Source organism: Molossus molossus, unplaced genomic scaffold (genome assembly GCF_014108415.1).
Source record: "Molossus molossus isolate mMolMol1 unplaced genomic scaffold, mMolMol1.p scaffold_m16_p_8, whole genome shotgun sequence".
NCBI lineage: Eukaryota > Metazoa > Chordata > Mammalia > Chiroptera > Molossidae > Molossus > Molossus molossus.
Window position 1 is genome coordinate 93,875,437 of NW_023425402.1, and position 144,179 is coordinate 94,019,615.

A 144,179-nucleotide genomic window follows, 5' to 3' on the forward strand; every position below is an offset into this window, starting at 1 on the left:
AATCTGTATATTTCTTTGACCATAATAACTAGCACTTATTAAGAGAATTTGCTAACATTAATTACTCCTCGCAGCATTGTCATTACATGATATCAACAGCTGCATTTTGTCCTCATCGGCGGAGACACATAAAAAGGGAGTTAGGAGATGCTCGGATCTGGAAGGGAGCTGGAGGCAGCGCTCGTTCTAAATCTTGCATTTATAGCACATCATTAAGAGCTCCAGCTCTGAGAAAAGACAAACCCGGGCTCAAATTCCGGCTCTGTCTCTGTATATCTATGTGATCCTGGGCAAGGCGCTTACTAAGTCCCAGTTTCTCCATCTATGAAATGAGAACATATAATAGATTACAAAAATGGGTCCAATTGTTTACCATTCCCTTTATCAAGGGCCTTGTGCTATGCTCTCCCAAGAGCTCTCCCAAGGGATGGAGTGCATAATGCCACATCCTTAGACCTAGCTTTGACCGATAGGGTATTAACACACGTTGCGAGCAAAAGGTTAAAATGGATTTGCACAATCACGTTTGTGCAGAGTTTGCAATCTCAGTTGCCAGGAGCACATGCCCAGTCCAGTCTATTGGAGGATGAGAGACAAATGGAAGAGCTGAATCTCCCCATTCATCCGAACCAAGGCCAGGCTAGCTTAGTCTTCAGTAAGCCAAACCCCATGTATTATGAGCCAGTCTAGCCATAATTAGCAGATCTGTTGAGCCAATCATCCTAGAAGTACAAGAAATTAATAGTTTATTTTTGCATGCCACTGAGGTTTTTTTTTTGGGGGGGGGGGGTTGTTATGTAGCATTGCTGTGACAATAGATAACTGATACATGATGGTAGCACCTATCACACACGTATCAATGTCAGTGAGAAAATACATGTAAATCACTTAGCACAGTACCTGATGATGATGATAACAACCACACTGATAACATGTGCTGTTCTTTCAGACAAACAGTCAGAGAATATGCAAAGGTATTGGCAAGTCAATTCATCTGTGGATCCTGAACAAGACCTGTCTCACTGAAACTTTTTTGCAAAATCGGGCAATTTTATTTTTGGTTTTGGAAAGAACCAAGATGATCCAATTGTTTTTTTGTGTTTTTTTTTTAAGCTTGTAAGTATCCCGGGATCTGTCCTTATAAAGGAAATACCTCTTTCCTTTCTAGAAGATTTACTTTGTTAAAATTCAAAAACAAACCAAAAACCCACACACGGAGTAGAAAAAGACATTCAAATTCCCAAAGCACTGACAGAAGCCAAAGGCTAGCCCCGTGAACACACCCAGCGGAAGGGGTGGGGGGAACAACACTGGCCATCCCTTTTGTTCTTTTCCTATTTGGGTAATCTTCTTAAAATAGGTTTGTATAATGGTCAAAGAATGTGAGCTCTAGAGTCTAAATTCTGATTCTGCCCCTTACCAGCCCCAGCTACACTCTGTAAACCTCTGTAAGCTCACTTGGCTGGGGGGGGGGGGGGAGCGGGGGCGGGGGGGCACAGTAGCCTCCTGAGGTTGCTGCGTGGGTCACAGAATGTCTGCAGATCTTTACAGCTGCTCCTGGTGCCCAATAAACAGTAAGTATTAGCTACTACCAGTTAGCCTAAGCAATGAGTCCGTGCTGTCAGCTGCATTTCTAACGGGGCTAGGTTGTAGAGAACACCACTATCTATGTAAGGTGAACCTGACAGGTCTTGAATCAAAACAGCCCATTAGTATTGAACTACCTGCACCCACCCTAAGGATAGATAAAAACCGAATCTCAGGTTTTATACTCCGGTGTAAGGAAGAGCTACACCCATGAGAGAGAAGAAGAGACAGGGTTTGGGCACATATCTAGAGTTACGTTTCTCAGCTGCTTCCAAGCCCTCTTTTCTAGCCTCTTATGATAAAGAGAGTTCAAAGTGACTTCAACTTTGCCCTGTATTTCTGTCCATTAGAACAGAGACACATCAAATGCCCTTCACCTCAGCAACCAGCAGCATGAAGAGAGAAGGGACTCTCCCCACCTTAGACACCAACATTCTTCCTTTTGGGGCTATTTCTCTTATTGATCCAGTGAAATTAACCACCGGAGCCAATAGTCTACCCCGAGGGTTGCTGTCTTGCTCGGGCAAGGAGATCAGGAGAGAAGGAAAAACCAACCTTGCCTTCTCCTTCACTGAGCCGCTTCCTCTATGTCCTGTCTCACCCTCTCTTGTCCCTGGTGTCAAAGAGGTGGCTATTTGATCCCCTCGGGGCCTTTATAAATGGTTCTCCATTGTGGTTCCCAGAAGCCGTGGCAATAGGTCAGGACCTTCATTACATTAGCCCAGAGCTAGGCCCCAATTCTCTTTCTCACCTTGGATTGCTGTGCTATCCAACCAAGCAGAGTGAACAGTGAACACGAGGTGAAAACACGGCCCAGGTAATTTGCCTGCACGATATAATTCCCGATGTTACTGTCACCTTGTAAAAGTTAGCAATACAAACTTTCTCCCCTTATCCATTCAATCTGCTGCTCACCCAGAGAAATGTCAGTCTGCTGCCCTACACTAGTCCCTTTCACTAACTCGTTCCAGGCAGAAGAGATGGCACATGGGCTCAGGGGCAATGTGGATCCGTGGTCAGCAGCTGCGCCCTGGGCCATCTGCCAGCAGAGCTGGAGGGCAGCCTTAGCACCTCCAAAATTTGATTATTCCAACCCGTAGACACGCTTTCCTTCTTCTCTCAAGTACCTAAGGGGCGACAGAACACATGAGAACATCACAGCATCCGCCTTAATCCAGAAGCCCAAACAAATTCTCAGTAATTGTCTAAATATCGATTTCCGTCCAAGCAAAAGGTAGCATTTCCCAGAGCCCAACACAGTAAACTCCAAACACTATGGCTAGCACCAGCTGCAGACCATTGTGAAGATTTGGTGTCATCCAGGTCTGCAAGAAAACAAAAAAAAGGGGGAAGACCTCTTCCTCCAAAGGCCAGGACATTTTCACCAACTGCTAGAATCCAGGTCCTGGAAAGTCAAGTTCAAGGGGGAGAGAAATTGTACATCAGGACCTGAATCGTGTCACCGTGTGCTCCTTGCCATGTTTTGCATACATAACTGAGCTTAGGCACACAATTAAAATGGCAACTGAAAATAAAAAAGTGAAGGATGTTCTATTGCATCCATGGCCAACTCTGTTCTTGCCAAAGGTAATCAACAGTGAAAAGATAAAACCATCAGTGTTTGAATTTAAATGTTAAAATAATAATAAAACCTATGGTCTCCCTAAGGTTAGTTTATAATAAAAATAACTTCTTGATCCTGGAAAACTTATCTGGTTTCTCTCATTCTCCACTTAATGACTGAAGTTATTATTTCCATGGTGGTCTCCAAACCACATTCGGTTTCTATGTAGATTGGCATGTCACCTCCAACAATTTCACCAGCTGCCTTTTCCTCTCAAGAGAATATGATTAAACTATTAATGCAGCTTCTGGACTAGTCCAGCAAAAAGTTATATAAATCAGTCTCCACATAGCACAATATTTGCTCTTAAGTATGCGCCGTGTCCTCCCTTTTATGTGTTATGCCTGCCCAGGGAAGTCCCAGCTTCTAGCAAAGCAGATAGAAACATCTCACCTCTCTTTCTGACTTCTCAGTGGGAAATCGCATGGCCGAGTTCAAAACGTAGGTTTCTAAATGCGAAGAGATGAGCTGGAGGACGACCTGGGGTGTCTAAGGCGCCTGACCTCGGCTGCTTAGGGCTGTCTGGCAGCGATGGCCCTTCGCAAGCATGTGCGGAGACAGGCTCTGCTCGGTCAGCCGAGACAGTCAGGAGGGGTTGGTGCTAAGTCACCGTTGGTCCTGCCGACTGGAAACAGTCCAGAGCTCAAAGCCGTGGCTCAGCGGGCATTTACTGAAACTGCCCCTGGGCCTGGCAGTGGGCTAAGTCCTGGCTTTGGAGGAGCTTACAGTCAAATTACTATCATTAGAGACCAACTGAGTGTTAAACTACGTGACACTAAGCAAGTGTTGAAAGAAAACGATCGCTGTGGGCTGGAGTCGTTGGAAAACATTTCACGGAGGTTGCAGGACTTTGGGGGGAAGGGTGAGAGGCTTGAGGGTTCTGACGTTGATGACATGTGCTTAGGAAGACAGGGCGCTGCTGAGTGTGGAGCCCCGAGGAGGCTCACCGCGGAGGGCGCCTGCCGGTCCCCTTGTCACCCTCCAGCGCAGCCAGTCCCTAAGAACGTGGTCTTCCTCTCAGGTCAAGGAGAAATGAAACCTTCCCTGAAACTGCTCAGCATTTGAGTCAGGGTAGTGATATTGCCAATTGAAAGACCAAGCTGACACCTTTAAGGTACTCAGGCCTCCAGGGTGGCCATGTCCTGAGAAGAACATGACAGGCTGTCCACGCCGATACAGGCCAGGTGAAACACCCAAAACACCTTCCTGTGGAGTCAGGATCACAGGGGGGGGGGTCTTTTTCCAAAGGGCACCCCTAGCCGCAGAAGAACATCGGTGATATCTTCTAGGATTAGGAATAGAATGATCAGCAGAACTCGCTCCCATGAACTGAAAAGTCATACTGCAGTTTTCCGTCTAAGTAACTAATAAAAATTGCAATACTCTCTTTCATTATTTTCTGTTAATTATTAACTTTGTGTTCACCTGCATATTTTCATCGAACTGCATGCATTCCGGGACAAAAGTGTCTCTGGAGGAGCAATCGGTTTCTCCAGCTCTTCCCGTGGTTAATGACAGGACAGGTGGGCACAGGTGAAGACATTTTTCAGCATGACAAACATAATTTTCCACAGGAAAAACTCCCAAGGCCTGTTTTCTCCCTCATGTTTGGCTAAACTGCCGGCTGAGTCGCCTAATGTAGTTGGTTACTTCTGAACTCTTTAATTATTAGGTAAAACTGAAATGTACCTCTAGCTCCCTTCTGGGAGGATTTTTTTGTAATGGGGGAAGAACAATCTTATTTCATTCCAAGTATCATTTGTAGACCAGGTTTTTCATAAGGCGGTCAGGGGCCTTGCTAAAAATAGTGTTTCTGCACAGTTCTTCGACGCTGCAGCCTGGGACCCAACAGCAGGGCTTTCGGGGGCATGCTATTCACTCGGGGCTGCGCTGTAAGTAACCCTGTCCACTTCTCTCCGTTTAAGACTCTACTGTCCAGCCGGTGTGGCTCAGTGGTTGAGCATCGACCCACGCACCAAGAGGTCGCCGGTTCGATTCCTGGTCAGGGCACAAGCCCAGTTGTGGGCCCGATCCCCAGTGAGGGGCATGCAGGAGAAGGCCAGTCGATGTTCTCTCTCATCGATGTTTCTATGTCTCTCTCCCTCTCCCCTCCTCTCTCTCTAAAATCAATAAAGAAAAAAAGGATTTTTAAATAAAGACTCTATCGTGGCCCTGGAATCCACCACTCACTCCCACAATTCTCAGTTGTTCATGACCCTGTGGGAAGCTCCCAGCGAGGGTCGGCTGCAGGCTCAGAGAAAGCGCTTCTCGGCCACCGCCACCTGGAGATGGAGTTTGCTGTGCTGACCACAGGCCGAGGCCTCTCCAGCAGCTGCAGCAGACACGCACGGTGAAAGGTGTGTGCTTGTGTGGACACACACCCGTGGGCTGTGCACAGCCCCGAGTGCTGGCTCTGACCCCTTCTCCAACACAAGAAAGCTTGGCAGAATATTAGATGAGACAGTGTCGTAGGGAAAGATCGAATCTACTCTAAGATATGCTTTGAACAAAAAGAAATAATTCATAGATGTCAGCGCATTATTTTTTAAAAAGTGAAACATTTCAGAGTTGCAACACTGTGTTGAGAGCTGCTGCCTTTGACACCGAGCTGCCTGGGGCAGCCCCATCGTGTCACACAGATGGACCGCGACCGGGCAGCCTCGAGGGCTACCCCGCCTGGCTGCCTGCCAAGCAGGGCAGCTGCCATCAGCCTGCCCTTTCTCCTTGGAGAAGGGGCCACACAGCTGACTGTACGGAGGGACAGCCTGCCGCAATTCACATCCTCGCGTCACACGGTTTGCTCTTCGCTGGGGCTGTTCCCAAATATTGCGATTCTCCTTCTCCTGGGGTAGATGGTAGATTCTGTTCCCTGCCACCTTGAAGGTGGGCTATATGGCTTACTTTAATTCTCCGGTGGGCAGAAATGATGTGTCACTTCTGGACAAAAGCTAGTACCTGGCCCAGCAGTACAGAAATCGCCTGGAAGGTTACGAAAAATGCAGCATTTCTGGCCCCTCCCAGGCCTCCTGATTCACAAAGTGCATTTTAATCAGCTCCCCAGGCGATTCCGATGCAAATTCACACCCATGGGGAAGCTCTGCTCTAGACAGAGCCTAGTTCACCACTTCTCTTGCAGGGCCACCCTGACTGGTGATGATCCAGGAGCCAGAGTTCAGCTGACACCCTGGCCTGACGGGATGGACAGGACGTGAAGCCTGAGAGGACCTTTGTTCTAAGCCACTAAATCATGATGACTGTCACCTTGCAACAACCTAGCCAATTCTGACATGATCACTGAGCACTCTGTGACCCCGGGCAAGGGATGTAATCCCCAGTGCCTCAGTTTCCTTGATGTCAGGTGGAGATGGTAATAGTACGGAATCAAAGGCTTGCTCTGTGGATTAATGAGGTCACCTGCGACTAGAGCCTGGCACCCAGTGAGTTCTAAGTAAATAACGGCTTCTGTCATTGGTGCACTCCATCCCCACAGCCCTACATCCCGTCCGCTCACCTCAGTGACTGACGTGCCGCGACCTCTGACCCTGGCCATCCCCCACCCAAACCACATGTCCTCCAGGAAGAAGCATGAGATCACACATCAGAAAGAGGATGAAAAATCACTCCTTCTCAGAAAGAAAAAAATAATAACAACAACAAAATACCTAATACATGTTTATGTTTTGTTTTTTCTTCCAACTCAGTGTACGTGATTCTGGCAAAGCCTGTTGCAGAGAAAGTGGGGGAGATCTGGAGACGGGATGGTATGGAGATCAATTCTGCTTAAGTCCTGGTTTTTATTTTATTGATTTTTTTTTTTTTTTAGAGAGAGAGAGGAAGGGAGAGAGAGAAATATCGATGTGAGAGAGAAACATCGATCGGCTGCCCCCTGCCTCTTCCACTGGGGATGGAGCCAGCAACAGGGCCTGTGCCCTGGCAAGGAAGCCAACCGAGACCTCTCAGTCCATGGGACACGGCTCCGTCCACTGAACCACACCCTCCAGGCTAAGTCCTGGTGTTTAATAGTCCAATAGATTTTTGACATTATAGCCACTGTTTCTTAAAACTTATTACTACTTGATAATATTTTTAATATGATGATTATAAGTAAAATGTATTGTTTATTCTAAACCCACATAAAATGATGTCATCTTTTCTCCTTGCCACTCTTTTTTTTTTGCATTTATCTTCAGAGAGAGCAGGAGGGAGAGAGGGAGAGAGAGAAACATCGACATGAGAGACACATATAAACTGGTCACCACCCACACGACCCCAACCAGGGCCGGGGACTAACTGCAACCGAGGTACGTGCCCTTAGCGGGAACCGAACCCAGGACTCTCTGGTCCGAGGGCCAACCAGCCAGGGCTCCTTGCCGATCTCTTAAAGTGTACATAAGAAAACAAAATATTTTAAGATAGAATAAATATGTTAGTGTCTTGGATCTCTCTTTTGGATTTGTAACCTGACTTTAAAAAATCATGGTATGGCCCTGGCCGGTTTGGCTCAGCGGTTAGAGCGTCGGCCTGCGGTCCCGAGAGACCCGGGTTCGGTTCCCGCTAAGGGCACGTACCTCGGTTGCAGTTTGTCCCCGGCCTTGGTTGGTCGTGCGGGTGGCGGCCACTCGATGTGTCCCTTTCACATCGATGTTTCTCTCTCTCTCTCCCTCCCATTCTACCTGAACAAAAAATGGAAAAATGTCCTCGGGTGAGGATTAAAAAGATAAATAAATAAAAAATCATGGTATGAAGCGATTCACCACAGTTACACCACGAGCCGCTCAATTCAGCTCCCAAGTCCCAGACCTGAACCGGCACCTGAGAGATCCGGCCGCCCTCAGTTATCATCTCTGGGCCAGGGGGCAGCAACCCTCCCTTAAAGGGCCAGGCACAGAGTACTCTAGGCTTTGGGAGCCCAGGCAGGTCTCTGTCACAGCCGCTGGGCTCTGCGTTGCAGCCCAGAGGCAGCCTCGGACGACGGGAAACCAAATGGCAAGGCTGCGTTCCAAAAACACTGACCTCTACACTCTGAAATTTGAATTTCACTTAACATTCACAGGTCACTAAATTCTTTTGATTTTCTTCAACCATTTAAAAACGTAAAACCATTTTTAACTTGTGAGTGGCACCAAAATAGGTCACAGGCTGGGTCTGGCCCCCTGGCCATGCTTTGCCAACACCTGCTCTAGACTCCCAAGTTCACGCTTCTTCAACCACAACGTTCACGTAAAAATCAGGTAAGAAGTAACCCCATGAGCCTGTTCTTATTAGCTCCACTTGAAGAAAACAGATCCTAAGGATGTCCAACTTTCACCAGAATTATACCCATAGAAATAACGTCACCCGTCACCCTCTCCTCACCACACACAGTGAACAGTTACGGGGTAGAAAACAGCTGGCAGTTGTCTTCATGGATGAAGTCAAGGCAGCTTATTCCTTTGCCAAAAGGCAGGGGAACCAGGTCTTGGTGCCTCTTCTCCCGTTGATGCTGAATGACTGGGAAGGACAAGCTTTGGCTTCAACATGGATTTTTAACTGGGAACCTCACTACTTAAAAAATTTTTTTAATGATTTTTTTTTTTTAAAGAACCTTGGCTTCTGCTGTTTTTACTGACGCTCATGTTAAAACCAGCAGTGCTGGAAACATTTTAAGTCTAGATTTCTCAATGGAAACCCCAGAAAATTCCTGTTTTATGGCAAAATGACTACCTACCTATCATTATACAGCCTGTTGGATCACCACAGACCATCTGTGATACCAGAAACATCTTAGACCTATTTCCCCAAAACTCTATTTTATCAGATATAATAATTTAGTTGATATAATAGCGAGTTTTGCTGAGGAGATCAAGAGAGAAAGAACTTATTTCTGAGGCTTCTTTTTAATTTTTGACAAGACATCCTTCTTTAAAATAGTCCTTTTGGGAATTTTGTAAATTTTGGCAAACATAATAAAAGAGAAAGCATGCAATCAAACAGCTTAACAGTTGCTTTGCAATTTATATCAGTAATTTTCTTCCCTTCCTTTCCATCAATATCAATTACATTTTTAAAATGTAACTATTTCCCACTCCACTGTTTATTCATTACAAAGGAGAAAAACAACAACAACACAATCATTATATAATGTGGAATCAGAAAACATCTTCACCAGGTGAAGGAAGATGGCCTTGGGGTCCCTCCAGATATGATACTCTGAGAAAAGAACATCACCTAAAAGTCATAACCTGAATCTAATCATGAGAAAACACCATGGAGAAAAAAAAAGGGAAATACTGAAGGGGAGGGCAGAAGGACTGCATGATTTTTTTAATGTCATAAAAGACAAAGAGAGGCCATGGAAATGTTCTAGACTAAAACAAGCTAAAGATGCATGAGATGCATGATAATTAAATGTGATATCTGACCCTAGAATGGATCCGATAGTGCAGGGGGAGTGGGGGGTGGCATAGTAGATAAAAGTAATATATCAATGTTAAATTTACCATTGTCAATATGTCATGATGTATGATGCATGTAACTTTCTACCAAATGGTTCAGAAAAAAATGATTATACGTATATATAGAGAAAGAGAGAATAAAGAGAGCAAATAATTAAGCTAAAGGTGTAAAATGTTAACAGTAGGTTTGAAGAATAAGGGATACATAGGTATTTTTGCAACTTTTCTATAAGTATGAAATTATTTTCAGAAAAGTTCTTGCCTACATTGGATGTGTAATTTCTCTCCATGATATTCCAAATACAACACAGGAAAAGATGCTTGCACCAAGTAACAAGAAAGTACAAAGATATTTTAACATGATCTTTTACCAGTGAGTGAAGCCTGCCAAAGCATTACCTACCACCCATTCTCAGCAGAGTCCATTGCAAAAATCAGCAAACATTGGATACCCTAGCAACTTATATGCGATCACCTCCTAGTAATTTCTCTCAACAGGGTAGAGATTCTAAAACTTTTTTGCATGCCACAACTTACAGAATTATCTCACACACAAAGCAAGTCTCTCAGCCAGTCTTAGGTGGTCTCTCTCAGTATCGATCAATTGGAATCAACCTTTTGAACTGGAGCATCTTAATATTTTAAGCCATGTCTAAGTAACTGGAGAATGTGTTACTAAGAAAGCAGAACCACCCCATCCAATATCCATGACTCCTCACCACTATTTCGAAACTGCTGTCAGAATCCCACAGCCTTAATGTCTACGACTCCATAATGGTGCCAACCTCCAACCTGCAATACACCATCTAAACTGCTATCCCCCCAAGTAATGCAGGGAACGGTGCCTAAGACCAAAAATGTAGGAGACTTTTCTATAAGTCAATCACTGGATAATCAAAAAGGTCATAACCAAAATTAAAATTTTCAGCCCGGCCGGTGTGGCTCAGTGGTTGAGCATCGACCCATGAACCAAGAGGTCACTGCTTTGATTCCTGGTCAGGGCACATGCCCAGGTTGTGGGCCTGATTCCCAGTGGAGGGCATGCAGGAGGCAGCCAATCGGTGTTCTCTCTCATCAATATTTCTATCGTTCTCTCCCTCTCTAACATCAATAAACAAAAAAAATATATTTAAAAAATTTTTTTCAGCCGTGCTTAGAAATTAGGAAATAACTATTCTCCAAAATACAACAAGAACAGAACATATGTATATTAATTAGTAAGTCTTTTCTATCCTTCCCTGTTTACAGTTTTATTATTGTCTAAATCCTAGAGATAGTAGTGACTATGTCTGGGTTAAAATAGCCATATACTAATTTTGGTTTTGTTTTTTTACCCTAGATATTCTCCTTATTATTCATTTTCCCCCACATTTCAATCAATAATTTTACTAAGAACCTACTTGGCATAAGATGCTTAGCCAGACATATTGGGTGGTACTCTCTACAGGAAAGAGTCCAGTGTTTTTTGTCTACAAATAATCCTCCAGAAAAATAATATGAAGACAATAAGTGCAATAAAGTCTGCTTGCCGAAAAGCATGAGGAGCCAGAAATGAATTATGACTGACTGCAAATAGGAATAAACTAGCCAAAGCACTAAAATTTAATGAGGATGATTTTAAAGGCAGGTGAAATTGAAGAGAAGTTACATGTAACATTATTATAGATTTAAAATTATGCCTATTCTTCTCCATAAAACTCAAATGCAGTTAAAAACACACACGTACAAAATAGAGCAATTATAAATCCTCTGAAGCATGTAACTGTGATTAGCTGCTACTCTCAGCAATATAAAAATACTTTCACCACAATTACATTCCAGCCTGTAATGTAATTCAAAACAAACAAGTCAGAGACATCGCTCAAATGGCAGAATCAACAAATACAGATGCTTTGCATCAAGGAAATGAATCCACTGAAGAAATGCAACTGAGAAGGAGTTGTGGTCCAGGACCTGGAGTGGGGCTTCTGGTGGAACGCTGAGGCCCCCTTCTGGGCAGATGCTGTGCACTGCAGCACGGTTCTGCAAAGCCCCACTTCAACCAGCGCCAGGCTTAGTCCGTCAGTGGGCGCGCCTGCTGTGGATACTCTTTCCAGGGCTGTGTTCATACTTCACAATTTCAGATTTTAAATTCTAAATCTGAATTTTTATAGAAAGAAAGAACTGTATTCGATTTCAGATCAAACTAACCATTCTACTTAATTATGCAACCAGCATTCCCACCACCAATGGCATGTCCATTCTTTTTGCCATAATCCATATCACCCTCTAATGTGCTGTGTACTCTCTTCTGTTTATTATCTGTCTCCCCGATGAAATGTAACCTCCATGAGGGCAGGATCCTTTGTTTTGTTCACTGATTCCCAGTAGAGTTGCTCAATAACATTAAAGAAGGAATTGTCTCATTTATACTTTATCTTTTATTTTTCAGACTACCCATCTTCAAAAAAGGCACATATATGGTTTTATCTGAGCAACATGTTGCAATTTAAAATGACACTTGAGCACTCGTTTCAAAATATGCATTTTCTCTAAATGATTTATAAAGGCAAAAAAATCTGTTCAAAAGACCATATAATCATGGCCTACACGTATACAAGTCATATACAATTCCCAAGAAGTCACGGGCCCCCAACACCCAGGGAGAATACAGTGGCTGCACAGAATGCCGACTCCAAGTCTGCGACGCCAGGCGCCCAGCAGGTGCCGCGGTGGCACAGCCCGGCCAGACGCGCCAGGGAAGTGTGTCTGCCGCTCCCTCTGACCGCACCGGCCTGGACTGGGCACGATGGTTTCGGCAGGAAGTGCACCGTACTGCTTACTAACTTCTAAAACCTCACTCTTTCACTTTCTCTCTTCTTAAACTATTCTTTCAGCTTGTGGAAAAACTAATAGTTGATTACAACTGTCAAACTTTTTCGAAGTGTTCACTTGTTCCCTTAACAGAGGAAATGATGAGAGACCGTTTTCCCCGCGGGTTAAGGACAACATACACCATATACTGATGTCAGCAGCTCCCAGGCAAGAATTCCATCCGGGCGCATTAGTCCTGCATGAGAGCAAGTTCAGGATCTCTGACATTCCTTTTTCCGAACCTTTGACTTTGGTGCTGTGAAAAGGACAGAAAAGAAAGAGAAGATGAAGAGGCAGGCCCAGGTCGGCCCCTCTTCAGCTCACCCCGACTTGTTTGACGGGAGGTACGTCGTACAGAGGAGGGGAAACTGACCATTCGGGTTTTCTTGTTTGTAGAAGGTCTTTAACATTTCCACTGCTTCCTCAGCCCGATATCCTGGGATGCACTGATGAAACGCAGAAACCGAGAATGAACGTTGGCCTATAACGTGGGCTGTATCCCATAAAAAAGCAATCTATACATACTTATGTGAACAGTTTCCAGGTAATGTTAATACGCTTTGTGGATATTAGTAACACAGGAATTGTGTTTCCGAAAGAATAGCTGTATGGCTTGTCGCCATCAACCAATTATTATTTCTCAGTCGACTGCTATCGAGGTTATGAGCTATGTGACCTCGGGTTAGGTTCTTAAACTCTCTATGCCTCGGTTTCCTTGTATGTAAAATGTATGTAATTATAGAAATTAACTTAGAAGGATTTGTGAGGATTAAATGAGATTAAATAAAATAATGCCTGCTAAGTCCCTGGTACATCATAAGGGCTCATAAGGATTAATTATTTTTATCTGCTCTTATTTACTATGGCCCGTAAGTGTTTGATGCTACAGAGCTATAGCTGGCTCTCCAGAGCTAAAATTGGTTAACTACAAAGGGTTTTTATATTTTTTAAGGGTTGTTAAGAAAAAATAAGAATATGCGACAGAGACATAAATGGCTCACAAAGGCTAAAATATTTACTATCAGGCTCTTTACAGAAAAAGAATTGTCAGTCCTTACTTACTACAGAGGATGTTTTACGTGTTCGGTCTGTGCTCTTTGGTACTAACTGGGAGGAGAGAGCACATGTGGAAGAATAAAAACTACGCTAACCGCAGGGTCTGAAAGTTGAACTTGCCTTCCTGGAGGAGAAATTTAAAGAGGCTGAACAGAGCACATCAGGGAAATCAGCTGATGGGGCGGGGGATTATTAAGGGAGTATAAGGAAAGAAATTAAAGAGGTAAAACAAGGTCAACAAGGCTCATCACAGGAGTTTGGACCTGACACGTTGCACCCTTCTGAGGTGCAGGGAATGATACAGAGCAGACGTCAGGGAGGCCCGTCCGGAGCCAGCACCGGGCACTGGTGGGCGTGGTCCCTGCTCACAACGAATGGGCCTCCCTTCCTCCCTTCCTCCGGGGCCTACAAAGGCTCCATAAACCTTTCCCATCAAAACAAATAACCTTTCGAATTTAACACTGCAGATTCCACATAGAAATGAGATCATTCAGTATTTGTCCTTTTCTGTCTGACTTAGCATAATGCCCTAGCGATCCATCCATGTTGTCACAAATGGAAGGATTTCCTTCTTTTTTATGGCTGAATAATATTGTGTGTGTGTGTGTGTGTGTGTGTGTGTGCGTGTGCGTGTGTGTGTGCGTCATATTTTCTTTATAGAAGCAGAGAGTAGAATGGTGGTTGCCGGGGCAGAGGGGTGGTGAAAATGGGGAAACCCTGGCCAAAGATTACAGCCTTTCTGGTGTAAGAGTCCAGGTCCCAGGAATCTAAGATACAGCACGACCACCCCAGGTAACAGTGATATGCTGTACACCTGACAGTGGCCATGAGGGTAGAGCTTCAATGTTCCCACCACAACAATGGTAACTATGTGAAGTGGAGGATGTGTTAACTCGCCTTATTGTGGTAAACATGGCACAATATATACATGTATCAAACCATCATGTTTTACACCTTAAATTTACGCAACGCTACATGTCGACTATATCTCAATACAGCTGAGGGAAAGGCACCGAATGACCTTCCCTCTACCTGGCCCCCAGGTAGGCTGCTCCGCTGCTGCCCCGGGAATTCCCCGAATCACAGCCTTCACTTTGGGGCTGTTTTCTTCCTCGCGGGCTTGTGCTCCCAGGACTCCACTGAAACTACCCTCTGAGATATCAAGGGCAGGAAAAATAATAATAATAAAAATACAGGTATTGATTGCTACACACTAAAAATAGTATGGGGCAATCAAGCAAAATTATTGACTTTGTGCAAAAATACTGTTTACGGTAAATGGCATCTACCCGTCACTGCCAGAGGCCAAGCTTCACCAACGCGGTGTGGTGTGGAGCCGGGGACTTCAGGAGCGGCACTGCCAACAGTGTTCGTGTCTTCAAACGCGCTGAAGCCTGGGTGAGGAGGCTCGGGGCGGACCTGGGAGGCGGGGCCCTCCTTCAGCAGGCTCTGCACTCTGAGCCAGGCCCTCCCCGCCACTGCCTGCCTGTCATCTCACCCCGGCACCGAGGAACTCGCCCAGGAGGCCCCAGAGCCGGTCTCGCTCTGCGTGGCTTCTGGTAAACCCACCACATGCTTACTGTTCGCAAGCCCATGAGCACAGTAATCAGGGAGACAGAAAAAGCAAAGCCTGTTACCTGAAACGGTCTCCCAGTGTTTGGTAAATCAGCAGAGGCAATATTCAGAACAGAGCCACAACCACCGAAACGTTCATTCTGACAGCCATATACAACCAGCGGGATTTATGAGAGAGAATTAAGGTCCTACAGAGAATGTGCAGTTCCAGACAGAGCCAGGGTTTACAACAGCCGTCCTGGGGAGGAAAGCCACGCCACTCTTAAAAACAATTAAGCTGAGGCTTAGGCTTAAGAATCATACAATCCAGTTACACAAAAGAGGTTTAAAGGATTTAGAAATTAATATCTCACAACTGCAAATGGAATGAAAACTTAATATGCAGCTGGCAAAAGTTTACCTTCGGTGTTCTCTCTAGTTTTTCCTAAATCAGTTTTGTCGGAATCATCAGAGGACTGGAACCAAAAAAGAGGCAGGAATTTAATCCAGAGATTTGCACCTTTTAAAAATAACAGATTGTCCCCTCTTCTTTCCCCCAAATAAAATACAACCTGTGCCCCGTACATAACAGACGAAAGCTGAGCCCCTGTGGAAGGCAGGATGGGGGAGAATTCTGTTGACCGTAACTACCCCTCTGTAAAGTAGAGATTGTACGTTTTATCATACTCAGAACCCTCTGCATTATTTTAAAGTGATCAAATGATTCACACATACATAGTTAAATAAGTAGACAGAAATATGCAAGTGTGAAACTGAGTTTTTAAATTATTTAGTAATCCTTAAAAATCTTTAGGCACTACTTTGCAGTGCTCAGTTTTGTGCCAACTCCACGAAAGACACAATTCAAAGAGCTGTACATTTACCAATTTCCTCTTAATTTACAGTTACATCACAAATGATTGGTTCGTTTGTTACTTTGTATTGACTTCTGACTTGAAATTTTTCGTATACAGCAAAAATAAAAACATATAAAACAGTCCTGGCCGGTTTGGCTCAGCAGTAGAGAGAGCGTCGACCCGCGAACCAATGAGTTGCAGGTTCGATTCCAGCCAAGGGCACATACCTCGGTTATGGTTCGTCCCCGGCCCTGGTCAGGGTCGTGCGGGAGGCAACCACTTGATGTGTCTCTCCCACATTAATGTTTCTCTCTCTCTCCCTCCCACTTTTCTGAAAATAAACAGAAAAATATCCTCGGGTGAGGAGTAAAAATCAATCAATCAATCAATCAATAAATCATATAAACAGAGAGAGAAATTTTTTAAATTACCAACATCTGTTATGCAAAGGCAAGACTTAGGTGCATATGCTTCAGACCTTTCCTTACGCACAGTTTTATAATCTGCTTTAACTTAAATTATGACTATCCTTCCGTAACAGTTCACACTGCTGCCAAGCTTTTCTTTCTCTAGCTTACTTACTAGCTGTACGTTTATAGGTTTTTTTCTAAAAGAGGTCATTTTACCTCTTTTACCATGTGTCAAATATTTAAAAATTTTTGGTCAAGGGATATTACATTTTATAATGTTCACCTCTTAGAATTTGTTTCTTAAGTCTCCGCTTTCACGGATTCGGGACAGGTAATGTGTCTGGCCACCTTCAAGTTCCCAGGGAGGGCACAGACATGAAGGCAGGAAGCCAAAGGATACTCATCAGGCGGAGCGCGGCTGCACACATGATGCAGGGCTCCACGGTGACGTACAGCGCCGTGTGCTCAAACACCGAGGACGGGCTCCTGCCACTTCGCCGACACCAGTCCAGGGCCTGATCGATGGCCACCATCTCTGCGTGTCGAGTGGCCTGAAGAGAGAGACGCTCGCCTTGACATTGTCTGCTCCATGTGACAGTACTTTGCAAATACTCAAAAATAAATACTCAAAGAAATGGGCCTATTGTTTCTGCCAACATTTGGAAGAATGAAGGTTAGCAGTTGACACCCCGTTCCCCAGCTCAGCTACCATAACCTCACCAACAAACACATTTAATCTGAAATGCTTCACGGATTATGCTCTATTTGTTGTTAAACACCTAAGAAGTTGGGGACACTCTTTCGGTTAAAATGCCACAGCACAGGTGTGTCGAGAAGAAAGACGAGCCTAGCATTTCTGAATGTTTTAGGGAAGCTTGACATGTTCATGAGCATGTGCTCCAGTTTCAAATGTGTTTTCAAGGCTGCACTGACCTCGCTCTAAGCAGAGCCAGATCCACTTTATGGGAATGTCTCACTTATATTTTCTTTGGGGTGCAATTTTCTATACTAGCAAACTTTAAAGAGAAGCAGCTTTTTGGTACAGGTCTCAGATACGCCATGTGGGCAGTAGAATACAGGAGAAATCACACAGCATTTGGAATCAACCACATTTAAATCTTAATCCTGACCTTGGCATTACTAATTATGTGGCCTTGGGCAAGTTACATATCTTCTCTAAGCTTTGGTTCACCCATGTGTAAAATGGGGTGTAATGGTATCTATTCCTCTTAAAGCAATCAGAATTACAGAAAGCACAGCCATAGAATGCTGTATAAGTACTCTGCTATGTGACAATCATTTATAATACACATGATCATCACATTTATCAACAAACTTATACTGAGTGTTAACTGTGTGTAAGCCACTGTGCTAAATTGTGTGGAATAAAAAGTCTCTGTCCTTAATCAGTACGAAGTCTGGCAGGGTGAACAGAAAGGTGCTCACTCACCTCGACGTAGGGCTGTCACAGGGGCTGGCACTGTGGCCCACGTACCACGAAAGCCAGGATTATAAACTCAGAGCCACGGGGACTTTGGGGAAGAGGTTCCCAAACCTGGCCATATACCAGAACCAACAGTGCAGCTTGAAGAATTTTCCCCAACTCAAGTGCTTTCAAAAACCAGATTCAGAATCACCAAATCAAATCTCCCCATAGTTCTCAATAAGTAAATTGTTGAACTGAATCATTTCAGTCAACTTCCTCTTTTATGGCTGAGGACCAGACGCTAAGACAGGATGTATTAAAGACACACAATGGGTCCGGCTGGTGTGGCTCAGTGGTTGAGCACTGACCATGCACCAAGAGGTCGCTGGTTCGATTCCTGGTTGGGAGACTGCCCAGGTTGTGGGCCAAATCCCCAGTGGGGAGCATGCAGGAGGCGGCCAATCGATGTTCTCTCTCATTGATGTTTCTATCTCTCTCTCCCTCTCACTTCCTCTCTCTCTAAAATCAATAAAGGAAAAAAAAATTTTTTAATAAATAAATAAAGACACACAACGGGACAGGTGATGATGGTGGCAACAGGGGTGGTGGTGGTATCAAAGTCAAAAGTAAGACTCAGGTCTCCTCATTTGGGGTCAGGAGTCTTTCTGTAGTGTGATTACAGGATCATCTTCTATAGGACACAGAATACCAAAATAAATCCCGGTTAATTTCAAAGTAAGAAGAAACACGGGTCGTTGGGTGCTTAGATGGACATTGTTAAAGATATTGTACTAATCCACAAAATACAAATAGGGAAATATGACAATTACCTAAAATACAAATATAATATCCCACATATAAGTCTCTATATATTCACTAATTGCTGTATTATGTTTATTATTTATCTCAGGTATTTTGACGTCACATAACTGCTTTGTGAACCTGTGTTCCCACTGCACATGTGTTTTGATAAAGCTCAGTTTTGTTTTTGATTAATAGAATGGATGGACTTGAAAGTCCACATAGCACCAGTACCAACACCTGCTCCTTCCCTGGCTCCCAAGATCACACAAGGTCACAGTCTGTGTGGGTGGGCTTCTGCTCTCCCCGAGTCCACCTAGTACTTCTTAGCATCATAAAATCTGAGACTTCATCTCTACTTACTGTGACACACTGTTGTGATTCCATAGTCAAGAAGTGTTGCCCTAATTCGTGAACTTCTCTACCTAAGCACAGTAAGTTAAAAGTTCCACAACCTATTAAAGTGTACATGCTCCACACAGGAACAGAGACCACAGGTAGTGGGGACCTCACTCTGCTGAACTATCTGAAACAGAACAGCTTTCTCATACACCCTTTTACAGTACTAAAGAATGGGATATGAGTTAAAGGCATGTTTTGTAAAGTGGAACATTCATATATTAGATTTGCTTAAAATGGAAGCAGGCTCATTTCTTCCACACTGACACTAATGTAAAAAAAAAAAAATCACCTCTTAGGTTTCACTGAAGTGTTCAGATAAAGCTCCATGAAATAGAAAACTAGCTCTGAAGGTTTTACTGGCTTATTAAACTTTTCTGAATTCTCCAAATTTTAAAAAGTCAACATGTGTCACTTTTAGAAGGAGGGGGAAAAAAGGATTTCAAAAGAGAGATGTTTAGGGAAACTACCCTTCCACTGACTCCTACAGACTCTGAACAGACCCCTCCTCTCGCGACTGTGGTAACTGCCCTCCTCTCCGGCCACTCTGCCCGGGGTGTCAGCCACACCGCTGGACTCACATACGTTTTTGGTTTGATTAACTTCATTTCTTCCCTTCCCCACAACTTCATTGTTGTAGACCATAAGGCAGCCAACAGGAACTTCAATACTTTCTAGGGCTTCTTTGGCCTGAAAAACAAAGTGGAAAATCGAGGAGGTGATGTTCGAGGCTCGACAGGACTACAGGGAAGAAACAGGCAGCCGGGGCGGTGGACACATGTACAAATACTAGAACAAAGAAATGCGGCTGACCTTCCCTTTCCTCAAACACTGGTCGGCACTCAGTGCCTCGTCCTCTGGGGTCCACGTTAAGGGAGGCTCGGGAAGAAATCCCCTCCGTGGGTCCTGAGCCCCTAAAGTTTTTGTCCTCGTTGGAAGCAGAGGTGATCAAAAGACTGTTACTGACTCTTGTTCTTAACTGCCAGGGTCTGTGCACCTTTTCAGAGAGCGTATAATTTATTTGCAAAGGGGTAGAATGAATAACTGTTATAAATCCTTTCTTTATATTCTTTCCTTGTTGAAATTCTACTTGCTTAATTTTGTTTCTCAGAAAATACCCTCCAGAGTTCCAGTAAAAAAAGGGGGTTTCGGCTCTGAGACCAGAACACTGAGGAGCAATCAATCCAGTGGAAGGGGCACAACCACTTTGGGGAACATTTTGGAAGTTTCCTTAACAAGTGAGCACATTGCCTATGAACAAGTTCCACTCCTGAGTATTTATTTAAGAAAAAACACTGTGTATCTACCAAAAAAAAAACAAACAAACTTGTAAAAGAATGGTCATAGCCCGGCTGGTGTGGTTCTGTAGACTGAGCATCGTCCTCTGGACTGAGAGGTCCCAGTTCGATTCCTGGATTCCTGATCAGGGCACGTGGGGGGGGGGGGGGCTAAAAGGCTTGAGCCCCAGTAGGGGGTGTGCAGGAGGCAGCCAATCAATGTTTTTCTCTCTCACATCGATGTTTCTATCTCTCCCTCTCCCTTCCTCTCTCTCTCAAAAAAGAATGGTCATTATAGCTTGATTCATAATAGCCCAAATCCGGAAACAGCTCAGGTGTTCACCCACAAAAGAATGGATGAACCAACTGTGGTCTATGCACACAACAGCACACTACTCAGCAACAAAAAGGAACGAAGTGCTGATAAATGCAGAACATGCACGAATCTCAGACATGCAGGTAAAAGAAGTTCAACACAAGGCATACATGCTGTATGATGCCCTTCACGAGAAGTACTAGACTAGATAACACTAAACTACAATCAGAGAACATGGAATGGCGGTTGCTTCATGGAAGGGGATGTGTAGATTAAATGAACCCAATAACAGCTGTTCCTAGAAATGCATGACAGTTCTTATTTTGGCAGACCAAGAGACACTTTGGAAGGCTAGGTTCCCAAGCAGGGCATACCCACACCATAGCGCACATGTACTGCATAGTTACAGGCATTGCTGAAAACAGTGTTCTATCTCCTACGCTGGCCTCTTACTCCTGGCTACACAGTATTTATAGTAGCAATAACTTCCTATCATAATGTTAACATGGGCTCCTTAGCTACTTCAAGCATGCTCAACTGACACTTTTCATTTAGCTGAGAGAGGGGACAAGAGAGGCACATAGTGGTGGCAAACGGAACCTCTCCTTCCCCCGGGTGGGGTAGAGCTGGGGCACAGTGACTTGGAAGGTGGCAGTATCTACAGCAACAAGTCTGCTTCTTCAGAACTGTGTCGTGAACTACCCACAGGCTACGTCTGTCCCAGTTCTGTAAAAAGGGGGAAAGCATGCCCAGTTCATGCAAAGTTGGAAAGTCTGAAGAGTCCCAAGGTTTGTGAACACACACAAATAAATATTTCCAATGCACCATAGGCTACTACTGAAAGGAAAGCCAGGAGGTCAGACAGCAGGGGAGTTACAGCAGTTATCAAAGATGTGATTTTTTTTTTCTTTTTTTAGAGAGAGAGAGAGAAACATCAATTTGCTGTTCCACTTATTTATGATTCTTTTTTTTTTATCCTCACCCGAAGATATTTTTCCATTTTTTGTACAGATAGGGTGGGAGGGAGAGAGAGGAAGGGAGAGAGAGAGAAACATCGACGTGAAGGGACACATCGAGTGGCTGCCACCCGCACGACCAACCAGGGCCGGGGACAAACTGCAACTGAAGTACGTGCCCTTAGCAGGAACCGAACCCAGGTCTCTCAGGACCGCAGGCCGACGCTCTAACCGCTGAGCCAAACCGGCCAGGGCTATTTATGATTCTTATATGTGCCCTGAACCTGCAACCTTGGCATGTCAGAATGATGCTCTAGCCACGGAGATACCCAGCCAGGGCCAACATTGTAATTCAAAATAAGCTTAGAGCCCTGGCCGGTTTGGCTCAGCGGTTAGAGCGTCGGCCTGCGGTCCTGAGAGACCAGGGTTCGGTTCCCGCTAAGGGCGCGTACCTCGGTTGCAGTTTGTCCCCGGCCCTGGTCGGTGGTGCGGGTGGCAGCCACTCGATGTGTCCCTTTCACATCGATGTTTCCCTCTCTCTCTGTTCCTCTCTCTCCCTCCCACTCTACCTGAACAAAAAAATGGGAAAATGTCCTCGGGTGAGGATAAAAAAAATAATAATAATAAGCTTAGAATTACACATAACCCCTGGTACACATGAGAGACAAGTCATTTATTTGGTCAACAAATATCTGTTGAGGATCCTGAGAGAAGGACACTACCCTGGCGGCCCTAAGTGCAACCACAGGCGCCCTTACAAGGGAGGGGCAGAGAGAGCCCCGGAAGGCAGCATGCAGTGTGGCAATGGGGGCGGAGAGAAGGGCTGGGCGACGGTACCCTGTTGGCTTCGAAGATGGAGGAAGAGGCCCTGAGCTGAGCAAGGAATGTCCCTCTAGATTTAACTGCGGTTCTCAACCAGTGGGTCGCAACCCCTTTGGGGGTCGAACGACTCTTCCACGGGGGTCGCCTAAAACCATCGGAAAACACATATTTCCGATGGTCTTAGGAACCGAGACACGGCTCCTCTGTCCATCTCCAGGGGGGTCCGCCCACAGGCAGACACGCCCACAGGCAGACACGCCCACACGCAACATGAGGAGCTGTATTACAGGGTGGCGGCATTAGGAAGGTTGAGAACCACTGCCTGGAATAGTGATTTTCAACTGATATGCTGCGAGAATTGTTAAAACATGCAATACCTGACTATTCAGTACGCGGCACTGACCTCTTTTCCCTTAGATTGTCCAAAAAATAAAAACTGATAATAGCCAATACAATAGCCATCCGGTGTGAATGAATAAAAATTATACCTGCCCTGGCCGGTTTGGCTCGCGGTTAGAGCGTCGACCTGCAGTCCGGAGAGACCCGGGTTCGGTTCCCGCTAAGGGTGCGTACCTCGGTTGCAGTTTGTCCCCGGCCCTGGTCGGTCGTGCGGGTGGCAGCCACTCGATGTGTTCCTTTCACATTGATGTTTCTCTCTCTCTCTCTGTTCCTCTCTCTCCCTCCCACTCTACCTGAACAAAAAAATGGGAAAATAAAAAAAATTATACCTAATTTTTTGGTCCGCTTGGCCAGAAATGTAATATGCTTTTAGGTGTGCGCAGAATTTTAGCAATTAGCGCCACGAGATGAGAAATGTTGAAAAGCACTGCTCCAGTATCTGGAAAAGCCAAGAAAACATACCCTGTCGAGCCTCCAGAGGGCGCTCAGCCCTGCTGAAACCCCTTGTGGCCAGAGAAACTAACTCCTGACTCCTGGCCTGCAGAACAAAAAGAGAATAAACTTGTGTTGTTTCATGCCACCAAATTTGTGATAATTTGTTACCAAATCCATAGGAAACTAATACACCTCATTAAGAGTAAAAAAACAAAAAAAAACAAGACAAACTAAAACTGGAAGAAGATAATTGCAAACCACATACTGAACAAAGATATCTAGTGCGCAGACTACGTAAAGAACACTTGAAAATTCAACATGAAACTCCAAACAAGGCCATTAGAAAATGGGCAAAATATACTAACAGACATTTCACCAGAGAAGGCAAATGGCAAATAAGTACATGAAAAGATGTCTACATCATTAGCCATCAGGAAAATGCAAATTAAAACCACAATGAGATAGCACTACACACCTATCAGAATGGCTAAAATGGGCCCTGGCCAGTTTGGCTCAGTGGTTGGAATGTAGGCCCGTGGTCCAGTGAGACCCGGGTTCAGTTCCCACTAATGGCATATACCTTGCTTGCAGTTTGTCCCTGGCCCTGGTTGGGGTTGTGCGGGAGGCAGCCACTCAATGTGTCCCTTTCACATCAATGCCCCTCCCTCCAACTTCCTCCCACTCTGTCTGAACAAAAATGGACAATTGTCCTTAAGTGAGGATAAAACAAACAAACAAAGAAACAAAAAAGAATGGCTAAAATGAAAAGTAAAAAACCCAAATGCTGGCGAGGCTGTGGAGAAAGCTGTGGAGAAACAGGATCACTCACACACTGCTGTAGCAATGTAAATGGTAGCCACTCTGCAAAATAGTTTGGCAGTTTCTTAAAAATCCAAACATGTACTTAACGTATAACTCAGCAACTGCACTCTTGGACATATGAAATCTTAGGACCATAGGTTCACACAATACATAATTTTGTATAAAGACACAAATGTTCATAGAGTTTTATTCATAATAACCCAAAACTGAAAGGAAATGACCCAAATGTCCTTCTGTCAGGGAACGCTTAAATAAACTGTGGTACATCCATACCATGGAATACCACACAGCAATGAAAAGGAATGAACTACTGATTGATGCAACCACTTGGATGAATCTCAAGAAAATTATGCTACATGGGGAAAGAAACCAATCTCAAAAGGTTACATAGGTTACATATTCTTGTATATAACATTCCTGAATGCAGAATTAGAGATGTGGAGAACAGACTAGTGGCTGCTCCCGGGTTTGGGCTTTGGGAGGGGGTGGTGGCCATAAAAGGGCAGCATCAGGGAACCTGTGGTGATGGAGCAGTTCTGGTGGCAATTAAACAAAACCAAGTATGTGACAAAATTACACAAAACTACACATACACATGCACACTCACATGAGTACATATACAGCTGATGAAACCTGAATAAACTCGCAGACTACATCAAAGTCATTTTCCTGGTTCTGATATCGTACTGGTGTTACGTAACATGTCACATTGGAGGAAAGTAGGTGAAGGGTATATGGGCCTTCCCTTACACTGTTTTGCAGCTTCCTGTGAAACTATAATTATTTCTAAATGAAAAGTTTAAAAAGGTGGAGTGAATGAGAAGTATCTTGGCCTGCAGATTAATTGATGCCTAATGAGATAGGAGGTAAACCAGGAGTGTCTGGAGCCATGAAAGACCCGAGAGAAGAACGGGCCAAGAAAGAAGGGTCGGTGATGCGGAGGAGCAATCTGAGTAGAACGGTGGAAGCGAAACCAGTGGCTTGAAGTGACTCATCTACAGGTTAAATGCGCAGCTTCCACTCCAACACTGCTACGGCCACAGCCCCCAGTTCCGATTCTGAGCTTGCGAATAATAAGAGCTCACAATTTACCAAAATGTTTACTTTGATCCGGGACTATCTTAAGCACTTTATTAATATTAATGTATTGAGGTTAGAACCCTATGAGATAGGGTCAATGATCTTCCCCATTTTACAGATTAGGAACCTGAGACATGGGGAGGGCATGGAATTTGCCCATGTGAGAGGCTGGGACCAGAGCCCGAGCAATCTGGCTCCATTCGTCCATTTGTTCAACAAGTGTCTGTGGAGCACATACCAGGTGCCCGGTTCCTCGGCACCTGCCACGGCCCTGCCTCCAATTTCTACTCCAGGCACCGCTGGCAGCTACTTCCTCAGGGTCTGGTGCTGAAGAAGCTCCGGTTCCAGAGACGAAAGGAGAGGGAACACTTAGCAAGAGAGTGAGCCACAGAAAGTTTAAGAATAAAAAAAACTGCAAGAGAATAAACAAATGAGGAGGCCATGTGACAAAGGTTTTCTGTAAAACTGTGTATGGCCTTGGGGCCACTTCAAACATGCAGAAGAGAATCCAAGACCACGTGAAAAGGGAGCGTGTGGCAGGGGAGACGGGGGACCCGTAGTGCCCGATGGGGTTCCAGGTCCCGACTTGTCCACCTGGAAGACAAGGGGCGGGGCCCCCCGCAGAGGCCTGGCAGCCTCTCTCTACCTGTGCGCAGGGGTGACAGTCATGTCCAGGCTTGTGCCTGCCACGTTTCTTGTGAATTTTTCCTTTTTCCTGCCAGCAAAGTTATCTGCTGTTACTCTGTTTCCCACCTCTCATGTGTGGATTCCCAACCGCAGAGCTGACCCTTGAACACGTGGATTTGAAAAGCAACAACTAAAAAAAATCCTCCTATAGGTGGATCTGTGCAGTCCACACCCACGTTCTTCAAAGGTCAACTGTGTATGTGCATATATGCATATATAAAATATATAGATTTGCTTTACTGCCAAGCTCAAAATAGATTTAACTAGCTGGAAATAATTTCCTATCCACCCCATCTCCTCTGCCAAGTCCGATCCTTGCTTTATGAATGCAAGAACTCAGGCAAAACGGGTCGAACAGTGTGTGCAAAGGTTGTAACTATCTCATCTTTGGGGGAGAGGCCAAGGTAGTTATTGTTTAAAATGGCAACTTGGTCTTCCGTAACGCTTTCAAAATTGAAGAATAAAATCTCTCCTCTTCCCAGCCCAAACACTGGTCTCCACTGAGACTTTAAACGTCATTTCTTTTGCTCTAGTCAGGGCCTGCTGGTTACGGATAACAACAGCTCCAGAATGGAAGAGACTGTAGTTTGTCAAAAGCCATCACCCCTATAGACTACTTTCTGTGAGGTGGTAGGACAGTGAGGAGACTGGGGACAGCCTACAGTTTACACAGACTCTGGATGAGTTCCCAGATATAGTTCCTATGAAAGAAAAGAAAAATCCAAGGAAGAAACAATGTAACCAGAGCCACTCCTAGGTAGAAATAACATCCAAATGATCCCACCACAGCAGTTACTGCCAATGACGCTCTGAAGCTGTTTCCCTTTATCAACTTTAAATTCCTCAGCCTGGCACTGAGCCCCCCCCCCCCCCCGATACCCCCATCCTCCCGCCAGCCGACTGAAGAGTTCTTAACCTTTTCACAGCCCAAATCGCCTTTGAGAATCTGATGAAAGTTGTGGACTCTCTCACACCGATCAGGCAGGTACACATAAGGTTACATAGTTGCAGGGTCTGTAGGCCCTCTCTAACCTGGGCCCGAGGTGAGGGAGCCCTGCTCTGGACAGAGCTGGACCAACTCCTAACCAGCACAGTCCTCCGTGTCTTGACAGTTCCTCTGCTTTGATCAACCTTTCTTTCTCTTCCTTTCCATCAACCCACATCCCTTCTTCTCTTTTTAAAATTCCATAAGCATCCCAAATTGATCTCAAATGACTTGCTCAGGACTTTGTCACCTATTATTTGACAGTACTTTATACCAGTTTCTTATTTTGGACCCCGGACATATTACTTATTAACTTTTTCATTGGTGCATGGCTTAAGTTCACCTGTTAAACAGTATGTTCCTGGCAGGCACGCACTCGATCCAGGCACTAGCACGCCCGACACCTGACACCTGACTTGCTCACCTTGGCTGCCCTAGCACCCAGCATGAGGCCTATAATATGGTAAGCATTTAATTACACATTTGTTGAAATGAATAAGTTTCTGTGCTTGATTTCTTTTTTAATTTCCCTCAGGCCTAGCGCAACATTATACTAATACCAGACACCCAAAAAAAATGAATATTACAATAATATATAATAAATTTATTCTGGAATACTTGCTTTCTTTCGATAAATAGATATAGATCTAGATGATAGCTAGCTAGCTAGATAAAGCTAGATAGATACACACACACACACACACATTCAATCTTTCTTTTTTCCTAATTATAAAGTAAGATATGTTCAAGGTGAAAAATCTGGGGGTAAAAAATCCACACATTAAAAAATAAAACCACGTACTCAGTTATTATTCTATGACAGAAGATTCTTAAGTTTTCTTCTATACCTGCATATGTTTGTACTTTTGTAAAAAGTCAAATAGATTTATACTATACATACAGTTCAACAGTCCACCATCTTCACTTAGAAATATAAACGTAATATTTTTTCATCACGATTTTCTACAAGTTGCATAGTGTTCCTCTGTGTAAACAAATGATTCATTTAACTGGTCCCCTATTGTTTGACATTCACATTGTTTCAAATCTCCACTATTACAAACAAGTAAAGAACTTCCCTACATATCTCTATTACTTCCTTATCAATTATTTCTACAAATAGCTATAAAATATAGAAGGCTCCTACAATGTGATTTTTAAAAATAAAACTAATAATGCAATTGCTTAATGTATATGTCAAGGCAATTCCCAGTGAAAAAACATTCACATGTCTAACAGGATGTTGAATACACAGGTCAGGGAAATGGGACGGAAACGGCAGCCGGCCAGTCGAGTGTGCACTGGAGAGAAGTGGGAACCAAACACGGCGCAGTACGGGCCGTGGTGAAACAGATGGCTAGACACAGCTCATCCTTACCAGCTTCCAAACTGGGGTAATTATTTACGTCTCTGAACTTCCGTGTCCCCATCTGAACACGAGAACAGTAATAATACCCATCTCACTGGCTACTGTGGGGCTAACATAGTATGGCCCATATGAAACACTGTGCATAGCACTATCTACAACATAACGAGTGCAACACTGTTACTTATTCTTATTTTTTTCCAAGCCTATATCCTTAGAATTAGATGCTGTGATGATTAAAACAATAACCTTTATTATAAGCTTAGCTCTCCAAAAGAAAACTGGACATGAAAAATAGTGATTTTTAGAAAACAATAAGTAGATAACTTTATTTAAAGTTTGATAACTTTATCAAAGAATAACAACAAAAAAGTTACACAGATGTTACTTCTTGCCTATAACATTGTCAAATATTAAAAAGTGATCATTCCAGGGCTAATGGGAACAGGGTTAGGACAGAACGTCCTTATATACTGGTGATGGAATCGTGACCCTTCAGACCAGTGCCATCCAATAGAACCTTTTGTAGTAATGGAAATGTCCTTTGATCTACACTGTCCAATATGGTAGCCACTAGCCATGTGTGGCTACTTAGTACTTGAAATGTGGCTAATGCGACCGAGGGACTGAATATTTAATTTTATTTCATCTTAATTTAAATAGTCACACATGCTAGGGGCTGCTGTAGTGGGCAGCATGGTTCTAGAAGGCAATCAAAGAATATCTTTATGGTTTTAAAACACATACATCCTGGAGTACACTTCCCAGGGGACCACCAGCACCATTCCCTTCCCCCTTCTTCCCTCTAAGGACCCCAGGAGAATTGCAACCAGGGGAGCAAAGGGCAGTGGCATCTTGTCCCGGGCTAACCCCCTGAACCTGTCTCCAAGGCCCCTTTTCTCTGACTTCCCAGTGAGCCAGAGCAGCCCAGCCCAGCCCTCCTGTTGCTTCGTCTATGCCCTTCCTCATTTCACCGTCCTAAGTGTGTTTGCTGCGGCCAGTAAATTCTTTCTTACTTTGGAAAAGAAAGAAAGAAAAGAAAACACATACATCCCGTGTCCTACTTTTAGTAATCTATTCCATAGAAATAAAATTATCATGGGATGTGCGTGAGAACAAGATAAACCAAAATAAGAAATATTTAAGGCTGGGGGCAGGGGCAAAGTGTTCACAATCAAAGAGAGAATCTACAATTCCATTGATTTAAAAGTAGACATGTCAAAAACCAAAATTTTAAAAACCTACCACAGCCCTGTCCAGTTTGGCTCAGCCGTTAGAGCATCGGCCCTTGGACCGGAGAGTCCCGGGTTCAGTTCCCACTAAGGGCATGTACCTTGGTTGCAGTTCGTCCCCGGCCCCTGTTGGGGTCATGTGGGTGGCGGCCAGTCAAGGTGTCTCTCTGGCACCGATGTTTCTCTCTCTCTCTTCCCCCCTCTCTCCCTCCCACATCTATCTGGAGATAAATGCAAAAAATGTCCTCGGGTGAGGATAAAAAAAACCTAGCACAGAGTTTTAACATAAGAAAAAGTATATGTGCCTATTTACATATGGACAGAGATATGTGGAAAGAGGCTCCTAAAATGCTTATAATGGTATCTCTGATGATACAATTTTAGGTAATTATTCCTTAGTCCGTTAAATCTTTTTTATAGTTTGAATTTCTTACGACTAGGTGTTATAATCAGAAAAAGAAAACATTAAAATATTTTCATTTGGCCCTGGCCGCTTTGACTCAGCAGTTAAAGCATCGTAAAGGACCAAGGGGTCACAGGTTCAATTCCAGTCAAGGGCACGTACCTTGGTTTCAGTTTGGCCTGGCCCTGCTCAAGGTTGTGCGGGAGGCAATCAGTCAATGTGTCCCTCTCATGTGATGTTTCTCTCTCCCTCTCTCTCTCCCTCCCTCCCCATCTATCTGAAGATAAATGGAAAAATATTCTTGGGTGAGGATTAAAATATATATACATATATTTCCCCCCAAATTTGGAAAAAATTACTATAAACTGGTATTTTTGGCATTACTGGATCAAAGGACAAACCCAGGTTTAAGGCTTTTTCATATCTGCATAGCTAAACTGCCCTTTAGAAAGGCTGATCCAGTTTCAGCAACCAACCAGCCAATTCTTCATGTACACACCCTCACAAACAGCAAGTATCAAGCTTCACCTTTGTCAATTCAACAGGCGAAAAATCGTACCTCTTTTTAATTTGTATCTCTCTATGACTAGTTAAATTTCACATTTGATCACTTACTTGCTAGCTATTTGTATTTCATTTAGAAACACCATGTTCATTTCCTTGACTTTTTCAATATTAGGACGTACATCGTAAAGGTTCTTTATAAATGAAGGTTATCAAACCTGTCCTTTTATATATCTTGCAAATATTTTCCCTCTTTGTCATTTGCTTTGTTACTTTGTATCTTGTCATTTTAATATTAGATGCTTTCAGTATTTATGCAATTAAAACCTATCAAATTTTCTTTTAAGTTTTCTGCTTTTGGTGATATACTTTAAAGCAGAGGTGGGGAACCTTTTTCTCTGCTAAGGGCCACTTGGATATTTATAACATCATTCAAGGGCACATGAAATTATCAACTTAAAAATTAGCCTGTTATATTTGGTCAGGCTAATTTGGTGAGGTGTGTGATGTTAGCTGGTACTGATTCTCAGACCTTATATGGCCCACAGGCTGGATGTTCCCGACCTCGGCTTTGAAGAGTCCATCTTCATTCCAAGTCCCAATACATGCTAACATTTACTTACTACTGGTTCTTTTCTGATTTTACATTTTTGATTCTATCTCTTCAATAAGATTATTTATATTTTTACTACAACAATATATTGATACATTTCTTTAAAATGACCCATAATTTTACCATGTTAACGAATTATTTTGGTGTATTCTCCCCTAGTCCTTGTTCATTTGATAAAAACAGCTTCTGTTTATTGAGTGTATTTTGTCAGTGCTTTACAGACATTATATCTTTGAATCTATACAATCCTAAGAGATAGCTATACCCATTTTATAGATGGTACTGAGACTAACAGGTTAAGAATCTGTCAAAGTTGCCTGGCCGGTGAGGCTCAGTAGATTGAGCAGCATCCCATGCCATTTGATCCCCAGTCAGGGCACATGCCTGGGTTGGGGGCTCCATCCCCAGCAGGAGGCGTGCAGGAAGCAGCCAATAGATGTTTCTCTTTCACACCAATGTTTCTCTCTCTCCCTTCTTCTTTCTCTCTAAAAAACCAACAAAAACTTACTGAAAAAAAAGAAAAAAAGAATCTGTCAAAGTTATTTTGCTGTCAGTGGCCATTCTAGGGTTTGCACATAGGCTAGTCTAACCTCCAAAGCTGTACGTATAATGTAAAATAATTTGCATCTGCTTGCTTAATGTTTAATATCACATGTAATTGTGATATTTAACATTATGTTTTATATTTTAATAACAGCATATTATTTTAACACAGTAACATGCGAGGATTTAATTAACCATTTCCTTCTACTTAAAGTTTGAAATACTTCATTTTCTATTTCTGAAAATTTAATCTAAGCAAACTCCACATATAAATACTTTGAGGAGAGTTTCTGAAGCTATTGAACAGAAATGAAAGAGACCACAGATTCTGACTACCCAGCTTTCTGGTATCACCTTCGGGATACAAATGCAGCTTACTCTAAGACATTTCAGCCTTCGCAAGCATTTATTATCATCCTCACTATTTATTAAGAAGCTGCCTAGCACATATTATTGAAAAGATTTGGAAGAAAGAGAGTGAGATTTTGATATCTCATGAGAACTTCTTGTTTCCAATGCACAAAAGGAGTGCAGGACAAATACATTTATATTATAAATTACAAATTAATTTTTAAATGCTTATGTGAACATTATTTAAAATTTCAACTAGAAGGTTACGTGTCATGTAAGTTTAGTGGAGGAAATAAATTTTCAAGTGGGCTCAAGAAGAGGCCATGAAATCAAGTTAGTGGGTCATTGAACCTCAATAAAGAAATACCAGGAAAACAGCAAATAGGAATGTTAAGTATGGTTTTGAAAAACTTTTGTGTCAACTATAGCATGAGTGTTTACTGGGTTGTAATATAAAACAGATTTTTTTTACTGTGAGTCACTTTCAAAAAAGTGTAAGAAACAAGTTTAAAAGAATATTACGTTAGTATCAGAAACAAATGCATGGATGCGGTACAGTCTCATGCCTCGGAGAAAATACTTGGCTGTAATAGTGCTTGAGTGCAGGGAATAATACCAGAGCAGACACTGAAAACGGTTTCAGTGCTGAAGCCCTTCTGCCAAGCATAGTGCACTCAAGAAACTTCCGTGGAGTGAAGACATAATTATGAATTAATTAGCTATAGGAAAAGAATATAATACAGAAAGTGTTATGAAAAAGATTTCTTTTACAGTAGCTTTAGGGAAATGTAAAACTGAAGGGTATTTCATATATGTGTATATGTGTGTGTGCTGGTATTTACATACATACACATATATACACCGAACACACTTCATCCCTTTAAGAGTTCGCTGGCACACATAAGTATGGGTAGAGCTTGGATTAGACACAAATCTAATCAGAGCGAGGGTAAGAAATGAAAGAAGAGAAGGCAGTAGGATGGGTGGATGGATGGACGGACGGACGGACGGGAGAATCTAGCTGTAGAGGGACTTGGTTTTTTGTTTTTGTTTTTTTATCTACTCCCTACCAGACCCGTCCTCGGCTTCCCTCCTTCTACAATACAGGCTCCAGGGGCCACGAATACGAAATAACCTGACGGCGGCCCTGCGAGTGTTCACGGGAAAGAAGGGGACGCACGTACGTGCCAACAGCGGCGGGATCGGGATATCTGACGTAGACTTGATGCCCCTGAAAAAGGAATACTTTCTGTATTTCCGCCCTTCCTTCCCCAGAACCGCTGTGAGAGGGGCTCGAGCCCGCTGTTCACCCAGGGGACGTGGCGCCTGCGGGGCAGCGGTGGCGAGAACGCACCGGGACGTTTACGCAAATGATCGGGCAGGGAAGAGAGCCAGAGAAGTCCCCACCCCCGCGCGGCATCTGCTTCCAGGGCTCCTCACCATCTGCATGGCCTCCTCCATCCACTTTTCGATCTCCTCCGCTGACACCGAGCACCCGCCGCCGGGAGCCGGCGTGGGTGCCGCCTCCGCCTCCATGCCGCGCTCAGCGCTCAGCGCCGGCCCGGAACTCGGCGCGCGCGGGCCGCCGTTTCCGGGGGGCCGACCGGCGAGGCACCGGGAGCGAATTCTGGACGGACCTGGGTGCGTGTTGGTGGCGGCGCGGCGGCGCGGCGGCTGCACAAAGCGCAGCTGCTCTGCTGTCGTCCACGCCCCCTTCCCGCTCCGGCGACAGTCCCTGCGGAAAGTGGATTCTGGTGAGCCCCGAGCGGGACCGCGGCGGTCCTGCGGGTGGTCCGGGTCAGGTGACAGAGAAACGCTTTCCTAGTGCACCACCCCCTCTCCCCTAGGCAGCCCGCGCCCTCAGGCCTGAAGATGCTGAGATCTATGTGGAATTTTCTCAAACGTCACAAAAAGAAATGTATCTTCCTGGGCACGGCCCTCGGAGGTGGGTGACAGCCTTGTTGGAGCCGTGGGAGAAGTGGGTGGGGGAGAGGCTGCTGTCTTCCGAAACAGGCCGGGACCCTCGTCCGGCCCGTGTGCAGGGGGTGCGCTCAGCTGTCATGCGGGGCGCCGGCGACGAGCCGCGAGGTCCCGGGCATCTCCCCGATGGTGCAGGGTGTGCCCTTTGCCCTGACACTGCCCCGACTCTGTTTGTCGCCGGTCCTGTATCTCACGGGCCTTGGGAGAACCCACCACAATCGAGCTGCAGTTGCAAGGCACCGTTCTCTCGTAGACACGCATTGTTGTTGTTTTTAATGCTCTTCCATTGTTTTCCTGAGCTTCTTTGTTTCTTTTGGGCACTCCTGGTACTTTGCTTGGCTTTCACCCGCGGAAGTTTCGTGATTATATTCTAGGAGTTACCTAAAGTCCGCACCTCGAGTGTTGTTTAAAGTTAATTTTAATTTTTGAAAACAGCGCAATCGTACAGAAGGGCTGGAAGATAGGAACTAGGCAAAAAACCCTCAAATCAATATTTTAGTTCTGTTTCTGTTATTTTAGAATACAGACTGTGCAGTGAATTATGCAGTAAGGCAGTGGTTTCAGGGTGTGTCATCTTTCTCGGGATCTTCGAGGTTGGGATCAGTGCCCATCTAGCTGACATTACTGAGTTGCACAGGCTGAAAAGAGATTTAGAAACAGGTAACAATCATGAGAGCCTTTTTCCTCATACGGCAATCATGTCATAATGAGCAGGGATGTAAAGAAGAGAATAAAAAGCCTTGTGAGGTATAGGAGAAGAAAATGTAAGAATGTTAAGAAATTTTTAGAATTTGAGTTTTTTGAGAAACATTATCACTACGTGCTTTGATTACAGAAGTACTTAAAAAACAAGAACAGAAATTTCCCAAAGAATTTGGTAGCTTTTTTCTTACTGTTATTAGATTATTGTCCCCCAAACAATTTGAAATTAACAATACTCTTAGCATCACTGATTTAGATCTGTCTATTCTTGAAAATTTGAAACAGGCCTCTTACTGAGGCACGGAGAGAGTCTTTTCCTAGTCTCTGAGCTCTATCATAATTTAATAATAAGCATATGTACATTTTCATCAAATTAGATGTCAGCCACTGTTATCTAATGTATATTTAGATTATGCTAAGACTATTGAGTCCATTTTATTTGTAGAAGCTAAAGATATACGCGTGATGGAAGAAGTATAAAGTATTTTTGCTGCCACTGAAGGAAATGAAAGACTCTCTCTTTAGCAGCCTCAGAAAGATTAGCACACCCCTTAAAATTTATGGAACAATCTACTGGTAGATTAGGAGAATCAGAGGGGAAGCAAAAGATTATACTTAAGAGATAGGTACAGATTTTTTCCCCCAGAAATTTTATCCAGAGCTTTATAGTTACAGATTAAGAGGAATGAGAAAGAAAAAATGGTTCAGAGAGACAGAAAGCGGAAATAATGAGTAATTGCTTTAGATCAATTTGTACAATTTGAACAGTTTATGCAAAGACTAGAGCTTTGGTTCTCAAACTTTTTGTCTAGAGGTCTTCTTTACATTTTTAAATATTAAGGGCTCTAAAGAGCCTTTTAAAATGTGTATCTAATTAGTAGTTGCCATATTAGAAATTGCAACTAAGAAATGTTTAAAATATCAATACTGAACCCATAATATATTAACATAATTACTTTGCTAAATTAGTGAGAAGAGTGGCATTGTTTTAAATTTTTATAGATCTCTTTACTGTCTGGCTTAATTGAAGAAAGCTGGATTCTCATATCTTGTTTTGTATTTAGTTATTTGCAATGCCACAGATTATGTAGCTCCATTGTAAACTCATGAGAATACGAACGAAAAAGACAAATAATGATTTAGTATTATTACAAAAGTAGTTTTGATTCTAGATCCCCTGAAAGTGTACTGGATATCTCTAGTAGTGCCCAAGAGGAAATAATCCCAGTGCCCCTGGGAGAGACAGTGTTCTTGACTTAGAGGAACTCATGGTACATGCAGTCCAGAAAGAAGAAATGGAGATAAATGAAAGTAGTACAATGATAGTATCATAGTCCCATAGCAGCGTGCTATGAGGAAGCATAGAGGAGAGAGAAATATGAAGGTGTCTGGTAAGCTTCACTGAAGAATCTGATTAAGTTGTACAGCTAGCAAAGGAGAAGGGGGCACAGCAGGAAAAAGGAATGTCCAACAGATTCAGAAACATTACTTTTTTTTTTTATCCTCACCTGAAGACATTTTTCCATTTTTTGTTCAGGTAAAGTGGGAGGGAGAGAGAGGAACAAAGAGAGAGTGAGAAACATCGACGCAAAAGGGACACATCGAGTGGCTGCCACCCGCACGACCAACAGGGGCCGGGGACAAACTGCAACCAAGGTCCGCGCTCTTAGCGGGAACCAAACCCAGGTCTCTCAGGACCGTAGGCCAATGCTCTAACCACTGAGCAAAACTGGCCAGGACCAGAGATATCACTTTTGATGAGTCGAAGTGTATTTTACTCTGGCTAACTACAGAGAACAGATGAAGAATGGCAGGAGATGAGTCTGGAGAACTAGCCAGAGTACGTATTGTAAAGGGCCTTCCTTACTGTGCCAGTCCACAGAATTTGGATGTTATTCTGTGTATCAGAGATTCTCAGACTTCAGTATATATTTTTGTGTTTTTTGTTAATCCTCGCCCAAGGATATTTTTTCATTGATTTTTAGAGAGAGTGGAATGGAAGGGGAGGGAGACAGAGAGAGAGAGAGAAACATTGATGTGAGCGAGTCACATCTGTTGGTTGCCTCCCACACAGCCCAGACCGGTGCCAGGCCAAAGTTGCAATCCAAGTACATGCCCTTGACCAGGAATCAAACCCTCAACCCTTCAGTCTGTGGGCTGATGCTCTAACCACTGCGCACACCATCCAGTGTTTAGTGTATTTTTAATAAAATATAGAATCCTTTTTCCCGGGATCATTAATTCATTCAGCAACTCTTTATTGAGCTCTTATTGGAGATGTTTTCAAGGAACATCCTTAAAGGCTACACTTTTAACAAGTTCTTCAAGTAATTCTGATGTAAGTGGAACAGAAAATCCACATTAAGAAATGCTAGAGGTTGTTAAAGAATTCTAAACACAGGAATAATGTATCAGATTTAAGTTTTAGAAAAACACTTTGCATGTAAAAGATGGAATGTAAAGGTGTCAGACCAGGAACAGAAGAGGAGAGGTAGGAAGCTGTTAAGTGAGTGCATTAATATTCCAGGTCTGGAAGAGGACAGTGGGTAGAGGAGTTGGAGTCAAGTGGCAGAAGTTAGACAGTTTTCTGAAATAGAATCAGAAATTCTAGCAGGATTGGGTAGTCTGTTGAATTAGGAGCAATGTTAATAGATTATTTTCAAACTTTTATTGAAATTATTAACCTAGTAAAATAGTAGTACTGAAGAGATTTTCATCCAGGAAGAGGAGGCTAAGAAATGGTTTTTTAAAAGCAAATATATAATATGGAAATATTAGAAGATATTTTGCTTTACCAGTCATGTTCTGAAAGGAAACCTCAAAACATTTTACGTTTATTTTTTGAGGTATTTAGTGAATGATTTTATTCATAAATAAAGTCATAGCTACAGAGGAAAGTTCAACACTATATAATTCCATCCTTCCATTTTTATGGATGAAAAAATTTAGGTCCTAAGAGAGGAAGGAACTTGCTCAAAGTGACCACCTAGTTGGTGTTACAGCCATCAATACTGTCTTCCAGGCTACAATACAGGCACCCAGCCAGGATCAAGTGATCCCAAGCTCCATAATTTAGCTAACTAATTCTCTTCCTTCATTCTTATTTTCCCAGGGAAACAAATCTGACAAAATCAGAATTATGAAATTTGGGAATGAAAGCCTTGGTAAATTAGAATTTTGTAGGAACTAACTTCAGTTCTGATTCATGTATTAGTTTGCTAGGGCTGCCGTAACAAAGTAACAGAAACTGAGTGGTTTAAGCAACAGAAATTTATTGTCTCATAGTACTGGAGGCCAGAAGTATAAAATCGATGTGTAGGCATGATTTGTTCTTTCTAAGGGCTGTTAAGAGAAGAATCTGTGTCAGGCCCCTCCCCTTGGCTTAAAGATGGCCATCTTCTCCCTGTTGACATAAGAAATACTCAAATCTGTAGAGAATTTTTGCAAGAGTTCAGCCAAACTGGCGTCATGCCTGGAAGCAAGATCTCAGATGTTTCAGAGAATGACGGTTTTGCATTTTCTTTTATACATTTGCAATAAAGGAGGGATTGTAAGGAAGATCACATGAAAGTGGAAGAGAGCAAGGTGCAGAATATCTAACAAGATTATGTGCTCCCTCCAAGGAGGTTACTCCTTTGAGGTATTTATAAAAGAGGATTACTCTGGCATTTCAAAGGTGTGTTAACCTAGATGCACAAGAACAAGGACAGGGCTTGCTTAAGGCAAAGATAAACCTTTTTTTTTTAATGACATTACTTAGTCAAGATTTATTTCAAAACTTGAAATCATTCAGACCAATTAAAATGATACTACAATTTCTTATAATATATCAATACTTAAACTAAAACTTACAAACATCAGACAGTATTACCTAACTCCTAACCCACACACTGTATGATCTAAGTGATAGCAATTTCACAAAATGTAAGGTGACAAAATAATAAAGAACTTCCACACACTTACTGAGCAGCAATCTATTCAAACACAAATCTGTTTTTACACTTCCATGTTTGTTTTTAATTTTCTTCACTGATAATTGAGGTTTCTTTCAAGTGTAGAATTTCTAACATTAAATTACATTTCCTAAGCATTTTTATAAAGAAATGAATACATGCATACACCAAAAAGTAAAACACAATCCTAATGAACTTATCCATGCTTCCCCTTCTCCAACATTAACTTTAGATGTTATTCTAAATACCTTATAAATATGTTGGTTAAAATTAGTTCTCCATTTGTGCAGATTAGGGAGAATTTATTTATTTTTTTATTTTTTTTATCCTCACCCGAGGACATTTTTCCATTTTTTGTTCAGGTAGAGTGGGAGGGAGAGAGAGGAACAGAGAGAGAGAGAAACATTGATGTGAAGGGACACATCGAGTGGCCGCCACCCGCACAACCGACCAGGGCTGGGGACAAACTGCAACCGAGGTACGTGCCCTTAGCGGGAAGCGAACCCGGGTCTCTCAGGACCGGGTCTCTCCAACCTCTGAGCCAAACCGGCCAGGGCAAGGGAGAATTTATTTTTAATAAATTATCTTTAAAATTACATTCCATATACTTCTGTCTTCATCCCCCAACCAAATCTGATACCAAAGTTAATAATACAGTATACTGCTTTGGGGGCCTAAGAACCTATAATCTTAATTTCCTAAGTATCCAATGATTTCAACTTCCTGCCAATATAAACAAAAGTCCCCAGCATTCAAAAATCACTTCATAGTTGTTAGGAAGAAAAATGCATAGTATGAAGATTATTTAACTAAACCTTTATTATTTATACACCCCCTCCCCAAGCTATAAGCACTCTTATCATTAAATTACATTGTTCATAATACAACTACAACGGTTTGTTTGCTCAGGAACGTATAATCATGTTAAATATAAACAAACTTTCTATTTCATAGTTTAATTGGCCTTAAACAGTTTCCCTGGAGGGAAAAACAAGAACTGACTAGATTTACCAACACATTTGAAACTCAAAGAGGACAATTTCTTCCAGGTTCCTAAAAGCAAAATAATAAATGGCCACTGATGAACAATCATCTTACTTATTCACTCACTGTTTTCTAGTATTTTACTGCTCATAACTATGCAGTCTCATCTTGGTTATATTTTAAAAACCAAATATTTTCCTATAACTGTGAATTAGTTTAAACAGTACAGTGTAATTATCATATGCTTCATGTTCAGATAAGCCCATCATACTATAGTACTAAAAAGATAAACCTTTTTATAGGCTTGGTGTGTGACTACCTACCATGAACTGCCCAGTTGGGAATTTGTGATCCAGTCATCCTGTAAGGTTACTTTTGGTCACATTTATTATAGCACCCCCTTTTCATCCATTTCCCTGTATCGTCACATCATCTTCTTTCTACACGCACTTGTGTCTAAAGTTTCTCTTCTTGTAAGAACACCAGTCAAATTGGGTTAAGGGCCACCTTATGACTTCCCTTTACCTCTGTGTAGACCCTATTCCTAAATATGGTAACATTCTGAAGTCCTGGGGCTTCAACATGGGAATGTGGGAGGGCACACAGATCAACCCATAACAGTTTATTTTCTTCTTTTAGCTTTAGTTAGATTATACTACATTTATCAAATAAATATAGTAGTTTCTGAAGAATTTTTATCAGACATGTTGAGAATCTAATGAAAGCATGGACCTTCCCTTGAAAAACACATATACTAATCAAATTTAGTGTTAATCCAGAAAAATCTTAGCTATACAAAGGGCATTATTGTGGCATTTCACTTTACATTGTTGTTACTGCTTAAGAAATAATAATTTTACACATAACTTTTAGCAGTCTGTTGTATAAATAAAATATAAGCAATTCATTGAGTAGTTATGTAACAGTTGCCTATCAAAGGGTTACTTTGTGAAACATCAGTCAGTTTCTTTATTTTGTCGGTTTTCTGGCACTGTCATCAGTTTATTTAGGATGGATCAAAACGAAAGGTATCTATGAAGACACATAGGAAATTTTATTTTTTCTTTAAGCATGATTATAATGCCTTTATTTGCATACAAATATAACAACAGTCATACTTTATTTCTGCCTAATTATTGGTAGCACATGCCCTCTTAATAAACTGTTATTTTGAAGAATATATAACATGTTATCAATTCATCAATAATGCTTATTTTAGTGAAAATAATTCAGGATATGTGTTTGCTTTACACTTCTAAGAGGAATGCTTCCTCCCCATCTGTGACAAACAGACCAAATTCAATTATTTAGGTCATACACAATTCTTAGGTTCTTCTTGGTAGGTATTACGGGCCCCAGACAGGTGATAAGTGAAGATTAGTTAGGTGAAGATTAGTTACTCCCCTACAACCTTGTTGCCAGGTTACAATAAAGCAAATTCTGACACACATAAAAACATGTGTCAGCAGGCATATAAATAAAGCAGTATGATGAATTTGCTCTGTGAACTCAGTGACGTCCCAGTGTCCTTTTTGGTGCTACATTTTATCTTATATTTTTAAAAAGTGTTATATATTTATTGAAGAAAATATGGAAAATATAGAGGAAAAAAGAGAAAATATAGAGGAGCAAACAGAAGAAAAATAATCTGCTATTTCACTATTCAATAATGATTATTATTTATTATATGTTGGAGATTAAAACCCATCTGTTTTTCTATGTATCTGCTTACATTAAAAAGCAAAACTTCCAGGATCTTATTTTATCATCTAATAACATAACATGGATATTTCCTCTAGTCATTAACTATTTAGTAATGTGGTTTTTAATAGTTACATCAGATTCCATTGTATGGATAGACTGTACTTCATTAAGCAACCCCCTATTGCTGGTCATTTAGAATATCTCCAGTTTACTATTGAAGGCATTGCTAGACTTTGTAGACTTAAATCCTTTGCTTTTCAGACCTAGACCTTATGTAGCTGTCTATCTTTGGCTATTAAAACGACAACCTCCTTTTCTTCCTCTTTATTTTTTAATTTAGGTTTTTAAAAGTTGTAATTTTTAGCATTTTGTTAATAATAAGCCTTATATCTGAATAAAGCAGATTAAAATATTGTTTGGAATTTTTAATATACTAATTATTGGATTAATATTCTAGCTTGTTTTAAATATACGATTTTAGGAATATATCTCCTGGGGAAATATGGACAGAAGAAAATCAGAGAAATACAAGAAAAGGAGGCTGCAGAATACATTGCCCAAGCACGACGACAGTATCATTTTGAAAGTAACCAGAGGACTTGCAATATGACAGGTAAGGCCAAGAGACATATTTATACATGTGTAAAGTTATTTGGTGCCCTGGCCAGTTTAGCTCAGCCATTAGAGCATTGGCCTGAGGTCCAGAGAGACCCAGATTTGGTTCCTGCTAAGGGCGCATACCTCGGTTGCAGTTTGTCCCCGACCCTGGTTGGGTCGTGCGGGTGGCAGCCACTCAGTGTGTCCCTTTCACGTAGATGTCTCTCTCTCTCTCTCCTTCCTCCCTCCCTCCCATTCTATCTGAACAAAAAAATGTAAAAATGTCCTCTGGTGAGGATTAAATAAAAAAGTAAGTAAGTAAATAAATAAATAAATAAATAAATAAATAAATAACGTTATTTGGTGATTCATATTAATTTGTATGCCTCCAGGACCAAAGTTAGAAGAAAAAGCAAAGGAAGAATGATAAAATCTAGCAAGTATTTATTACAGGATTTAACTGAAAGACATCACTTAATGTGAACTTTAAAAATCAATATAAAGCAGTATACAACATACATGCTTATTCATTCAGCAAATAACTCGGGTACCCACCACTGGGCAAACAGAAGGTGAACAATTTAAAACAAAACAAAACAAAATATCCCTGACCTTCGGAGTTTATGTGCTAGTGAGAGAAAATATAATAACTAACAAATAGACAACTTTGGGCAGTGACGGCTGCTTTAAGGAGAATAAAGCTGTGGAAAGGGTGAGTTGCTCTTTAAGATAGGGCACTCTGGAGAGCTGGCCTCTTAGAGGAGAAACCAAATGATGCAGTGGAGGGAGCCATGCAAAATGCCTGAGGTGAGTTGCTCTTTAAGATAGGGCACTCTGGAGAGCTGGGCCTGTTAGAGGAGAAACCAAATGATGCAGTGGAGGGAGCCATGCAAAATGCCTGAGGTGAGTTGCTCTTTAAGATAGGGCACTCTGGAGAGCTGGGCCTGTTAGAGGAGAAACCAAATGATACAGTGGAGGGAGCCATGCAAAATGCCTGAGGTGGGAACAAGCGTGGCACATAGAGGGTATGTGCCAGCACAGAGGCTATGTAGCTAGAGCAATGAGCATGGTAGGAAAGAGTGGTAGGAAGTAGACTGCAGGTAGGCCTGATCCCATGGGCCTTATATTTCACAGTAAAGAGTCATAAGTTTGTTACATTTACAGTAGGCAACTACAGGCCTGTAAGTTTAACACAATAGAATATACTCAAGCAGTGTTAATTAATGATAATAATTAGCCTCCAGAGCTAGAAACGTACTGGAAGAATGCCATAACAAAATCATTCAAAAAGAACAAGGTGTTATGTTATAACTGGCATACCTCCTGAAAGAATTAGTCCTCAAATCCTTGTCAAACCTATTTTGGTTTTTGGGTTGTTTTTTGTTTTTTACTATTTATTTATTTATTATTTATCCTCACCCGAGGACTTTTTTTTTTTTTTTTTTTTGTATTTATCTTCAGATAGAGCAGAAGGGAGAGAAGGGGGAAGAGACAGAGAGAAACATCGACGTGAAAGAGACACACTGAGTGGTTGCTACCCATAGCACTCCAACTGGGGCAGGGACAAACCGCAACTGAGGTACATGCCCTTAGCAGGAACCAAACCCGGGACTCTCTGGTCCACAGGCTGATGCTCTAACCGCTGAGCCAAACCGGCCAGGGTTGTTTTTTACTATTTAAAACTTAAATCCTTCTCTAACATTTTTTTTCAAGAAAAATTAATGTAGAATGAATTTATAAAGGTAAATTCTCTTTGTTCAGTTTTAAAAGTAGAATTTTTTTCAAAGTAAGGACTTTCTTTTTTAGGTCAGTTTCATTTGACAGATAAAGAGACTGAGAGCTCTGGCCGGTTTGGCTCAGTGTTTGGAGCATCAGCCTGAGGACCAGAGAGTCCTGGGTTCAGTTCCCACCAGGGGCATGTACCAGAAAAAAAAAAAAAATAGAGAGAGAGAGAGACTGAGATAGGGAAGGTTAAAAGACACATCCATAGCTGGAGTATGATTTTTATATTTAAAATAATAATACTTAAGTAAATAGTAATCATAAATACTAGATAAGTCACAATGAATAAGAGCACAGTTCAAGGGCAAGGCAGATCTGATTTATTTCCCAGTTTGCCTTGTAGTGTCTGTGTGTCTTTGGGCAATCTAAATCTCAGATCTCTGCTCTATAAAATGATAATCGTAAAACCCACTTCATAAATGTTCTGTGGAAATGTGATGCGATAATACAAATAAAGTGCTTGGCATATAATACTTAGTAAATAATTTTTAAGTGGCATAATTCTTTAACTTATATAGTGATGCTACCAATGACATTTTAATGCATTTTGAGAGACTAAGAATAGTCTAGTTTTGCTTATTACTCAGATTTTCAGAAAATAGGAAAAGGTAGGTCCTGGAGTGTCAAAATACATCTTAGTTTGACATGGACCTTTCTGTTAGTTTGTGTCCTCTGGGAAGCAGATGCTAAAATGGCATTAGATGTGGGGGAGATTAATTGGGGATAGCACCTATGAAGACTAAAGGGGAGGGAGCAGACATAGGCAAGTCAATCCTTTAGACCACAATGTAGGCTTCACCTATGACTGGAAAGGGAGAAGAAAGGAAGATTGGATGAGAAGAGTCTCCATCTGCAGTGTAGTTCTAAGAAAGTCTTGGCAGGCCAGTGGGGAGTCCTTAAGCCAGAGATCCCTGGTGGATGTCCTGCAGGATGGGCCTGCTTCAGTATGCCTGCTGAGCACTCTCATTGGCTGGGAGCAGTGCAGACATGGTAATGGATCCAGACCAGTGGCAGCTGGGGCTGTCAGCTAACTGTGCTTCTTCTCCCAGCAGAAGATGTGGCACATTCTCATGACCATCCCAGCCCTCAGATGAATAAATAGCTGACTATAGGCAATTAAAAATAAAATATGGTCATCACTGGGAGCCAAAACAGGTTCACTGAAAAACTTTCCAAATTAGCTTTCTGGTATGCATTGATAATGGGGTTACAACTCATGATTAAATGCCTATCATTTTGAATAGGATGTAATGGATATACTATAACAAATTTAGTATTTTTAGGTAAATATAGTTAGTTTTTCTGACCAAGAAATGATCCCCAGCTTGAAAGATAGCATCTAATAAAATGCTTCTGTGCCTTGATCATTAGCTTTATCTTCTTCATGATTTTACTAAAGATTTAGAAGGAATGGTTATCAAATTTACTCATGACACGGTGCTTGGATGCATAGCTGACACCATAAATAGAGTTTCAGGATGGAACAGTCTTGTCTCATCTAAGTGCTAGATTGGGATAAGTGAATTGTCTGCATTATAAGTCAGCTGTACAGATAAGAATTATCTAAGCTTGCTTGGAAGCAGGATATATGAGTAAGGGTTGGGAATTCTAATTGAGTATAAACTTGTTATGAACAAATTGTATGTTGTTACTTCTAGGAATACTAATTTAATCTTAGACCTTAGTAATAGAGTCTGTGGTTCAGGTCAAAGGTAGTTACAGCCTGCTCTGCAATAGTCAGAGTACAGGTCCATTTCTGCCTTTCACATGTTAGGCAGATATAAACTGATGTATGTCAGAAGCAGCTAAATATAAGGATAATAATAAGCACTAATATTTACTGAGCATTTTCATGTGCAAAGAAACACTGTTCTAAATGCTTTGTATGTCTCAATCCTTACAACAATCGTGTAGGTGGAACCATTGTTATCCTAGTTTACAGATGAGTTTACTAAGGTACAGAGAGGTTAAGTAACTTGTTCAGGGTCATGCATAGTCTTGTCCAGTGAAGGGTTGTCTTGTGATTTGTGGTTGGACTGGAGATGTTTATCATGGAGACCAGATGACTAAAAAAGACATGAATGCCATATTCATCTAGATACAGAAACATATTTTTTCAGTGTTCATACAGATGGCTAGAAGAGAAGAATAGACTTGCCTTTGGTTCATTAGGCTGAAATGGAAAGTAAAAAGCTCTTACCTCTCAGGAGAATTATTGAAGAAACTCTTCTCAAATCATGTTGTTATACCACATAATCTTTAAACCACTTCCCTACTAACTCTGTTTGCTGAATGTAGGACTCTAGCCTTGCTTTTTCTGGGTAAGGTAACATACGTGTTTGGCCGAATATGGAAAGACAACAAGTACACAAAGAAGTAAGTCACCACTGGTAGCATCTGGGAATAATTCTTCTCATACTGTTTTCTATGTGTACTTGTTTACATTGCTGTAATCATAGCACGTAGAAAATTTTGTTCACTTAACATAAACAGATGAGTGATTTATTAGTATATAATCCAGTTTTATTATCATTAATAATTTGAAAACTCTAGTCCTTCCCTTTCTTCCCAACCCTTGCTAGTTGCTAGTCTTGTCATGTGGCCTAAGACTGTGCCCTTCTCAGTGAGGGCGGTCGTAGCGTTTGTCCATCTGTATTTTCTGTTTTGTGTTACAGTGCTGTCCATGCTTCCAACACTGAGAGAGGCCTTAATGCAGCAGCTCGATTCTGAGAGCCTCACAGCTCTGCTAAAAAACAGGTACATGCGAGCTACAGCATTTTATGTTTACTGCACTTAGAGTATTCGGTCGACTGGAATACTTTTCAGACATCTTTGTTTCCTTATTTTTTGTCTTCTAATTAAAGCTTATAATATATAGGCTTATTTAGAAAAAAATATTTACTAACTATATCACTGAATTCATATTTTATTTTGTCCATTTAGTTATGCTCTACCTTGATGCACAAAATATTTAGGTGAACACAAATGGATTTTATATAAATACATCTTCTATCACTTTGACACTACTCAGAAATATAATTATTGAGTGTTTATGGAATGTGTTTCTGAACTAGATATTGTGAAGCTAAGTTATGTTGAACCAGTGGACTTCTTAAAGAGATTACAATGTAATAAGTAAAGCATGTGAACATACATTTTAGATAAATAAGGTATATGAACTTACATTTTATATTATTAACAAATATGACATGAGCACACCGTAATGATAATTTACCTTACCGTGACAGTTTACTGGGTACACAGCACTTTCACACAGAGGACCGTGTATGTGGGCTGCTGTACCTGTTGGGGTGTTATAATCTAGTGTAGTGCCGTGTAAGTTTGAGAAGAGTTCCAGAAAGAAATGGCTTCTTATTTTAATGAACAACATGGAGGGAAATGGTTTCAATAAATAAATGTTAATCACTGTGGCCTTACACTTTCCTTGTAATCATTCTCCAAAACCCAGGGGAAGGAAGTGCTATTTCCAGACTCTCTCTGTGCCAGGCCCAGTGCTAGATACCTTATGTACACGCTCCCATTTAATTTTCACACTGAATTATTTTCTCTCTTGCTTCCATTTAATTTTCATAATATCTTTGTAAGACAGATATTATCATTTATTTTGCACATAGGAATTTACTGCTCAGATAGCCTCCATGGGAAACTGGACAATTTCTTTGAAACATTTTCTGTATTCAGAGAATACCTCCCAAAGTAACAATGGATTTGCATATTTGGAAATTTTTTTTATCTGATTAAAATGTAATGCTAGTGATAAGGGTTTTCCTTCTAAATTTCATCATTCCTAGAGGTTGACATAATTTCACCATTACTTATAGATGTAAGGTTCAATTTTTAAGCTAGTTCATATAATTATATGAAGAAGAAACATGAGATTATTCTCAAATAAATGCTTAATTATCACATGTATGTACATAAATAGGGGATAAATAAATATGTAAATAAGTAGGAAATAAAAAATGCATTTTAATTGTCTTAAGTTTTAGTCTTATTGGAGAGACAAGACAAATGAAATAAGTGACTAGTACCTTTATAAAAGCAACATAAAAACAGACACAGTAAACATAGTGGCATTCTTCCTTCTTGGTGACTCCGTTTCCTCCAAGGCCCTAGGTTTCCTTTGATAATTAACATAAGGTCTCTTTCACTTTAAGATATTGTCATCAAAGGAAGGAAGTAGATGAAATAAGTTGTAATTCAAGACATACTATGTAAGAAAAGATGTCATTCCTCTTTTCTCACTCAATACATAGACAGGAGAATCTCTTTAGTTCCTAAAGTTTAAGACAGGCAACAGTTCTCATTCACTGTTCCTCCTTCTATCTCAGTGTCATTTTTTCTTGCCTTTCTTTTTTTTTGTATCTTCGGATAGAGCAGGAGGAGGGAGAGAGGGAGGAAGGAGAGAGAGACAGATACATCGATGTGAAAGAGACACATCGAGCAGTTGCCACCCACACGACCTCAACCAGGGCCATGGACAAACTGCAACCCAGGTACGTGCCCTTAGCGGGAACCGAACCCCGGATTCTGTAACCGCTGAGCCAAACTGGCCAGGGCTCTTGCCTTTTTATTTGAAATTAGTGTTTGAGGTTTGGGTAAAAAAAAAATGTCCATTTGAAGGACATTTGCATAAAGAGGGGCTTGAGCCCTTAAAAAGTGTGATCAAATAAAGCCTTCAATCTAATGATTGCTTTTGTACTAGTTTGCAATCAACTAAAGTCTTATATAAGCCTGTCAAGCAAGTTAATTTTCTCTTTAAACTAATTATGATAACTAATCAGAAATAAATAAAAGATTTGGTAGTCTTATTTTGTCAGTTTTATAATAGCAAATAAACATGATTCACTGCTTTTAGTACTTGACATTTTATTGAAGATTGATAATGGCAATGATGTTTTAGTGACAAAAGAATTTTTTTTTAAATATGTTTTTATTGATTTTTTTAGAGAGGGGGGTAAGGGAGAGAGTGATAGAAACATCGATGTGAGAAACATTAATCCACTGCCTCCTGCACGCCCCCTGCTGGGAATCAGGCCTGCCACCCAGGCATGTGCCCTGACCAGGAATCAAACTGGGCTTCTCAGCCTGTAGGAGGATGCTCAGTCCACTGAGCCACACCAGCCAGGTGTGACAAAGAATCTTAAACATCTATCATAAGAGTGGCAGGGTACTTTGAAAGGATTAGTTTAATTCTTAAGCAGATATTTTAGTGACACTAAAGAATTAAGTATGAATTCATGATATTTTATTTCTTTGAATATAAATACATAAATAAACGTATATTTCCTAGCTTAGCCTATGAAAAGGCTTAGAAGTGCTGCCCAGTGGTGGTGAATATCTTTAATCGAAGGTTGCCATCTCAGACTACCATTCCTGCTACCAGGAGTAGGACTCATGGAGAAATGGCTGATTTCAGGTCTGCAGCAAGACATGAACAAGATAAACAACTTTTTGTAAGCAAGAAAACTATCAAAGACTAAATGGGGTCATATCAAAAGGATTCAGGAACCAACCTGAATAGTACACCCCTTGGTCAAAGATGGACAATTTGAACATCAATAAGAATAACTGCAGTGAGATAAAATATGTCAAATATATATTTAAAGTTATGTTTTGTAATGATACTTTAAAGCAAAAAAAAAAGTGCATCATTATCTTTGAATGATTATAGAACCTACTTCATTGAATGTAAAATGGTAAAAATGGAAAGAAATAAACATTTTTCCTCTTTCTGAGAAAAAAGACTGGAAGTATACCAGTGTACTAGTATAATGCACTATACTAGTGCAAATAGTTGTTATCATTGGTTACTGAAATTATAGTTATTTTTTTACTATATTTTGTGGTCTTTGATTTCTGCAGGTACCCTGTAATAAACTATAATTAAATACACAGCTATCAAATTCAAAGTTTTCTGTTAGATTATCTGATTATTATTTTCATATATTTTGATTTTTTTCTTTAGGCCTTCAAACAAGCTAGAAATATGGGAGGATCTGAAGATAATAAGTAAGCTTATGTGGTCTGTGACAGCACATCCTTAAAGTATTTCTGAAGGGAAATTTTTGTACTGTGTTATGTGCATGACTCTTCTTTACCTCATAGAATTGTCAGGATTAAATAGTTCTCATAAAACAAGTAGATCAATGTCTGGTGATAGAAAATAGTGAATATTAATGGTGTAGGTGGTATTATTGTTATTGTTATGATAATATGTAAGCCTGTCCAGATTGCATATGCCTATACTAGCTACTGATGTGTGCAATATTATACTGTAAAGAAGTTTTATTCCAACCCAGATAGTAACTTTATTTTGTATTATGTAAAAACTTTCATTAGTGATAAAAGTTTGAAGCAAAGAGCTGCCCTGGGGCGCATGTATAATATATATGTCTTATAACTTATACTATCAATTATTCCTGCATTTCCCCATCCAGTCAACTAATCTTTATCAACTGAATTATGCTTTAGCCTTCCTGTTTGAAAATAAATTAAACCTTCGTAGCACCCGGTATTTCCTTTCAGCTCTTATACATTCTCACACCTCAAGATAATAACAAAGAATTCTAGGGTTCCCTTCTCCTCACTCCTACTCACCCTTTGACACACTGCAGCCTGGCTTCCACTCCCATGTCGCCACCCAAGCAAATCTTGCAACATTAGTGGTAACTTTTATGTTGCTGAATCCACTGGATTTTTTTCTCCTGCTAGACCTCATGGCAACAATCAATACTTTTGCTGTCTCTTCTGTTTTGAACACTGTGTCCTATGCTACTGTGAAACCTCATCTCCAGGTATTTCCCTATGTCTCTACCTTTTCCTAGTCCTTTAATGGGCTCATCCTCTTTTGCCTGCTTTGAAGGCTGGAGTTCTTCCAGGCTTAGCCTTCTTTTATTCTGAACTAGCTCCCTGGACAAACCAGAGTTCTGAGGCTGCAACTCTTAGTGCTTCCCAGTCTTTCTTATTTTCCTTTTTAAAGCTAATAGTATAGCCCTGGCTGGTTTGGCTAAGCGGTTAGAGCATCGGCCTGCGGTCCAGAGAGACCCGCGTTCGGTTCCCGCTAAGGGCATGTACCTCGGTTGCAGTTTGTCCCCGGCCCTGGTTGGGTCGTGCAGGTGGCAGCCACTCAATGTGTCCCTTTCACATCGATGTTTCTCTGTCTCTGTCTCTGTCTCTCTCTCTCTCTCCCTCCCACTCTATCTGAACAGAAAATGGAAAGATGTCCTCGGGTGAGGATAATAAAAAAAACTAATAGTATATAACTCTTCACTCAATATATTGGTTATTGTTTTACTTTAGAGATCATACCTAATCTACATTGAGAAGTTGTTAAGGAGATATTTTTGTACTAGAAAGAGTTACAAATGTATTTTTAAGTGATCTTATGAAATAATAACCGTAGGGATGATTTGTGATTTTTACACATTTATTTGTGTTTTAATGATAGTAGCAAATGATTTTCTTTTTTTTATGAAGGTTTTACAAGAAGCATTGTAGCTGTATATAGTACCTGTATGCTGGTTGTTCTTTTGCGAGTCCAGTTAAACATTATTGGTGGATATATTTACCTGGATAATGCAGCAGTTGGCAAGAATGGCACTGTAAGTTTAATAGACTTAACTAGATATTGCCCTTTGTTTCAAGAGGTTCAAATTTTAACTGACTTTATATTACCTATTCCGATAATTTCTATAAACTAAAAATCTTTATATTTATGTGATAGTAAACTTCTAGCATTATTTTTTAATATTTTGAAACTAGACTTTTTTATTATGTTAAAGAATATTATTTTGCCTTTTAGTTCAGGTCCTGAAAATCTTAGCTCAAGTTACACTGGAACTGTTATTTATTTACTAATATTATTGGGTAATTTAACCTTTTTCTGTTTTATACAGACAGTCCTTGCTCCCCCAGATGTCCAACAGCAATATTTGTCAAGTATTCAGCACCTCCTTGGAGATGGTAAGATTCTTATTTGTGACCTGTAAACAAATTGTAATTCATTCCTTTGTGTTATTGAGGAATATGAAAAGTAAACAAGGCTTTTATGTTTGTTTTTCTAATAGGCCTGACAGAGTTGATCACTGTCATTAAACAAGGTGTACAGAAAATTTTAGGAAGGTGAGGCATTCTGCTTTATCTTTTCTGACTTCCTGAATGTAATGAATGGAAGAAAAATTATAACTGTTCTAGTGAAGCTAGTAACTTGGCAAATGGTTGTTCGTGAAATTCTTTGTAAGCTAATAAGAGACACAGCCCTTAGATATTTCATTGTGAAATTTGTTTTCTTCCTCACTATCAACCTTTTGATACTAAGGGGAAAGTCTTAATGTTTCAATGTTTATTGATTGATTTCCAAACCAGAAATATTTGGGTCGTGAGATAAAAACTGACTTTAAAATCTGCTTCTGAGGCTTTTATCTCCCACTTATACTGGTAACATCTGTAATTACAGTGGGAATTTTCTTGTGAAATCTGCAGCAAGATTTCTTTGGCTCTGTAACAATGCCATTAACTGATGGCTGGTTTTCTAATCTACTCTAGTGATTTCACAGTCAGCATTTTCAGGTTTGACTGGATGAAACAGGATCTCAGATAGTAATCTGTTAGGAAAAGAGTGTGTAGGATGTATCATATAGTTTCAATTAATCCAAATTTCCTTTTCTCTGTTTCTAGTGTTTCTCTTAAACATTCTTTGTCCCTTTTGGACTTGGAGCAAAAACTAAAAGAAATCAGAAATCTCGTTGAGCAGCATAAATCTTCTTGTATTAATAACGATGGATCCAAATCTTTGTTATGCCATTATATGATGCCAGATGAAGAAACTCCATTAGCAGTTCAGGTGCTTAATTCATAACCATTTAATCAAACCAGTGACTCTATATATTTAGTTTTTGTACTGTCTCTTAAAATTTAGATTTCTGAGCTTCTTAAAAAGGCAAACTATTGAAGAAAAAAAATTTCAATAATTAAATAAAACTTCAATTTAGAAAACAATGTTCATATATGACTGATATTTAGTTAGAAACATTTATAATTTTAGATATTCAGCAAATTTTTATTGAGTATTAGTTATACTATGATACATGATACAGATCCTGTAGACTTGTATGCCAAGATAAAGAATCTGAACTTACATTTATAGGCAAAGAAGGATAAATTTTAATCAGGCCAGTGCCACTATCACATTTACTATTTTAAAATAAATCAGTGATGGCAGTATCAAAATGCTCTGAAGGAAGTTGTCATCCATTTGAGAGACAAAGAAAGCCCATTCTAACAGTTATCCACATGGTGTTGCTACACACCTGTGTGTCCCGGGCAGTTGTGATTTAAGTTATTCATTGATTAAGAATAATAAAAAAGCCAGAGATTGCAGGTTATGTACCTTATTTTGAAATAATTATTGTTTTGTGTGTGCGTTTGTTTGTTTTTTCATATATAAGTGAATTGCACCCATGTTTTGCAGTTGAGAAAAGAATCTCACTTGACAACTGGAGAAGGCTTAGACCAGAAAGATCCCTATGCCCTACCTTAGCATTAGAATAAAGAAGGCCATAGTTTTCCTTGCCTACAGGTTTTCCCTCCCCCAACAAGCCCAAAGATAGACCTTTTGGATGCTGACACCCTGCATTCATGAGTAGGCCAAAAATAAATAAAAAGGCCCAACCCATTTAAGTCATCCCTGGAGGATTGATGGAAGCTAAAATGAACAAGCAAAACAGATGGGACAGAATTAATAAACAGGAGAAAATATACACATTAGAATCTCAAGGAGATGCAATAAAGTATTAAAGAAGCATTCTGGAATGATAAAACAGTTCCCAAATTTTAAAATTTTACAGTGGAACTAAAAAAAAAAAAAAAACAATTCAAAAGAACAGGTGAGAGGAGGAATAGTAAACCGCATCTTACTTGGATTGAGTAAAAACCTGAAGCTTCAGGTTGAAAGGACACACACAGCCCCAGCCTGGTGTGGATTGATCAAAAAGACACATATGTATCCTGATAAAATGTCTTTCCAATAAAAGAAAAAAAATCGCAGGCCTCTACAACCTCAAAGGCTATTTTGTTCTTTGTAAATGTATGCTAGAAATGTGTCTAAGACTGCCCAGATAAACAGAGATCTTACAAAGTATAATTTCAGTTGGACTCATCTTTTAAAAACACATGAACCTTTACAGTTCTTTTTTTAGTTTAACATTTTTCAATTGTTGGTAGAACATAGACTTTTAGATTTCGTCAACTCTCGAGTTTATTTATATGACTAGTTTCATTCATTATAACCCCATGCTAATATTTGAAACCTGAAATATGGCATTTTAATTTCATAGGCTTGTGGGCTTTCTCCTAGAGATGTTACCACTATTAAACTACTCAATGAAACTAGAGACATGTTAGAAAGGTATGTATACTGTATGTAACAGAAAACGTGTGTTTCTGTTTTGATTGTACTATAACCATTTTTCAGTTTTTCTTGAACAACATATTCAACATAATCTTTTGTTAAAATTAAATTTTGAATTTGTTGCCCTGCCATTAGGTAGGATTTCCTACCTAAACTAGTGGTTCTCTTAGGGTGGGGAGGGAAACAGATTTTTTTCCACGTACCTGTGCCTGGCCCTCTTATTTCCCTAGATTAGAGATTCTATATACTAGTTGAGGGTCTGGAAGATAGTGTTTATATTTTGTAAAAAGCTTTCCAGGATGATTCTGGTGTACCCAGTGTATACTACTAAATAGTAAATGTTTACAAACCAGCTCTGTAAAAACAAATAAACAAACTGAAATAGTAACCACAGGGGTTCTGATTAACAACTTGAAGCCACTCACTGCTGACGTGGGGCATTGGGAGAGATGCTCTTGTGAGCCAGAGCTAGGCTGCTTCAGCTAATCTTCATGCACACGCACACTCACACTCACACACACACTCACCCAATTTGAGAACTACTCCACCTAACCCTTTTTGGATAGAATATATTGTTCCTAAAACTTTGAATGATAAAAATTTCACATTTCCCTAAATTGAGTATTACTGTTTTAAATCACGAAGAGAGCCAGGTTGTTAAAAGTAGAAGGAGCACCTGGCTGTACATTAGAAGACCAGACCTAGACTCAAGATTGGCTTACCTATTTACTAGCTGTTCAACCTTGCTTGAGCCACTTAAACTCTTTCAGGCAGTTTGATCACTGTAAATCTGAGTAGTAATACCAGTCTTACCACTTTATCTTAAGTGACTAAAATATCAAAACTTCTTTTAAATTAAGGGTAATTTAATACCATTTCTCTAGTTCTGTTTTCTGAGGAAATTATATCCCCTGCTTATATTTTTTTCAAAATCTTGAAGAAAGCAGCAAATTTTTAGGTTAACTCAGCTACTGAATCTACTATCTGAGTTCATCGAGTTCTAGTCCCTGACTTGCACAGTAGCTATCTCCCCTGTGTGTCTTATTCATGTTTCCACCAAATCACTCTATGAAACTCTAGAGAGTCATCAGTGATCTTTTACCAAACACAGTCAAACCGTAATGTTCATCTTACTTGACCTTTCTCTGATGATTGACGTTGTTGATCAAGCCTTTCTTGAAATTCTTTTCTCATATGGCTTCCGTGACAAAATAATCTCAAATTTTCTTTCAATTCCCACATCATATTTTCTTAGGTTCCTCTATGTCTGTCTTTCCTTTAAACATTCGAGTTTCCCAGGTATTTATTCTTATTTCATCCTTAATTGCTCCAAGAAGATTCATGTACTCCCATTGCTTTAACTTCTGTTTGGATGCTAATAATTCCTAAATTTATAGCCCTACCCCTCCATTCCCATGAGTTGGTATGGATTGAGATTTCTGCATGTTGAAGTTAAAGCTAATTTGGTCCACTAGACATTTTTTACTTTCATAGCACACGTATATTGTTATTTTTTTAAATATGTTTTTATTGATTTTTTTTAGCAAGGAAAGGAGAGAGAGATAAAAACATCAATGTGAGAGAGAGACATCAATCGGCTGCCTCCTGCACACCCCCCACTAGGGATCAAGCCCACAACCCGGACATGTGCCCAGACCAGGAATCGAACTGGGACTCTCAGTCCATGGAACGGTGCTCAGCCACTGAGCCATACTGTCTGGGCACATATATTATTCTTTATATCAGATTTTTTGTGGAGTGCTAATATATCATAACAAAAAGATCTGGAACTTTAAGATAAAAAAGAGTTGGGTTCAAATTCTAGTTCCCCCATTTACTAATTATATGCCATCGGACAAATTTCTTTATCCCTCACCTATTTAGTTCCTCATCTGTACAGGATAAAAAAATTTTCTAAATTACTGATATTTCATGATGGAATATGTAAAGCAAACCAATAATCTATGGCTATAAGAGGATTTCTCTTCAAGAGTTTCTTCAAAAGAAGTAATACTATTTTGATACTTTAAAAATACATTATACAAAATGCTGACTAATGTAAGAAAATTTAAAGAAATGGATGAATATTCTCATTGTGTTATGCTAAATAATAAGTTCTCACTTTATGCTAATAGTTTAAAGACTGGCCCCTTGATATATTTTATAGAGTTTTAGGCTGTAAAACCTAGGTTGTGACTAGAAATGGTGGCTGTCAAAAGTAGCCACAAGTTACTAAATTTATTTCCTTTGCCATTGAGAATCCTAAAAATAATTTATCCTTCTTATTTTGTGTAGTCCAGATTTTAGTACAGTTTTGAATACCTGTTTAAACCGGGGTTTTAGTAGACTGCTAGACAATATGGCTGAGTTCTTTCGACCTACTGAACAGGACCTGCAGCATGGAAACTCCATGAATAGGTAAGATAACATGCAAAATGGTTACCAGTCTAATTAATGCTCTAATAAAATAGTGCTGTAGATCTATTTGTGTTTTTGTTTCAGGTAACAAAAAATCTTAGAGGGTAAATTTGAATGCTTATTTTTCAACAAATTAAACTTATTTAAACCAATTGCACCTTCATTAATAGAACTTCTGGAATCAATATTAAAACTTTAGTTTTTTCCCAAAATTTTCCCAATATAGGTAAGTACTTAAGTTGTGAAACTACCCTTCTATAAGCCATAGTCCAATCATTGTTTCTTTTTTTAACTCTTTAGAATGCAAAATTGAAAATATTTTACATTTTAATGCCTTCTCTAGTTTTATTCCAGTACTGCAAACCATAATTGACCTATATAATTCAGTATTTTGCTCATTGTAATAACCAGGCATTCCTATTGTAGACTTTCATTGGATGAGTTATCTTCTAGTTCTACAACTACATTAGTGTTTCCATTTTCAGCCCTTATTGGATTGAGAATATTTAGATAAGGCAATTATTAGTAATTTTTATTATAACTATTACTAAGTCATGGATTCATGCTGCCAAAGGTATTTTGTGGTTTTATTATATCCTTATCATCTTAGCATAAACACTTTCGTCACCTCTTTAAGAACTCTTTAAGAACCTCTGTCTTTTATATTAAACTGAGAAAATAATTGGTACTAAATCAACTGACTATAAACTCATTCATTAAAAGTAAGGCAAACAGTAACTGATATGCTGTATGTATGTTCAACATGCTAATTAACCCTTAAATATATAGGGCAAGAGGTTGATTATTTGCCCAGTTCTCTGAGACCTTTCTTTATTGTACAAAAAATAATAATTTGCAATTAACGTTGAAGATGTGGAATGCTTAGAACCAAGAAATTTATCTTCTGAAACAATTTAAATATTATCCTAAGATCTTTATAAGCGATTTTTAAAATTATACAAAAATAAATTTGAGCCCCTATATCCTCCCTAAATCAAGGTGCTCCCATTATAAAATTTTACTATAATCTCTACCTAGCAAGGTGTTAGTTGTTTCCTGAGTTTTGATAAAGGATTCTAATAGTTGTTTTAACATGAACCAAATATTTGATCTTATACACTGAAGAATTATAATATTTTTCTACAACTACAACAGCTATTGATTATCTTTATCTGAACTCCTATAGTACTCATCTATACTTTCATGTACATCCTATATATATTTACCTTGAACTATAGTCTAATCCTTAGTTACATTTTAAGCCTCCTTTCAAAGTCAGAGACTATCTTATGCCTTTCATATTTCATTATATAAAATAGGCACTTAGAAATTTCCTGTCTAGGTTTTTCTCTTTCATGTCAATAACCGACTTTATACTCCATGATTCAATGGTAGAAACATTCCCATTTTGCCTGCTGTTATACATATTGTTTAACATATGGAAGTTCTAGCCATTGCAATAAGTCAAGAAAAAAAATTTTAACTATGACAAAAAGACAAAATATCCTTAAGTAATTAAATTACAATTAATAATCCAGAACCCTTAAGAGAATCAACAGTGATGCAAACTAATAATAATTCACATTATGTAAATTGTGCATACTATTTGTGTGCATACACATATACATTATGTGTATATTTACTCGTATACTATATATTACATTCTTATATGTATATACACTAATATATGTATAATAAATATTTTAAAATAAAAAACTTTTCTATCACCAGTAATAACCAAAGATAATCTATAATGGATAAAGTTTGGACCTAACAGAAAAACTGTACCGACTTAAAGGATGAATATAGATATAAGAATCCTCAAGAGAATATAAGCCAGTGAAATCCAGCAACAATTATAGCAACAATTACAGCAATCAGTACTTCCTTTTCTGTGTGCAAACATAATGATAGTCATTTTTCAGAACATCATCTCACTGGATTTAAAAAATATCCTAGAGCCCTGGCTGGTTTGGCTCAGCGGTTAGAGCATTGGCCCATGGACCAGAGAGACCCAGGTTCGGTTCCCGCTAAGGGCATGTACGTTGGTTGCAGTTTGTCCCCAGCCCTGGTTGGGTCGTGTTGGTAGCAGCCACTCAATGTGTCCCTTTCACGTTGATATTTCTCTCTCTCTCTTCCTCTGTCTCTTACTATATCTGAACAACAAAAAAAGGAAAAATGTCCTCAGGTGAGGATTAAAAAAAAAAAAAAAAAAAAAACCCTAGAAACTAAGTTCTATCTTCCTCTTTGTACTGGTGAGAAAACTAAGAAAAAGTAAATAATTTGAGGTCAAACAGCCAGCAAGTAGTAAAGCCAGATGTTTAATCACTTCTGTCTCACATCAGATCCTGGATTTTCAATTATTTTTATCACTGTCTAATTAAGATATATCTTAATAATGCAAGGAGGGTTAAAACACCAAGAAAGCTATTACAGTACTCTATAACACGATAGGACAAAAACCAGCATCATCTTCAGTAGTGCTGGAAAGGCATTCAGTACTATTTTATCAATACATTTATTTTATTAATAATAATATTTATTGATAAAATGTATTTTAGAAATAAAAAATGTTTTTATATAATAAAAGAATATTTGAAATTAAAAGCAAAATTGTACTTAATGGTAAAACACTGGAATTATTTCCTTTTTTTAATTAATTAATTTTTTTCTTTATTGATTTTTTAAAGGGAGAGCGAAATATAAACATCGATGAAAGAGAACATTGATTGGCCGCCTCCTGCATGCCCCCCACTGGGGATTTGGCCTACAACCCAGCATGTGCCCTGACTGGGAATCGAACTGGGAACCTCTTGGTGCATGGGTTGATGCTCAACCACTGAGCCACACCAGCCAGTCTCTGGAATTATTTCCTTTAAAATCAGAAACAGGCCCTAGCCAGTTTGGCTCAGTGGTTGAGCGTGGCCTGTGGACCAGAGAGTCCCCAGTTCGGTTCCTGCTAGGGGCACGTACCATAAAATAAAAAAACAGAAACTGTATAAAGATGGTCACTACTCAGAAGACTAGACATTGGGTAGTGATTACACAATGCAATATTCACATAATGTATTATAAAATTGTACATGTGAAACTTATATAATGTTATTAACCAATGTTACCCAATAAATCTAATTTTTTAAAAAGTCTTTTTTAAATGATTGTCACTATTCACATATTTATTCAGCATCATTCTGATATTCTAACCAGTGTTGTAAGGCTAAGGAAAGACCAATTTTGAGAACCAAATATAGAAACACCATTAATTTTTATATATTAACTTGAAAATAGACAACTTTTGCTAAACATTTATTACTATATCATAAACTATTGGTTGACTCTTGATTTTCTCAGTAAATTCATATCTTCATGAAATGATGTATCAGTTTTGGAAAGGGAGGGAAAAAATTATTGTTATATGAAGGTAACCTGATTTTATACTTAGACGTCCAAGAGAATCAACTAAAATTTGTGAAGTTAACCTCCCAAAATTAATCTATAAATGTAGTCAAAGTACCATCAAAATCCCCTTAGGGATTAGAGAGTGGTTACTTTATTTTTGAACCTGAAAAATTGATAGTAAAGGTGATCAATGAATGTATTTTCCCTATGACAGTGGTTCTCAACCTTCCTAATGCCATGACCCTTTAATACAATTCCTCATGTTGTGGTGACCCCCAACCATAAAATCATTTTCATTGCTACTTCATAACTGTAATTTTGCTACTGTTATGTCTTAGGCGACCCCTGTGAAAGGGTCATTCGACCCTCAAAGGGATCGCAACCCACAGGTTGAGAACTGCTGCCCTATAGAAAATCCAAGGTAATGTTATTAGAATAATATGTTATTATTTTTAAATGAATAGATAACTCAATGGAGTAGGATATATCCAGAAATGGAGTCTAAAAATATAGGATATTGTTATATGATGATCATGAGTAAAGAGATATATTATGTAATAAATGATGATAAGACAAATAGTCATTTTACGATGGCTAATTGTAAAATTATAAAGTTAGAGCCCTTCTGTACCATACATATAGAAAAATATATATATCCAGGAGGTTTAAACAATAAAAACATAAGTGAACTGATAGAAAACAGGTAAATATTTGTTTGATCTCAAAATGGAGAAAAAATATTTCTCAGAATGAAGGAAAATAACTTTAGATAAATAAAACTATGTTTTACTGTAAAATTTCAAACTTATAGATCAAACAAGTTTATAATCCATATTAATATTTTTTAATCCTCACCTGAGGATTTTTTTTCCATTTATCTTCAGATAGAGTGGGAGGGAGACAGAGAGAGAAACGTCGATGTAAGAGAGACACGTGGACTGGTTGCCTCCCGCAGGACCCCGACCAGGGCTGGGGACAAACCGTAACTAAGATATGTGCCCTTGCAGGAATCAAACCCGCGACTCATTGGTCTGCTGGCCAGTGCTCTAACCACTGAGAAAAACTGGCCAGGTCAATAATCTATATTAAATGCAAATGATATGTTGGGGAAATTTTTGCAAACTAGTTATGTCACACAAAGAAGCTAATAGCATTATATACACACCAGTTAAGGAAGGAAACACCCAAAGAAAGAAGTGGTCATAGATACAAACATACTTTATAAAAGAGCAGAGAGAAATAATCATTTTGCTCATTCATCTAACATCTATTTCTTGAACACCTGCTATATATTAGGTACTGTACTAGGTCTCTGTCTTCATGGATTTTACAATCTAGTAGGAGAAATAGACAATAAACATAATTGTAAAACTATAATAAGTATTATGAAGGAAAAGAACATTAACATTTAACAGAAGTATTTGAACAAACCTGAAAATTCAAGCAGAGTTTCCCTGAGGAAATAATTTGAACTAAAAACTAAAAGATAAGCAACTATTGAATATAGCATTGGACTGTAATGAGGCAGTTGACATTCGAGGCAAAAGGCACAGGGCAACGACTTTGAAGACAGGTGGACCAAGGTTCAATTTGAGGACCTGGAAGAAGGCTGATGTGGCAGCTGAACAGATGGAACTAGGGAAAGAAGGGTATGAGACGCAGTTGGAGAATTCAGCACATGCAGGATATGGGCGTTGGCTTGAAATGCCGGGGAGCCACTAGAAAAGTGAAAGAGAGTGACATGATGCGGCTTACGCTGTGGAGAAGGAATTGGGAACGTGGAAGTTGGGGTGGGATATAGCAATGGATGAATGAAGACTCGTATTAGTCGAGTCAACAAGTATGTATTGAACACACACCATGCACCAGGCCCTTTACTACATGCTAGTATACTACATGCCAAGATAATACTAGTAATAATAATAGTAAAGTAGACATGGTACCTAAGCCCATGGACCTTGTGTGATAGTGGTGTCTTCAATTTCTGTTCAAGACTAATTCACAAATATATAAAAAAGAGACAAGTAAGCAAAAACATGACAGATTTTGGAAGATGCTACACAGGAACTATGAAGGAGAATAATGCCCAATTTCTTTAGGAGTACATAAATCCTCCCTATTTCTTTTTAAGCATTGCCTCAAATCTCAGCATAGCATACTGGTTAGACACCATAGCTTCAGCATTTTCATTATATTTAAAAGGAAGTTTCTAGCCCTGGCCGGTTTGGCTCAGTGGTTACAGCGTTGGCCTGCGGTCCGGAGAGACCCGAGTTCGGTTCCCGCTAAGGGCATGTACCTCGGTTGCAGTTTGTCCCCGGCCCTGGTCGGTCGTGTGGGTGGCAGCCACTCGATGTGTTCCTTTCATATCGATGTTTCTCTCTCTCTCTGTTCCTCTCTCTCCCTCCCACTCTACCTGAACAACAACAAAAAATAGAAAAATGTCCTCAGGTGAGGATAAAATAAATAAATAAATAAATAAATAAATGAATGAATGAATGAATGAATGAATGAATGAATGAATAAATAAATGGAAGTTTCTAGCCTAGCCTTAGTTTTAAATGTATAAAGTATGATATTTAATATAATAACATAAATCTATAACCCACACACAAAAATTCATTTTATCATTTAACAGTCCATTACATCATTTGTAATCACACATAACATTTATTCATCTCACAAATATTTATTGGACACTTACAAGTTAGAAGTTCATTGCTGTAGTCCAAACAGGAGATAATGCTTAACTTGGACTAAGTTTGGCAATGGGGAGAAGTAGACACATTTAAGAAATATTTAAGATTGTGGAGAGATTGGATATAGGCAGAAGGAAGTGCCAAGGATAATGCCCAGGTTTCCTGTTTACACAGATAGATAATGGTACAGTTCACTAGAGCAAAGGGAAGAAACATTCAACCTTGTTAGTCATTAAGGGAAAGATAGACCCAAACTGTGAGACACCATTTTCAGCTATCAGACATACAGAGATTAAAGAAAAAGACAATGCTTGACATGGAAGGCATGATGCACAGGTATTTTCACACACTGCTGGAGAAGCAGAGAGCATTTGGCAGTATACATTTTAAACCTTAAAAACATTCATACCCTTTGACCCAGTAGTTCATGTTAATACAAAGAGTGATTTATATCAAGACAAATTAGACATAAACTTAAGTGCCTAATTCTAGGGAGATGATAAATATAAATTGTCACAGCTAGTTGGATTACTACATAATCATTAAAAACAGACAAAAACTTTGGAAGAACTTCTAATAAAAACATGCTTATATGAATAAAAATTCAGAACAGTGCCCTGGCCGGTTTGGCTCAGAGGTTAGAGCATTGGCCTGCGGTCCAGAGAGACCTGGGTTCGGTTTCCGCTAAGAGCACGTACCTTGGTTGCAGTTTGTCCCTGGCCCTGGTTGGTCGTGTGGGTGGCAGCCACTCGATGTGTCCCTTTCATGTCGATGTCTCTCTCTCTCTCCCCCCCCTTCCACTCTATCTGAACAAAAAATGGAAAAATGTCCTCGGGTGAGGATAAAAAAAAAATTCAGAACAGGACCCCTTGGGAAGTTATAGTTGTATGTTTAAAAAAACCCATAGATATATATAAAAATTACTGGAAGAAATTAACCATGATGTGAATTGTAGTTGTTATTTCTAGGTGGTAGAATTATATGTGATTTTTATTTTCTTAACACATTTCTATAAGTATTTTTCAATAGCTATTTATTCATTTATAATTAAAATGTTAAATACATATAAGACAGATTTCAGAGAGTACTTATTATTGTTGTGATGTTTTAGTCTTTCCAGTGTCAGCCTGCCTTTGGCTAAGATAATTCCAATAGTAAATGGACAGATCCATTCGGTTTGCAGTGAAACACCTAGTCATTTTGTTCAGGTAAGAAGAAAGCTTTGGGGTGTTAAACCCAGATTGTATTTTTGGATGTGGCCCTGTTTGTCTAACAACAAATTTGTGATATTCAAAGAAACCAAGAACTTGAAACCATATATTGAGTGTGATAGAATGCCCTGTGAGAGCAATAATGTACCATGGCAAATTTATGAGGTTGGGAATACCTTTCTCTGTGTTACAGTCCAACACCTGATAGATTTCATTTCAGTCCAGATACATTCTAGTGGTCAATTGAATTTGCAGTGTTAATGTTTTGCATTAAGCTGTGCTACTGAGAATATTGAGCCTTAAAGCAGGTCAGTGATAAAAGTCCTCAAATTTTGAGAGAAATAAAACTTTTGTGTAAAAGTGAAGCATTTTATTAATTATTTTATTACTACCTATTAATAATATGCCAGTAATCTGCTGACTAAACCTGCATAGACATTACATTATTTAAAATTTTTACTAAACAATGTATTACTCCATCTTTCTTTAGAATGCATTGAGTAAGACTGATGTTATTGAACGCATAACTTTGAATCCACATAACTTTTTTTCTGAGTAATTCACAAACTTGGAAACTATTATAAGAATTGGTTGCACTCTACCTCAGTTCCAAACGACCTCAATAATGTGCAGTGAGAAGAGTCCCTGGGCCCGAGTGTGAAGACGGCAGCCCTCACATAAGAACATAGACAAAAATATCTCCTAGGATTTCTTATAAGAAAAAAAATATTCCTTTCATTAAATGTTTTTCTTTTGGGCTTTAACACCACAAAACTTAGAGCTAAATTCCTTTCTTGATTGCAGAAATGAATTCAAATTATCTGCACATATTTCAGACTGTAACATTTTAATGTCATCTTTGCTAGGATCTGCTGATGATGGAGCAAGTGAAAGACTTTGCGGCTAATGTCTACGAAGCTTTTAGTACTCCTCAACAACTGGAGAAATGATTTTTTTCTTTCACAAAAGCTGACAGTGGGATTCATTTACTTTTAAAAATACACCGATAAGTCAACTATATACATAGGGTAATGATTTGTTACCAAATGCCTAATAAAAAAATATTCTTAAAGTCTTCATTCATAATAAAACAGATGTATTTGTCATCTTAATATATTTTTTTAAAGTCATCAATGGACTAGTTTTTGTTGGTATATCTGAATGTACACAGCACATATGTCAGAATTTATTACACCATGGATATTAGTTCCAAACTGACTGTAAATTTAGATACTTTTTTTGTATAATATGAAATTCAGTACACTTTGACATTGATATTGAGGTAAAATATCTTTGGAAAATAGGTGTGAAGTTGAAAACATACTATTTAATGAATCATCACGTTCACTGGACTGCAGCATACAGTAGTAAACCAGGCTTTTCTCCAGTTATTCTTCAAAGGAACAAATTATGTCTTTAAAAAAAAAAGGACTTTTCTTTGTATGGAAATCAGTTAATTTAACAACCATGATCAGCATTTCTTTTTCTTTACTATTGTTAATAATCCTTAGAAAATTACACAGTGATTTAGAGGCTAAATTTTGTTGATGCTGTTTACTCATAGCGATTATTAACAGCATAGTTTCATTTGTATGTAAATTTTAATAACTTTCTTTGTATTGATTTTAAGCACAGTGGATATTACAATAAAATATTTTAGTAAAATATGGTTTTGTTAATACTTTATGTCCATTAATTTATTTGTTTCATAGCATTTTTTCTTTCTCTTTTTTTAAAACACATTTTATTTATCCATTCATGTGTTGATGGACATCTGGGTTGCCTCCATCTCTTGGCTATTGTGAAGAATGCTGCTGGGAACATGAATGTGCCAGTATCTCTTCAAGACCCTCTCTCAATTCTTCTGGATAAGTACCCAGAAGTGGGATTTCTAGATCATGTAGTGGTTCTATTTTTAATTTTTACAGGACCTTCCATACTGTTTATCATACTGGTTGCACCATATCATACTGGTTGGTTGCACCAGCCAACAGTGCACATGGGTCCTAATTTCTTTACATCATTGCTAATACTAGTTATTTAGCTTTCTTTTGTTATTTGACAGTAGCCATTCTAATGGGTGTAAGGTGATATCTCATTGTGATTTTGATTTGCATTTCTGTGATGATTAGTGATGTGGAGCATCTTTTCATATCCTTGTTGGCCATATGTAAATCATCTTTGGAGTAATAATATCTATTCAAGTTTTTTGCCCGTTTTTAAATTTTTATTGAATTTATTGGGGTGACATTGGTTAGTAAAATTATATAGGTTTCAGGTGTACAGTTCTATAGCACATCAACTATATATTGTAGCGTGTGTTCGCCACCCCAGGTCAAGTTTCCTTTCATAACCATTTATTCCTCCTTTTATCCTCTTCTACCTCCCAACCCCCCTGTCTCTGGTAATTACCATACTGTTGTCTTTGAGTTTTTTTCCTTTGCTTAATTCCTTCACCATTTTTTATCCAGCCCCCCAAACCCCCTTCCCTCTGACAACTGTCTGTTCTTTGTATCTATGAGTTTGTTTCTGTTTTGTTTTATTAGTTTATTTTGTTCATTAGATTCCACATATAAGTGAAATCATGTGGTACTTGTCTTTTTCTGACTGGCTTATTTCACTTAGCATAATATTCTCCAGGTCCATCCATGCTGTCATAAAAGGTAAGATTTCCTTTTTTTTTTTTTTTTTTAACAGCTGAGTAGTATTCCATTGTTTAAATGTATCAACTCATCTACTGATGGACACTTGGGTTGCTTCCAAATCTTGACTTTTATAAATAACACTGCAGTGAACATAGGGTGCATATATTCTTTCGAATCAGTGTTTCAGGTTTCTTTGGGTATATTCCCAGAAGTGCAGTTGCTGAGTCATAGGCAATTCCATTTTTAATAATATTTTAGTAACTGTACTGCTTGCGCGAATCTGCGTTCCCACCAATAGCGCATGAGTGTTCCCTTTTCTCCACATCCTCGCCAATACTTGTTGATTTATTAATGATAGCCATTCTGACAGGTGTCAGATGATATCTCATTGTGGTTTTAATTTGCATTTCTCTGATGATTAGTGAAGTGGAGCATCTTTTCATATGTCTGTTGGCTATCTATATATCCTCTTTGGAGAATCGTCTGTTCAGGTCCTTTGCATGCGTGTGTGTGTGTGTGTGTGTGTGTGTTTGTAATTTTTTTCTAATTCACACCTGAGGATATTTTACCATTGATTTTTAGATAGATTAGAGGAGAGAGAGGGAGAGAGAGAGACATTAATTGGTTGCCTCCCACACTACCCTAACTGAGGCCGGGGATCCAACTTGCTACCCAGGTATGTACCCTTGACCAGGAATCTAACCCATGACCCATTGGTCCACGAGCCAATGCTCTTACTGCTGAGCCAAAGTGGCCAGAGCCCTTTGCCCATATTTTAATTGGATTGTTTGTTTTCTTGGTGTTGAGATATATAAGTTCTTTATAAATTTTGGAAATTCACCCCTTATCAAATGTGTCATTGGCAAATATGTTCCCCATTCAGTGGGTTGTCTTTTCATTTTGTTGATAGTTTCCTTTGCTGTGCAAAAACTTTTTAGTTTGATGTAGTCCCATTTGTTTATTTTTTTCTTCTGTTTCCCTTGCCTGAGGAGATACGTCAGAAAAAATATTGTTATGAGAAATGTCCAAGATTTTCTTTCCAGGATTTTTATGGTTTCAAGTCTAACATTTAAGTCTTTAATTCATTTGTGGTTTATTCTTATGTTAGAAGGTGTCTAGTTTCTTTTTTTGTACATATCTGTTCAATTTTCCCAACATCATTTATTTAATAAACTATCTTTTTCCCATTATATGTTCTTCCCTCTTTTGTAAAATATTGGTTGACCATAAAGGCGTGGGTTTATTTCTGGGTTCTCTATTCTGTTCCATTGGTCTGTATGTCTGTTTTTATGCCAGTACCTTGCTGTATTGATTACTATGGTCTTGTAGTATTGTTAGATATCAGGTATTATGATACCTCCAACTTTGTTCTTTTTTCTCAAGATTGCTGTGGCTATTCAGTGTCTTGTGTGGTTCCATATAAGGTTTTGGAATATTTGTTCTAGTTCTGTGAGTTACACCATTGATAGCTTCATAGAATAGCATTGAATCTATGGATAGCTTTGGGCCGTGTGGAATTTTAATTATGTTAATTCTTGCAATCCATGAACATTGTGTATGCTTCCACTTATTTGTATCTTCAGTTTCTTTCTTCGGTGTCTTATAATTTTCCAAGTACAGGTCTTTTACATCCTTGGTTAAATTTATTCCTCAGTTGTTGTTTTTCTGATGCAATTGTAAATGGGATTGTTTTCTTGGTTTCTCTTTCTGATAGTCCATTATTGGTGTATAAAAATGCCACTAATTTCTGGGTATTTATTTATTCTGCTATTTTACTGAATTCATCTATCAGTTCTAGTAGTTTTTTGGTGGAATCTTTAGGGTTCTCTATATACAATATCAAGTCATCTGCAAATAATGACAGTTTTACTTCTTTCTTTCCAATTTGGATGCCTTATATTTCTCTTGTTGTCTTATTGCTGTGGCTAGGACTTCTAGTACTATGTTGAATAAGAATGGTAAAAACAGATATTTCTGCCTTGGTCTTGATCTTAAGGGAAACACATTTAGTTTTTGCCCATTGAGTATGATGTTGGCTGTGTGTTTGTTATATGTGGCCTTTATTACATTGAAGTATGTTCCCTCTGTTTCCACTTTGTTGTTACTTTTTATCATAAATGGGTGCTGGATTTTATCAAGTGCTTTTTCTGAACCTATTGATATAATGTGATTTTTATCCTTCATTTTGTTATGTGATATATCACATTTATTGATGGGACAAAAAATCAATGGGACACAGCAAAAGCAGTCCTAAAAGGGAAATTCATAGCATTGCAGGCCTACCTCAAAAAACAAGAAAATTCTCAAACAGTATAATTTTACACTTAAAGGAAATAGAAAAAGAACAAAAACAATATCCAAAGTGAATAGAATAAAGGAAATGATAAAGATCAGAGCAGAAATAAATGAAATAGAGTCTAAAAAAATACAAAAGATCAGTGAAACCAAGAGCTAGTACTTTGAAAAGATAAACAAGATTGACAAACCTTTAACCAGACTCACCAAGAAAAAAGAGAAAGGACCCAAATAAATAAAATAGAAAATGAAAGAGGACATGTAACAATTGACACCAAAGAAATACAAAGGATTACAAGAAAGTATTATAAACAACTATGTGCCAACAAATTGGACAATCTGGAAGAAATGGATAAATTCCTAGAAACATACAATCTTCCAAAACTGAATCAGGAAGAATCAGAACATCTGAATAGACAGATTTACAAACAAATAAATTGAAGCAGTAATATAAAAAACAAAACCCTACACACAAAAGTCCTGGATCAGATGGCTTCAAGAGGCGAATTTTACCAAACATTCAAAGAAAAATGAACACCTATCCTTCTAAAACTATTCCAAAAAAATTCAAGAGGAGGGAAGATTCCCAAACATGTTATGAGGCCAGCATTGTCCTAATCCAAACTCATGAGGCCAGCATTATCCTAATTCCAAAACCAGATAAAGACACTACAAAGAAAAAAATTATATGCCAATATCCCTGATGAACATGGATGCTAAAATCCTCAACAAAATATTAGTAATCTGGACCCAGCAATACATTAAAAAGATCATACACCATGATCAAGTGGGATTTACTCCAGGGATGCAAGGTTGGTACAATGTCCATAGCATTTTTACTGTTATTTTGGAAGGATGCTAGTTTTCAAGTTTAACTGGTAATATAGTGGATGCTATCTTTTAATTTGTTCGTTTACAAAAAATAGCATTTTTGTCTAAAAAGAAATAATTCATTGTCTTTACTAATCTATAGTACTGTATGTGGGAAATTAGGTCAGAAATAAATGAACCACGTATCATTAGTATATTAAATATATTTTCAGTAATAGAATATTTTCAGTACTATCATTTCATGTTAATTCAACATACATGTAGCTTAGGCAGAAAATGAATTGTGAAGTCTCTTCTAAGTCGAGACTAGGCCCAAAGCCAATTGCTTAGGTAGTCTATGTCCAGAATGTTTAAAAAAAAAAAAAGATTTAAAGGTGGAGGGCAAACATTTCTTTTCAAAATGTGGCAGAATATAATGATGTTATTTCTGATAGGGAAGTATAAAAACTCATGTTGGAAATCTAGTCAATGTGTGTAGAGTAGGGCATCTCTTCCAGCAGTATTAACCTGAGATTTCGTCCAAAGAAACTTGAGACTGAACAGGAGCGTCCTTCTAAGGATACAAACTGATCAGCATCACCTGCAGTCATCTGCATCTGTAGTTACGGCAGTTGAAGAGATGACAAGGTAAAAACCACATGTATTTGAAGCTAACTGGCCTTAGACTTTACAAATTTGTCTTCTGTTGGTAGAGTAGGAACCCTCTTGTCTGGGACCCTTAGTAGTTTGGTTCATCCAAAGTCACTTAAAGCGGGGTATCATAAAAAGTAAATCAACAGCCCTGGCCATTGTGGTTCAGTTGGTTGGAGCAATGTCCTGTGTACCAAAGTGTGCTGGATTCGATTCCAGGTCAAGGCACTACCCAGGTTGTGGGTTTGATCCCCTGTCAGACAGTGTGCAGGAGGCAACCGATCAATGCTTCTCTCTCCCTCTCCCTTCCTCTCTCTCTAAAATCAATTAAAAAAACAAAACAAAAAAACAGCCCAGCCAGTGTAGCTCAGTGGTTGAGTGTTGACCCATGCACCAAGAGGTCACCAGTTTGATTCCTGGTCAGGGCACATGCCCAGGTTGTGGGGCTGATCCCCAGTGGGGGGCGTGCAGGAGGCGGCCAGTCAGTGTTCTCTCTCATCCATGTTTCTATCTCACCCTCTCCTTTCCTTGCTTTCTAAAATTAATTTAAAAAAAATTTTTTAAACATGTCCTCAGGTGAGGATTAAAATAAAATGTTTTAAATAAATAACACATGTATTCTTAGATAATTCAACTTAAAATGTAAATATTCTTTATTTGCCAGTTATTTAATGTAGGAACTAGGCCTTTTCTACCTCTTCAGTATAAGTCTGCTTAGAGGTGTTTTCTATCTTTTTTGTACAAGTCACATGCATTACATTATGAGATGGAGACAGAATTCTTATAGATTTTTACTATATTTTTCCCCAAACTTTTAGAACTGTTTTGTCCCCAATTAACCAATACCTTATAAAACAAATACTTTTATCTAGTCTTTCTAGAATATTCAACTTGATTTTCACAGAAACTCCAACTCTTCACACTTATGTCATCAACGTATGTAATCATGATAAAAAGTTCAACTGGAATAATCAGTTTGCTTAGTAACCATTAGTTTCCTAGAGCTGCCATAACGTACCACCACTGACTGGGTGACTTAAAACAACAGAAATATGTTGTCTCACAGTTCTGGCTCTTGGAAGTCCAAAACCAAGGTGTTGGCAGGGCCATGCTCCCTCTGAAGGCTCTAGGGGTGAATCCTTCCAATCTTTTCTTGAATCTTCCAGGTTCTGGTTGTTCCGGGTCTTCCTTGGCATGTAGCAGTGGAAGTCCAGTCTCTGCCTTTCTGCATATGGTTATCTTTTCTGTGTCTCTGTTCTCCTCTGCCTCTTATATAAGGAAATTCTCATTTAGGGCTCACTCACATGCACTATGAGCTAATCTCAATGCCTAACTATATCTGCAAAGACACTATTTCCAAGTAGGATCACATTCTGAGCTTTTAAGTGGACATAAATTGTTGGGGAATATTCAGTAATATTCAGTACTAATAATAATATCCAACCCAGTAAAATAACAAAGTTAACTAACCCTTGGTAGACACAGTTTACAGCAAGTGGAAGTCTCAGTGCAGGGTGTGCCGGCCGGAAGCCCACCTAAAGGCCCACAGCTCTCCCTAGCCATCCGTCGGTTTGCTTCCCCAAGGACATGGAGAGCGTCAGTCCCAGTGAGTTGGCTGAATGGAGGTTACTCAAAACAGCTTCCACTTTTTCTCCTTCAAGCTTGTATAAATGTAGGTGTTACTGTGTATATATAAAAAGTTGATATGACCATTTATTTTATTTCTTTGGAAGTTAGGAATATTTTTATCTAATAAGGTTTTTTACTTTAAAAATCTAAATGAACAGAAGGCAAAACATCTGTCTCTTTTTTTTGTCTTAATTCACATTTATTTGAATAGCCTGAACTTTTAGAGTAATTGTGTTAGGTACTTCAATATGGCACTCAGAAGAATATGAGACAGAATCCTATTAAAGTAATATTTATATTTAAAATATCAATATCTAGATTATTTAGTCTATTAATCTACTTAACTTTGCCTTCATTATCTCTCTAGTCATTAGGGAAAAATCAAAAGTTACTGAAATTGAAACAAGCAATTTTGTACCTATTAGTGATTCTCGGAAAAGGATTTGTTGGTTGGGGATAGAAACCACTGGCTTAAAATCAGTAATGAGAACTCTCATTTTTAATTACCCTTATTATAATCCTTGCCCTCCATAATGGATAATTTTAATAATTTGCTGATATGTTTTTAAATCCTTGTTATAAGACCCAGTTGTAGTAAATTTGGCATGTAACCAAGATATAACTTAAATCAATTTAAATTTGGGGTCTCATACTTCTCCATATATAGTGACTGGTTATTAGCAAAGCCTCTTATTGGCTCCTCTGAAAGCTGAGCTGAATTTTGTCATTTAGCTTCCTCATAGCTACTCATGATCCATACCCTATATCTACTTATAATTTGCTTAAATATTTTCATCTTTCTCCTTCATTCTCAATGTGTAAAGGTTTTAAAGATGGACAGGATAGGAATTTAAGTGGTTAACTGGTTTTAGTCTCAAAAATACTTTCTTCAAACAAATAGATGGCCTGACTTTGAAGATTCCTATAACCCTATTAATTTGGGTTTGAGTTTTTTTTTTCCTTTTTTGTTGTTTGTTTGTCTGGTGTTTAGGGTCCTGTAAATCTGTCCATGTTAGATCTCTGATAGAATGTTAATGGAGATTGGGAACAAGAAAACCATTCATGTAAATAATTTGGCATGGTTTAGAAAATTTAAACTTCAACAAATGAGTAACCTTTTTTTTTTTCCACTTTAGCATCATTTTAAGAAATAAATACAAGTTGTCGTTTTTTTTAATACTCACCCGAGGATATTTTACATTTATCTTCAGACAGAGTGTTAGGGGGAGAAAGAGAGAGAGAAACATTGACATGAGAGAGACACATGGACTGGTTGCCACCCGCACAACCCTAACTGGGGCCAGAGACAAACTGCAACCGACTTACATGCCCTTGGCCGGAATCGAACCTGGGACTCTTTGGTCCACAGGCCAACACTCTGACCGCTGAGCCAAACTGGCCAAGGCTGAAGAAAGTTTTATTCCATTGTATTTGAAGCTTTTTTTTTTTTTGAAACCATGAGATATCTGCATTTGAGTAATTGAAAAAATGGAACCTATAGCACTTCAGATGAAGATCTGGCCACATTGCAATCTTTTATTGAGGTTAATCAGTGTTTCTTTAAATTTACATCAAAATCAGTATTATTTTTGCTTCATTATTTTGCTTTATTCTTAAGGAAGTTCTGAAGAGACTTCCTAATTTTTACCTAGGTTTTCAAATTCAATTTGGTTGAAGGCAAATATAGGAAACAAATTCTTAAATTTAAATTGGACTTCAAATTAGCCCACCTACACAAATAGGCCCACACTTCCAATCCCACATCCCTTCCTCACCCCACCCCCCCCAAAAACCTGGAAGAATATGTACCAAAATGTTAATAGTGGTGATCTGGACAGTGATTTTACCTTTGAGCATTCCTGTATGTTTTAAAATATCTACAGTGAACATTTATTATCAAGTTTTGTTATCAAGAGGAAAAAAAAGACAATTTTTAAAATAAAAACAAAAGTACTGTAAGCACTGGAAATACATATGAGGTCAAATTCATTACACACCTACCACTTGTGTTAGTCTGCTAAGGTTACCATAACAAAAGACCACCGACTGGGCGGCGTGTTTCCTCCCAGCCCTGGAGGCGGAAGGCTCTGGGTGTCACCAGGTTAGGTTTCTCCTGCGGCCTCTCCTTGGCTTACAGATGGCCCGCCCTCTCGCTGTGTCCTTACATTGTCTTTCCTCTGAGCTGTGTGTCCCTGGTATCTCTTCCTCTCGTCAGGGCACCAGTCACATTGGATGAGGGCCCCACCCCACGATTTCACTTAACCTTCATCACCTCCTTCAATGCACATCTCCAAATACAGCTGCACCGGGGGTAAGGCTTCAACATCAGCAGCAGACACAGTTCCGTCCCAACGCCGCCAGTTCCCAACTCCTCTAACACAGAAATGTCCACCTCTGAGTCCCACGTGAATTAGATTCAATGTGGAGACTTGAACAGCAAATAGGGGGGAGAGAGAAATGTTTCTCCATCCCTCTAGGTTCTTCCAACCGGTCTAATCAAATGAGCGTGAGCCACATAAACAAGAGAAGATAATCAAATGTAATTGCATGTGTATGTATGGGAATTCCACAAACATGACAGGTGCAGAAAGTTACCATGAGGTATATGTGACATTCTGGGCTCAGGCTGAGGTGAGGTAAGGCACATGGAGGCTTCAGAGGGGAGGGAAGTCTTTGCAGGACGAAAAGAAAATCAGATGTTCAGTAATTTGAAATTTGCCTGCCCTATAGATAGGTCATAAAAAGTTATTTCTTTCCAAGATATGCACAGTGATGACATTTCTGTGTCAAAGGGTCTTAAATGAAGTGGGAGGAAATGTGTAAGGTTTGTTTATGATTTAAGTGGAATGAAGTGGAGATAGTAAAGATTGTTAACTGACCAAAGGTTTGTAAAAACACTATTCTATGGAGTTTTGTGGATTTTCATCCTTAGTTTTTAATATTTATTTCTATGTTAGTTCTAATGAAATGAAATATCCTGTCAAAGATTTTAAGATGTTCTCCATGTTTACTATGTAGACCTGTCAGCTTTCTTGAAACATTAACATAAAAAAAAAGTTATTTCTGGTGATAACTCTTATTGTGGGCAAGGCCCCAAATTTAAATTCTTTATGGAGAGGTGAAGTTTCCCGTGAGCCTGCGGGATCGTGATGGCCTGCAGCTGGAGATAATGCACGTGCCGAAGCGACACACCTTGGCAAGGCCTGCTCTGCACACACAGTGCCCTGGAGAGGTACAACAGGGACGTGGGTAATTTAGGAGGAAGTTTAGGGAGTCGGAGGGGACAGGGCCATATTGCCTAAATAAGTACTTGACTGTTCTTGACCTGTTTTACATTTGCTTTCTCCGTGTGCTGTAATTACAGAAGCCTGACATTTTCTAGTGTTAGCTACACCTGCAGCATGAGCCGCTGTGCTGCACGTTAGATCACGTTGGTCAGCGCTAGGGCCCAGCCCCACCTGCAGGGCATCTGGTGAGAGGGTAGATGTGGCAGTGCCACCACAATGCCGTTTTTCTCCAAAGAGGTCCATTTGAGTGGCTGTCCATGTCCCAGCAGTTTAACCTGAAATTAAAACACACACACGTCTCCAAGTGTATCTCTGAAGGGGTGGTTGATATTTCTTAATAGCACCGTAGACAGAAGAGTCATTTTTTACTTTTATTTAGTAATTCACAAGCTGTTTTAACCCTTGATCAAAAAGCACATACATCCGTCTTGTTCCTATATTATTCTCAAATAAAAGTATGGAAGAGTCGGGGAAGAAGACTTGTAAAGGTTGAATAAAGTGTCAGAGAAGAGAAAAGCCAAAGAGAGGATCGGAGAAAATGACTCTGGAACCAGTCTGCACAAATTGAGTTCTTACACAGACGTTTGGAGAAAGGCTCCCCTCCCTGATCTAGCCAGGGTTCCTCCCAGATTTTCCAATGACCTCCACTAATCAACAATACTTAACTCTGATCAATAATTACTATAATTGTTTTATATCCTTAGTCTTACTCTAAGTAAATTTAAACAAATCATTTTCTACATATCTGCGGTTATTTAGAACCAGATAAACTGTGATTATCATGTACAGCATTATAAAAACAAAATCCATGGCCCAGCCGGTGTGGCTCAGTAGTTGAGCATTGACACCAAGAGGTCACTGGCTTGATACTCGGTCAGGGCACATGCCCAGGTTGTGGGCCAAATCCCCAGTGGGGAGCATGCAGGAGGCGGCCAAACGATATTCTTTTTCTCTCATCTATGTTTCTATCTCTCCCGCTCCCTTCTTCTCTCTCTAAAATCAATAAAGAAAAAAAATGTTTTAACCCATGAAGTTTGAAATAACAGTATTAATGAGGGCCAAAGAGAACACTGATAAAATAAAAACATAATGTCATACCCAGACCACTAAGCTATAAACATCAGATTTAAACTCCATCTTTGCTGCCTGATCAGCCATAAGCATTAAAAATGAAATATGAAAAGATGATGTAAGGAGACGCATATGGACAATTCACCTCCAAGGAAATGATCAATTTTTAAAATAAGCTACAAATATATAAAAATGAACTCAATACCTGACCTAGTGGTTATAACTGTTAGATTAACCGTAAACTTTCTCCAAAGTATTTTATAAACTTAAAATAGTAGGGTCAGGACTTCTTACATTCAAGTCTAACATGTTCTGGAGTGAATGTCAGAGGAAGAATACAAATTCCAGTTTTATGAAAATCATTTTGGATGCATACAATGAACTTGAATAATCAGAACAACTATGAAGAAGAATATTTTACATTGATATGCCTGGAGATAATGTACTAGTTTAATAAATTTAGTTTTCTAGGAAATGAAAGAATATCATCAAAGGTTCTGGCCAAACATTGCCATTGATGAAGCGCATTTGAAAATTACTATTATGGTCCTGGCTGGTTTGGCTCAGCAGTGAGAGTATTATTGGTCCACGGACCAAAGGGTCTTGGGTTTGATTCCCAGTCAAGGGCATGTGCCTGGATTTCAGGTTCAGTCCCCGGCCCTGGTCAGGTCTGGCCAGAGGCAACTAGCCAATGTGTCTCTCTCACATTGATGTTTTTCTCCCCCCACCCACCCTTCCACACTGTCTAAAAATCAATGGGAAAATATCCTTGGGTGAGAATTAACAAAAAAAATAATTAATTAAATTACTATGATGGGTAATAAGAAGAGCACGTATAAGTTAAAAGTTATGTTTTCATCAGGATATTCTAGTCAACAATTTAAAGGAACAATAAAGATAAAATTCCCTCTTACCTCTGTTGACCCCAAAATAGCTTTGGGTTGGCCAAGAAACAGCTGTCCAGATGTGGGCCATTTGAGAAACATAGCATAGACCGATTTTTCTTTAGGTTTGCATGTGTACCTGGTTAATGGCAGGGAGGGGGGAAGCACAGTAATATTTCTCATTATGGGTCAGCTCTGGAATTATTTACAGAGATATTTCCATTTGGTCAGTATTTACCAATGTCTTCGTTAATAGACGGAAGGAAAAATAGTCCCAAGGTAGTGTAAAAAGCACCCAAAAGGGTACTGATCCCAATTCCAAAGCAGGGGAGTGGGTTCCCCATACCACAAAGCAATTCTTAGATACCATCTCGGGGTCCTACTATTCAACTCAATTCTGACACAGTCTACCCAGAGATAGTGTCAGATTCCATAGGTTAAGAGGAGTTCTGGGGACAGTGACAGAAAACCAGGACCAAAATCTCAACGGATTTTAAGGATGGACCTGGGAGTCTGTTGTGGACAAAAAAAAGGTTCTACAGAAAGTCACCTCACAGGATGATCTGATCATAAATGCAGGCTGGTCCTGGTGGGTGTGGACGGGAGGTTTCCCTTGGCTGTAAGCAAGCCCTGTCCGTTGTTTTTGTACAGCTATTTTGTACATCTAGTTAGCACATCTTTGAAATAGACACAACCACCCTCAAGAGAGCACATAACCTTGGTGACCACCCTGCAATCCGACCCCCACCTCACTTTCTCCCACCTTACAGGCCCTCCTCAAGTTCGAACGTATAAAAGAAACCGCACACGTGTCCTTGGGGACCTTTGGGACCTCGCTTCCCAGCAGCTGTCAACAGCTACTGCTCGAGCAAACTCGCAGTATTCTCTACAGGGCTGCACGCCCCTCACGCCGACCCTGGAGCTGACCGCTGCAAGGAGGGAAAGCCCAGACGACGGACCCGGAGCGGAAGGGCTCGCTGGAGGGGACAGAGGGCCACGGAGGCAGGTGACACTGGCAGGCGCCAGACTCGGGGCCTTACAGGCCTTGCCAAATACCTTGGCTTTTATCTTTACTTATTTAGAGAAAGCTCCATGGAGTAATGGTTAATGATGGTGAAGCCCCAGGTCAGACACCCTTCTAATCAAATAGAAGCACAGAAAAAATCCCCAAACCAGATTCAAACCGACCTCTGTGAAAGGAGGCTGGGTACTGAGTTCATGTGGGACCGAAGTTCTTGAGTTTGACAGACAGTTGCCTCTGTCTACATTGCCTTAGTTTATTGTCTTCAATGAGCTGACAATATTTCTCCTCATAATTCAAGTGAAATCAAAAAAGGACATTTAGTCTAATCGTTTGATTTACACTTGAGCAGGCTGAACTCACTTTGGTAGCAGCACACGGTGAATTTTTAAAGCTTCACTCGTACTACCCTCATGTATATATAAGACCCCACAGCAGAAACCATCACACGGAGTCTGGTTCAGGTACTTACTGGCCCACAGAACCTTCCAAAGCTCAGACAGAAGCCTAAGGCAAGGCTTTTTTAAAAAAAATTAGCAAGTTAAGATCATTTTAAAGAAATTTCAGGTTTAGATTTACTTGACTACCAGGAACAAGTTATAATTTTTTAAATCAACTAAAACAAGGCTGTTATTGGGGCTGGTTTTTGGTATGTTTTTCTGCCCTTCACCTCTTGCTTGATGATTTGCTGTGGTTTGACATCTACGAAAGTTAGAATTTACTTACCTGACTGAACAGAAGTCTCTCTTTTGGATTAACCACTCAGGGTTTTTCACTCTTCTAAGTGGCTTATCATTTTTGTAAGAGTTGACTACTTTTCACTAAAATTTGTCCACCATTAGGAGGTATCTAGGGATGATTTACACTCAGTTTGCAATTTGCTAAACAGTAAATACTCAAAAACATGCTCGTGTCTTCCCGTTCCTTGTCTTTACAGTAAATAAAGTTTGGAAAGTGTTTTGTATAGACAGGCATTTGTCAAATTTCTTTTTCATCTTATTTTTCTCTCTATATCTCTGAAAAAATTTAAGTGGTTTCCTGTATCAAACAGCACTTGGTAAGAATAACTTACCACACATCTGGGGTGACTGTGTCATTCTGGGATCTCCAAGTGCTGGTTTCATAAATGGCTTCTCCATTGACTTTTAGCCAGGTCCCCATTTGCCTTAATCGCTCCTCAAAAATTGGAGAAATGGTGCCATCCTGAGTGGGTCCGATATTCATCAAAAGATTTCCTCCACATGAAACTGTTTCTACAAGTTGCTAAAAAAAAAGAAGAAATATAGTTCTTAGAGAGAGAAAACAATTCCATCATGAACGCATTAATAGTGTATCTATGAACTTATACATGCATATGTGGCCACTATCTAGGAGAACAGACATTGAAGACAGAAGTGTCCTGTGTTTACAGGCCATCGGGCTACAGAACAGTAAAAAATGATTCTCACACACCCACACAGTACGAATATTACCATAAGTGTTACTAGACATTTTACTCTACCTTCACCAATTCTTCAATTGTAAGATAGTCACAAATTGCCGCATTCCTCCTGTAGCCCCAGGAATACTTGTCTATTGTCATGCAGTTTTCCCATTTATGTGGCAAAAGATGTCCTGGGTTATAACGATCACTGCAGGTATAGTAGCCCCCATGTTTGCAGATGGTCCCAGCTCCCCAGCGGTCATTGGTGACTACCGTGTCCCGAACTGGGCTGAAATGAAAAGTATGCTTTTTATAAACAGAAAGTAAAAAATTTTAACACAAAAAGAAATGTCACTGAGAAAAGATTTACTGAAATCCACTCCTGAAAATTGCGTTCCTGTCTTTGTCACTTTCTAAACTCCCTGTCCTAGAGCAAGCTTCCTAGTTCCTCTGATAAACAATTTCCTTCACTCTTATTAGACAGAAAAACATATATGAAATACCTAGCCCAGTGCCCAGCACATATAGCACTTATAAGAGTATTATACTATTATTTGAAGCTTCCCCCCAATATTGTAAATGACACCCAAAATTGAATTTCCAATGAAGACATTCTCCTCACCAATGACTGAATGATCTCATACATACATTCTAGCCTTTTCTTTCTCTTACAATTTTGCCTAGTATTAAACTTTTTCAGGAAAGTGAACTGTTGCCATCATGAAATACACTGGTATGAAATATCCCTACAATATTATTTATCATAAGAGTTGGTACCTCCAGCACCCTTCTACTTAGAGGGGACGGTTTTGATTCACAATTAAAGTGGGTGGCTCCCAATCTTTCCCATTGGAAGGGGTACCTGAAGAAACTGCTGTTTTCAATGTCAAGAGCTGTCCAGAGTATTTGTATGTGCGCCCCTTGTGGGCTCAGGGAACACAGAACACTCCCTGACTTCATAACACAATACAAGTACCTTCTAGTTACAAATATAAACGTGTTCCATTTAGTTTAAGCCTGATAGAGGAGCTCAGGCTGGGACAGGCTGGAACATACTAAAAAGCAATGGGAAAGAACAGGAAGAGGTGAGGAAGATGAAGGAGATAAGGGGACAGATAAGGGGGGCACTGGGCAGCAAAGGTTACCCCAGGGTAAGAAGAAGCGATTAGAGGACTTGAAAAGCACATAAGCAGAAACAGTCATGGATAAGTCGGGTTGTCCCAGAATAGGAAGTGAAAATGGGAATCCACAAAAGTATTATCTTCAAAATTATGCATTCTGTGATTTTTTTTTAGTCTGATTTCAAAATCAGACTTTTGAGTTGTATTTCACTCCTGGTTTGTAAGTCTCAATTTTGAGTAAATACAGACATATCTAAAAAGCATTACTTATAATGATTCCCTCCCCCATACCATGCATGAGCCTGAAAGGAAGCATTTCAAGAAGCAAGGGAATGAAAACGTCACGCATCAGTCGGGAGGTCTAAGACCACCAAGAACGCAGCAGCATACACGCCTTTTGTTGTACAGCCAAGCCAAGAAGCCCGTGCTGTTCCAGTAGCCATCCGGCGCCCCCCCATCGCCATCCGACCACAGGACCTCCGGCCGGTACTTGTTCACCAACTCGTAGAGCTCAGGCAGCATCTTAGAAACTGGAAATTGTCGCTTCTGGAATGAGCTGGACTGGTCATCAAGGAAGAGCGGGTGAAACCACTCAAAAAGGGAATAGTAGAGTCCAAAACGCAGGTCAGTCCTGTTCCTCACGGCTCCCTCCAGCTCCTGGACCACATCCCTCTTCGGCCCCTCGTCTGCAGCGTTCCAGTTCCACGAGTGCGCGGAGCCCCACAGGGTGAAGCCTGCAGGCGGTTCAAAACCCGTGTGAGTATGTCCATTTTATTTTAGGTCAAGCTCCACCTACACAAACGCCAAAACATATTTGAGCATGCTCGTAACATGGAAATAACTGCTTCTGCAAACAACTCTTATGGCAATTTAGTTTTCATGGTATATATTCTGCTTTTATATGAACAACAAATGAGAGTTTAAACACGGTAAACTGAGGTTTTTAAAAGTAACTCTCAGGGCACTGACAAGGTCTGTAGAGTCTGATTGCCGTCTGTCTTTTCCCTCTTAGAACATAAGCTCCCTGAGGAAGAGCATCGTGTCTGCGTGTCCTCCGTGACGGCCCCCCTGCCGCAAGCCCTGGGTCTACATGACATCAGCAGTCAACATTCAAGGTCACAGCTAAGACTAAAGGTGAGTCCCTGCCTTTCGGATTATTTATTATAGTGTGATCCTTACAACGCTGGTGACCCATGTGCAGCAGTAAATCTTTTAGCCTCGTTATTTATTTTATGAGGGGGGTGGAGTAGGGGTGAGTAGTCTGGACTTTAAAATGCTTCACCCATCATCTGTAATCTCATCCTACTCTGAAGTCACAAACTGAGAGGTTGCTTCTTAAATTACCTGAAAGTGAATTATCTACCAACTAAATGGGTAAGAAAAATAATGTCTACCATCAAGCAAGCACTTTGAAATAATTCATATTTAAAAAGGAACTTGCATTTAAATGGACGGTGTTCCATCTAAAAATATTAGAAGCAAGCCCTGGCTGGTTTGGCTCAGCAGTCAGAGCGGAGAGGCCTGGGTTCTTTCCTGCTAAGGGCACGTACCTTGGTTGCAGTTTGTCCCCGGCCCCTGTGGGGTTGTGTGGCTGGCAGCCAGTCGATGTGTCTCTCTCACATCGATGTTTCTCTCTCTCTCTCCCTTCCTCTTTCCCTCCCACTCTATCTGAAGATAAATGCAAAAATGTCCTCAGGTGAAAATAAAATATATATATATATATATATATATATATATATATATATATATGGAGCAATATATAAGGTGAAATACTTAAGAAATCATATAAGAGTCTCAACATTTTCAGTTAGTGCCTAGGAACATAGGTACGTTGTTATCCCACTTACGTCTTATAAATTAGGGCAAGTCTAAGATGGACACACTCTTTAATTTCACTTTAAAGAAGCTTTTAAAAGAGCTCACCCTTGTTCCAAAGATGTTTGTGGTGAGCTTCAAAGCAGTGTGGATATTTTAAAGTCTTATCCAAAATGTGTCACCTTGACAGGCCCTAAGGACTAAAGCTGCATCTTCAGTTCCTACCACCACCAGCTCACATGGGTCTCCCTGCCTGACCCCACTCAGCAGGTCTTCTCCATAAGCAATGGAACAGATGACAACACAGGTCCAAGACAGTTTATAAATGTGAGCTTCATCGTCTGTCTCACAGAATGATTAAAAGTTGTTTTGTTTGTTTTTGTAACAAGCTCTCTGTAATACTTTGTGCCATACAGCTCAGAGAAGTTCCTAAAGCAAGGAAATCACACGTTCACAAATACACTTCATAAATATTCTTCTAGGCAGGGAAAACATCATTAGGATAAAATTATTAAGCCACTAGAATGTGGCCAAAGAGGAAATATTCTAAGAGAATTCTAGATTGGTGTTTGGGTTCTTCCCTCGAACTCTCCTCCCCTCCCCTTCCCTACAGAAAGCAATGAGCCAAAATGTCTTATACCAAGGCAAAGATGACCTCGCAGAGGAAACTGTCAAATGAATTAATAATTTACTGATGCTTCCTTGATCTTATAAATACTTGAATAGTAGTGGGTGGAAACAATCCTATCAATGTAGAACCACAGTGACACAGTGATGTGTCAACTTGACTGAGCCACAGGTGTCTCAGATATTTGGTTAAACATCATTCTAGGTGTGTCTAAGAGGGTATTTCTGCATGCGGTTTACATTTGAATAGACAGAATGAGTAAAGCACATTGCCCTCCCCAATCTGTTGAAGGCCTAAATAGAATACATAGCCGAGTTAAAAAGAATTATTTCTCTCTGCTTGTCTTTGAGCTGAGACATTGGTCTCCTCCACCTTTAGACCCAGACTTGGACTAGAACCTACATCATTAACTCTCCTGTTCTCAGGCCTTCGGACTCAGGCTGGAACTATACCATCAGCTCTCCTGGGTCTGGACCAGTCAGCCTCAACAACTGAGTGAGTCACTTTCTTATAATAAATCTCTGTATGTCTATTATACTTCCTGTTGGTTCTGTTTCTCCGGAGAACCCTGTCGAATACACCACTGTGTTTCCTTTTGGATATTCTTCCATCATCTCTGGTATTTCTGGGCACCATTATGGCTCCATAGTCCTTTTCCTTTCCGATAATCTGTGTCACTTTCATCACAGCAAACTGTCCACCATTCGGCCATATAAGAGTTGGCCAAAGTCACAGCTGTATGTGTCAGTAATGACACAAGACTAAAGAGGCATAACGCACATGGTGCCTTACCAGAATGCATGATAGAGGTGGAGCGAAAGGAAAGGAAGGAGCAGAATTCCAATGATAAACTTGGACCTGCAGCCCATATCCACTTCAGATAGCTTTCCTCAAATTTCGGAAATATAGCTAAATATGCATATAACAAAATGTGATCATTTTTCTTTTTCCTGTTATGTGGAAGGTATGATCTTTCTGCATACTTAATGCCTCTTAATTGAATGGAACACGTGGTCCCTTAAATCACAATCAAATGTCAGTAGCCAGTTATGGTTGATCCCAAGAGAAAACTCTGATCTCATGTGGATGATCTTGCTTTAGTTTCTTATTCCAAAAGAACTGCTTTACGTTTTGTAACTGTCATCCATGTTTGCAAATGTTACACTTACTTACCTTCGTGATGTTTGGAAGTTAAGACAACATATTTGGCACCAGATGCCTGAAAAATATCCGCCCACTGGTCTGCATTAAAAAACTTGGCTGTGAACAGTGGTCCAAAATCTTCATATTTGAAATCAGGAGGGTAATTATTTTTCATAAAGTCCACAAACTTTTGTATCTTTTCCTTTTGCCAATACCACCTAAGGGGAGGAACAGAAACAGCACATAAAACATATAAACATTGGAAATGATCAGACCAGCTCCCCTCACTCAAATAATACCCAGATTCACTTTCTCACCTCCCCTTTAGCTTGACTTTTCCTTAAAGAAAGTTTACGTAAACCAAAATCCCCCTTGTTTTCCACCTATCCCTCTGTGAAATCCAACTCAACTCATGAACTAGAACATTATAGACAACCCAGCTACCCATTGCCATTAATTCCCTACTTCTAGATCACAACATGTAGTATATATCTTTGCAACACACGTGAGGAGGCTTCGGAAGGAAAATACTGTGCCTAAAACAGAACATGGAGCCATGGCCTTCCCAGCAGAGAGCAGGTGGGGAGGCAGGCAGCAGCCAAACAAAGGAAATGCTGTTATTTTAATACTTTGACTCAACCATCAAGGGTTCCTCCTATGCATTTACTGTGAGTCATGGGACCTAAACTTCCTGAGAAAGGCTTCCTAGGGAGAACTGTAGCAAAAACAGAAGTATGCATTTTAGATAAACATCGCAGTAACCATCCTCATGAAATAGTCTCAAGCCCCATCTCTGACCCATTTTCTACTTTTTCCACCACCACCAGCCAGTCAAATACATAATTTCCCAGCTTCCATTGCAGCTTGGACATGGACATGCTATGCTGGTCAATGGAATTTAAGGGGAAGCCAACTTGGGAGATTCTGGGAAATAGTAAGAAGAGAAATTGGTCTTCCTGCCTTTGGACAAGGTTGTGTTAAGTTATGGCTGGCCACCAGCATGTGACCTTGAAGGAACAAGTCATCAGGCTGAGGATGGCAGAAAGAGCCTATGTCTTTGATTTTGTCAATGAGCCAACTACTTCTAATTCTCCTTATGTATGATAACAAGCCCCTACTATGACACATTTTATATACTTGAACTGAAAGTATCCTAATTGATACATGACACATTTTTACCTTTTAAATTGAACTGCAGAAGAGAAACTGGGACAGTCAGAAAGTTGAACAAGGATGAGGGATTTCTCCTATTTTCTCCTAGCACGATCTAATTTAACCTGCATTCTCTATATTGTCTAGAGGCGCTTCTCAAATGCCATACTAATTACACATGAAAAGAGGCACAGTCTATCATTTGTATTTGGTTTGGAATTGCCTTTAAGGACAGCCAGATATACTCATCGGTATTATTGACTGCTCATGAGTCAAGCTGGGAGGGGAGCAGAGGTTTAGAAAAGACATAGAGGGAAACCATGATAATTGAAGAATCTTCTACAGGGTTAATGAACTTCCAGGCCATCAGAAACATACTCTATGTTGTTTTCTTTGGGAAATATCTTTATTATTCTAAGTCACAACAAACAGCCGTGTTCATTTGTAGAAAACAAAACGTTTACCATTGCAAAGAATAAAATTAGGCAAAACTAGCTGTTTGTGGCAGAGTACTAGTCTCTATTAACAACCATCACATCCTCTTCCAGCACCAAATGTATAATTTACCTAATCATCATAATTGAGCAAAATAACTTAAAAGATAATGTATTATATTTAATAAAGGAGGAAGAAAACCTGCTAAATTTGGTACCTAGCTACTCTGAAACATTTAGAAAAGAACCTCCAAATGCCTTACAGCACAACACTTGCAAATGAGATTTATAGCATCCCTCGGTAAATATGTTTGGGAATGCATGGTATGGGAAGAAAGAAGCCCTTGCTTTACAAGTTGATTTACAAGAGTAAATGAATAGTACTTCATCCCTTACACAACTGGCCTAACTTAATAGAAAGATTACTGGTTGCAGAAAGTCATCTCTTTGTAGAAAATGGTACAATGTATACTATGCAATGTTAATACAATATAGAGTTTATACTATATACTACATATAGTATATATTAAATTTGATGTATGCAAATACAGTATAAAGTAGATTTAAATAAATACTCATTTTTATTTCACTTATGAATACATATGTGTGTGTGCACACATATATATTTGATTACATTTTTATCTTGAAGAATTTAACACCTGAAGAATGTAATCAGGAAAGGTATGTGAAACACTTGCAAGTTGTAAGAGATCACATGCACCGTTTTACGTGGGTTTTAAGGTAAAATCCAAAGGGTAATTTTTTTGTGTGCAACACCTTTCATATAGTAAGGTGGTTTTTGGTTGTTTTTGTTTGTTTTTTAAGTAATATTCTAGAACCCTTTTTTAAAAAATCCCTAGCGGCACACATGGTAACATTTCATCACTAAAGAGCCAGTGCATGCCCAAGTGAGCAGATGTTTCCTACACGGTGAATTTATGTTGTAACCATACTTCGTGGCAGAAGGAATGAAAAGGAGCAGGTAGCAGGTGGGACTTGGGCGTCTCCAGGGACAGTTTAGGCACAAGCTTCAGCGTTCACCCTTTAACCCTTCCACACAAGTCCATTAATCTCTGCTAGTTTGGTTGTTTGATGGTTATACTGTAGTTGATAAATACAAGTTGGTAAGTGCAATTATCCAGAAGCTGAGAAGTCAGGGCCACCCTCAGTGCAGTTATACGGAGGAGAGAGTCAAAGGTCATCCAGGACGAAAGGTAACACAATAAATATCACATTTAACACCAGGAAATTCTAAACGCCCGCCATAAATCCTTGGGAGGCTAAGCTGCAAGCTGTAGCTGGGTGGTGGCTGGTCTGGCTGGGTCCTGGCTGGGTCCTGGCTGGGTCCTGGCTGGGTCTGGCTGGGTCTGGCTGGGTCCTGGCTGGGTCTGGCTGGGTCCTGGCTGGGTCCTGGCTGGGTCCTGGCTGGGTCTGGCTGGGTCCTGGCTGGGTCTGGCTGGGTCCTGGCTGGGTCCTGGCTGGGTCCTGGCTGGGTCTGGCTGGGTCCTGGCTGGGTCCTGGCTGGGTCTGGCTGGGTCCTGGCTGGGTCCTGGCTGGGTCTGGCTGGGTCCTGGCTGGAGGCCCGGGAACAAAAAGAGGGTCAGAGGATACGCACGGGGAGGAAGGCGCACTCACCAGAACCATTCGCTCCCGAAACTGGGCACGGAGAACACGCCCCAGTGGATGAAGATGCCAAACTTGGCCTGGTCGAACCAAGCGGGCAGCTGTCGCGCGTCCAGGGACTCCCAGGTGGGGTCGAAGCGCGCGCCGCGGGCGGGACAGCGCGCCGGCAGCAGCAGCAGCAGCAGCAGCAGCGGGAGCAGGAGCCCGGGCAGCTCCGGGTTCAGCATGTCCCGCGCCCTCCGTCCCTCGGTCATGCCTGCACGCAGCGTCCTTCCGTGTCTCTGGCGAAGTATGCTCCGCCTCCGTCACCTGACCAAACTGTCCGAGAAAGGCACGTCCCGGCTCGGGTGGGAGTGGCCACTGTCCGAGCTGGAGGGGCTGCCCCAGGGGCGCTGCAGCTCCCTGGCGTAACTAAGGGGTTACTCCAGCGCCTACCCTGTGGCCGCTTAGCTAAGGCTCCACGTCAGTCTGTCCGATTGGGGGATGAGGCGGGTGGCAGAGGACGAATGTGGTTTGGGGACCTGTGGGAGCAACTGTCTCCTCCAGCGCACGACCGACCCTTACGAAAAACTCCCCAGAGGACAACGCAGCCAACCGGCTCGGTGAAACCGTGGACCCGGACGGGAACCTCAAGCCCGACATCCAGCCTCTTCCAGGCTGGAGGCACCTAACGCGACCCCGATCATTCTCAGCTTCTGGGTGTCTGAGGCTGCAGCAGGTGGAATTCCAGTTTCTAATTCAGGTCAGGGCCCCAGAATGTGCATTTCAGGTTCTCCGTCCCTTGTTGCTGGCTGAGGCGCCAGCTTCTCAGGACTGCATTAGAAACCGGGTGATCTGAGGGGGGAAAGCAGAGGGTGGATGTTTAAGAAATCTGCAGGCCCGGGGAAAGCAGCCGGACACGCAGAATAATCAGTCAAGGGCATCATCCAAGCTCATGTCTCCCCCTCTTATTCTTTCTGGGTTAAACCAGAACCCCCACCCCTTCTGCTCCTGCAGAACATCTCTCATCTTTAATGGGCCAGTTCAAAGTTCACCTCCCTCGCTGCTTTCTGTCACCACCTTCCCTCCCAGACTCTCTGCTGTGTGTTCCCGGTAACATCCTTTTCCAGCCTCTAAGACAGGATTCCAAAGACCATCCTGTAGGTAGGAGGATACACATCTCATTTTTCATTCCGCTGTAAACTTCCTGAGGGCAGGCACAGTGACCTTCATTTCCGTAGTCCCTGCATTTAAAGCAGAACCTAGCAGAGGGCAGCACTCAGGAACTGTCTGTTGACGTCCTTCATGAGCTAGAACTGGGCTTCTAATTATGAAGTCTTATGAGAGAACAAAGAGGATGAGGCCTTGCAGGAACTTTGACATCATCATTTGTGGCCCAACATTTGGATTTTTGCAGTTTAAAATCCGAGGCTACTTAATAGTGCATGATTCTGTACCGGGGACTTGAAAACTGCCTGCAGAACCAACGACTCTCTGTGCTGTCTGACTTTGGTTGGTAAGTCACCCCAAAGCTTTCCATGTACAAGCCTGAACCAGAACAGGGACAGGGACAAATGCTGATCATGTTACCCATTGTCCTCATCGCACCGCCCCACTTGCTGGCCACTGAGTCAGCTGCCGTTGAAAGCCCAGTTGCCCCCCCCCCCCCAATCAGAGAACAAATAATGTAAGTTTGTGGTGCTATTTCCCTTAGCGATCCATCTCTTTGCTATAACTTATACCTTTAAAAAAAAAAAACACCTATTTTCCCCTTCCCACCTCAGCATATGTATTCAGTTTATACTGTGGGCTACATCCCTGGATTGCAAATCATATATGGATGAAACTCTCAATTTCTTTTGGAATTTTTGTTAACAAAAGAAATGACACTAAGGAGCTGTTGCCCTCACTTTCTATTTCTGCAAAGATATGGGAGCATCAGCTGCTGCTATTGCCCCAAGGTATGAGGGCATTCAACCCCTTGATGCGGTGTTAATAATTCCCCAGGACCGAGTCTGCACCACAGTGACCCCCAGTTTTCCCAGATGGAGGATCTCCTAGAAGAGAGAGATCCGGGAATCCGTTGACCATGCATTCCCAATTGCAATAACCCCGTTTAGCGATAAAATAGGTGACCACTTTTGTTATCTAGTCTTTAATCCTAGAATGACCTAGGACCTCAGTGGCACATTTTAACAAAAACGCAGACCTTTCAGTCACTGTGCCTTGATGTCCCTTGAAACAGAGGTTTGTGTAATCAGTGCAAAGGACTGTCACAGCAGCAATACGATGGGAGCTCTCAGAGAGCTGGTCCACACGGCGAGGTGACCATGCAGTGGTGGGGCCCTGCTCCTCACCAAGCATTTTCCCTTGCAAACCCCACGTTTTGAAGGTTTCCATCTTCAAGACAAATGTATTTATCATTTAATAAATTATTTACGTGTTCTTGTATTTCAGTTAATTAGTGCTGATCGGACCTTATCTGCATAAGTGTCACTTAGATCATTTATCATTTCACCTGAAGGCAATGAGCATTTTTTAGACAGTAAGTACAACTTTATCATAAAACTAAAATTCCTGTAGGAAATACTGCAAATAGATGAAAGACCTTCCTTAGTGCCCTTGAGGACACAAGAGTCCTAGAATATCGCACGGGGACCCAGTGGTACAGGATCTGGAGTAAATGAGAAAGAGATTTATTTGGAAACGAAGACAGAGAAGAGCTTCCACTCCACATGTGCTGTTAAGTGACTAAAGGGATGCAATCTCCGAAGTATTTTGAAGCACAGTCGCTCTCGGAGAGCAGGATGCAGCGGATTACACTTCATATTTTATAAGGCAATGCATTACACACCTCCGGTCCTGGCACTTACAGCTCCTGCTCCGTGAGCAACGGACCACACACATTAAGGCTTCAATGTTGTACTTAAAGATTTTGACAGAGGATCCAGATACCTGAGAAATACGATTCCCCAGGTGGCTCATTTTGGGGGGCTTTGGGCCTCCTGTTCAAGGGCATCGTGAAATGCCAGGTGAAATTAAAAGGCCTTTGTCCCCATAGCAACAGGTGTTCGTCACTGTGAAGCCACCATGATCGGGCAGCCCCGTGCTGGGCAGTGGCAGGTACACGGGGTACTTACCACGGTTGCTGCTCCTGGTCTCCCGGGCAGAAGAGGGCACGAGGCCAGCCCTGCACAACCTCTCTGCTGCTGCCAGAGGAAGTCGCCACGCTGCCGTGTCCCCTCAGGGACATCGTTAGCTGCCGAGGTGGAGCTGACATCGGAGTGAGGCTCTCGAGGACACGTTCTGTATGTCGGGTGGGAGCTGGATCACTGCCATCCACCCGTCTCAGCAGTTCCCAGAAGTCCTCTCCAGTGGGCAGTGGGAGAAGTGAAACAGTCCCCCACAGCTGCCCAGCACCGCGTCTCTGTCCGGGAATGCAGAAGAACCGCGTTCAAAGCAAACAACCCACTTCGTTCTTTATATGGTAAATAAACCAGTTTATGGTAGAACAAGCAGATGACATGGGGGGAATAAAATCCTCCCTTTCTCTGGCCTGGGGGTGGGGAGCAGGAGGAGGAATGAAGGGAGGAGGCCACAGGGTTCCGGGAGGCAGGACAGCAGCACGGAGCGTGAGCACAGCCTCTGCAGCCAGACGCGATCCCACACTGGCTCCTTCGTCCACCACAGCGGGTGTGACCCCTGGGCCTCTGCATCTCTGGGCCTCAGCATCCCTGGGCCTCCGCTTCTGCACCTGCTGGATGCGCATGATAACAGCACATCATCCCCATAGGGTTGCTGTGCAATTAAGTCATGGAAAGCACATGTTAAGCCTCATCGAAGTGCGGACCAGTGCTATTATGTGGGTTAAGTAAATAAGGGGAGCCTCAGGGACGGGCATTTCTGTCTGCAGTCCCACAGAGGACTCCAGAGGAAGCCTCTTAGGCTGCCCGGCACTTTTCACTAGGTGAGCTGTGTTGTTAGGTGAAGGGAGAAGCTGATTTTTAGCCTTTCCCGATGACCTTGACACTCAGGTGATACACACAGGACCCCGAAGTAGCTGAGGCCCTAACAGGACATCTGGCCTAAGTGGTTCCCTGTCCAGACCTCTGTGCCAAGTATGTGGGGTTCGCAGCCACACTCAGGGGACTCCAGCATGCCACAGAGAGCTGGGGCAGGCCCCCGGATACCAGATCATGAATCACAGCAGCTCCAGGCTCATCTGGGAGCACCGACAGGACAAGTGTGGGCACCCCAGCACCTGGAGATGGTCTCCGGAGCCTCCCTGCCGCAGGCCCCAGCCACCTCAGGGAAAACGGGGGCCCAGGAAGCATCTGAGGCTCTGGGTGGTTTTACCCAAAAGAGATCCTAAATATTTGCTAAAGAGGCTGTTTAATTTACAGAAGCTGTCTACATTTAGTCCAGATTGCACAGTGAATGTTGTCCACCAGCCAACTGGTGTGTGTTGGGGAGGAGGGGCAGTAGGTATGCTGGTCTGCAAAGGCAAGCGGCCTGACTTTCAACACAACCAGGGAGCCACTTTCTCTCAGCAGGACAGGGGGTACCGCCAGGTAATTTGAGGACCCCCAGCTTCCAAATGTGCAACACATCTGCCTTCTCCTTCCCTCCTGCCCGGTGTCTTCACCGAAAAACCAATGATCTAATCAGTGCCCTGCGTGGAGGCCCAATTCAGGGAGGCCTGGGTCACACATACATCTCCCCCCAGCGCCCCTGGCTGAGGGGACAGCCTGCTCTGGGGGTCAGAGCGGAGAGGGAAATTTCCACAGCCCTGGATAGAAGGAGCCAGGCCCTTGGAGGAAGAGGTAGCAAAAAATAAAAAAGAATTTACAAGAGCATGGAGCTAATAAAAATTTTTAAAAGGTAACAGGAGAAACACAGAGTGCTTGAAATTGGAATCAGAAAGAAAGTACAGTGCAAAGAAAAGCAGACAATGTGCAAGAACAGGGATTGAAGAGAAGGAAGACAGGAGAGGCAAAGGGGGGTTCAAAAGGGGGCGCTGCGCATGAAGCAAGGCCACAGCCGGGGCACCACCCCGGGGAAGGAGAGGAGACGAGTTCCCGGTGCGTGAGTCAGGGTGCAGAAGGGTGGAGGAGGGCGTGGGGGATGGGGAAGGAGGTGATGCGGGCAGGAAATCCGTGGGTGAGCAGCAGGAGGCTGAGGAAGCAGTGAGAGGGAGTGGGTGGACCAGAAAGAGGGCAGTCCTCCCTCCAGACCCATTCTGGCCGCGCGTGTGTTTTCCTGAGGGCGGAGCGTGCCTTCAGAACATCTCCGCTGGCGGCTGCCCTCCCCAGACGCTGTCCACGCGCGCCCGTGGAGCCGCTGCCGCACGGGCGTCTCCGGTTTCTCTGAGCTGAGGAGCGAAGGCTCTGCCGGGCGTGAGGGTGGGAGCTGCCGCGCACCCCTGCTCCGGGGAGCTGGCCCCCTCCAGAGAAACCCCAGTGTGAAGCTCTTTCATTACCATGTTGGTGTAAAGGCAAATATATTACTGCTACAGGTTAAAATATTCTCTTTAACCTAAAAGTTCTTCCCCATTCGGATTTCAAAAGAAAAGAAAACATTTTTGTGGGCCTCCACCAGTTCTGTGGGCACTATGCCTCCTGTGTGGATAGATAAGTCAGCCCTGGAGAACTTAGAGACACAGGATAATAAGCACTAAAAATATACAAAGAGATTAGATGAAATATTTATATTAATGTGAGCCAGGGTAAGTGCATTAGAATAGCAACAACCGAATGTGGTAACCATGAAAATTCCATGATCACTGGCATATACTGTTTCGTGGTTACTATATGCTGAGCACTCTTCTAAGTGTTTGATGATGTATACACGGTATATATACACACACACATATACATATATATATATTTAAATATCCTCATAAAGCATTTTTATTATCCCCATTCTTGATGAGGACAAGAAGCACAAAGAGGCTCAATAACTTGCCTAAATAGACTAAAGCCCATGTTTTTTGTTTTGTTTTTTTTTTCATCCTCACCCAAGGATTTTCTTTTTTTTTACTGATTTTTAGACAGAGAGGAAGGGGAAGAGAGAGAAACATCAATGTGTGAGGGAAACATTGATTGGCTGCCGCCTGTATGCACCACAACTGGGGATCAAACCCACAACCTAGGTAGGTGCCCTGGCCGGGAATCGAACCCACAACCTTTTGGTGCACAGGATGATGCTCCAGCTGAGGCAGCCAGCCAGGCCCAGGTTTTTCACCATCTCGCTGAACTGAGGAGAGCTGCTGTCTGGTTATCACGGAAATGAGAACACTGCATTCACTCATTTAGTCATCACTCCTTTATTCCACTCAGTCAAAATATATGTATTCAGGCCCCACTCTGTGCCATGTACTGAGCTGGACCCAGCAGCCGCAAAGGCAAGGAAACAGACCCAGTCCTATCCCTCATGTGGCTTACGCTCTAGTGGGAATATGGACGTTAAACAAATGCCCACCCACGTGCCATCCTGCGAACAGGTACGTGCTAGGAAGTACAGAACACTATGACAGCATATGGCATGGGGCCTCAATCTAGTCTTGGGGTCAAAGAAGGCTTCCCTGGGGAGTTAACATTTTAACCAAAGTCTCCAGGATAAGTTAGTTAATTAGGTAAACACACTGTGGGGGCAATGGTGTTCCAGAAGAGGTCAAACATGGGTCAGGTACCTCGGTATAAAGCCAGCCCTCAAGCCGCTTCCAAGAACTCTGCTTCCCTCAAGAACTAGAGTCCACTGTGAAGGGAGAAGCGTCCCGGAGGGGCTGCTGGGAGAGAGATGTGTGGAGCACTTGAGTCACGGGAGGGAGAGTATTGGGGGGCGAGGGTGTTCTAAGCAGTATCTCAGGCTAAGACCTGTAAGGGAGACTGAAGAAGCCTTAGGCAAGTTTTCCAAGATGCAGGCGGTGGATCTTACCCATTTTAGAGCCCTGAGGGATATTCCCCGGAGTAGTTGAAGACATCAGGGATCAGTCCTGCACACCATCCAGCAAGAAGGAATTGCTGTGATCTTCTCATACGATGACCAGATCCTCCTGTGAGGTTATCATAGGCGAAGCCCACCGAGCTCTCAAAGACTGTGCCATGACACAATGGTCACCACAGAGAAGCAAGCATGTGCAGTGGTGAGCTGATGGCTTGTCTGAAGAGATGCCATGCCCTGCAGACTGGCACCCAGCAGAGGCCCCTTTCTCATACTAATATCTGTAGAATCTCTCATCAAGGAATAAAGAGGTGGGCAGGTGTGAACGGATTACTGCAATTCCTTGAAGGGTCCAGATGGGGGCCACATTTCAGTTCTCTTCACAACACGTTCTCTTCCTTCCTGGATATTGATATTTTGAGAAATTAGAAAGAACTTCATTCATTCCTTGAAGATTGGTAAAGCCCATATTATTATCTGACCACAGCACCTCTCAACTGTTTATTCCAAAAAGTGAAAAACTCCCTCAAATATCTGTACAGGGTTTATTCTCTGTATTTTATGTGTTCCCAACTTTCTTTTCAGTAATTTAAACTTTAAACCATGTAGTTATTCATCAATAAGTAAAATGGGATTAGAAAAATGAAATATTCATTACTTTTTTTTTTTTCCAGAAACTAGTAGGAAATCTAGCGGCTTGTTTTTGAAGGCAAGATCTGTATCTGAATTCTTACACCTCAGTAACTGAACAACCTGACCAATGAGAAATTCCAGCACTGCCTTACTTTTCACCCAAAATGTTGAGACATAATCTTACACACAGGGATTCATCCTCAGAATTAAAAGGATTTTTTCCATTTACTCCTTTTTTTTTTTCTTAAGTGCAGGATTAATCTTGTCTATATTTAAAAATTTGATATTTGTTCATTGGGTTTTTTCTTTTTAAAAAATATTTTTTCTTTATTGATTTGAGAGAGAGAGGAAGGGAAAGGGAGAGAGAGATAGAAACATTGATGAAAGAACATCGACGGCTGCCTCTTGCATGTCCCCCAGTGGGGACTTGACCCACAGCCTGGGCATGTGCCCTGACCGGGAATCAAACTGGCAACCTTTTGGTACATGGGTCGATGCTCAACCAGTGAGTCACACCGGCTGGTCGTGTTTTGTTTGTTTTCATTAATTCTGCCTCAAATACTCATTAATCATCTTGGCGAAAAACAAAATGTCTCCCCTTCCCACATGAGCTGTTGTGGGTGCTCTTGACATTTACCAAACAAACAAACAAACAAACAAACAAACAAGTCCATTTCCACATCCCCGTGGGGAGAGCACTGCCCTGCCTCTTGCTGCTCTCCCGCTGCCAGTGGAATGTGTCCCGAGCTACCCTGTGGAGTTCAGCACATGGTCCTGGTTCCGCGCTGTGGTGCGCCTGGGGCTGGCTCCCGGGTTCCTCAAGGGGGCGTGCTCCCGTGCTTCCCACACATGGTCATCTCCCCGAGTACCCACGACTGTGCGCGGCTCTCTCAGCGCTCTGCTCGCCATGGCTAGCTCACGGGACCCACGTGGTCGGCCACGGGCTCTCACAGTGCTCTGCTCTCCATGGCTAGCTCACGGGACCCATGTGGTCGGCCACGGGCTCTCTCAGCGCTCTGCTCACCATGGCTAGCTCACGGAACCCACGGGGTCGGCCACGGACTCTCTCAGCGCTCTGCTCACCATGGCTAGCCCACGGAACCCACGGGGTCGGCCACGGGCTCTCTCAGCGCTCTGCTCACCATGGCTAGCTCACGGAACCCACGGGGTCGGCCACGGGCTCTCTCAGCGCTCTGCTCTCCATGGCTAGCCCACGGAACCCACGGGGTCGGCCACCTCTTGCATGCCCAGAGGCCTGGATGCAGGTTCCAAAGTGGTAGCTCTCTGTAGTCAGTTCCTTCAGTTCATACACTGTGCAATGCAAAATAATGGTCCCCCAACTTGTCCACTCCTAATCCTCAGAACCTGAATATACTATGTTTCATGGCAAAATGGACTATAGATGGCAGGTGGAAGTAAGTTTGCTAATAGGCTGACCTTGAAATAAGGAGATTAGCTTGGATTATCTGGGTGAGCCCCCCAAAACATAATCACAAAGATCTTTAAATGGGGAAGAGAGGTGCAGAAGAGTTTGGGTCTGAAGGATAGCATCATGAAAAGAATTTGACTGGTCATTGCTGGCTTTGAAGATGGAAGAGAGTCATGAGCCAAAGAATGGTTGCAGCCTCTGGAACTTGAAAAGGTCAAGGAAACGGATTCTTCCCTGCAGCTTCCAGGAGGCCCAGCTCACCTTGATTTTAGCTCAGTGAGACTCACTTTGGACTTTTAACCTCCAGCACTGCAAGATAATAAATTTATGTTGTTTTCAGCCACTACATTTGTGGTACTTGTTACAGCAGCAGTGAGAAACTAATACATCCACATGGCCTCCCTGAGTGCTTTTGCCTGGGTTTTAAGGCGGGAGCGCTGCATGGTCACCGCTCTCAGCTTGCACACGCAGCTGTCTCCCCAGAGGGCCTTGGAGTCCACGTCTGGATGTTCAAGGTGATGAGCCTCGGGGGTTAGTAATGCTGGCTCACATGGGTGGCCGTCTCTCCGAGTGCCTGGATGCCATGCCTCTCGGGGCAGTCCTTTCATCTCACAACACACGGCCCGCTCCAGAACGCCAGCAGCACCGGGCCAGGACTGTTTCTCGAGCCTGAGCCCTAAAGGATTCAGAACATCTGTCCCCTTTTCCTCTCAGGGAGCAAGAACTCAATGCCAAGAGTAGAAACACTTTTACTTATAAACCCTCAAAACACAGAGGGTCTAACTAACCCTTTCCGACGACTGCCTGAGAGCCAGCCACTGATTTCCCGAACGAAGGTTATCCTCGGCGCTGCCAGGAGCCCCGCAGCTCCTTCTGAGGAAGACTACTTACAGGGTCCGAGTTTCTTTATCTTTTAGGGGCCGCATCTTCCCTTCTAGAAGTGGGCGTTGAGCTGGGTAATAGAAGCGAACACAGAGTGCATGCAGTGTGTTCATTGTCTAAAATTCTGGAAAAGAGCAACTCTTACATCTGACAGGGAAGCAGATCAGTGGTCGCAGGAGGAATCTCTGGGGTGACAGACAGTGTCAGGATCCTGATTGTGGCAATTTCACCAGTGTGTCCATCTGTCAACATTCATAAAATTGTACATTTAAATAACACAATATAAATTAAACTTTAATGAAGTTGATTTTTCAAAAGGGATGTGTATTATCCCAAGGAAAATCAAGAGACTGGTTAAAAATAATAAATAAATAAATAAAAGGTTGTCCACAACACAGAGAAATGGTCAAGCACTCCCCCACCCCCCAAACTGAATATATGGTGTTGCTAGTGTACTTTCTGCCTGGGGGTTAAAATTTTGATTTTATTTCTGTTATCATCTTTGATAGATTGGAATGATCCTGCCATAATATGTCCTTAAAAAACAAAAACAGAACCCTTAGAATAGAAGGATGATGATCCTATGATGATCACTGATGTCTATGAAACATCAAGAGCCAACTTCACAGATGAGAGTGAAATTCTAGAGACATTCCTGTTAGAATGAGGGAAAAACTATGATACTATCACCAAATTTGCTGGAAATTCTGCTGATAAGTAACATATCAAGCCTAAATAAGAATTTATTATTAGCAAGGAGAAAATATGTCCCCTGCTTCCCACCTTCTTCCTTCTGTCCCTCCCTTCATTTTGCAGATGATATTATTGTAGGCTTAAAAAAACCCAAGATTCTCTTAGAGCTAAAAAGAGTTCAATAAGGTACTAGGTTACAAAGATATAGAAATCAATAGCTTTCCTGTATACACAGCAAGTGGCTTGAAAAGGGGGGAAAAGGTCCATTAACAATAGCAGAAAAAAAAATAAATAAAAATAAATGAAACTAAAAGGTAAATAGCAAACTGGGCAAATACATTTTGTGCAAATATGGGGGGAGCTGTACTTTTCTGGATCTGGGAAGTGCTCATACAAATCAATAGGACTAAAATCCCCACAGAGAAAGGGCATGAACAACCATTTCACAAACAGGAAATACAAATGGCCAACGAAGAGATCAACCAGATGTTCAAAGTCATCAGACTTTTTAAATGCTAATTATAACAGATGTTTACCATTTTCTTTTTTGTCGATGTAGAAAATGATGTTAAAAATGTAAAGGCCAAGACTGGCAAAGCATGATGGGTACTCTCATACTGCAAGCCAGGGCATCAATTGATACAATCTTGTGAGCCATAATGTAAATTGGATGCAATATTTCTGGAAAGCAATTTACTTTTCATTTTGTGTCTGAATTGTTGCATGATGGTTTTTTGTTTTTATGAAGTCAAACTTATTGATTTTCTTTCTGTGTAATTTTTTTCATTACTTTCATTTCTAGAACGTGGTTTTCTATCCCATGTTTTCTTTTGGCTTTATAGATTGTGTGTGTTTCTTTGTAAATTAAACTCTTTAATCTGTCTTTATGTAGTGTATCTTTGTTAGTGAATGGTCAAAGGAAGATTTTTCAAATTGTTTCCAAATACTTTGGGGGGAAAATCAAACTTTATTGATTGATTTCCACTGATTTGTTTTGGTGCCTTAATGTAGACTAAGATTTAGACATATTTGAGTCTTTTTAGGATTCCATATTCTGTTCCATTGACCAAGTCATGGGTAAAGTGATGTGTGGTTAGAACAGGGGCTCTGGAGCCAGACCACTGAGCTTTGGGACTCGGACATTTTACATCCTTTCTGTACCTTGTGCCTTACCTGTAAAATAGTGCTAAGAGGTTTCTGTGAGGACTTATTATGTTATACATTGCAAGCACTTAGCATGATGTCTGATATATTAAATGTCTGATACATATTAAATAAACCTTAATTATTAATATGCCAGCAGCACATTGTTTTAATTATTATAGCTCTGTCTAGTTTTTAAAATATTGAGTAAAACAAACCTTTCTCATTTCTATTCCTTTAAAAAAATTAGCTAATTTTACCACTTTCTTCAGCCAAAAATCTTGGAGTGGTCCTTGATTCATTACTTTTCCTCATCCCTCACCTCCAATCCAAAAAAATTCCAGAGAGATCTTTAAAGTATAATTCAGACAATGTCCCTCTTCTGCGTCAAGTCTTTCATGGAATTCATTCCACTCGGGTTCAGAGCACAGGGCTCCCCACTTCCCTCTCTGAGTCATCTGTACCCCTCCTCCCCTTGCTCCTCAGAGCCCCGCCTCCCTCCCACGCTGCGTTTCTGTGGCTCATTCTTCATGCAGTTTTCACATCTGCTGGTCCTCAGCCTGCGACAGTGCTCTGTCTCGGTACCTATGATGCCTCATCCTTCAGGGCTGTCTCGTTAAGGGGTTAAAGGTCATTTTTATCTATTCCTCTTCCTTCTGGGAGTTCAAGCTTAAACACAAACCAGAAATTGCCAAGTCTCAAGGACAACCCCTAAACTGTCCCCTCCCACCCCTCCCCCATGATTTAGCTGGAGCTGAATCACGAAGGGATAAGACGTCACTTTATGTGTCCTCCAGAAGGGTGGACCTTTGCTTCTTGGTAGTCATGAAATAGCATCTAAACATCTTTTATGGCTTTATGTGTGAGTACAAGGCCTCCAAACCAGAGAAGTCTCTAGGCACAGAACAATCTCTGTGCAGGTGTCTGCCTGCTAAAGTCTTGGCCATTCAGGGAAATGAGGCTGGAATGTCTCCAAAGGGAAGGAAAGGGAAAGCAACTTGGTGGGGGGTGGTTTTGTTTTTTTCCCCTCAGATATGATTTTCACACAGTAAAATACTCTCTTTGGCATACCGTTCTATGACTTTTAACAAATACTCGTGTGTAATCACCACCACAATCAAGACAGAACAGTCCCGTTGGTCCAAAATGCCATCCCCTCTCTCTACTCCCAGCGACTACTGATCTGTTTTGCTTTTTCCAGAATATCACTAAAGTGAAGCAACTCTATATGAAGTCCTTTGAGTCTTCCTTCTTCTACTTAGCATAATGCTTTTGAGATTCTTCATGTTGTATGTATCGGTAATTCAGACCTCTGTATTGCTGAGTGGTATTCCATTGTATGAAAGTACTTATTTGGGTTGTTTCTAGTTTTTGAAGATTATGAATAAAGCTGCTATTAACACTTGCTTTCCAATTTTTGGATAGACGTAAACTTTTCTTTCCCTTGGGTAAATACGGATTTATTTGGATAGATATAAACTTTTCTTTCCCTTGGGTAAATACATGTGAATAAGATTGCTGAGTCACAACATTTCACTTGATAAGAAACTGCCAAACCTGTTTCCCAAGTGGCTGTGCCACTTTGCATTCCCACCAATAACTGATGTCAGTGTTTTAAAGGTTGAATTGAGGAGGACCTAATCCCCAGGGATGCTGGGTACTTCCACCCTGTTGACATCTGAGTGATGGGTTCCTTAGCATCCCCTCCAGTAGACAGTCTCTGAGGATTCAGGACATGGGCTTCTGTGGTGACTGCGTGTCCTGGACACGACATGTTGATGCCTTGGAAGTCAAGGTGATGGACCCTATAACTGACCTTGGCAACCACTGGACTCAGAATTAGAACAGTCTCTTCCATTCTTCCTAAAGTCTTAAGCACTAAAGTTCATGTTTGATCCAAGGAGAAGGAATTAATTCTGGAAAATGTCTTTGGCGCAACCTTTGTAGGTGAAGCTGAGCTGGGTATGATTTATAAACACAAAGGAATACACTGCATGTCCTAAATGTCTTAGGGCATCGCATCCAGCTTCCAGTATGTGCCAATCATTGCACTCAGCATTTTATGTACATTATTTTTGGATCCTTAAAACAACTCAACAAATTAAGTATATGCATCACTTAAGTATCAAAGTTAGGTATCATGATTGAAGCTAAAGGTAATGACTCTGCTCTTGTTATTACTCTGCTAAATCCTTCGACAATCCTCTCTGTTTCATTTCCCTGCACATCCCACCCTCCTCCAAGGCTCCAGCCCACCTCCCTGCTTCTCTCCACTGCCCCCTGTCCTGGGCCCCTTAACCTGCATTCCCTCCACCTGGGAGGCTCTTCCTGTCCTTCCTCTTTTCCATCCCTACTCACTCTTAGAATTCATACAAATAAAAGTGTTTATAGAACCATCAAATCTCAGACCAGAAGAAACCTTAGAGGTTATCAACACTAGTTTCCTATTTCTTGTTTTGTTTTGTTCTTCTTTTTTTATGTGACCTTAAATGCTGGCCTACTTTTACACTATTGTGGTCCTTCCGTTTCATTTCCTTTGTTACCAAGATGTGCTCATTGCCCGAATTCCTTGCCTCTCTGTTACTTCATTTTGATTGTGTGTATCACCCACTCTGATCTCTGCCGCTTCTTCTCAAATATTACTTTGATTCCCTTTCTCTCACTCATGGTGATTTTATTCACCTGTATTAAAGAAAAAAATATTGCCCATGAAAGATACTCATTTCTAAAGCCTTGATTTTGGAATTGTGTTTCCTTAAAAAAAAAATGTATACTGCATTTGTGTGTGTTTTACATGTAAAGTCTGACAAATGGAACTTTGTATAAATGTGGGGAGAGGGAGAGACGGCGAAACAAATCGCAATCATGAACGTGCCAAGTTAGAGGGGTTAGTGCCGTCTTCAAGAAATGACTACGAAGCGTGGTTTTAATCTGAGCAACACAACTGTTTGCATACCAGTCATATCTAAAGACTGCCGGGCAATGAAACACTGAGCAGTTACAAAATATCCTTCAACTCCCTAGTGTGTCTAATTTTTAAAAGTATCAGCATTTTACAATGCATTAAAGTATTTGAATAAAAATTCCTCCATCCATAAGCAAAACTGTAATAGACAAGGAGCCCTTCCCTCGGTGGTGGCTTTAGGAGAGGCCCACCTGGCCCGGCGAGGGACGAGGAAGACACTGCCACACGCAGGCAGATTCCACAGCAGACACGTGCTCCTGCTGACGCAGAGTGTTCTAAGTACCAATGAGCAGATCAAACTAAATCTGCATTTATGAAATGAATGATAAATGAAATGAATTAATATATTTTCATTTATATCTTGTATTGTCTTACATAAATCATAATTTCAAAGACAGTAGTAAAACTATGAAATTCTTTTTGGTGTGTTGAATACTGTTATAATTAAAAGTGATTCCTTTTTTCATCTTTAGTTTTTACTTCTAATCTTTTAGAAATAGCATTTAATAAAAATAGATGAATGAAAAACAAACTAATAGTATCTACAAACATTTTGTTTTGAGAAACTGAACCATATGCCTCTCTTTTGGTCAGTTTGTCAAAGAACTTACATTTATTAAGTGCTGGGCACAATATTGTCTTCTGGGCTGAGGGACATTGCTAAAGAAATAGAAATCTTATAGTAGGAGTGAGACAGGATAACCAAAACTGGAAATAAACAAAACCCCAAAATAAATATGATGGCTAATCATTGTGGAATTGCACAAGCATAATAATATTTATTTATTTATTTATATTTATTTTTGTTACAGATGTTTCTCCTTTTTCCCCCATTGACACCTTCCTCCCAATCCCCCTCCCCCACCCCCATCCCTACCCCCACCCCTGCATTGTTGTTTATGTCCATTTGTTATGCATATATGCATTTAAGTTCTTTGGTTTATCTCTTTACTTCTTTCTCCCTGGTCCTCCTCCTCTGAGATTTGTCAGTCTGTACCCTTCTTCTATATCTCTGGGTCTATTTTGTTTATCAGCTTATTTTGTTCATTATATTTTACAAATAAGTGTAATCATGTGATATTTGTCTTTCTCTGATTGGCTTATTTCACTTAACATAATAGTCTCCAGGTCCCTCCATGTCGTCTCAAAGGATAAGAGATCTTTCTGTCTTACAGCTGCATAGTATTCCATTGTATATATGTACCACAGCCTTTTTATCCATTCATCCATTCATGGACACTTGGGCTGATTCTAAATCTTAGTGATTGTAAATAGTGCTGCTATGAACATAGAGGTACATATATTCTGTCTGACTGGTGTTTCAGGCTTCTTAGGGTATATTCCTAGAAGTGGGATCACTGGGTCAAATAGCAGATCAATTTTTAATTTTTTGAAGAAACACCATATTGTTTTCCATAGTGGCTGCACCAGTCTGCATTCCCACCAGCAGTGTACTAGAGTCCCCTTTTCTCCACACCCTCGCCAGCACTTCTTGTTTGATGATTTATTGATGGTGGCCATCCTGACAGGTGTGAGGTGATACCTCATAGTTGTTTTAATTTGCATCTCTTTAATGGTTAGTGATGTTGAGCATTTCTTCATATGTCTCTTGGCCATTCGTATGTGCTGTTTGGAGAGGTGTCCATTTAGGTACCCTGCCCATTTTAATTGGATTATTTCTCTTTCTTTTGTTGAGTTGTATGAGTATTCTATATTTTGGAGATTAACCCCTTATCTGCTATATCATTGGCAATTATGCTCTCTCATATAGTGGTTTCCCTTTCCATTTTGATGCTTATTTCTTTCACTGTGCAGAAGCTTTTCAGTTTGATGTAGTTCTATTTATTATTATTTTCTTTGTTTCTCTTGCCTTAAGCATTGTATCAGTGAAAATTCTGCTGCATGTGATGTCTGAAATTTTGTGGCCCACATTATTGAGTTTATTCTTGTGTATGGTGTAAATTGGTGGTCTAGCTTCATTTTTTTGCATGTAGCTGTCCAATTTTCCCAACACCGTTTATTAAAGAGGCTGTCTTTACTCCATTGTATGCTCTTGCCACCTTTGTCAAATATTAATTGAGCATAATGTTTTGGTTCAATTTCTGGGTTCTCTGTTCTGTTCTATTGATCTATCTGCCTGTTCTTATGCTAGTGCCAGGTTGTTTTGATTACAATGGCTTTGTAGTATAACCTGATATCCAGGACTCTGATACCTCCTACTTTGTTCTCCTTTTTCAAGATTGCTGTGGCTATTGGGGATCTGTTTTGGATTCACATAAACTTTTGAAGTATGTTTTGTAGTTCTGTGAAATGTGTCATTGGTATTTTAATGGGGATTGTACTGAATCTTTAGATTGCTTTGAGTAGTATGAACATTTTAATGATGTTAATTCTTCCAATCCATAAATAAGGTATATGCTTCCACTTTTTTGTATCTTCTTCTATTTCTTTTTTTAACTTTCCTTTAGTTTTCTGAGGCTAGGTCCTTTAATTCTTAGTTAAGTTTATTCCTAGGTATCTTAGTTTTTTTGCTGCAATGGTAAATAGGATTGTTTAGTTTCTCTTTCTGTGAGTTCATTATTGGTGTATAAGAATGCCGTTGATTTCTTGATGTTAAGGCATAATGATATTTAACAGTGAATCCTAATCCACTTCTTGTGTACATTTTCAGGCTCCAAAGTTAGTGTACCCCCACCCCCCTGGGACTCTTGTTTTCCAACCAGGTATGACAGTGGCCTGAGCTCCACTTCCTCAAACCTCTGTGTCCTTCTTAGTGCTTTCCCTTAGCCTGGGGTCCCAGCCTTTGCACCTCAGATGCCACTTCCTTTAAGTCTTCCCTGACCCTTCCCTTCAGGCGGGTTAGGTGCCTGCTCCTCTGGGTTTCCATCGTGCCTTCACGAATGGCCAGGTCATTATTTGTTAATGCCTGTCTCCCCAAAGAGACTTCATGCACTGATTCCTTCACTCAATACGCAGTATGCTGGGAGAGCAAAGGCCAGTCGGGTACTTCCTGCCCTGAAGTCGCTCACAGGGAGGAGGCGAGACAGGTCAGCATCCCAAGGACAATCCGGTGTGAAAAGTGACATGACAGAGATACACATGGGACATATGGCACTGTTTAGGAGGGGCCCTTGCCTGGCTTTAAGGTTGGAAGGTATCAGGCAAGCTTCATTCTGAGACATGGGGCCTGAGGCTGGAAGGACGCTGAAGGCTTGTCAGTGAGGAATGGAAGGTGAGAAGCAATGGTGCAGGCAGAGGGAATGGGGGTGCAAAGGTACCGCAGAAGAGGAACAGAAGCTACAGATACGCTGCATGCCAGACAGCAGAGTATGCATAATAGCTGCAAGGAGTTTGGGGCTGGGTAGAGGAGTCCTGAGAGGCCATACTGGGGAGTATGCCCTTGAATATGTGTCATGGATGCTTATTTGGAAGGACAATAAGCGGAGGAGAAGCAACGTCTTGTGAGCATTTGGGAAGATTATTCTGAGAATGAGATGGCTGCAGAGCGAAAGGAAGTGGGCTTTGAGGCAGGTCTCTCTGTCGGAGGAAAGAGAAGATGAGGTTTCAAGCTAAAGAAGCAGCAATGAAGAGCAGGGAAGAAGCCGATACAAGAGATATTTATTTCAGATGGAGAATGGACAGCTGGTTCATGGAGGAGAAGAATGTATTCAGCTTGGTAATGCCGACAGCCAAGTGTCAAGGAAACCTCACCAAGAGGAGCCCAGCAGGCAGCTGAGCATTGGGATCTAGAGACCAGGAGAGAAGTTGGCTGGAAGGAGAGATCTGGGAGGCATCTGTGCATAGTTCAAGGCTAAAATCAGATTTCCTAAGGAAAAAATACATCAAATGTGAGGAAAAGAAGGCTGACGCTGGACCCCTGGGGAATATTTGGTAAGAACAGATGGAAATAAGAGATCCTGAGATGTGAGTAACAAGGAGGCAGAAGAGCTAGAGGAACAAACACCTAATGAGATGAGTATCCCAGAACCAGGGAAGCAGCGTCCAGAAAAGGAGCAGGTGGTCAAGGGTGTCCCCAGTACATTTGGCAACTAAGTGCTCAGAAGAGATCTTGGCCAAAGCAGCTCCATGGGGCAGTGGGGGCGGAAGTCACAATGCAGATAGTAAAGGAGTGAATGGAGAGGAGGACTAGCTAGCAAGTGGATGCTGCTCTCTCTAGAAGCTTGGCTGTGGAGGGGAAATGAATGGAGGAATATAGGGTTGAGGGGTTTCTTGAGGGCATGGAGCACCTAGCACAGTGTCTAGCCCACTCAGATGCGTATTCATTGAATAATAGTTGAAATGATAAATTGCTGAACAACTAAGAGCCAAGGAAGACTTCATGTGTTCTGAAGTGTTTAATTACTTGTTTATATTCAGAAGAGATGGCAGAGAGAATAAACCAGAGCAGAGAGAAGCAGAAGGCCTAGAGGATGGTGGGGGCGCTCACACTGTAGGACCCATGTATAGGGAACAGGGATGGGAGCCAGAGAGAAGGTGACCTCAGGGCAGGGGGCGGGGTGATTGCTGGGGAAGTGGGTATGGCGTCCAGACAGCGTCACCAGGCAATACACAGAAGAACCAGCGGTGATGAGATACCACTGCAACCTGATGTTGACTCTTCAGGCATAATGGGAAATCCATCTCTGTGTCCTTCCCACCCTGTCAGTTACCTGTCTACGGAAACAATGCAAGTCGATGCTGTGAAGCTCAGACATCTCTTCCTGCCCTAAACAACACAAGATATCAAGAGAGTGAAGTAACATTTGTAATACATTTTAAAAGGTGGGAAAGCAGAAAATACTGTCTGGCAGGATCAGGCAAGCATGGCTGACTTTGTGGAAACAGACCTGTATTTGGACAGTTTTCACAGCAAAAGTGGAATAATCATACCCGCCTCACTGAGTTGCTGTGAGAAACACAGGCGAATGCCCTTCTAACTGATCAAGAGTGAGCTGTTGTTATTATGACCTAGATGCTACAAAGGCCTCGGTGGGTATTAATGAACCTCTCTAGCTTGCACCCCTTATTTTTGTTCCTCCTTTCTCTTATGTCCTCTGCTAGGGTTGTTTTTCTTATTAAAAAATATAATATAGCCTGATGGGTGTGCCTCAGTGGATTGAGCATCCTCCCCTGGACTGAGAGGTCCCTGTTCAGTTGGATGCCCAGTGGTCAGGGCACATGTCCAGGTTGCACGTTGGATTCCCCGTGGGGATCCGGCAGGAGGCAGCCAATCGATGTCTCTCTCTCACATCAATGTTTCTATCTCTCTCTTGTCCTCTCTAAAAAATCAATAACAACATATTTTTAAGAAATAATTTAAAAAATAAAAGATACAATATGTGCAAAGTGTCTGACAGCACCCGGAACATGGGTGTGTGAGTATCAATAAAGTTTAATTGCTAACCCTATCCCCCATCCTCACCCCCCCACCCCGCCCCCCTCTCTCCATCTCCCCACTGCCCGTCTCCCCTGCACATGACCCAGGGAAGTCCTTCTGTTGCCATGAGGTTTCAGGAATGGTGACTCCTGATTTCTGGGCCAGATTTACAGCCTTTTGATTGTGGGCAAGTCCCAGCTTGGGGACCTAATCAGGAAACTGATAAAGCTTAGGTTGTGAAATCACCAGCTGAACTAGTAAAATCCCCACTGCCCATTTTGCAAACCCCTGCGAGGCATGGAGTCAACTAAGATGTTTCCAATCAACACAGCTGGGAGGCCTGTCCTTCACTTAGAAAGCATTGACTCAGACATCAAATCTGTATTAATTATTCAGTTCTCGGAAGAGGAGTCTTTTAAATGTGACCTGTGAATCTACCCATCAGACAGAAATCCAGGCACGTGGACAACCATGACAGGGACAGACAGAGTTTTCAGGCAAGAGGTGACAGGGGAAGGTCGTGGGACGTGACTTAAGGGACTCCCGGATCTGCTACTACCCACGGCCCCTTGGCCCTGCAGTTTCTCACCTGTCAAGGGGGTATGATCGTTTCTGCCCCACCTCGGGGCGGCTCACGTGTGTGTTCATGGCATTTCTCCTCCTCCGCAAACCCCAACAAATGGAAGTGGTATTGTTAACCCTGACCTTGCACCTCAGCTTCTGAAGCCCAAACCCCACTTATCTGCCGGCTGGGTGACAGCCAGAGGGGACCCTACTACTGTCACCCTGCGAAGGGCAGAGCCTGGACCTTGGGGGAGGAGCGGCTGGGCAGGCACCGAGGGCGGCCCGGCTCCGAGCCTGCGGCTTTCGCCGGCGGGAGGGAGAACAGGCTGTAGGCGGCTCCTTCCTGTGCAAACTTTCTGTCCTCTCTCCTCCCGCCCTCCCGCCCAGCTTCTCGGCGCCTGGCGTCCAGCTCCCGGCCCTGCGCCCTGCCTCGGGGTCGCGGCGCGGCCCGCAGTCCAGCCCTCGGCGCCGGCCCCACCCCGCGCTCCGGGCCGGCGACCCGCGGAGCCAATGGCCGAGACGGGCAGGAGCCCCGCGGAGCCCCCGGGGGAGCCAGTGGAGCAGGTGGCGGCCAAGACCTCCCAGCCCGAGGTGTGCGCCCCGCCGCGGGCCCCGCGCAGGCAGCCGGGGGACCCGAGCCCCCGCGGCCGCTCGCAGAGCGACCTGTCGTCGTGCTCCAGCCGGGGCCGCCCACTCCGGGTCCACATATCCGGCTCAGGTAAGGGCGGCTCCGGGCCCTGGGGACCGGCCGGGCCGGGGAGGGCGGGCGCGGGCAGGTGGCGGCGAGGGCTGGGCTGCCGGCCGGGGCGTCCTGGGCCACTGGTCCCGAAGGCTGGCGGCGGGAGGGTAGGGGCTGGGCGAAGCCGAACTCCGCCGCCGCCCGCAGCTCGGCTGCCCGCGGCTCGGTCCCCTGGTTCAAAGATGCTCGAGCCCGGCTGCCGCTGGCCGCCGGGTGGGCGCGTCTCCCCGGGCGCGCGGGCGGGCGGCTGCGGGGGAGGGAGCGCGCCCGCGGCGGTGCGGAGTCCGAGCCCGCGGCTCTGGCTCTCAGCTTGGCCATCGCGAAGGGGAACCTGCTCTTGGTCTTGAGCGCGACTTTGTCCCTCAGAAGGGTGCGGTCTTGTCACTTTGGGGGCTGGGCCCATGCAGGTCTTGGAAACCCTCCCAATTGCTCTTGCTTCTGAAATACAGCGTTGTTGGGGTTTTTTTTGGGGGTGGGGGGTGCTGGTCAGAGGACTCGGGATATGCGTTTTCCCTCCCTGTAAAAACACATGCAGCTGGTGCTGAGCGTTTGACCAGCCTGTTTGTGGATCTGGTCCTTCACTGTTACTGGATAAAGCCTGGAGCCACCACCTCTGCGGTAGCCCGGCCACTGACCCCGCCTGGCCCGGGCTCCCCTCCGCGCGGTGTGCCCGGCCAGGCCTGGGGCCACTGTGTGCACAGCGACAGGCAGGGACAGGCTGGACCGGGAGCTCGCCGGCTGCTGGCGCGGTAGCGTGGGGCGCATCACTTAACCGTGTTTCTCATACCTCAGGGTTTAAAGAGGGAATGAGAATGTGGAACTACCACATGGGGAGCTTGTGTGCATTAAACAATCGTTTTCAAATGCTTTGGAACAAACCATTATCCTAAGGACTACAGACCTGATTTTGAAAGTCCACCAGATTTGTTACGTTTCCACAGATTGTTTCCTCATTGTCAGTCTGGGGCTGATGCATGGGGACTGTACGTTGGAAATAAAACCAGCACCCTAAGTACCCATAGCAGTGAAAGGCCCTTGCAGTGGTGCCCAGGTGTACACTGTCCCCCATCATGACCCCTTTCAAGCTCTGGGCTCAAACCTTTAAACTGGAACTCAACCTCAATTCTCCCTGAATCTGAGTTTCCTGGTCAAAAAAGGTACATTTCGGTCTCTGACTCCACTCCAGCTAGCTAGCTCTGTTTCTCATTCTTGCAATATTGTTCTTGCTGCTCAATGTGTATACTTAGAAAACATTAAAAGTATTGATCTGACTCTGCAGATGACATTAGATAAAGCTGGTTAAAATTGTTCAGTACAGGTAATGGGATGTAGGTCCCAGGATTTGTGTACAGATTCTTCTGCTGAATTCAGACCATGGAAAGTGTTTTACCTCTTGCTGATTATGTCTTGGCCAAACTGAACTCGACCTGTGGATATTCTTGATTGATTTTTACAAAGATAAACTGTTCAGATGACTCTAAAGAGACAACTGAAGATTACCCCAGTTGGTGTTTGTAGATAAATGAGCATAGCTTGTATCACCAGTGTCATTTTCAGATAGAGAAATCGAGGCGCATATGCAGAAAACGGGCATTAAAAACCTTTTTTAATTTTTCTTTTATTTTATTCATATATTTTTGTTACAGATGTTTTTCCTTTCCCCCCATTGACACCCTCCTTCCATAAAAACCTTTTAAATGTGATTGTGCAGCTCTGGCCGGTTTGGCTCAGCGGTTAGAGCATCGACCTGTGGTCCAGAGAGACCTGGGTTCGGTTCCTGCTAAGGGCACGTACCTCCATTGCAGTTTGTCCCTGGCCCTGATTGGGTCGTGTGGGTGGCAACCATTCGATGTGTCCCTTTCACGTAGATGTTTCTCTCTCTCTCTCTCTCTCTCTCTCTCCCCCCCTCCCACTCTTTATGAACAAAAAATGGGAAAATGCCCTCAGGTGAGGATTAAAAAATAAATAAATAAATAAATAAATAAATAAATAAATAAATAAATAAATGTGATTGTGCAAAGTGTACATCGTGTAAGCTATGGGCTTCATTTTATAACATTGTTTTGCTTCCAAGCAACTCTGTGTCTTCTATATAGGACACAAGAAAGGACATTGGATGTGACAGCTTTCAGCTCAGTTGCCCCCTGTGCCCCCGGATGCTGACCCCTGTGTAAAAGAGTGAACTTCTCCCACGTGACTGTTCCATTTTCAAAACTGAGCCTCAGAAATCTTTAAGAACAGGCTAAACAGGACCAGGAGCTCCCTGCATTTCTTAGACTCAGAAAGAAGTGATCGGGTCCCTCCTGGACACACGCACAGTATTTCCGCAGAGTACTGCAGCCTCTGCAGGCATGCGGGATGATGGAGATTCAGCCAGACAGATGACCGGGCTGGGATAACGGAATTGTCCTTTAGGCACCAGAGGAAGGCTATGCACCTTGGGAAAACATTCCTTGGCCTGGGGGAGGGCAGCCTAAGTTCCAGACCCTCCCCAGAAGCTCTGGATACACACGTGGGCAGTGTCCAGAGCTAGACTGTAGGTAGCCTTGCTGGAATGGCCCCAGACCAGCAGCAGCCGCCTCCTCTGAGAATCTCAGACCCCAGCCCAGACCTACTTAACCCCAGTCTGCATTTCACAAGGTCCCCAGCTTGCTTTTAGGCACATTCACATCTGAGGAGCATGGCTCTCTGACACTTGTTTTCAAAGTTGGTCACGCATAGCAGTTTACTTGGGGAATTAAAACAAAACAAAACAACAATCACTACCACAACCAAATGATTTCTGGCTGCCCCCACCCCCCAGGGAGTCTGATTTAATTGGCATCAGGTGCGGCCTGGCAGCAGGTGATTCTAATGTGTAACAAAGTCTGAGAACCGCTGTCTGGGGTGTATAGATCACTAGGTACTGTGATGCTGAGGCCAGGGCTGGCCTGGGCAAGTGTAGGGTTGACGAGCTGGGTTCAGGACCTTCTCAGCCCTGCTGGTACTTTCTCCGGCCTCTGCCACCTCCCAGGCCGCTTTCTCACTTCCTTTCTTGATTCCAGTTTCTTGTCAACAAGTTCCTCCTAAGGGTTAATTTCTAATAATGAGTCATGTACCTGGTGTGAGTCCTTGGGAGAGTGCTGAGGGGTGGGGAGGGGACATCACAGTGGCCTGATGTGTGTCTGGGGGGTGGAGGAGGGCAAGGAAGATCAGACAGAAGGTGTACTCCAAGGGCTGGTCAAGAAGAACCTCACTCCAGAACAGTCCTGCGCTCCCCATCCCCCACCCCCATCCCCCGTCACCCCTCTTCCCACCCAGCCTCACCTCCCCCCATGAAAAAGTAACTAACACTTAAAACTTGGCCTTGAAAATTTTGTCAACTATGGCAGTAAGAGTCATTCCAGTAGGAAACCTATTTTTCAAAGACCTGCTCTGTGCTGGCCCTGTGCTGACGCGGTGGGGATGTCACATGAGAATCCACTCTCCCCTGCTGTGCTTCATAACTAGCTGTTTGTCAAGAGAAGCACCCCAGATGTCAATGGCTTTTGTTTAACTTGGGATGCGAGCAGTTACTTTTTCACATGGTAAAAATGCATGTGTGTGGTCCCCAAAACCTATATGCTAGTTTAGATTTTAAAATCCATTAAAAAATGTGAAGAAAACCAAATATTTTCATGCAAGTGCATTTTTAAAATGTTATTTAAACAACATTGAAATTGATACATAAGCTATTTCTTTGATAAAAAATGAATTTGGGGTTTTTTTCTTTTTGCTTTATAAAAACTCAGATTGATTTTGCTTTATCGGTTTTGGGCTCACAGCTCTGGAATTCAAAAGTTCTGGATTTTAAAATTCTAGTGTTTCTTTGTAAATCTAGTGGTAGTTTATCATTAAAAAAAATCCTGAAATAAGCTTTTGGTGGTATATGGGCAGGTGTTTTCTTCAGACCAATCTTTTCTCATCTTAGAGACTTTAATGTATTCGGTATGTTCTGTTGTGCTCTTCTGATAAGCCCAATGCTTAGTGAGTAAAGAACCTTAGGACACGACCCAGGGCATGTTTCTGCCGTGACCTTTCAGCGAGTACTGACTATGTCCTAATGTGTGCCAGGCTCTGTGCTGGACCGGCCAGGCCACAGCGAGGGCCAGGAGGTGCATGCTATCCCCAAGTGATGACTCGTCTCGCATGCTGGGCTGCATAGAGAAGAGAACTGTTCAAGCCACCTCAAACAGGGAGGTATGAATGAATGGAAGACTTTATTAGCTTGATGTATCGATGCTTGGTACCCTGATTCATCTCTCCAGCATCCCTTTGCCCTGGTATATATAGGTGTAAAGGTAACTGCAAATTCAGTATCATTTTCTTGAGTCTTTCATCCCTGGTGTGTTCAGGGACGAAAAAGTGAGAAATCTAGCAACCTTAGATGTTCCATCTTTCTTACCCACTGCTGCCTGGCCACTGCCATGAGGTGCTGCTGTCCAAGCCCGGCTCTGCCGCTGATAGTCACCTGTGCCGTTAATGGAAATTCTCACTTATCCACACCTTGCCGGTACTCCCAGAGTGCCTCTCACTGACCCCCAAGGTTATAGCCCTCGGAGTTGATGCCAGCATGTTCGGCCATTGTTCCGAAAGCATAATGCCGTGCCAGGGAGGCTGGGTCCCCAAGGGCCCCAGTCACAGCTGGGCTGGAGCTGCCTAGGCCAGGAACAATGGATGCCTGCTCACTTTCCATTTGCTTAACTCAGAGTGGTTTTTACCAAACAAAGACCATCTGGCTCCAGGTTTACTTTCTGTCTGTGCCTATTCACAGAAGACCAAAGCCTCCCTGTCGGAGTGCAGAGAGTCCCCGGCAGAGCACACGGGGCGGCTCAGAGCCAGCCTGTGCCCAGCCCTGGTCCACCTGTGCCTTCTGTGGGACATGCACACCCACCCCCTCACCCGCAAGGGGGGAACCTTTTTCTTTGCCCCAAGGCCATGGGCTTCTAGCCAGCTAGGAGCTAATCATTGGTCAGACTTCATCCCAGAAGGGGTACCTTTTATCTAATTCTCACAAAGGCACCCGTAGACACGGATGGTGGTCCTGTACCTGAGGTTGGCACATTTTAAAATTCATCTGCACCTGATACCTTGAAGCAGAGGCTGGAACACCCATTGCCACAGGGTGTCTAGTCAGAACAGCTTCTCCTCACAGGTCCTCCCTCATCCATCTCCGTGCAGACACCACACCATGGCTTCTGGCTGCGCTGCCCCGTCTTGCCGTCGCTTCCTCTTCGCTCTCGACCCTACGTTTACTGGGAAACATTTCTTTGTATTCCTTAATTCAAACTTCCTAGAAAAGGTCTACTGTTCGAAACCACCTTTTCATAGCAGGTCTTATGTCACAGTGAAACCCATGGCTTGTCTGTCGTTGATCTGATGCACCTACCCAAACGCAAACCCCCTGGAAGGTGAAGTCGCCACACAGCGCCAATGTGGCCCCTTAGAAAGGACTGCACCAGGGACATTTCCACTCATTCATTCAACTGGTCTTCGCTGAGACGAGGGCTACCATGTTGTTCTGGGCACTGGGTGTACAAAGGGAACAGGATATGGTTCTGCAGTTTGGGGGACAGAAAAGGCGGCAGGCCAGGTACAGCAGCGTGTCTAGTGATCTAAGCTGTTGTTATTTGCCATAGTTAGGCCAAAAAAAAAAAAAGATTGATGATGATTACTTTTTTTTATTTTTAAATCCTCACCGGAGGATATTTTTCCATTTATGTTCAGATAGAAGGAGGGGTGGGGGGAGAAACATTGATGTGAGAGAGACATATCGATAGGTTGCTTCCCACATGACCCCTACCAGGACTGGGGACTGAACCGCAACCAAGTTACGTGTGCTTGACTGGAATCGAACCTGCGACTCATTCATCCGAAGGCTGATGCTCTAACCATTGAGCAACTGGCCAGGACAGTTACTCTTGTTCTTGTTTTTAGAGGATGCATGGATTGCTAATTATCCTGAACTGTTTGTTCAGTTTGCATCAATAGTTCAATGGTAGATCTGAGACTGATAGCAAAGCCGTGAATTTATTTTGAGCTCCAGCTACTGTAAGGGGTACGCTAGGTAAGGAAGCATATCTCGATTTTTTAATTCATTTATTCAATACACAGCTAATGGGCTAAACACAGAGGCTGCAAATACATCCGTAAAGAACTCACAGTCTAGTGAGGGGAAGTCTCGTAAATAAACCGACAACTGCAGTGCAATAAAGTATGAGCTGTGACGTGTGCCTGGGCCTGGGGTGAACCCAGGAGACTCAGCCATAGGAAATGGCTTGAGGAGGGGTAATCAGGGAGGGCTTCCTGAAGGAGATGAAAGCTGTACTGTCTCCATGCAAAAGGAAGACCAGGAAGATGAATTTGGATGAGGTGGAGGAGGAGCGTTTGGGAGAGGAAGCAGTACACACAAAGGCACCCAGGCCTGAACCAACCCAGCATCATCAGAAAACCCCCTAGCAGTCCCTTTGGCCCTCAGTCCGGTTCCCGTGGCAGAGGGGAGAGAAGGGAGATTAGGGTGCTGGGCCAAGGCCAGAGCAGGAGAGGTTCCTGTGTCTGAATGTTTCCCGCGAGACTCCACTTCGGTGACATTTGCAAGCTTCATAGGGGTATGTTCTAGTGTCTTCCAACGTGGACACTGAGGGACAGTGGAGGAAAGAACATAGACAACTAAGACTTGAGGCACAGAATTGTGGTCATTACCCGTGTGATCTTGGTAAACTTACTTTCCCTTCCCTTTCCTGCTTGGTTTCCTTATGTCTGACCTGGAAATGGTTAGTGACAGTAACATCTAGCTCATCGAGTTCTTGTGTGAAAAGGGCCCTTGAACTTCTAAGTGCCATGGAAATGGTGGCCCCTTTGCACATTTCTGTTATAGGACTTACTATGGTCTGTTCAAATTGTGCGTGGGTTTGTCTCCTCCCATGTACTGTAAAATCGTTGAAATCACAAAGTATGCTTTATTGATTTATTTAGAAAGAGTGGAAGGAAGGAAGGGAGGAAGAGAGAGAGAGAGACAGAGGCAGAGAAAGAAACATCTATGTGCAAGAGACACATTGATTGGTTGCCTCCCGCACAATCCCGGGGCCAGGGATCCAACCTGCAACTCAGGCACATGCCCTTGATCGGGAATCGAACCCCTGACCCTTGGGTCTGCAGGCCAACACTCTAATCGCTGAGCCAAACCGGCCAGGGCAGAAAGTATGTTTTATTTACTTCTGTATTCTCAGTGCCTAACACAGGGCCTGGTACCTAGTAGGTGCTTACCAGATGTTTACAAAATGAATGCATGCATTCCTTAAGTCGATGCTTTTGACACCACGTATCTCTACATCACGGTGTTTTAGCAAAAATAAGGACTTCACACCTTTACATGAAAGGTCTTCGCAATCTGCTTCATGTTGACATGAAAACTCTTCCCAGGTCCTAGAGCACAAGCCTCACGCTCTCGCCATGGCCAGACCGGCACGGAAAGCGCTACCTGGACGCCGGGCTGGTGGGCTCGTGGCCGTGCCACGGCTGGGCTGGCTGTGTGATTATCATTATCATTATCACTATCATTATCACTATCATTATCATTATCACTATCACTATCACTATCATTATCATTATTACTATTATTTTGCTGTTGGGCACATTTTGGTCTGCGAGGGCACGCTTGGGGTGCAGCTTTCGAAGACCTTTCACCTACGGTGAGAAGAGCTGTGCAGAGCCGGGTGGCTTCCAGGGCCGGAGCAGGGCCGAGCAGAGGCAGAGCCGCTCCTCTGATGTTTCGGGTGCTGTGGGCAGCCGTCCTGCCGCCGCAGCTGGATGGCAGCTGGATGGATGCGCCTGGGGTAGGAGATCAAACAACTTCCAATTTTTACACGTTTTGTAAACAAACAAGAAATAGGCAGAGTGATACAAGATATAAATGGAAGGCTGGGTAAAAGCTGTTATTCCCAAATATTTTAAAATTATATAGAAACAACTAACCAGTGTTTTTGAAGCGCCGCTCACGAGAGGGATAAAGCTGCCGTGCGGGTGTGGGGCAAAGCTCGCTCTGCGACACGTGTAGAAAGCGGTGGAAGGGCTTTGGCACGGCTGTCCAGCCCCGGGCGGGGGACGCCGAAGCCCAGTAGCGGGACTCTCCAGCCTGCTTGGAGTGTTCGTGTGGGGCCTGGATGCAGGAGTTCAGGCGAGCCTTGGCCGGTGTGGCTCAGCGGGTTTGATTCCGGGTCAAGGGCATGTACCTCGGTTGCGGGTTTGATCCCCAGCCCTGGTTGTAGTGCAGGAGGGAACCGATCTATGTGTCTCTCTCACGTCAATGCCCCCCCCCCCCCGCCCCATCTAAAAGTCAATGGAACAATATCCTCGGGTGAGGATTAACAACAACGAAAGAGTGCGGACAAGAGGGGTTGGAGGAGGTGAACTCTCACACCAGTCCAGTGCTGCATTGTCTGTAGACGCTGTCACATTCCGTCTTTCGAGCAGGCCCGCGACATGGGCCTGTGTCACCTGTAGATAAGGAACCTGGCTTTAGAAAGGCGGAGCCACCCACCCAGTCCCACAAGTACCGGGGAAGTAGTGGAACCGAAATCGTTGTGACTCAGAGCTCACACTCTCTCCCTCTCTGACGCCACCGTAGTCGTACCCATCACCCTTATGACAAACCAGCGAAGGGGCTCAGCAGAGGGGCAGTGGCATCACCCTTTACTCTCTACGTATCGTATGGAGAGAGACCATCAGAATAAACACCTCTTTCTACCAAAAGCTCTTTTTAAGGTCCCAGCCAATTGTCTGTCCATTTCAAAGTACACCCAACACATCAGATTTCTAGTGTAAACAGCACATTTGGACTAGTTGTGATGGGACTCTGGAACCCAGTATTTACAGGCTAGCACACGTCAGGTAGCCTCACTTAGGTGCATTCTTTTGACCTCCGACCACTCAGCCTTGAAGGCGGGTGTGTAATTCATGCACAAGAAGGGCTATCTCGGCTCAAAGTACAAGTGTAGTTTCAGTTACAGTGAAGCTCAGGAAAAAACACTGAAGCAGCTTTAGTGTTTTTAAAATACCATACCGGGTGACTCATTATCTTTGATCACAGGAGCTGAAATTTGCACAGAGGAATAGGTTGCACCAGCTTGCCTTAGAGAAGTTTCTGAGATCTAGCTCACGTTGTGACCTATTGACGAAAACTTGACATTTATATAGCTTACTCTGCAGTTTCTTGATGCCTCTGTGAAGGCTTAAGAAAAAGGAGCTATTGCTTATCCCTCATAAAAGGAGGAAACTTGCACCTTAAAGAAAAGTACATTCGCTGTGTTGAGAGCTCAGGACTGCAGCTAGGGCAGAATACACAGCTGTGAGGCTTCAGTGTTGGATCAATGGCTCATTATTTTATTTTCTTTAACTGATTTTTTTTTAGAGAGAGAGGAAGGGAGAGAAAGATAGAAACATCAAGGTAAGAGAGAAACATTGATCAACTGTCTCCTATACCACCCCCTCCTGGGGACTGAGCCCACAACCCGGGCATGTGCCATCCCGGGACCTCTCAGTCCGTGGGATGATGCTCAATCCCCTGAGCCACACGGGCTGAGCAATGGCACGTATATTTTAAGTGTGTGACATATAATGTATGGCCTGATTCAGGTCATCCTCGCTGGTCTGTAATCTTCTTTAGTTTTCACGTATGTTTTAACCTACCCAAATGTTTGGCATAGTTCTTCAGAGGCATACTTTCTATTAGATAATAATTAAGTCCCTTACACATCAATAACACACATATACTAAATTCTTCTTCTGCAGCCCACTGGGCATTATAAGTCTTTGATTCCTGCTCCAGATACCTGGATGAAGGTGACAGAAATAGATGATGATGATAAAGAATGTGATTTACATATAATAAATGTAATAGAACTTTTGTCTTTAAATGAATGTAATCTTTTAGAGTTTTCCTATTGGAAAAGTGTATGCTTATTCCAGTTATGATCTTGCTGGGTAAAATTGTGTTTAACAAAAGTTGCATGACTGAAACGTTTGCTCCCTCATTCTGTTTACTTGCCCTGATTACAGCATAATTGTCGCTCTTTATGAAAATCGTATCTACCTTTTGGACAGTCATTGGGGAAGATTTAAAATGGCCTTCTAGAAATTGCCAGGCTGGTGGCCTCATCGCGAGCATTCGTTTGTCTCCCAGCATGACTGTTTGGGTGGCGATAACAAGCATTTGGACATCTAAGTCATTCATACTCCTTTACAGCAATATTTCATGCCCCCAAACACATAGCCAGGCAAGGGCAGCAGGTGCTATCCAAACAGGTCAGTTTGGACTGTTACCATAGCGACGATGAGATTAAGGAATTAAAGAAAGTGCTGTGAAATTTGGGGGAGAGACTCAGTAAACTATGAATGAAAAGATCACTAAGTGATAGCAGGAATTTGGTCAAAATGAACAAATCTCCATAGCCAGTAGCAGGGACTTCCTTGTTAGAGTGAAAGAAGTTTTTAAAAGTGAGGGTGTACGAGCAGCCCCACCAGGAAGTAGAGTCGTAGGACCAGGAACTGGTAAGTTGCCTGTGGGCAAGGAGGGCACTCTCTCTCCTCTCCGCCACTTTCCCCCCAGGGATTGGTTTCTCTCTCTGTCTGTCTATCTATCTATCTATCTATCTATCTATCTATCTATCTATCTATCTATCTTTCTTTCTATCTATCTATCTATCTATCTATCTATCTATCTATCTATCATCTATCTATCTATCATCTATCTATCATCTATCTATCTATCATCTATCTATCTATCTATCTATCTATCATCTATCATCTATCTATCTATCTATCTATCATCTATCTATCATCTATCTATCTATCTAATGTAATTTATCTTTCCATCCATCCATTCCTCCACCCATTCCTTCATCTGAACGTATCAGATTTCTCTGCTGTCATGAGCACATATTTACTTCCCAAATTTACACATCTTCACCTTAAACCAGCAGAGAGACCCCTCAGTGCCCTTGGATCCCGATTCTAAATGCCCAGCCTGGGCCAGAGAACCGTTCCTGTGTCCAGCTATACCCACCACGTGGACAAGCGAGGCTGCTGGCAGGTTCTGCTGCAGGTGCGGAGAGGACAGTTCTCAGATAAGAGACGGGGGTAGGAAAACACACGGAAATGATCCACTGCCTCAGTGTACCACAGAATCGGTGACGTGAGGAACCCCCGGGCTTCTGGGGTGCACAGGTGTCACTGAGAAAAGCCAAATGCCTGTTAAGGTAAAAAAGAAGAAAAAGGGTGGGTAACACAATGATATAGAATGAGAAGACATTTGTCTGTAATGAAGTGGGTTTTCTGTAGCGCGTGGGGTATTTTCTGTAGCGTGTGGGGTTTGGAGGAAGGAAGCAAGAAGGAGGATTTTTCAGGGAACAAAAAGGTAGGAATAGCAAGGATGATGGAAGTCATTGGTTGGGGTGCAGGGTGGGGTACATGTTGCGGGGGTCACAGGGGAGCAGATCTGGTGGCTTAAGAAGTATGAAGAAAATGGGGGAGAATTCTTGGCTATGAAAACAGACATTCTTCTCTTTCAGCTGATGGGTGGCTACCCAGTTCCCCCACCCCAACAACTTCACACCAGCTGTAGGGTGCATGTTACCATGGTGCCATCTGGGCTCCCTTTATTTCCATTCAGCCCTCAACGGTCATTTTAACAGACCCCCCCCACCCCCCTTCCTGTAGGGACATTACTAAGAGCCTCACATGGCCGGGCAGGTCTGCTTTCCGAGGGGACCCCTGTGGTAGTGAGGCTGATCCAAACCCTGGCTGGCTGGGGATTTTCGGGGTGTGGCATGGCATTCCTCCAGCCTGACCTGATTAAACATTTCTCAGCAAGGGTTTCGAGTTGGCTTTAGGTCACGTGGGATTGTCCAGCTCGAGACTGGTAGTTTCCACTGGGGTCACTGCTCTTCAGCAGCTGACACATTCCGGAAGACCTGGGATCTCATAGGAGTCCATGGCCTCAGGCAGTGGCAAGGTGGGGCCCTGTGCCCTGCCTGGGAACGCACAGGAGGGACCTGGCAGCTGCCAAGCAGCTGTACAAGAAGAAAGAAGTGCATCGAACTTTCTGGTGCTGGAGAAACCTATCTTGCACATCAAGACCTGTGTGCCCATGTCCCCGGCCGCTGCCCGCTTGGGCCGCCTGGCTGCCACGCCTGCCTCCTCCGTTGTTCGCCCTGCGTCAACTCTTGCTCTTTGAGCCCTCTTCCTCCAAGGCGTCCCTTGATGTTCATGCTTGCAGTCCCTTACCTGTGTTCAAGTGTTACTGAGGACTGGGGGTGGAGATGTCTCGGTATGATTCAACTGGTCCCTGTGCCCCATCGAGGAGGCCCTCAGTCCCAGCCTGTGGTTTTGTCATTGTCACCTCGCCGCTCTGTTAATAGTCAACAGGCAACAAAGGCACCTCACAAAGGATGGGAAACTCGAGCCCTGGGGTGCCACCCCAGACGCCAAGTCTACCGTGTTCTTCTGGATGGGTGCTGGGGTGATGTCCAGTGCATCTGTGACCACTCTCATCGGCCGTCCTGGCCTGTTGATCAGTTCTCACCGGGCTCACCTCTGATGCAGGTGACAAAGGTACATGATCTGAGGCACCATTTCTCAAATGTTACTGTGCTTGTGAATCACTCGGGGATCTTGTTAAAATTTGGTGGGTCTGGGGGCAGATGGAGCATCTGCATTTTCTGACAGGCTTCTAAGTTTTGCTGATGCTGCTGGTCCACGGACCACACTTTGAGGAGCAAGCCTCTAGGGATAGCTTGTATTGCGCTTGTCAACTATTTTAAGGGCAGATTCCTTTTGCACTAATGTCTTACAATTCCATACGCAGAAACTTCCGTCCCGCTGGAAAGCCTACTCTTGTTTCCTGTTTAGGAAACGTGACTATGTATTATTTATAGGAGGTGGAGGCTCTGAGAGATTCAAGAGAGAAGGAGCCTTTGGAAATCCCACTTACGCAGGATACGTTGCTTCAGGAGTGCTCCTGTGAATCAGCTCCGAGACTTTATCTGCAAACCGCGGGTGTCTAGTGTCTGGAGGGTTTTCAGATAGTGGGGTCAAGAGAGGGAGGTGGAGAATTTTTTAGAGATATAATTGACATACGGCATTGTATTAGTTTTAGGCGCACAACATAATGGTTTGATATTTGTATGTGTTGCAACGTGATCTCCACAATAAGTGTAGTTAACATCCATCTACTCACTTGGCAACTTTCAAATATACAATATGATCCTGTTCACTGTAATCACCATGCTGTGTATTACATCTCCAGGACTTACTGATCTTATCACTGGAAGTTTGCAACTTCTGATAACCTTCACCTAGATTTTTTTAATGTTTTTTTTACATTGATTTTTTAGAGAGAGAGATACAAACATCTATGTGAGAGAGAAACATCTATTGGCAGCCTTCTGCATGCCCCCTACTGGGGATGGGCCCAGAACCCGGGCATGTGCCCTGCCCAGGAATTGAACCAGGACCTCTCAGTCCACGGGACAACACTCAATCCACTGAGCCACACGGGCTGAGCTAGATTTTTTTTTTTAACTGAAGATTAAAACACCTGATTTACTGGAAACTCAAATCTAATTTTAAAGATGGCATTACCCAAAACATGTAAAGACGGGAGTAAAAGATGACTATACACTTTTGAAAAGTTTTCATTTTTTATTTCTCAGTGATGCCTTTTGTAGAGCAGAAGAGGAATGGACTGAGGAGAATGGAGTTGGGGTTACTGATGCTCAGCAAGGGCTGGGACCCTAGAAATGAGAAGGAAGGGACACCTCAGGGGCTCCTGTGGTGATGGATTGGGCATGGACCTCATCGAAGGAGACTGAAGATGCTGGCATGCACTTCAGTATCCGAATGTTGGTGGGTGTCCCTGGTAATGATAAACCTGTTGGAAAATATGTAAGGTGTAAGGATGCAATAAGAAGATATGTCAGGTCCGGCCGGTGTGGCTCAGTGGTTGAACTTAGACCCAGGCTCCAAGAGGTTGCCAGTTCGATTCCCAGTCAGGGCACCTGCCCAGGTTGTGGGCAAATCCCCAGTGGGGGGCATGCAGAAGGCAGCCAATTGATGTTCTCTCATCGATATCTCTATCTCTCCCTCTCTCTCTCAAATCAATAAAGAAAAAATTTTTTTAAAAAAGGAAGATACGTTTAGTCAGCTGTGGTTGAAGTTACAGTGTCCATGGGAAACATCCCCGTGGAAATGAGAAAAATCACAGTGGGGGGAGGCCGTGGCTCTAAGTGGAGAAGTTTGACTTACTGGATGTGTCGATCACGCCTTGAATAGCACCAGAGTTTTCATGTATAACTATTTTATTCAACAAAGCATTGTTAATGCGACCACTGTGCAGTAAACTTGAGTTTTCACATGGGGCTAGACTGTCTTGAGAGCAGCATTTGAGTACTAGATATTTGTAGTCTCCATAGTGCCTCTCCCTTAGTAGTTGCTTATAAAGCTTTTTTTTTCATCCTCACCCGAGGACATTTTTTCATTTTTTGTTCAGATAGAGCAGGAGGGAGGGAGAGAGAGAGAGAGAAACATCGACGAGAAAGGGACACATCGAGTGGCTGCCTCCTGCACGCCCAACCAGGGCCGGGGACAAACTGCCACCGAGGTACATGCCCTTAGCGGGAACCGAACCCGGGTCTCTCTGGACCGCAGGCCGACGCTATAACCGCTGAGCCAAACAGGCCAGGGCAGTTGCCTATAAAGCATTTATTGGAAGGTTACACTTGGGACTATGTGTTGTCACCTAGAAATGGTGAGAAGCCACACTGGGGAAAAAATGAGAATAAGGGAGAAAGCCTATTGTGAGCAGGTCGTTAGCAGCACCCAGAGAATCTAAGAAGCCCTGAAGAGTCAACACTGAAAACACATCGCTGGGTTGCAGCCGAAGAGTCACTGGAATTCACACCGAGGCACTTTCAGTGAAGTCCTGACCATGGAAACCAGAGAGGAACGGAGGGGACCTGGGGGAGCTGGAGGCACAGGGAAGCTTCAGGACCAGGACCACAGATGGAAATGAAGGTCGGGTGGGGAGGAAATAGCCAACAGTAGACGCGATCTCTCGATTCATGTGACCTCTCATTCGTGTGGTGTTCTGTGTGCCATCATGTGTGTTTATGGATAGTATTAAACGTGTAGCAGATGGTGCTCTTATCAAGATCAAAAACAAGTGGAAGATAAATTTGGGAAGGCTGGCATGGCCTGTGATATTCAGCCGCCTATCATTTGCCAAATATTTAAGGAGTGACGTTAACAATGATATTTTATCCACTCGCTTCGACATGCCAACCAACCATCCCAGAAGTGCGGCTGGGGGACTTGTGCAATCACTGACCCATCAGTGATGCTCAGCAGGTGTTTACTGAGTCTCTGCCCTGTGCCAGTGAGACAAAGTCTTGCCCATGGAGCCTACGTGGCAGCGGGGAATGGCAAAAGTAAGCAAAGGGGGACATCAGTTAAAGTGGAAAGGCAAGATTTTAATCAGTAATATGCTACCATGATAGGGAAAAGAGTCTTGTGTGAGCTGAACTGAACTTCGACTTGTACAGAGGAGACTGGGCATTTCAGAGGGAGAATGAGGAACTAGGGGGCGGGGGGCTGAGTGGGGGTTCAGTAGAGTTAGGGAAGTGAAAACTTACAAGTGGGTTGGTCCATGTGAAGCCTGTTTGGGTTTGTTATCTGGTGCTTATCAAAGTCAGGTTCCTCCTCCCACAGAGGCTGGGAGACACAGGACCTATTTTCAAGTGTTGTTGGAACAAATAGTAAATTATTGGGACAGCCCTGTGTTTTCTCAGGCAGGTACTACAGGGGGACTCTGGTCATCTGAGGGATGTGGCCTTGAGCTATTAGCAACGATGCTACTGTTTCTTCAAATAGTTATAGGCCACAGTTGAGGCCTGGTCAACAAGGAGGCCTGGAAGAGCCTGGCTGGAGCTTGATCCAGGAGACAGGGATGCTGTGTGTCTAAGCCACAGAAGAGGCCTGAGGGTGCAGTGTTTGGGGGCAGGGGGCAGGATGTGAGCTCAGAGAGGTGAGAAGGCCAGCCTCCGTAGACTGCTGTAATGATGTTGACTTTTTCTCTGAATGAGACGGCAAGTCAGCAGGCAAGTCAGCAGAGGGGCATCGTGTTCTTTGATGAAGTTAATGTGGAAAGCAAGTTGGGGGGATAATTGCTTCGTTAATACAATAGCAACTTAACAGTGAATCCATGGGTGTGACAGGGCTATGGTGCCTTCCTCTTCCTCCCTGCCTCCTTCGGTTCATGGACAGTAATTAGCAAGTTAGTGAGACTCTAAAGTTAACATTATGTGGAAGTAGCTAAACTGAGCCCTGATTCCCAGAATGTCTTCGTCTAACTTCCAACAATTTGCCTTCATATTGAAGTGTAACTGAAACAATTCTCCACTTTGCCAGTCTCAATGAACTCAGTTGATATTTTTCTATTATTAAAATATTACATTCTTAATGTAGAAAGTTCAACTACTACAGATGCGTATGAAAGCAAAAGTATGACTCCTCCCACATTCCCTGGCCTCGCTTGTCCTCAGCTTGCTATGGAAACTCACAGAAATGCACAGCAATCATTTTTTTTCCTGTACAAATTTGGGGTTATGCTATGCATAATCTTTGCAAACTGAATTTTTTTTTACTCAAAAATTTCTTGAACATTCTTTTATGTCAATATACATGATTTTACCTTATTCATTTCAAAGATTTCAAAAAATTTTAGTCTACTTGTTTTGTATTTCGTATAAACATTTCCCTGTTGATAAAAATTGTGGCTTGTTTTGCTGGATGTTTTGATATGATGAACAGTGTCAGGTGAAAATTGGACATATATATATATTTTTTTCTGTGTATGTGGACATATTTTTATGAGAAGATTCCCAAATCAAAGGTTATCAGTTTTCAAAATCTAATAGGGTACTGTTTGTTACCCGAGGGATGAGGGGGCTGGATCTCTCCAATACTCATGGGCAGGAGGTTCTTGGGGTGCAGTAGGAATAAGTATATTCAGAAGCCCCCACAGGAGAATGAATGGTTTTTACTGGCGTGGAATTACTGGGGTTGCAGTGTCCTGGTTCCCTCGGTCCAGTCCTGGAAGAGGGGCAGTTGTGGGTTTAGCAGAGTTAGGAATAGGGCCGGAGTCCAGGGTGTCCACTCCATGATGGAGTCAGGTCCAGATCAGGCATCAGGCTACATTCAGTCCATCAGTCCCTTGTAGGGGGTCCCACATGGCTGGGGCCACACAGGGACATGCGGACCCTGGGAGCCTGCAAGCAGCCCAGCTGGGGCCGCAAGAGAGCGAGGGCAAGAGAGCGAGGGCAGGAGGGCGAGGGCAGGAGGGCGAGGGCAGGAGGGCGCGGGCAGGAGGGCGCGGGCAGGAGGGCGCGGGCAGGAGGGCAAGGGCAAGGGGCAGCTTTCCTGTGCCCAGGAGATTGAACATCCAGGTTTCCTGCTTGCAGTGGCCACACCTATTCTGGCCATTGACTCGCTCCCAGGTGTGATGGACAGGTAGGCCCCTCCCACGTCACTAAGACCTTCCTGGCCTGTGTCTAAATGGCCTTTGTCCAGTTCTTTTCCCCATTGATCAGCGGGGAGTAGACCTGGAGTGTTAAACTATAGCTTTGGGGCGAAGCAGTTTAAAAGGCATGATTATCCGGTCTGCCCTCCATTCCTTTCCTGTTAAACAATAACCAGATTATTGAAACAGTATCAGTACCACTATGTTCTTCTCTAAAAGTCTACGAATTTACACACCTAGAAGAATGTGAGTGCCTGTTTCCACACCTTTGCCAGGAACAAAAACTATAAACATTTTTTTCGCTTTTGCTACGCTAAAAGGTATACCTGATGTCTCTAATTGTACATCTCCCTGATCACTTTTGAACTTGGGAAGTATTTGATATGATTAGCCATTGGTGTTGTTTTCCTCTGTGGTCTTCTTATACATCGCCTCTGCCCATTTCTCTGTTACATGACTTCCTTAGCTCTTGGTGGATTGAGGGTGTAATTCTCTGTTGTAGACGCTGGAAATATTTTCTGCTATTCAGTTGCTTTCACTTTGTCCTTGGTTGCTTCTGTTGCTCCAGAACACATCCCGTTTTGCTGTGTGCAGGTCCATGTTGATAGTCACATCCAGCCATTGACAAACGTGCCACGTGCATCTGTTTGCTGTGAAATGCCCTTCAGTAGAAGCCACTCTGGCGGCTGTGATCCTTATCGTCCCTGGTAGTGTGGGAGGCTTCCTGCCTGCCCGTGCCTGTGCCTGTGTCTGCGCTGGGCCCGCAGAGCCTCCTTTAGCCAGGGTGGGGGATAGAGACGAGATTTACAATCAGGTCAGGTTACTTCCACCGCCTGGGATATTCAGGGTGTTTCCTCGGGGGTAAGTTAAAATGTGGGACACCACCTTGCCCGAAGCAAATTTCTGTTGTTGTTGGCAGATCGCAAGGTGTTACTTGGAGCCAAAAGCCATGTCTTTTCAACACCAGTACTGCTGCTAAATTTTAGCGCCTCCAACCCTGGTCCTTGATTTAGTTCTGAAACAACTAGTGTAACCATCTGTGGAAACCTGTGGGGAAGAGAAGGGTTGTCTTTCAGGCCTGTTCTATTTTCTACCGTCATCACCAACAGAGATAGTTTACATCTCATCGATCCGTTCATTTTCTGCTTTTTCTTTTGTTTTCGTTTGCGTTCCTAAATTTCTGGCCACAGAAATGTAAATTAAATATACAACCACCTCACTGGACTGTCGGCATTTACTTGATCAGAGAGTAAGCCCAGCCACCTGTGTGAGTGAGTGTGTGAGTGTGTGTGTTTCCCCTAACTAATCACGTGAATGGCCTTGTTGCTGGGGTGAAATGTTGCCTGCTACCACCTACAACCATCCTCCTCCTTCCATTCACAGATAAAATCTAATTCTCACCTAAGAATGGTTTCTTGTCAGACAATAATCACAGGCACAAAAGAAATTCAGGGCACTTTTTACATGGACTCTTCTCTTTTTTTAACTGTTGTTATCTAAACTGATGTCTTTAAGCAAATATTTCACCATTAGCTTTTAAAAAGGAAATAAAAAAGAAAGAGCAAAAGGAAGAAAACCACATCTTTTACTCTTGGTAACTGCTCTATTTGTAGTCTTACACCGAAGCTGTAGCAGAAGGTACAGTAAAAATTCAGGATGTCTAAGAAATTAATGAATTTTAGGGACATCAGGCAGGTTTCTGTTCTCTGTAGATAATTACCAAATTTGCTACCTTTGATTAGAGACTTTTTTGACACAGAAGTTTATGTACTCATCACTAGGTTATTCTGGACTTTAGTTCTTAAATTTATTTCAAGACATTAAGTGTGGACTCTGGTCTGGGCATTTCAGTGATCATGGGTGACAGGTATAAAAAGTGGGCCAGCAGACCATAGAAACAACGGCCAGAGACACCCTCTCTTCCTTCCTCCTCAAAACCACATTTGTCTGAAATAAAACTGAGGCTACAATGAAAGAGCCTTATTAGCCTACCAGCAGTGAGAAGGACTGGCCAAGCATCTCTCCGAGTTCTCCACGGAGTCCACCAACAACAGATTGATTTGGTTTGGCAAACTCTCCCTTTTAAAGAATGAGTTTTACCTATTAGTCATTCACTCCTGTATGTGTGCAATGACTTTAATCATCATCATCATTATCATCATCATCACTAGAGTATGAAGAGAAGTTCACTGCTACTGTCTGTCATTCTTCCCACCTCCTGAGTCCTGTTGGACTCCCACTTACCCCATTTCCTGGCCGGGGGCCGCCAGAGGGAGGCAAGCAGCCTTGGGTCACGCAATCATGAATGCAGGCAGAATTCAGACCGGGCCTACGGATCCCCAGTGGGGCCTGCTGCCACCACCCCAGATGATCAGATGAATCACCTCCCACCTCTGTGGGAGCACATGCTTTGGCTGGGGGCGGGGGAGGGGTGTCAGAGGCGGGGGAGGGGTGTCAGAGGCGGGGTAGGCAGCCAGAGATTCCGCCTGATGCTGAGACGCTCTCACAAAGGGTCTTGATGTTGGAGGAACTGGCCTGGCCGTGAGGGCCTGGCCGCTCCTCTGGACTCAGCCATTTAACTTGGCCGACTTCTCCCTCCAGGTCCCATCCCAGGCCAGGACGTACCGATTCTTTGCATGTTCTACCCACCACCTCAGGTTAGCATGCTGCCACCTTGGGAACACAGACAGACATATAGTTTCCTTTGCCTTGACTCTGCTGAAAGCAAAATGGAAATATATGTCCTGTTCTTGAGCAGGTCCGATTTAGGCCCACAGTCCACAGAACAAGCTGGAACTGTGGTGGGCAGTGAGCCAGACATGAGCAGAGCAAGGACGATAGGCCGGGTGCAGGTCACCAGGGCAGAAAGCAACGGGCAAGGCTGGGAAAACAAGGACCTCACCCCGGGGTCACCTCACCCCCCCTCCCCATCCTTGGAACCCACCCTTCTACTCATGTAATGTTTCTGTAAAGCTGTTTTTTGTAAAAGATGATTGTTAACTGATATGTAACCTGCGGATAAGCAGCATATTTGTGCAACACTCCCAGGAACTGGCGTCGTGGAAGGAGGCTGGCTGCAGCCGCCCTGGCTTCGGCTCGCTTGCGGACTCGCAGCCGTAAGAACCGCACCGCCCCTGGGCCAGCTTCAGGATAGGCACGGGGGTGGGCGGGGCTGACTTACACGTGGAGACTCCCAGCTCCCCCCCCCCCCCCCCGATTTCTTTGTCTTCCTTTTCCTCTCCCTCCTACTAAAACCCCCACCTACACTGAGATGTTCGGATCGTCTTTGGGATGGGAGTCCTCCCTCTCCTCAGGCTGCCGGCGTTTGAGTCACGTCTCTCCTTACCCCAGCGCCTGTCCCTTGAGCACTGGCTTTCTAAGCAGCAGGCAGCCCACCTGAGTTCCTATCACCCTGACCTTCCCTCCCCTGGCACGATGCTGGTCATGTAGGTTAGACCCCCTTAGAGGAAACACACAGGGGACCAGAGGAGAGCCTTAAGCATTAAGCCCCCTGGACACTGAGGTTCTGACCCACATCAGATACATCTAGGCCTTAGCTGTGTTTTAGCCCAGGCCCAGAGAAGCCGCCAAACCAGACCAGCAAGGGCAATGGCTGACATCAGGACCAGCTGCATTGACCATGACCCTCTGCCCTGGTGCCGACCCGTCAGTAGAGACCACAATCCTGGAAGGACACACCGGGAAAGCTGATGCGTATTCCACTGGGACCCTCCCCTGAGACCTCCAGATAAACCCCTCCCCCTCCCTGGCCCTGCTTTTGTTTCCCTCGCTCATCCTCAGAAACACCTGTGAAGTGTGGACAGGGTCGCTGCTGTCCAGTGTGACCTCACCCGCCTCAGGAGACCCCCCAGTGTGGCATGTGCCCTCTGCACCTCCCCTGGCCCATCGCCCACTGCCTCATGCAGGGGCTTCTCCCTCACCTCAGGTCCCGGGTCTTTGTTTTTGCCCCAGATTGGAAACCTGTAGAGTGAAAGAGAATTAAGAGAAATGCTGTACAATCAAAATGGATGGACTTTTTTTGGATTCCTTTTCAAACAAGCTGGACAAAATAAGTGGTACTGCATACTCTATGCTACTAAGGAATTGCTGCTAATTGTTTTAGGTGTGAAATGATATCGCGATAATGTTTCTTTAAAAAAAAAAATGAGAGTCTCGCCCTGGCTGGTTTGGCTCAGCGGTTAGAGCGTCGGCCTGCGGTCCTGAGAGACCCGGGTTCGGTTCCCGCTAAGGGCGCGTACCTCGGTTGCAGTTTGTCCCCGGCCCTGGTCGGTTGTGCGGGTGGCAGCCACTCGATGTGTCCCTTTCACATCGATGTTTCTCTCTCTCTGTTCCTCTCTCTCCCTCCCGCTCTACCTGACCAAAAAAAAAAAAACAAAAAAATGTCCTCGGGTGAGGATTAAAAAAAAAAAAATGAGAGTCTCTTGATTTTCATATGACAATATCATAAGGCGAAAAAATTTATACACCCCTTTTTCCTCTAAAATGTTCAAATATCACACTTAGCTTCTTCCCTTTATCATAGAAACATGTTCTGTTGTCATTAGAAACATTAAATTTCTAAGTTCATAGGTAGCTGTAGTACGAGGTTTAAAAATAAAAAAAGTCATGAGTGTCAGATCAAGTTAAATGTTTCCACAATCATTCTCACTTTTAGGCCACGTGGTGGAGGAATTAGGAAATTCACCCTTTTCCTTACTCTTACCGTCGTGACCACTTTTCTTCGCGCTGTTCCGGGCCGAGGACAGAGAAGAGGGCGCATAAGCAGCATCAAGGTGGGTTTGTGCTGTTTTCACAGTGTGAAGAGGTAGTGAGCGGGCCTGTTGCGATTTATTTATGATTTATTTATTCATTTGTGATTCTGCGTGTGTCTCGTTAACTGTTTGTTGCTGAACTGGGGACTTTCTGTAAACAGCACGCGTGGGCCGCCAGGCCTCAGAAGAGAATTTCAGGAGCCTGCTGCAACTGGAGCTCGGTAGTGCGGAGTCTTCTCTGATCACTGAGCCCCTGGGATGTCTGGGTGCGGCTTAGGCCCTCCCTCCCCCGGTCCTCTGTCACAAAGGCCACTCAGGACGCTTGGTATTCCGAACCAGACCACAGTAGCTCGCAGTCTCTTCTGGCCCACTTTTGGCTTCTGCCAGAGGTGGGGTGAGTTGCGGGCTGCTGGGCTAGAAAGGACTGAATTCGTCTAAGAACTGAATCCTCAGCGGTCCGTGAAGGTGTCCTGGACTGGGGACCAGGCTCCCCTCACTGTTATATTGATGACTGTCCTGATACAGCGAGTATCCTGGGACTGTATGCCTTTGGGGGTGACTTTGGATCTCAGCTAAAATATTCTCATTGTTGGCTTCTGCTTTTTATTTGCGTCTTGACCAAGCGGGTCTACTCCAGCTGTGTCATTCGGGCCATTGTGCATTAGAGACAGAACCCCTGGATCGAATGGAAGCCCAGCCCGCTTGGAAATTGTTCCTGGTCCTGCTGAGCAAATGTCAGGAGAACGGAGGGAGGGGGAAATGGAAGATTTACGATTTATTTATTCGTTTGTGATTCTGTGTGTGTCAGTGGTAACTATCCTAACAACTGTCCCTCCCGCCTCCACCCCCACCCTTCCTGGGAGTGAAGTGGAAGAGACAGTGTGGAAAGGAACAGAAGTCACCCGGGAGCATGTCAGGTCACACTTCCCTCCTTCCCTTGGCACCTGGCCATATAGCAAATGTCCCAGTTACTTTCAAATACTTAAAAATAACAACGATTATGAGGTTTGTTATAAAAACATCAAGATGTAGGCTTCTTCTTATACATATGGGAATTGTTTGAAGAAAATAAACACTTGATTTTTTTTTTTAAATCCTCACCAAGGACACTTTTGCATTTATTTTCAGATAGAGCGGGAAGGAGAGAGGGAGGAAGAGAGAGAGAGAAACATCGATGTGAGAGAGACACAACTGGTTGCCACCTTCACAACCCAACCAGGGCTGCGGACAAACTGCAACTGAGGTACATGCCCTTAGCAGGAACCGAACCTGGGTCTCTCTGGTCCATGGGCCGACTCTCTAACCACTGAGCAAAATCGGCCAGGGCAACACTTGATATTTTAAACTTTTTTCATGAATATTACACAGTATTATTTATTAAAATATAATTCATTGGATTTTAAAAATTAAAATCAATCCTTTAATTAAATAAGTCTATTTATGAAGAGAGATTTGGGGGAAAAATGTATTGTAGAATTTTTGTATTGATAAAGAGCCCTGCAGTTTTGATGGATATAATCGATTGATTAGAAACTGAAACGAATGTTCAATTTGGTGTCTTCATTTAGGCGAATTCATCTATAAACCATGTAACTATTAGCCAATTAAAAGCCAGAAATTTAACCCAGGTTGGGACAACTGTCTTGAACTCCCTCACTTTCATTTGACCATTTTTCCGTTTATTCATTTGATCACCTCTGATTGAGAATCGTCTCTGTGGAGGGTGCTGGAGGCGCAGAAGTGAGTAAGACGTCCTCAGTCCCTGTGTCTAGGAGCTAGTTTCTGTGGCATATACTGCCTTGACTAGCTCACTTCCATTATATCTCAACACAGTGTAGTATGGGGTACCTTAGGCGGGAGACCTGGCCTAGACTCAAATTGTCAAGAGAAGTCACCCAAAGGAGGTGATGGATATGTGAGCTGAGTCCTGAGGGATTAAATGATCACCGACCAGGTGAGAAGGGAGAGCTTCCAGGACAGGTGAGCAGTGTGGGTGCATAGAGGAGAGGGAATATAGGGAGCATGGGAATAGTAAAAAACTCGTGATGGTTGGAATATGAAATGCAAGGGGGGTGTGTGTGTGAGAGAGAGAGAGAGAGAGATCAGGGGTGAGTGGAAGGAGGATAATAGAGAAGTGTCACAAATCCGTAGGCGTTCCAAGCTTAGGACCAGCAAAGACCCCGAGGAGCTCTAAGTGATGACCTGGCCAGACTCCTGAACTTGGCTGCCTGGCTGGGTGAGTCAGTCTTGGCCCTGCGAGGCTGAGCTGGCAGCGAGTCTGCCCAGCCTCAGCACCCCCAAACACAGGCAAGAGCTGGTGGAGGAGGTGATGCAGCAGGGCTGACCTCCGTCTGACCTTGGTGTGATGCGTGTGCCGCTGGTGAGCTTCTCTCTGGCCGGTCCGGCCCTCTGGGCGCGGCTTCCCTATCCATGTGACAACAGTCTTAGCACTTAGGGATGCTGTGATTTGTCAGTACTGGGGGGCCCATCGCCCTGCTGTTCAACCAGGGTGCTTACGAACTCTCTGAGCTTGGTGGGTAGGAAGACCCTCAGACCCTCTGACGCCAGCAGAGGGTTCTTGGATTTCTAGAATACTACGAGGGCTGTGATCCCTATGTCTCCAAGCTGACTGCTCCCCAACAGGCCCCGTCCAAAGACACTGGCTGAGCTCACATCAGATGTAGACCGGGTAAGAAGAAAGGGGTTGCCCTTGGGGAAAAGCTAAACAGTTTTCCTTCCATTAGTGACATATTACTGCTTTTATTACATGTGGAGATTAAAAATGGATGTGGAAAAAAAAATTTAACCTCATTTATTAGGTTAAATGTTATTAGTATGTAGCATGTTGTTGTTTTTTAAAATACTAGTTACTATTAAAAATGTGTTTCATAACATGGGTCGGATATTAATTCTGTAATTCTGAGAAAGTGACATTTATTGGCGATTGATATAAACGAGTTGTCCTCAGTCCGCTCACAGTTTTGTGGAGGTTCTGGTCAAAACACAACGTTCTGCACACGAAGCGAGGCCACGTGCTGTGAATTTGGCGGGGTGGGGGTGGTAAGGACGTGGGGTCCATTCTCAGCAGCCTGTGCAGGAGCGCCCGGCCACAGCTCGCCTGAGCACCTGCCCAGGGCCAGCCCCTGCGTTGCCGGCCAGTTATTCACCGCAGCGGTCAGGACCTTCTCCGCTGGGTTGTTCCCCTTCACAGTTAAGTGAGCCCCTCGCGAACAGGGCCTCTGCGTGCAAACTCCCTGAGGATGGGGCCATCTTTTTAACTGTCTCCAGTGCCGGGAGAATAGGTCGCTGCCCAGGTAATGTTTGTTGAAAGAATAACTGAATCGGGGTGTGTAGACATGATGCATCGTCCCCTGGTCTGATCCACGCCCTTTGTCACCACCCAGCAAGGTGTGCGGGAGTGCGGCGTCCGAGGGCCTCTGGCCCGGCGTTCCCGCTCCACAGGCATGGTGGTGACGCTTTTAAGGTGGCCTCGAGGCAGGACATCCAAGGAGAGTGGGAGAGCGGGAGTTGAGACCCCGGGTTTGCGGGGCAGCCTCGCTGGGGACCAGCAGCCCTGCGTCAGCAGTGGGCAGAGGGCTGGAGGGAGCTGAGGTGTGACTGCCCCTTAACACGCTCGTGAGGTCCAGCACAGTCAGGTGGCCTTGGATGTGAACCGCCTCAAGGCTGTAACTGGTTGCGGTTCAGGAGCGTATTCTCGTCCTTCGCGGCCTCCGTGGAGCTGCTCAGCCTTCGATTACGCCCTGTCCCCTGAACATGCCTCTGTCCCACCACGTCTGCACCGGCACGTCCCTGGGCGTCCACGGTCTGTGCTTGCTTTTTCTTTTCTTTTTATTTTACATGGAAACAGTTACATTTTATTTTTCAATTTTTTAGTATAAAAATAAACTTATTTCAACCCTGTACTTCACATAATTTAATTCACACAGGCTGAGGCATCAAAACAATTACATACACATTCCGAATTCCCAGGTTCAGACAGCAGGTTGATGTTTTTGTTTTTTAATTTTTTTTTTCTTTATGATTTTAGAGAGAGGAAGGGAGAGGGAGAGAGAGAGAGAAACATTGATGAGAGAGAACACCAACTGGCCACCTCCAGCATGCCCCCCACTGGGGATTGGGCCCACAGCCTGGGCATGTGCCCTGACCGGGAATCGAACCAGCGACTTCTTGGTACATGGGTCAATGCTCAACCACTGAGCCACACCAGCCGCTCAAGCAGGTTGATGTTAATGCCAACTCAGTTTTAAACAAGGGAAATTAACAGTTTTTTATGCAAGCCCTTCTAATACTGATTGTTTCTTTTTTAACCATTAACCTTTTAAACGTAAAATCTTAAATAAAAATTCCCCTGAGTTATTTCTCTTTAATGAAATTTCATCTTCTCCCTCTACCCAAGAGACGCGCTTTTAATTATTTACATACATGCTAATGTTGTCCCAAGTCAGTGCTTGATTAAATATATTAAAATCTACAGTACTTATGACAGAATGAATTAATGTAGCATCCACAGGTCCTTAAAAAAATAGGGTGGCCCTGGCTGGTTTTGCTCAGTGGTTAGAGCGTCAGCCTGTGGTCCAGAGAGACCCGGGTTCGGTTCCCGCTAAGGGCATGTACCTCGGTTGCAGTTTGTCCCCGGCCCTGGTTGGGTGGTGTGGGTGGCAGCCACTCGATGTGTCCCTTTCACATTGCTGTTTCTCTTTCTCTCTCTTCCTCTCTCTCCCTCCCACTCTATCTGAACAAAAAAAAATGGAAAAATGTCCTCAGGTGAGGAAAAAAAAAATTGGGTGTTTTTTCTCGCTGTGGAGCATCCACTCGTCCTTCAAAACTGATCAGGGCTGCTGCCTGGCTGAGAGTTCTCCTGGCTCCTCTGGCCACAGGTCCTTGCGTTGTCCGCTGTGGGCTCACGGCCTCATCACAGCGCCTGCAGGGGGCTGCAGTGATCTGCTCCCGAGTAATGATCTCGCCTGAACACTTACGTACGTCATCTTTGTGTCCCGGTATCTGGTTATGAAAGATAAAAGCAGAATCAAAGGACATGTCCAAAGTGTGAAAAACAGATCAGCCACAATTTTTTCTAAAAGACAGTGAGTAGCTGGGTAAAAAAATAAATGGGGAATATGCGTTGAATGGAACAGTATTCATTCGTTAAACAGAGTGTAATTCAGACACTTCCTACAACATGGATGAACCCTGAAAACAGCGTGCTAAGTGAAATAAGCCAGACATAGAAGGACAAATATTGTATGATTCCACTTATACGAGATAGGAAAATATGCAAATTCTTAGAGACAGGAAGTAGCACAGAGGTTGCAGGGGGCTGGGGATGGGGAAAAGGAAGATTATTGACAGGTACAGAGTTTCCATTTGAGATGATGAAAAATTCTGGGACTAGATAATGGTGAATGCTCTTAATGCCACTGCATGGGACATGTAAAATGCTAAACATTTTGTGTTATGTATATTTTACCACAATTAAAAACAAAAGGCAATAAGTAGGGGAGAAATAAATGAAAGAATTCACAGTAAAATGTTCCACAGCAATAACTGCAGGGAGTAGTTCAAAAGGATGAAGCCCAGTGCAGGGGGATACAACTTACAACAGACTCTCTATCCTAAGAAAACCCGTGTTCTTTCTCTCGTCATCATTTTTCGGGAACTCGGTAAGATTCTGTGGAAGTCAGCACAGTAGTCTCTTATTTTTCTGCAAAATTATCAGCCACAAATGCTTTTCCTGTCATTAAATGAAACTTTCTGTGAAATTTTATTCCAAATAAGCTGAGAGAATTCAAACTTGGGGTATTGAAATACCTGACAAAAGTAATGTCATTGGTTAGTTTTAATAACAATATATAGTATATGTCATGTATACACACACATACTAACACTCAAGGGTGAAAACAACATGAACAGTGACACGTGGCCAGTGGTTTATGTGTTTTTGCTTTCCTGGGGCTGGAGCCCTCTGTTATGCCAGATCGATCTTGTGCTCGGATATTGTATTTGTAACTCTCAAGCACGTTTGGGGGAACTCATCAAAGGGGGATGTCTGTACTTAAAACTTCCCTCCATGAAGAGTTAGAGAACAAGGGTCCACTATGTGGGACACAAGGAGCCACGTCGGAGCTGACGCCCAGGCCGAGCCGTGTTTGGACCGAGTCCGGCAGGGCAGTGCCCAAGGAAGGGGCCTGGTAAATGCCACTGACTGGTCAGACGTCAGTTCTCGGAAGGGCTGCTGAGCAGAAGCAGAGGCTTTGGCAGGACCTAAATGGCAAAGTCACAAACAGTAACAGGCCCTAAAAATAACCAGTGCAACCCCAGCAAAATGCAGGCCCTGATATGTGGGGAGTAAATGGGAAGCGTATCGATCGCGTTGTTGTCTCGATGCAGGGCCAGTGATCAAAGCGGAGCTGCTCACCTCATCCCCAGAGGAGGGGCGGTAAGGCACCGTCACCGGCGGTCTTCTGGCCAGAGGACAACTCCGGCCAGAGAAGTGTGTGAGGAGTTCTCTGGTTGTTAAGTGTCTGGAATGGAACTACAGTCAGCGTTCCTGTGTTCATGTGTTCATTCTCTCATATTTAATGAGCACCTACTGTATATCCCACACACCGCTCTAGGTACTTGGAATATATCTGCGAATCAAATCAAGACCAAACTCTCTGCCGTCCGGAAACTCGTGTTCTAGCAGGGGGGACACAAAATAAAGGATAAGCATTGTACATACGTGCATTCTGGGGGATGTGAGAAAGCAGTATTACGGAAATAGGACGTCAAGCATGCCAGAGGGAGGGGGCGGGGGCAGGGCCGCCCTAGGGCTGGCCGGCTAAGCTGTGGAGGCTGACACCCGGAGGCTCCTAGCGGGAAGCCAGCACAGATGGGAAGAGCCCTCCGCACTGGGGGTGGGCCAGCCTCAGGGCAGCAGCACCCTCTGCTGGTTCCAGGCCACGTGGTTGCTACCGGGCCTGCTGGAGAGAAGGGGAGAGGGAAGGGCCTTGGGGCTTCTGCTTCGGGTGGTCCGAGCAGGGTTCTGAGCAGAGGAGTGACCTGACCTATTTCTGTTTTAAAGAGTTCACTCTGCTGCTGTGTTGAGAACAGACTGGAGAGGTACGGGCAGGTGAATGGCTTGCGCGGAGGTTATTCCTACACTCCAGGGGACAGGCGGCGGTGGCGGGACGTGCTGAGAAAGGGACCCGTCTGGATATTTTGAAGGTGGGATCAGCATGCTTTCTGATGGACGTGACCTGGAGTGGGAGAGAAGTCGAGGACAGCTCCGAGGTTTTGCCCAAAGCAGTGGAAAGATGGGGTACCCACGGGTAGGAAGCAGGAAGGCTGTGGGTGTTGTAGCAGGTTTGGGGTGAAGATCAGCTCACCTTGGACACCCCAAGTTTGAGATGTTCAAACTCGATCACACGTCCAAGGGGAGGTGTTAAGTGCAGATCACTGGTGTATTCATGTTCTATTCCTTTTATAACAAATTACTACACATTAGTCCCTTAAAACACCACAGATTTACTGTCTTACAGTTCTGGAGGGCAGAGGTCCTCAAATCCAGGCCTTGGCAGGACTGTGTTCCTCTCGGAAGGTCGAGGGGAGATCTGTTTACGGGCCTTTCCCCGGGTTTGGAGGCTGCAGCCCCTCCTCCCTCTTCTGAGCGCACCGCTCCCCCCTGGGCCCCGCCATCCACGGACCCTCGCGGACCCTCCTGCCCTCCTCTGGTGAGGGCGCTTAGGGTTATATGGGGCCCACCTGGGTGATGCTCCCGTCTCAAGGGCCTCAAGTGAATGACATCTGCCAAATGTAGTCTGGAGATCTGGTAAGACATCCTGTCTGGAGTAAACCTCTGGCATTTGAAGCCCATATTGGGGAATTTCGTGGCTCTCATAACAGGACAGGGTGGAATTGGACACCGGATCCTGGGCTCGTCATATCTCTGCGCCCTCTCTTCCCCCCGTTCCCTCCCCCACGGTGCTCACCCCCTTCTCTGGGCTCTGCGAGTCTGGGATGGGTCCACTTTCTGCTGCTGCAGGATCAAGCATGGTTGCCAGGGACTCCGAGGCGACTCCTCGTAGTGAGAACCCCAGAGAAGAGACAGAATCTCTCTCCTGTGGGCCTGCAAAGAAAACCCCACGGGGCTCGGCTAGGGCCTGAAACCACCTGGCCAGTTGAATAGGGTCTCTGGTGTGGCCCTGTGTATGGTGACTGTTGGTCCCAAGAGAACAAAATGGAACAAGAGGAGGGGCAGTCCCCTGAGTAAAGTGCGTGTGTGTGTGTGTGTGTGTGTGTGTGTGTTACAGGGGCTATTTATAGAAAAGAGGGAGAGATGCTGGTGAAACAAAATTCTTAATCCAACTTGTTCTGCTGAGTCTATCTCCTCACCTCCCTACACCTCAGAATAGTTTAACTTCCTGACATATCATTTTTCCTGTAAAAATATTTTAGTACATAACACTAAAGAATAAGGACTCTTTTTATGTATGTATGTATGTATGTATGTATGTGCCCCCAGCAGGAACCAAACCCGGGACTCACTGGTCCGCAGGCCGACGCCCTAACTGCTGAGCCAAGCCGGCCAGGACGATTAAGGACTCTTTTAAACAACACAACCCCAATACCATGCTCACACTGGAAACATTTAACTGAATACCGTTAACTCACCCAGGGTTGGAATTGCCCCCGTTGTTTCATAAATGATGGTTTGAAGCAGGGTCCAAATGAGGCTGATCCGTGCCATTTGGTTCAGCATTTCCTTCTGAAATATGCCTGTAGATTACTTGTCTAAAGCCGCTAGCAGGCACACACTCAGCCCTGGGTTCCTCCTCACCCATCCGTTGTGCTCATTCTTCTGTCTCCACCGGGTCACTTGCCTCTCTCTCGTGACTGTAACCCCTTCACTTCTGTAATCCACCGCCACAGAGCACCACGGTGGCTTCAGCCCAGACGGCATCCGGCGTCGTTGTGACAGAGGCAGATGTGGTTTAGGTGAGTTTGGCTTTTGAAAACCCCCAAAGAGCTAAAAATACACATTCCTGTCCTGCTTCCCTTCCTCCCTTGTCCCCCCACCTGGAGATGAAAGCAAAGATGTTTCCTCCTCCTCCTTCTCTCCATATAAGCTTTGTCCTTTGTTTTCAAATGCTGACTTGCATCAGGTGGAACCTTCACAGAGCAGCCCACCTGGACCTTGACTAGACGGACACGTGGCCGAGTTGAGGACTAAGCTTCTCTCGTGGTGGTTTATGTTGGCTTTCAACGGGTCAGTGAATCCCTCTAGGGCCCCTGAGGTATAAGACGTATTCTGGCGCAGAAGGCTGGAGAGAAGGGTTTCATCTTTTAAGAGTCCTTATTCTTTAGTGTTATATACTAAAATATTTATAGGAAAAGTGATATGATGTCTGGAATTTAAACTACTCTATGGTGAGGGGACGGGAGGGAAGGAGACAGACACCTAGAAGGACAAGCTGGATTAAGAGTTTTGTTCCCCCAGCATCCCTTCCTCTTCGGCCCCCCAGACATGGACACAGGGCTGCGGCTCATGCCTTCCCTTTGGGGAGGTCCCAGCAGTGCCCGCAGCTCGCTCGGCGCCGGGAGACTGGGCCAGCGCTCCGCACCTTCTCCCGTGACTGTGGTCGCAGCTGCAGCCTCACCGTGTCCACGTGCCGGGATGTCGTTAGCACCTCTTGTGTTGTTCCATCTTTTCCTTTACCTTCATTTTCAAAGATTCGTAACATCCAAGGAATTCTTTCTTGGTAGAAAGATGAATCTTCTGGGAAGTAAAAGAAACATTTGGAGTCAGGGGAACTGTGTCCCAGGCCTGGCTTTGCCACAAACTAGAAATCTGACCAAAGGTCTAGCCCCTAACTTTTCTGAGTTTTCTCCTCCATTAAATGGGGACAACATCTCTCTCTCTCTCTCTCTCTCTCTCTCTCTCTCTCTCTCTCTAATCCCCACTCAAGGATAATTTTGCATTTATCTTCAGATAGAGCAGGAGCCCTGGCCGGTGTGGCTCAGCGGTTAGAGCATCGACCTGCGGTCTGGAGAGACCCGGGTTCGGTTCCTGCTAAGGGCATGTACCTCCGTTGCAGTTTGTCCCTGGCCCTGGATGGTCGTGCGGGTGGCAGCCACTCGATGTGTCCTTTTCACGTTGATGTTTCCCTCTCTCTCTCTCTTCCTCTCTCTCCCTCCCACTCTATCTGTGCAAAAAATGGAAAAAAATGTCCTCGGGTGAGGATTAAAAAAACAAAACAAAACAGATAGAGCAGGAGGGAGAGGGGGGGAAGAGAGAGAGAGCGACACATCGACTGGTTGCCACCCACACAACCGCAACCAAGGCCGGGGACAAACTGCAACCAAGGTACCTGCCCTTAGCGGGAGCCGAACCCGGGTCTCTGGTCTGCGGGACGATGCTCTAACCACTGAGCAAACCGCCCGGGGCGGAACAATATCTCTTATGTCACAGGGTTGTTACAGAGATGAAATGAAACAATGAAGTTATAGGGCCTTTGTAAACTCTAAATTAATATTCAGAAATAACGTGTTAATGTCTGCATCCAGGCGCAGCGAGTGAAGTTGTAGAAAACATTCTCTGTGGGCCAAAGGTCCGCGGTCCCTGAAGCAGAGTCTGCGGGTGGAGGACACCGAAGGCGCTTGATCAGCCTGCCAGCTGAGTCAGGGCTCTGTGAGCACCTGCCCCGCTGCCCTTGCTGGAAGCCGCTCCCTCTCCTCCATCCCCCCCACACGTAAGCAGCAGGCAGTGGCCAAAGCCGAGGTGAAGTCTTCAGTCCCGAATGCGATCCGTACTGGAAGCATCTGCTCTGCTCATAATGGAGCCTGGAATCTCAAGTGCTTCTGAGATTTTCATGAAGATTTGTGAAATCTCATTCCACACATACCGTTTTACTTATAAACCCTAGAATGAATGTGCCGAGAGCTTAGCATGTTTCTTGACATTGTAGGAGTCCAGCAGATCTGTGCTAACCTGAATGAAGGTATACACAGGGGAGAACTATGCATGCAAAGATGGCAATTATCTGTATCTCTCGTATCATCGGAGAGGTGTTTGGAGGGTTTCTACAGTATAAGAGATCACTATGCATATTTGAGTGTTATTAATCAGACCTGCAGACGTGGGCTGGCAATGCCTCTGTTCCCTCGGCTGTTTCTCGGCTCTGATCCCCATACACATTTCTCCCTGGAGGTTGTTGTCTTCTGGGCCAGTCCCCTGATCTTCGCAGCCCGTGTTCGGGAGACATCTCTGCTCGCTCACGTCCACGAGAAATGCCCGCCCTTTCCTGCCGCGCTGGCAGTGGGCCAGGGCAGGGCGATCAGCGGCCACCAGTGGGCCGGGGGAGAAGAGCTGTCGCCTGCGGGCTGAGGCAGCGGGAGACCGTGCCTGAGTCTCCGGCTTTGTTCCCGGCGTCACCAGCAGGGAGGCCACACGTTCAGGCACTGCAGCCACGTGATGGGAGCACCTCTGTCCCCTCGAGTGGTCCTGAGGGTGGGCTCGTGGAGAGTTGCCTGCCCCCACAGAGGACGCAGTGCAATTTGAGATATGTAATTTGGTGGGGTCGATTCAGTGAGATCCGGATTTATTTCGTTACTGTGGCCCAATCTTGTCTCTCCTGACTACTGCACAGTTCCTCTCGAAAAGTGCCTTACTCTAGTCTTGCATTTTTTTAAGCCTTTCCTGAAAATCCTTAAAATTTTGATATATGTATGTATATGTATATATGTTTTGTTTGTTTGTTTGTTTGTTTGTTTGTTTGAAACATGTTTTCATTGATTTTTAGATAGAGAGGAAGGGGGAGGGAGAGAGAGATAGGAACATCGATGATGGATTGGCTGCCTCCTGCAAGGCCCCCACTGGACCGAGCCTGTACCCGGGGCATGTGCCCTCACTGGGACTTGAACCCACATCTTCTTGGTTCACAGGATGATGCTCGGTCCACTGAGCCACACCAGCTGGGCGGTGTATGTACATTTTTTAGATGATATCAGAATTATTTCCCAAACTCTGGCATGCATACCATTAGTGGTATGTGAGATCATTTTATGTGGAACATAGATAAGCTTGTTTGTATTTTAGATGTTTATTTACACTTGCAATTTGTTTCTATGGACAGCATGTAATTCTCATTTTCCATCATAGTAGTTACATAAATATTTCTTTTAAAATAACCTCGCAGAAAATGAAGTGATTTAGAGAACCAGACAATAGACCAAAGCATATGTGGCATGCGGATAGAGCAGAAGGCAGAGGGGTGGTTTTAAGTCGCCGTGGAGCTGGGAGGCACTCTGTGTGAACCATTTGGTAGAATGTGTATTAAAGAAACTCCACCAGACAGGGAGACTCATTTTGCCACCCAGTGCTTAGTGTCAGATTCAGGAAATGTGTTTGAGTGAGTGGATGTTATTATACTTTTATTTATTTATTCATTCATTCATTCACTCATTCATTCTATCACCTTCACCCGAGGACATTTTTCCATTTTTTGTTCACATAGAGTGGGAGAGAGAGAGAGGAACAGAGAGAGAGAGAGAGAAACATCGACATGAAAGGGACACATCGAGTGGCTGCCACCCACACGACCAACCAGGGCTGGGGACAAACTGCAACCGAGGTACATGCCCTTAGCGGGAACCGAACCCGGGTCTCTCCAGACCGCAGGCCGATGCTCTCACCGCTGAACCAAACCGGCCAGGGCTATTCATTTATTTATTTACCCAGGAACTAACAGTTAAAGCCCAGCCCAGTCCTTGGAGGTCAGCTGCAATGTTTTTTAGTGCATTAGGTTCAAATCAGATTTAATCAAAGGTTAGTGTTTGTGGCATCATAACATTTAAGGATTTAAAATGTGAGCGTAGTTGACATTTTTAAAACACAGATTTGTTGAGCAGATACTCAGAAGGGCTGTTGCTGTGGGTCTGGCTGGCTCTTCCTTTTCGCTGGACCCCGGGTCCTGACCACAAATGGCTTTGTTCTCATCTTCATACTGACCCAGCTGGTGCTTTGACTTCTCCCCCTGTGCTGGATGTTAACACGTGAGGCGAGAAGTTACATAGTTATCAGTGGCAGTAACAAGAAACATTGTCCTTGTGTGTAGTCATCATATATTTCATTTAGAGGGTAACTAAGATGTTCTATCAACAGCTTGCCGCTGATTGGCATTTGGACGGG

The 144,179-nt window shown here is 43.0% G+C and overlaps 3 protein-coding genes across 5 annotated transcripts; 1 reads left to right on the forward strand and 2 right to left on the reverse strand.

Moving 5' to 3' along the window:
* Window positions 1-12,102: 12,102 nt before the first annotated feature.
* On the reverse strand, window positions 12,103-33,328 carry ADAT2 (adenosine deaminase tRNA specific 2). Of its 2 annotated transcripts, none has more exons than XM_036248963.1 (6): window positions 33,233-33,328; window positions 19,587-19,691; window positions 16,776-16,926; window positions 15,192-15,298; window positions 12,872-12,944; window positions 12,103-12,754 (listed from the first exon to the last, which is right to left on the reverse strand). In XM_036248963.1, the coding sequence occupies exons 1-6, from the start codon at window positions 33,326-33,328 to the stop codon at window positions 12,711-12,713; spliced, it is 576 nt and encodes a 191-aa protein (XP_036104856.1). In that variant the 3' UTR covers window positions 12,103-12,710. The 2 variants fall into 2 exon arrangements, with proteins under 2 accessions (XP_036104856.1, XP_036104857.1); XM_036248964.1 differs by lacking the exon at window positions 33,233-33,328 and adding an exon at window positions 32,977-32,985.
* A 125-nt stretch (window positions 33,329-33,453) lies between these two features.
* PEX3 (peroxisomal biogenesis factor 3) lies at window positions 33,454-65,226 on the forward strand. Of its 2 annotated transcripts, XM_036248380.1 has the most exons (13): window positions 33,454-33,546; window positions 33,644-33,737; window positions 41,597-41,728; window positions 46,170-46,251; window positions 49,484-49,527; window positions 50,995-51,119; window positions 51,414-51,480; window positions 51,585-51,639; window positions 52,195-52,360; window positions 53,853-53,923; window positions 56,222-56,344; window positions 63,551-63,647; window positions 64,517-65,226. In XM_036248380.1, exons 2-13 carry the CDS (start codon window positions 33,665-33,667, stop codon window positions 64,598-64,600), a joined length of 1,119 nt encoding a protein of 372 aa, XP_036104273.1. In that variant the 5' UTR covers window positions 33,454-33,546; window positions 33,644-33,664; the 3' UTR covers window positions 64,601-65,226. The 2 variants fall into 2 exon arrangements, with proteins under 2 accessions (XP_036104273.1, XP_036104274.1); XM_036248381.1 differs by lacking the exons at window positions 33,454-33,546; window positions 33,644-33,737 and adding an exon at window positions 39,712-39,774.
* Window positions 65,227-74,803: 9,577 nt separating this feature from the next.
* Window positions 74,804-87,509, reverse strand: FUCA2 (alpha-L-fucosidase 2). Its single transcript, XM_036248543.1, has 7 exons — window positions 87,295-87,509; window positions 84,104-84,291; window positions 80,882-81,221; window positions 79,445-79,655; window positions 79,016-79,206; window positions 76,953-77,061; window positions 74,804-75,242 (listed from the first exon to the last, which is right to left on the reverse strand). Exons 1-7 carry the CDS (start codon window positions 87,507-87,509, stop codon window positions 75,102-75,104), a joined length of 1,395 nt encoding a protein of 464 aa, XP_036104436.1. The 3' UTR covers window positions 74,804-75,101.
* Window positions 87,510-144,179: the final 56,670 nt, after the last annotated feature.

Bases quoted from the DNA above. Each gene is read 5' to 3' on its own strand.
- ADAT2 (XM_036248963.1), bottom strand. From the start codon at position 33,328: ATGGAGGCGGAGGCGGCACCCACGCCGGCTCCCGGCGGCGGGTGCTCG. The intron at 12,945-15,191 runs GTAACAGGCTTT...GCGTTTCATCAG, and splicing joins ACACTGGGAGACCGTTTCAG to TGCATCCCAGGATATCGGGC. The intron at 12,755-12,871 runs GTCAGTTTCCCC...TCCTTTTCACAG, and splicing joins CAAACAAGAAAACCCGAATG to CACCAAAGTCAAAGGTTCGG.
- PEX3 (XM_036248380.1), top strand. From the start codon at position 33,665: ATGCTGAGATCTATGTGGAATTTTCTCAAACGTCACAAAAAGAAATGT. The intron at 33,738-41,596 runs GTGGGTGACAGC...ATACGATTTTAG, and splicing joins CCTGGGCACGGCCCTCGGAG to GAATATATCTCCTGGGGAAA. The intron at 51,120-51,413 runs GTAAGTTTAATA...TGTTTTATACAG, and splicing joins CAGTTGGCAAGAATGGCACT to ACAGTCCTTGCTCCCCCAGA.
- FUCA2 (XM_036248543.1), bottom strand. From the start codon at position 87,509: ATGCTGAACCCGGAGCTGCCCGGGCTCCTGCTCCCGCTGCTGCTGCTG. The intron at 84,292-87,294 runs GTGAGTGCGCCT...TCCTCCCCTTAG, and splicing joins TTCGGGAGCGAATGGTTCTG to GTGGTATTGGCAAAAGGAAA. The intron at 79,207-79,444 runs GTAGAGTAAAAT...CTTTTTTTTTAG, and splicing joins CAATTGAAGAATTGGTGAAG to CAACTTGTAGAAACAGTTTC.